This window comes from Emys orbicularis, chromosome 25 (assembly GCF_028017835.1).
Source record: "Emys orbicularis isolate rEmyOrb1 chromosome 25, rEmyOrb1.hap1, whole genome shotgun sequence".
NCBI classification, from domain to species: Eukaryota; Metazoa; Chordata; order Testudines; family Emydidae; genus Emys; species Emys orbicularis.
The window spans coordinates 8,093,797-8,220,086 of NC_088707.1; the positions used below are offsets into that span (position 1 = coordinate 8,093,797).

The 126,290-nt window shown below is 47.9% G+C and overlaps 3 protein-coding genes across 13 annotated transcripts; 2 read left to right on the forward strand and 1 right to left on the reverse strand.

The window, feature by feature from the left end:
- Positions 1-1,967: 1,967 nt before the first annotated feature.
- SLC25A39 (solute carrier family 25 member 39) lies at positions 1,968-13,765 on the reverse strand. Of its 2 annotated transcripts, XM_065422576.1 has the most exons (12): positions 13,677-13,738; positions 13,458-13,566; positions 12,684-12,743; positions 10,550-10,594; positions 8,455-8,564; positions 7,429-7,496; positions 6,117-6,241; positions 5,199-5,372; positions 4,492-4,601; positions 3,862-3,943; positions 3,500-3,580; positions 1,968-3,387 (listed from the first exon to the last, which is right to left on the reverse strand). In XM_065422576.1, the coding sequence occupies exons 2-12, from the start codon at positions 13,555-13,557 to the stop codon at positions 3,269-3,271; spliced, it is 1,074 nt and encodes a 357-aa protein (XP_065278648.1). In that variant the 5' UTR covers positions 13,558-13,566; positions 13,677-13,738; the 3' UTR covers positions 1,968-3,268. The 2 variants fall into 2 exon arrangements, with proteins under 2 accessions (XP_065278648.1, XP_065278649.1); XM_065422577.1 differs by lacking the exon at positions 10,550-10,594 and having other exon boundaries at positions 13,458-13,765.
- Positions 13,766-36,102: 22,337 nt separating this feature from the next.
- On the forward strand, positions 36,103-121,410 carry LOC135894441 (microtubule-associated protein tau-like). Of its 10 annotated transcripts, none has more exons than XM_065422527.1 (15): positions 36,103-36,151; positions 78,446-78,535; positions 82,454-82,540; positions 86,688-86,774; positions 90,410-90,475; positions 97,844-97,899; positions 100,721-100,918; positions 102,912-103,041; positions 104,401-104,454; positions 105,571-105,836; positions 110,892-110,984; positions 114,924-115,005; positions 115,437-115,549; positions 119,968-120,103; positions 121,271-121,410. In XM_065422527.1, the coding sequence occupies exons 2-15, from the start codon at positions 78,463-78,465 to the stop codon at positions 121,318-121,320; spliced, it is 1,491 nt and encodes a 496-aa protein (XP_065278599.1). In that variant the 5' UTR covers positions 36,103-36,151; positions 78,446-78,462; the 3' UTR covers positions 121,321-121,410. The 10 variants fall into 10 exon arrangements, with proteins under 10 accessions (XP_065278599.1, XP_065278603.1, XP_065278598.1 ...); XM_065422531.1 differs by lacking the exon at positions 36,103-36,151 and adding an exon at positions 42,342-42,361; XM_065422526.1 differs by lacking the exon at positions 36,103-36,151 and adding an exon at positions 72,256-72,311.
- On the forward strand, positions 94,205-95,491 carry LOC135894443 (microtubule-associated protein tau-like). Its single transcript, XM_065422535.1, has one exon. It carries the CDS (start codon positions 94,324-94,326, stop codon positions 95,299-95,301), a length of 978 nt encoding a protein of 325 aa, XP_065278607.1. The 5' UTR covers positions 94,205-94,323; the 3' UTR covers positions 95,302-95,491.
- Positions 121,411-126,290: the final 4,880 nt, after the last annotated feature.

Below are 126,290 nucleotides of genomic sequence, written 5' to 3' on the forward strand. Positions count from 1 at the left end.
TGCACCGAAGCCGGCTGCAAACAGCGCTGGGCCTGCTACGGGCATGTCCGAGCGTGGTGCCCATGATGCCGCTGGAGCAAAGGGGGAGGCCTGCGGGCCCGGGCACTGGTCACGTCAGTGCTTGAAGGCAAGGAGCTGAGGCGCTCTCCGTGTCAGGTCAGGGGCTTCACCAACCAGCGTCCCTCTCTGGGGTTTTCTCTGATCCACCCCAGCCTTATGGAGGGGACGCTCCTGCCTGGGTGCCCATGGCATTCCTGCAAGGGGGGTTTTGGCTTGTCTGCCTCCTAGCGCAGCTGGGGGCACTAAAGGAGGCTCTTCGGCGGAGGATGCTCTGTGAGGCTCAGTGTACCGGTAAGGGGGGGAAGGAGAGGCGAGGGACAACCCTGGGGCAGCAGCCTTCACCCCTTGTTAGCCAGGGCCCAGCAGGGAGCTGCTGAGAGGAAGGGGTTTGCAGAGAGCCAGGATTCCGCTTGCTGTGTGCAGGTGCTCATATTCCTGCAGGCTGGGGGGGGGGGGGAGCCCCTCGCATTACTCTAACCTCAGGCAGGAAGTAATGGAGGTGGGGGTCCGTGTAGATACAGCAGAGCAGCAGGGCAGGACTCCAGTGACCAGGCACCACAGGGATAACCATGGGGCAAGGTAGGGGCTTCACTGCTCCAAGTTCCCCAGTGCCAGCTGACCGGGGGGGAAAGAAGCTGAAAAGGAGCCATGCTGCATCTGCAACTGAGCAGGGGACACAACAGGAAAACACCAAGGGCAGAGAGCAGCCCAACTCTGGGCTTGGGAATCCTGCTTTTCGGCCAAGCCCTCCCATAGCCTAGCCCCTTCCACTCCAGGGACTCAAGGCCCTTCCCAGCGATCAGGTGATTGGCACAGTCTCTCATGTGAGACCAGGCGGTATCACCCCACTGACTACAGCAGGGAAACTGAGGCACACAGGGAGGCTGGGGCAGAGCTGAGATTACAACCAAGATCCCCTGAATCCCATCCCAGTGGCCCCCTCCAGGTCTGAACCCCACCACGGGGTGTGTGTGTCAGTATCACAGCTTTGCTGCTGAACCTCGTTTGGCTGGAGCCAGGGTAGGGCAAGGCTGGGGGAAGCAGGCACTGATCCAACTCTAGCCCTGGAAAAGAGGAAGGGCTTGATCCACTGAAGCTAGAAAGCCCTGCCCCATGGAGAACCAAGGGGTGGGGTGTTGGTTTATTCAGCCCCTCCCCCCCCCATTTCCTCACAACTCTGACAATAGCTTGAAAACCCGCAGGTGGAGAGATGCAGCAAGCAGGGTGGGCAACAAGCCCCCCCCAGAACAGGCAGGGAAGGGCATGGCATTGCCACCCCCATGAGTGGGGCTGTCTTGCAGCACACACACACACCTCCCATGCATTATGGCAGCAGGAAACAGGTGGTGCTGGGTTGTGTCCTGCTCCACCAGCTCAGACACACACACTCCTCGTGTCCCATCCCGTCCCCCCCCATTTGCGGTTTCTTACAAAAATGCTCTCAGCCCCACCCCACTGAGCTGGCTGGAGGATGGGACAGTCCCCAAACACCACAGCACAGCCTTTGCAGAAGGGCTCTCTGGGCCCCACGTCCAGATGAGGAGAGAGCGAGGGGCAGGGGGGGCTTTGGAGTTCCCCTCTTTGGGGCACAGTCAGGGTGCAGAGACCCCAGCAGGGATCCCCTTGGTTAATGAAGGGCCAAGAGATTAACCAATCAATTCCCACCCTGCACAGACACTGACAGGAAGTACCGCCCCCCCCCCCCACCCCACCCCTATCACACCATGATGCACACAAGCCCTCCCCAGCAGAGATCAATGGCTGCTCATTGCAGGAGGCCAAATCTTAGCCCCTTGCCAGCAGCTGGCAGAGCAGCCCATAGGCCGCCCCCCCAGCCGCTGAGGTGATGGAGGGAGACCAGGCAGGTGGGGAAGGGGAGAGGGGGCGCAAGGGTTTTCAGGCACAAATTTCACATAAAATGTCTTTTATTGAAGGAAGTCGGCACGAATCCCCACTCCTACAACCAGCCACAGGCACGTGCGTTACCCACAGGAAGGAGGATGGCTACTTGTCCGGCTACTGACCCTAAGAGGATGGGGGCGCTTTGGCATGGAATCTCTGCCCTGGAGATTTCACACCTTTGTCAGCAGCAGGGAGGAAGGGGAGCCCTGGAGGGGCCCAGCGGGTGGTGTCCATTACCAGCAGCAAGGTGTCTTGTCGGAGCATGGGCCACCTGGGGGGCAGATAGGAATGGGGAAGTCCTGAGTGGAAGAAGCCATGGTGCTACCTAGCGGGGAGACTGGCCTAGAGTCCAGGGTACAACTATCCTTTGTATCGCTGCCCCGCAGGGAGGAGGCCTAAGGGAATGGGGTGTGTGGAGAGGGCATGAGGTGGGTTAGGACCTAAACCCAGCCAGCAGCAGGAACAGATGTGGAGAGACTCCAAGCAGGAGGGGCTGTTGCCCTTCGTGCCCCAGTCGCTCTAAGTCTTTGGAAGAGAAAGGCTCTTGGTCCTTGGCAGGGGATCCCCTCACTTGGAATGCCAGGGGTTGTCCTGCTCCCCACCAGGCTGGGCAGGGAGGGGGCCCTCTGCGTTCGCCAGAGGACAACTCCGTCGCTCCCACTACAGCTTATTTCTGCCCCCCTCAAGGGGCCAGCGCAATCAGATGCCAGGAGCAGGGCACCCACCGCTGGGGGGGCTGTTCACAGGCTGGAGAGCAGCCCCCGGCAGACGCAGGCAGCCTCCAAACCATGAACGTGTCAGTGGGGAAGGGAGGGTGGAGGTGAGATGTTGTCAAAGGCAAACAGGCCTGACCGTTCTCAGCTGGGAAGCACCGTGATGCCCACGCTGCTCTGACAGCCTCTCTAGCTCGCCCCCGGGGAGGCAGCCGGGAAACCCGCTGAGGTGGATGCAGGAAACACAAGGAGAGAGCGAGACTAGAAGGCACTTGGACGCTGCATATCCCAGCCCAGGGCATGTCGGGGAAGAAGCTGTTGCTAGCAGGGAGGTCTGTTCCCAGTGGATCTCAGCAGGAGCTGAGAGGTAGGGAGGCAGAACCGCCGCTGTCGCCCCCAGGAAAGGAGGCTGGATGAAATGAAAGGCCCTGGCTTTGGCAGCTGAATCCCAGCACTGATCTCTGCAGTCACCTCCCGCTTGCTATCTCTGGGGAACTCCCCCACCAGCCAGGGGCTGGCTCCTCCGCCTGGCCCTGGCCCACAGGGTGGTTAGTTTGGAGGCTGCGCTGCGGGGGCTCTGCCCGCCCTGGCGCTCACAGGCTGCTGAGCCGTCGCTCCTGGTTCAGCTTCTGGAAGAAGGTCTTGCCGAACTCGTAGGTGCTGATCATGATGGCGCAGGCCGGGGCCACCTTGATGACGCGGGGCAGGAAGCCTGCGGGAGGCAGAGAGAGCAGCGTTACCCGCTCCCGCTAGCTGGCACCCCTGGAAACGCGGTCGCTCCCCACCCCTCATCCTACAGCCGGCCCGGCTGCCGTTCTAGTTACCTGCGAAGAGCCCACGGGTGCCAGACTCAGCTCGGATCCTCCTCAACAGCAGCCAGGTGGATGAGGACTTGGAGGCAGCCACTGCGGGGCGAAGGCAAAGCGGAGGTATGAGGGGAAGGGGGTGCTGGTACTCGCCACTCACCCTAGGGAAGGGTCTGCCCCACCTTCCAATGCTTCCCCCCAAGGCATGAGCAGCAGCTGGACACTGGGTGTCTGCTCCAGAGGAGCCACCGCTCCCTCCCGCCCCTGTGTGCAGAATCACAGCTCCCCCTCTGGGCAGTGAAAGGAGCCAGCCCCCCGTGATGGGCTGCTCAGAGTCCCACGTTCCCGGGCTCCCGCCGGGCTCCCCATGAGCCCCTCACCTCGGAGCGTCTCCCTGTCCCCCAGCTCAATCTGTCGCTGGGTCTTCACCACGTCGAAGGGCAGCGTCAGCACAGCGGCCACCTGGAGGAAGGGGAGAAGCTGCCCATCACTGCCAAGCCACAGCTGGGGACCCCAGTGCCTCCCCCTACAGCACTTCTCCCTCATGCCAAGAGACGCTGAATTCAGCCCCTACCATCTGCCCCCCGAGCGCTCAGCCCTCCTCCGCCCATTGTCCTAGGCAGGTTAGAACCTCCGCCCACAAGGGGCCGAGTTTCCTGGCCTCTGGTGTAACAACAACCCCCCCGGCTCCCACTGCATCCCCGACTCTAGGCTGGTCCCTGCGCAGACATTGCTCTGGGGCAGGTACTGCCTGTGTCTCGTGCAGGGGCGGGGAAAGGTCTATCCGGACCCAAGCTGGCCAAGGCTGCTGGATCCGAGGTCCCAGCGTTTCAAGGAAGGGAACAGCTGACCCCCAAATAAAACGCCCTGAAGCCCTTCTGATTCCAGCAGGGCTGTTTCCCCTGGTTAGAATCCCAATGTTCTGGGGGTGGAGGTAGCCCAGCGGGCTCCCTTCAAACCCAGGCAGAAACTCGGATCCCCCAGGACGGAACAGAAGCTCCCATACTCACCGTCCCCGAGACGGCCCCCGCTGTGAAGCTGACCATGAAAGTGGCTTCGTCAAGCCGGGACTGACGGCAGAGCCATTCCTTCACTAGCTCGTAGTTAAACCAGTAGAGAGCTGAGAGAGACAGACCAGTGCCCCGGGTTAGAAGCATCAGCAGCCACCTCCACTGCTGCTCCTGGGGCATGGCCCTTTGGCACTGAGCCCCAGCCCTGGGGACTGACCTCAATCTATCAGCCCCGGAGCAGATACGGCAAAAGGCAAACATCCCCCTGCCCAGCCCAGCCCTGACTGGGAGCGAGCACAGGGGAGAGATGGGAGGTCCTTGGCCGTTCGGCTGACACCAGGAATTGGCAGGCCTATTGAGGGCCCTGGAACTGGGCTGAGCCCCACCAAATTGGTATCCCAGCTCAGGTGGGGACTGGGTCTGAAAATCCTTCGCTCTGGAGTCACCATTGTCAGGTAAAAAAACTTTGCCCTGGACAAGAGATACACAGAAGGGATAGGGACTGGAGTGTGGCCCGTCAGCGCCTCCTGTAGGCAGGCCCATGTTATTAGCATGACACCGAGTGGTCTCTGCAGATGGCAAGAAGGGAATTCTTGTCCTGGGTCAAACCTTTCCCTATGTCTCCAGCCCCAGGTGGGGGAGACCAGCCCCAGTGCGGCCCGCAGCCCCCTCACCAGTCCCCAGCACCCCTTTTCTGTGTGGTATACCTGAGAAGGGAACGTCCCGCAGCACGGTGGGCCCCCAGCCCCTCCAGAGGGACAGCCAGCCGTCCTGGGCCACCGAGGACTGGATGCAGACACGCAGCTCGCGGTAGCTCAGCGGCCGGGACTGCATCTTAGTCCGGATGAGTTCCAAGGGGCTGATCACCGTCACCGCGCCCACTGAGGGAGGGAGTCAGAACATCAGCTACCGACAAGCCAGCAGCAAGGGCGATACCAAGGCACGACGACGGGGCAAGGCCAGGCCGTCTCACCCCCATGTGCAAACAGGGCAGTCACCTGCAATTCCTAGAACGGGGAGAGCACGTGGTGCAGGAGGCCAGGGGGGCCGGCCCTGGCACCGGCCCATCGGGTTTGGCAAGGAGCTGGCTGCTGGGATCGCTTCTTGTTTACAGCACGGTATACCTGGGACAGCAGCTTATGGCTCATCCCAGCATGAGGATCTCACTGTGATTCAGTGCAGCAGGGGGGCTGTTCAGCCTTCCCGCTGCAGGGAGATGGGGAAATGAAAGCCCAGGGAGGGGCAGGGTTGTGCGTGAGGTCACCCAGCGAGTCCGCGACAGAGCAGGGAATTGATCTAACCACGGATACGCAGGGCCCAGGGATTCCTAGATTCCCAGGCCAGAAGGGACCCTTGCGATCATCTCGTTGGACCCCCTGCACAACGCAGGCCACGATCCCTAGAGCAGGGCTTTTAGAAAAACACCCGCTCTTGATTTACAAACGGCCAGGGACGGAGAAGCCAGCATCACCACCCTGGGCCAATTGTGCAGACGGTTAATGACCCTCGCTGCTAAAAACCAAGGCAGGCTGTTGTTCATTCGGAATGATTCTTTACCCCCGGGCCAGAGGAGCAGGGTGGGGGGAGGCTGCAAGGTACATGGACCCTGAACGCAGAGTACTCACGCCTGGCGAGGGCACCAGCCACCAGGGGGACTTGGGCCCCTTGGCTGCCCATCCGGCAGCGCAGATAATCCCGCAGCTGGTCGTAGCTGGTGAAATAGATCACCGTGGCAGGCACCGCCATCACCCTGCCAAGGAGAGGGGCCCGTTAGCATCACCCGCCAACTCGTGTCACGCTCCATGCCGAGCAGGGGGGGGCAGATTGCTCCAGGCATAATCCCCCCCCCATATCCCAGCTGGGCCTTGACACGGCCCCTCCCATTCTCCGGCTAAGCAGTGGGACCCATCTCCCAGAGAGCAATGGGGGGGGTGGAGGGGGTTCCGTTTGCCTGAAAAGGCTTCACGCACACAGAGGACCCTGTCAAAACGCCGCATGCACACAGCTCCGCCTGAAAGGTCAGAGGGCGAAGGGGGCTGTCTGTGGGGAGTGTCACAGGGTGACTGGCCCCTTTAAGAGGGAGCAGGTGAGGGGAGGCCAGTGCACCTGGGACTAATTACCTGCTGCCCAGCTGGGCTTAAGGGAAAGCACCTGGATCTTATAAAGGGGAGACAGAAGCAAAGGAAGGTTGATCTCCAGACAGCTCTCAGCCCCGCTAAGATCAGAGTACAGCTACAGGGAGCAGGAAGACCTGCTAGTGATCCTGAGTGGCCAGGGGAAGGCAAGGAGAGCAGCAGAGGGGGTTTCCCTCTGACCTCTCTGAGCCAGGGAAGGCTAAAAATGGGCTGAGCTCTGGCTAGGAAGGGCTGGAACAGGTGATGAGCTCCAGGACGGGCTGAGGACACCAGAGCTGGGTATGAACTTTTGTATTATGGTGATGGGCTTTGTTGGAGAATCGTTTTGCACTGTTCTGTTGTCAAACCAGCCCCAGACAGCGGTGGCGTTCGCTGAGACACAGCCCTTGTGGGGGTTATTAAGGAGCCTCAGAGGAAACTGAGGCAGGCCTTTGCAGAGCCATGCTTGGCCAGTGGGCGGTGATAGAGGGCAGGGATACCCTCATGCAGAGAGGGAGTGGAAAAGGCGGGAAGGGGGTCTGGGGAGGGGGAGGCAGACAGTTTGCAGTCCAGGGATAACCAAGGATTCTGGGTCAGTGCAGGACAGTCACCGCCACCTCTCCCCCCCGCAGTCAGAGACCCCAGGGCAAAGGCCAGGAGCTACCAGTAGCGCCAGCGCCTGGGTTGCGTGGGCCCTGCAGGAAGACTGGGAGTGCATGGCCGGCTAGCACCGCAGGCAGGGGGGCCCAGGTGTTTGCATTCGGCCTCCCTTAGAGCAGGCGTGCGGCGGGGAAGGGCTGTAACGCTCGGTGCTCAGACTCACAAGGTGGGTGGCAGGCCGCTCCACAGAGACCGAATGCCCTCGTAACGTGTGATCTTCACGAAGGCATCCTGAAAGGAAGAGGAGAGCACAAGGGGGTTAGAGAGTAGGGGGAGGAGGCTTCCCCCATGCTAGGGGCAGCCCTGTAGCCTGAAAGGGAGACTAGATACCCACTCCAGAGCCCAGCCAGGGGCTGCGTCTTTCCCTCCCACGCCGAGCTCTGCTGCTTCTCCAGCCTAGCCCTCATCACAGGGTGACTGGCTCCTTAAGGGGGGGGGAGGGGAGTACAGCTGACTGGTTACCTGCTCCCCAACTGGGCTTAAGGGAAGGCAACTGGACCTTATAAAGGGGAAGACAGCAGCAGGGGATGGAAGGCACCCCAGTGAGCTCTCTGAACCCAGGGCAGGTACGGGTGCTGCTAGAGGAAGCCATGAGAGGGGCTGCAGAGAGCAGGAGACCCTGGGTAACCAGGGGTGGGCCAGGAGAGCAGGGGGTACAAGGCTGAGCTCTGGCTAGGAAGGGCCGGGACAGGAGAAGCGCTCCAGGACTGGCTGGGGACGTCCGAGCCGAGTACGAACTGGTGTCGTGGTGTTGGACTTTGTTTTGGGCCTTTGAGGACTGTTTTGAACGGTCTGTGGTTAAACCAGGCGTGACATTAGCCACAAGAAAGCCAGTGTGGCATTCATTAAGGAGCCCTGAGATAAAGGGAAACCGAGCCAGGCCTCTGCAGAGCCATGGTTGGCCAGCAGGGCCACTACAGGACAGGCATGCCCTCTTACACGCCCCTCTTGCAAATTAATCCTTTCCCCTCCACAGAGCCAGAGCCACCTAGGAGTGGGGTGGGTGAAGCTGCTCCGAACACTGGTGCACCCGGCCCGCTCTCCTCTCCCGCACCTCCAATTGCCCTGCCAGGTGGCCCGAACTGCCGCACGCAGCCTGGCCATCGAGCCCCAGGCCTGACCCTGCACTGGCTCTGGCTCCCCTCTGCCCCGCCAAGGCAGCCAGGTCCCGGCAGGAGAAGAGCCTCACCAGGGTGCCGGTGAAACGGGTGGGGGACTTGTACCAGGCGGTGCAGCTGCTCCCGTTCTGGCATACGTACAAGTGGTCCATGAGCCCGTTGCAGTACACGAAGCATTTCCCTGTGGGAGGGGGCAGGGGAGACACAGTGGGGTTAAACTCGCGCCCAGCCCAGCCCGCTTCAGGCTCTTCCCTTCCCCACCCCCAAGCCCCCTCCCTGCTCCTGGCTCTGCCCTTTCCTTCTGCAAGGACCCTCAGCAGGGGGACAGGGTTGTACCCCCTCAGGGCCCTGACAACTCCTCTCTGCCCCATTCCCTGCCGCCCCCAGAACTCTGCTCCTCTTTCAATCTCCGTGAGCCCGATGGGGCGCTGCCCCTGCTCTCTCAAAGGGCAGCCAGCAAGGAGTGGGAGGGCTGCTGGGCAGCCAGGGAGAGAGGAGCCGGCAGCCATGGGGACGGAGAGTTTGTGGGGAGCTGGACAGGTCAGCGGGGGTGTAGACAGCTGGAGCAGCCAGGCCAAAGCTCATCTCAGACAGAGCGCCCTGGGGTGGCCAGGCCTCAGGCCTCCCGCAAGCTATTGTTACCACAGGCCTGGGACACAGGCACGTTTAGTGGGGGGGGGGCGGGCGCAGGCAGGGACTTGCCCCAATCCTGTCATGCAGGATAAAGGCACCAGAGCAGAAGTGCGGCGAGGCAAAAAGGGTGAGTCCTGGGAAACTGTCTGACTCCATCACACTCCCCCCATCCCCGCGATGCGCTCGCCCTAAAGCCATCCTGTCAGCCTGCACTAACAGCCCGTGCTGGCAGGAGGCCACCTGCCTCCACGAGTCAGTGTCAGCCCTGTCTCCCTGAGGGTTTGCCTGGCTCCCTTCCCCATGATCCCATTCAAATCCCTTTCCCTGCCTAGGGGCCGCTGGAGAGCCAGGCACACAGATTAAAGCAGCCCTCTGCCAAACCCCAGGGACAATCGCCCAGCAGAGATGGGAGCCTAGCAGGGAGAGAGGCAGCAGTGGGCACGGGAGCCTGGTGGGGGAAGCTGCCAGATGGGCAGAGGAAAGGCAGGGTGGGGACAAAGTTGCCAACCTTGCTAGAGCCATCCCCACCACCAAATCAGCATCAGCCACCCCTACGGGCCAGTCTGGTTTCCATGCCCAGGGCATAGCTGCGGGCGGCAGGTTAGGCTCAGCAGGGATCCAAGCACGCAGCAGGGCAGCCAGAGGGGGGGGGACAGACAAGAGACGGACGGAACGAGGACAGAGAGGCCCACGTGTGCTCCTGCAGGGGAACTGGCTAGTGTTGAACCCCCAAGTGGCCTGGGTCAGCCAGCTTCCAGCACGTTTCTGACAAAGCACTAGTAACCCTGCAGTGTGTGTGTGTGTGGGGGGGGGGGGGGTACTGCCCCCTGCATTCCATCCAGGACATTGGGGGGGAGGGCACGTGAGGGGCTGCTGCGAGGCGTCATCGGGCAGAAGAGGCTCCCCTCGAACCAGCCGAGGCTGGATACGCCCAAGGGGGCCCCTCCCATTGCAGGTGTCCCTGTCCTGCATAGCTATGCCAGGAGGGGGGTGGTTACAGAATGGGGCATGGTATGGGGGGGGGGGGGGGGGAGAGAGAGTAAAAGCCAGAGGCCCCTAACACAGCCACGACTCGGCAAGCCAACAACTCCCAGGCCCTGACTCCAGGGACGGGAGAACCATTCCCGGGCCCCACCTGCCTGATGACAAACAGCCTGCGGGGTCAGTCTCACAACTGCCTCTGCCCCGGGGAGGCACAGAGGTGAGGGGACTTACCCAAGGCCATGGAGTGAGTCAGTGGCAGGGCTGGGAACAGAACCCAGCGCTGCGGCTCCCAGTGCCCCCTCCTCTAACCATCAGACAGCACCTGACCCCCAGATGACTCGGAACTAGACTCCATTGCAGTAGGGATGGAAGGAAGATGGCGTGGGGTGAGCAAGGGTGCACAGAGCCCTGCACTGCCCCACTCTGGAGACTGCAGCTATGGGGAACAGGTTCTCCCCGGGACGGGGGGGATGGAGCTGTGGAGGGTCAGCAGCCACGGGAGGCTGTTAGCAGGAAGAGGGCGAAAGGAGAATACCCAGAGATACTCACATTTGGACTGGTGAACGCTCCAGGGCACACACTCTACTGACAACACTGAAACACACAACAGGGACACATTTAGCGACAGGCGGGGACACCCTCCCTCCTGGCGGCGGCCAAGCTCTCGGGGGCTGGGCAGGTGGGTGCTAGCAATGCATGGTCTGGGAAGGCAGGGACCCCCGTGCCCTGCTGTCAGCAAAGAGCTGGGATGTGGGGGCTGTTCTGGGGCAAGCCACTCGGGTTTGGAAAGGGGGAGGCTGCTGGCTTGAGCTGGGATGAGATCTGAGAATGCTACACACACACACACACCCCGGCTGATAACACAAGTCACTTCCGCCTGCCTGCAACAGGGAGGCGTCTCTTAACATCTGTTCCATAACCCCCCACAGCTGAGCAGGCACAGGAACGCCCAGGATCTATTGAGCAGCATGACTCTGGCAGTCGTCACCTGAATCCAGCCCCATACGGATTCCAAGGGACCCCGTTCCACCAAATTAGCCCATTGTCTCTCTAGTCCAGGGATCGGCAACCTTTGGCACGCGGCCCATCAGGGAAATCCGCTGGCGGGCCAGGCCGGTTTGTTTACCTGCAGCGTCCGTGGGTTTGGCCGATCGCAGCTCCCACTGGCTGCGGTTTGCTGTTCCAGGCCAATGGGGACTGCGGGAAGCGGTGCGGGCCGAGGGATCTGCTGGCCACCGCTTCCCGCAGCCTCCATTGGCTTGGAATGGCAAACCTCAGCCAGTGGGAGCTGCGATCGGCCGAACCTGCGGACGCTGCAGGTAAACAAACTATCCCGGCCCACCAGCAGATTTCCCTGACAGGCCGCGTGCCAAAGGTTGCCGATCCCTGGACTAGTCCCTTCCACATGAGACTTCCAAACTGCTTCACAAACAAACAGACTTTCTGCTCCCAAGTTTTATAGCTTGGGGGGAGGGAGGCTGAGGCACTGGAGGGGGGGGGGGGGGGAAGTGACTCCCAGAGGGAGGCAGTGGGATCAGAACCCAGGAGTCCTGACCCTCAGGCCCCTGCTCTAACCCGTACCGAAATCCCTCCCATGACAGTCAGTGCAGGTGTCCCAGGCCTGGCTCGCTATTTGAAAGAGAACCTGGAGGCAAGAGGCCGGGCTAGGGATTCTCACGCAGTCTGTGAGCGACAAACTCCTGCTGAGGCTTGAAAGAGCCTGGCTGCTCCTGGACCCGTCAGCCAGGGTTAGTTCAGGCTGGTTGTGATTAATGCAGCGCAGCCCCGCAGGGCAGCGGCCAGGACAAGCCAAGGCCTGGGACGTGCTCCTTTCTGTCAGGCAGCACCAGATCCTGGAAGGAAGGGCAGAGCCAGAAGGAGGGAGCCCGATTTCCTGCCTTCACTAGAGGCCTACAGATAATGACCAGTCCCTGGCTCTGTGGAGCCCTTTACGTGAGCCAGGCACCCCACCGACCCATCCACTTCAGGTCCATACAGGACATCCCAGCCCAGCTCCCCCCAACACACTGGCTCCGAGGCCCTATGGGACACCTAAGCCCATATTCCCTCTCCCCTAAGGCCACACAGATGTGAGCCCAGCTCCCACCCCAGAGGCAGGATGCTCTTAGCCCCCTGTGGGTGGTACACTACTGGGGTGCCGTTGTGGGAACGCTGATCCCACTCAAGCCAGCTGCACAGGTTCAGTGTATGGGGGGGGCCATGCCAGGATTGGGCCTCCTGGAGAGGGCCTAGGAAAGAAGCTCCCAAATGGGGGAAGCGGGGATGCAGCCTGAGGGTGCCTTGCCAGACCCCCTCTGCTGAACCTGTGTCCCCATCAGTGGGGCACCAACCCCAGGTGACCACCGTTGCGGTGGTCTTCACTGCTCTGCTGCCTGCAGGCAGTCCCTGCCCAGACTGAGTAGCCAAATATCACAGAACCCGATAAGCCCTTCACTAACCAGGCAGAGGCTCTTCCTCACAACTTCCCTTGGGGCCTGTATAGGGGACTGGGATTGCTGCAGTTCACAGACACCTGCCAGGCAAAGCCGGAGAGAGAAACAACCCGGGGTCTGAGCTACTGCATGCCGGGCTCGCTGCTGCAGAGGTCGCAGGCTCGGAGACGACCCACCTGGCCTCCAGCTGCGGAGAGAAGGCAAGATTTCTGCCCTGGGCACTTAGTTACCTTTAGAGAAGGGCGTCCTCTGGGCCTGCAGCCGGATCTTCACCACATCCAGGGGAGTCACTGAAAGAGAAGGCACCTACTTAGACCTGGGGCCAGTGTAGGGTGGTTGGCCAAAGGGTGGCGCAGAGTGCTTTATCAGTGAGTGGGCAAATAAACCTCCCCCCCGAAAGGTAGATCTGGAAATGGATTTAATATTGACAGGGAAACAGCGGCTCAAAGATGGGAAGGGCCGTGGCCGAGCTCACAGCGTGAGCGTGGGAAGAGCTCAGTAGAACCCAGGAGTCCATGTTCCTCTCCCTCTAACCACCAGACCCCACCCTCCTTCCCAGAGCTGGGAACAGAACCTGCTCTTCCTCACACCTCCCTCTGGAGCCCGGGGTCAGCAGAGCCCATGGTGCACAGCAAACAGCCAGACTCCAGCTCTCCAAGGAGTTTTAAGCCTCTTAATGACCAGGCCAGATTTGCTGGGAGAAACTTTAATCAGGGGATGAGACACAAGGAATCGAGCTGGGATTCCAGGGGGAGGGTTGCTAGGAAAGGGAAGTTGAGAGGTGGAAGAGGCCATGGCCGTATCAGCAGAAGCCCCAGAGATTGTCCTAAGTTCAGAACAGTGAGCTCACCTGCCCTTTGCACACTCACTCTCGTCCCCTTATACACGTGCACACGCCCCGACCTCCCTACGTGCATACCCTGAACTCATGCGGAAATCCTTGCACCCACCCACCCACCGTGTCTCTCCAGCCTCGCTCAGCCATCCCCATGCTGACCCCTTACCGAAGAGAGATGTGAAGAGGGCCCCGGTCCCAGATGCCAGCATCTGCTGCAGGGGGGTGATGCCCCCTGCAGGGCTCACTGACGTGTTCTCAGACATCATGCTACCCGCCTGCAAGACACAAAGGGGGCAGCGGCGCTGTTACAGGCAATGCTGTCTTCCGGCTCCGAGCTTCATCCCAGAAGCCTCCAGCTAGAGCCATCGGCTCCCTTGGTACGTACGCTGGCTGGGGGAGCCCCAAGGAGACGGCATTTCAGAGCAGACTGGTTACTGCCGGCCCCTGAGAGGGAGATTAGTGCCCCTTGAGCAAGTGAGACCAGATCGGAGAGGTCCCAACATCCCTGCCTTCCTGGGGTCAAACCCAGAGAGCCCTCTTGCCACCCTGCAGCTGCCTCGGCATGCTGGCTGAATCCCCACCCCTCGCTGGCAGCGTTATCCAGGCTTGGCAGAAGGGGTGGGGCTCCTTCTCGCGTGTGCTGCTTATACAATCGTCCGCCCAATGGGGAGAGACAGCACCAGGTGCAGCGCCGATAAGATCCTGCCAGCACCACAGCTGGATCCAGGCCTGGCCTGATCTGAGGCAATGAACCTAAGAAGCCAGTATTAGGCGCTACCGCAGGGGAGACCCAGCAAGGGCTGGGAGGGGAGCAGAGTCAGACGCACCGAGCTCTCCCATTCCTCTAGCAGGCCTGCAGCCCTGCGAGGAGGAGCCTCGCCCCCTCAACGCAGGAAGGAGGGGCGGGATGGTGCGAAGTCAACAGATGGGGAGAAGCAAGGTGCAGTGCCCAGGAACCCTCCTGCAGTCCCAGGGAACTGATCACAGGGGTATGTCCACCTAAGCCAAATACAGTAGCTGATTCCCTCCCGGCCCAGCCCAGAAGTGCTAGGGAGAGGGGGCAGGAGTCTTTCTTCAGACATGGGGACCAGTGCAACCATGTGCACGTTAGCAGGAATGACAACACTTAGTACTTTGAACAGCAAAGCCCGCTGCAGCAGTGGTTTTCAACCAGGGGTACATGTATCCCTGGGGGTACGCAGAGGTCTTCCAGGGGTACATCAACTCACCTACACATTTGCTTGATTTTACAACAGGCTACATGGAAAGCACTAGCGAAGCCAGTACAAACTAAAATTTCATACAAAGACTTGTTTATACGGCTCTATATGCTCTCCACTGAACTGCAAGGACAATAGTTATATTCCAGTTGGTTTATTTTATGATGTGTCAAAATGAGTCAGCAATTTCAGTAACCGTGCGCTGACACGCTTTTGTACTTTTAAGTCTGATTTTGTAAGCAAGTCGTTTTTAAGTGAGGTGAAACTTGAGGTATGCAAGACAAATCAGACTCCTGAAAGGGGTCCAGTCATCTGGAAAGGTTGAGAGCCACTGCTCTATAGCCATTAATTAACCCTCCCACTGGCCCCACACCTGGCAAGGCACTAGCCTGCTGCTTCTACATTCCAGAACATGAAGCGTGGAGAGGGGAAATGACTTGCCTAACACCTTAGAGGAAGCTAGTGTCAGAGCCAGCAATGGAAGCCTGGAGTCCTACCTCACAGCCCTGCGCCCAGACTACATTTCTCTCTCACTGCACTTCAGGATCTAACCCCATTTAGTCCCCATGAGCTCCAGCCACTAGTGCCGAAACACAACAACATGGAGTCAGCCCGTGCTTTCCGATTCCAAACTTCCACCATCCTCCAGGGGAAAAATACCCTCGTGTGTATTGAACCTGAACTTTCGTTCTCATTTCATTTCCGGTACCCTCCATACCTTTTCCTAGGGCTATTTAGTTCCAGGTCTGTGTGTGTTCCTTTTGGATGCTGTCCCACCCTGCTCAGCACAGCCACACTGCCTACAACCCAAACATACCCCTTTCCTGGGGGTTGGTTTTACTGGTAACTCAAATCCCGATTCCAGATCATAAATCTCTGCTTGGCCGTTCTTAGGGCTTCCCTATAGGGGAGCTCCCCTATCCTGGGCCCTAGTTCCCTCTGCCTGAGAGAAGCTGATTTAACCTTATAAGGGGGGGGGGGGGGATAATTACACTGCACTTCTGCATAGGGCTCAAGCACCTGATAATGAGAGAATTCCACAGACACGCCCTCGATCCCTAAGCAAGGTCCTAGCATCTGCCGTCCTATTACAGGTACCACGCACACTGCGAGAGTCGCGCATGGCTCCTCCCCCTCTGGATTTGTAGGATTAAAGGGAGTAATGTCCTAGGACCTCTGCTTAGATGGGAGAATACCCTAGAGCAGCAGTGGTTCTTAACCTGGGGTGCACGCACCCCCTGGGGGTTTGAGATGCCCTCTCTGGGGGTGCGAGACGTGACAGATTTTTGTAGAAGGTAAATCATCGAAAACACAAATTAAGCACAGGCACGGAAGTATAACTACTTTGTTTCATCAAACCTATGTATTTATTAACATTATGCATTTAACGATTACTGTAATATACAAACAAAAATATATCTAGGTTTAAAGAACTGGCCTACTTCTAGGATGTTTGATGAGGGGTGCGAGAACATGTTTTGAGAACCAAAGGAGTGCAGGCTGCAGTAAAGGTTAAGAACCACTGCCCTACAGACTCATCACAGTCCTTGGAATGAAGTTCTCCAGTGACTGCAGCTGTGCTCCCTGCACACAAGCAGACTTCATCCGTGTGAGCCTGCCCCAACACCTTATGCCAGGCTGGGGAGAGTGCAACACTTAACTGGCTTAATCACCTGCTATTCATATATGCCACAACACAGCACCCTCCACCCATGTAACAAGGGAGCAGAGAAGGATCCAGGGCTTCTCCAGGACAGAGAGAGGCTTCCCCACCTGGTCATCCTGATCTCCTGGAAGCCCAGACTTTATGCCACCTGCCTTGGGCCTATATAATCAGTCCTTACACACACATAGCCTCCTGCTTCCCTCTCCCTAGGGTCTGATCTGCTGCCTTTTACAGGGGCCTTAACTCAGGAAAAAGTGCTCCTAGTGAGCATGACCGTGGCCAGCTGTTTACTATTAGAAAGGCACTGATGTGTCTGTAAAAGCTGGTGTAGCAATCAGTGCAAGCAGTGACATGGCCGGGCACGGTAGGGCTAAGATTTTAAATGCAGGAGATTCCACGGAGAGGACGTGGACAGTTTCTGTACAGATGGCCCCTTCTTCCTCATCGCCGCTCCCTGCATGTCAGTGACTCACACCTGCTGATGTTACTGACAAACAAACAAGGTCTCACCCCCACTGGCCCTGTAGGAGCCAGTCCAGAGTCTACCGCCTTGTTCATTATCAGCCAAATGCTCACTGCAGGATCAGGACCACCCGCATGGAAGTCAGAGGCAGGAAGAAATCAGCTGGATTCTCATATCCCAGGCATCTCCGGAGAGAACAAAACAGGGAAACCCAGACTAACAGCCTTCATCGAGTGGCTCTCCAGTGGAGCTCCACAGATAATTACCAGCTGGCCCAAGAAGGCTCTTCTCTGTCAGTTAAGTGAAATAAGGCAGCGCCACCACCCTACATAGCTTCACCTGCACCTCTGTGTTCAATCAGAGCTCTCCCAAGCTATGCATGTTGTTTGTCTCTGGTAGTGCCCACAAAGCGCTAGGTGTTTTCGCAAACATGACAGAGGGCTCACAACATGACAGACAAGGCATGGGATAAAGCAGTACTACATAGAACTAAAGAGGATGCTGTGGAGATCTTAACTGGGGGATTTTCTGCCTTTTGTGCATTTCGGGCCTGACGCAAAGCCGGTTAAACCATTGCAAGGTCTCCCTTGACTTCCACGAGTTTGGGATCAGGAACTTAAAATCTCAGCCTCTGTGATGGCAGCAAAATGGGGCTGTTTTTAAAATAAAAGTTTCTTTTCTTTTTTTAAGTGAGGAGGGGGGGGGGGAAAAGGCAGTGGTATGGGGGCAGTGGTGCTCCGCACCAATCCTTGGCTCATAGAGAAGTCCCAGTATTCACCCTGGCCTAGTCCCAGCTCTAGAGAGGACAGAAAGATTCATGTCAAGGCTTTATTTGCTTCACAGGGCTTTGGAGCGCCCACGCACGTGACCTGCAGACACCCGCATGTGTGTAACTGAGGCTACGTCTACACAAGCAGCACTTCACTATCCTGGCAAAGCGCTCCTGCTGCGGACACAGCTATAACGCAGAAGCAGAGCTTTTTCCTGGTAAAGTAAAACCAACCCCCAGGAGTGAAACAAGCTATACCAGTAAAAGGGGAGCTTTGCTGGTAAAGCTGCATCCACGCTAGAATTCTGCCTGCCAGCTGCGTTGGTCAGGGGTCAAACCTCATCACACCCTGACCAACAGAGCAACGCTGGCAGAAGTCTGTAGTGCGGACGCAGCCTCGAGACCATACGTGCCCCAGACGAGGCCATTCCATTGTGTGCACTCCTGGGGCATTGCTTTAGCGGGTTAAACCTGGGCTCCTCAGCCAAGCTCCCCTAACCCTGGCACAGCAGCTCCCCGTGAGAGCAACATACAGGGAACAATTGTCTTTTGGCCTGGGAGTTCTCGGGGGGCAGGCACAGGCATTGCTAAGTGTGTGCAGAGTGATTAGTACTGTGGTTACAGGCATTTCTGTTACAGCCCAACAAGGTCAGAGCCCCAGTGCGATAGGCACTGAGTGAACCTACAGTAAATGATAGTCCCTGCTACAAAGGGAGCCTCGAGGCACTATTATCATAATAAATAATAATTCATTAATAGATTGAACTTGGCAATCCAGCTGGTCTGAACTAAGAGCATAAGAAGAAGTAACCAGAGAACATGAAATGCTTACTCCACAGTCAGCATCGCTCTGATCAAGGAACAAATTTGCCCCCTTATCTCCACCTGGGCACCACATTGCCTGCCCCCCCCCCCTCAAACTGGCTTCTCTCCTGTGGTTTAGCATCAATGTGTCTCTTCCCAGACCCCAGCTCCTCACACTACCGTATTGGACTCTTCTCTTAGGGGCTAAGAGAAAATCCACCTGGCTCCTTGCTCCAGGGCTGGGCCTTGCGGTCCCCCCACCGCACTGCACCACCTCCTCACCTGGAGTCAGGAAAGGGATACTCCTGGCTCCCAGCTCCAGGGCACCTGGGCTACTGCAGCCTTTCCACTCCTGGCCCCCAGCAGCCTAGTTGCTGTAACTCTCCCGTGCCCCCTTTCCACTGTCCTTGGGTCCTTTCCTAGGGTCTAGGACCCCTTCCCCGTCCCAGGCTCAGAGCCCCCAGGCTGTGTCCTCCTCTCCTGGGGCCTAAGAGCCTGTCTCCCCACTTCTGGCCTCCAGCTCCCCAGGCTAACATACACATCCACCCCCACCCCACAGAACAAGCTCCTCACCTGGGGTCTAGGAGCCGAAGCATCCCCTCCAGCCCCCCCCAGGCTCCCCCTGCTGTGGGGTTGGGCATGGAGCTACTGCAGTCCCAGCGCCGACTATTCAGCTCTTCTGGGTGCACAAACATGCCAATCAGCAGCAGGAGCTGGGCCAAGCAGAGAGCAGCATGGGAGCTGCACAAGGACAGCCAGCCCAGCGCTCCCACGAGTGGCACTGGTGTGAGTGCCCCAGACTGCCTGGCACCCTTGGGGCTCAGCAGCCTTTGCAGTCAGAAATGAATTAACCCCTTCCCCCCTCCTGGCAATGTCACCCTTAACCAACAGATGGGGAAACTGAGGCACGGAGCGGGGAAGTGACTCAGCCCAGCCCACACAGGGAGGCAGCACCAGAGCCAGGAGTAGAACCCAGGCATCCTGGCCCCCAGTACCCCCAATCTAACATTGCAGCCACTCCCCCCACCCCGCTTCTGTGTGTATCCCATGCTGCTCCCAGGGGTTATCCCCTCCTGGCTCCTGTGTCCCCCCCCTGGAGTTACCCCTCTGCTCCTGTGTGTGTGAGTGTGTGTGTCTCCTGCCCGCGGGGCTTCCCCCCCCGCTCCTGTCTCTCCCCCCCCCGTCCCCCAAGGGTTCTCCCCCCCTGCTCCTGTGTCTCTCCCCTCCCGCCCCCCCCGGGGTTGTTCCCCCCCCCGCTCCTGTGTCTCTCCCCTCCGCCCCCCCCGGGGTTGTTCCCCCCCCGCTCCTGTGTCTCTCCCCTCCGCCCCCCCCGGGGTTGTGCCCCCCCCGCTCCTGTGTCTCTCCCCTCCGCCCCCCCCGGGGTTGTGCCCCCCCCGCTCCTGTGTCTCTCCCCTCCGCCCCCCCCGGGGTTGTGCCCCCCCCGCTCCTGTGTCTCTCCCCTCCGCCCCCCCCGGGGTTGTGCCCCCCCCGCTCCTGTGTCTCTCCCCTCCGCCCCCCCGGGGTTGTGCCCCCCCCGCTCCTGTGTCTCTCCCCTCCGCCCCCCCCGGGGTTGTGCCCCCCCCCGCTCCTGTGTCTCTCCCCTCCGCCCCCCCCGGGGTTGTTCCCCCCCCCGCTCCTGTGTCTCTCCCCTTCACCCCCCCCCGGGGTTGTTCCCCCCCGCTCCTGTGTCTCTCCCCCCCCCCTTGTATCCCCCCCGGGCCCCTCGCCACTGACCGGCCCATTTCAGCCACACGTGATTTTTTCATCCGCCGACGAATACAGAGAGGCCGGTGCCTGCGCCTTTAAGGAGTCCCATCGGCCGCCCCGGGAGGACGGGGGGCCGGGCCGGGATCGCCGCCCCGAGGGGTGGCTGGACTGGGCCGGACCCGCTGGGCCGCAGCGAGCGGCGCTTCCGCTCCGGTCTGCGGGCAGCGCGGGAAGGGGCGGGGCGAGGCGCAGCGCGGCCGGGGGCGGGACTTACACACACACGCGGCTGAGTGTTCCAGAGACAGTGGGCCTTACACACGCATGCACACAGATGAGTGTGCCAGAGATAGTGAGGCTTGCACACTCCCCCCAAGAGCCGTGCTTACACACCTACAGGCACCAATGCTGCTGAGTGTGCAGACACAGCAGGGCTTACACACACTCCCGGGGCGCTGGAACAATTTCTATAGTGAGGGGGGGCTGAGAGCCATTGGACCAAAGTGTAAACCCTGTATATAATGGAAACCATTTTAAACCAGGAGGTGTGGCAGCATCCCTAGTTCCAGCACCTATAACACACCCTGCTGAGTGTGCCTGAGGCAGAGCGATTTACACCCCAACACACACATCACAGAGATCTTTATGTCCTTGCTCACACCCACACTCTGTAGAGAAAGGGGTTTACACACATACGTCCCCTCATCCACAGATGTATCACAGAGTGTGATCGGAGACAGGTTTCCCACACGCCATGCCACAGAGGAGAGGAATTCACAGCTCCTGAACACACAACAGGCCACAGGGTCTGCCAGAACCAGCAGGATTTACACACAAACTCCATCCACGTACACCTCAGCGTGCCAGCCCGCATCCCCCAGAGCATGGCAGAGGGACTTCCACACACCTTGTGTACACGTGCACCACAGTCAGCCAGACAGGGAGCAATTGACTTACACTCTACACAACTGTGACTGACACTGCCCGTTCCTCACTCCCCCTCCTGTCCCTCCACACAAACCCCATTCACAGGGAGCTTCTGCTTCCTGGGAAGGGGGGGAACTTCGGGAAGACGGATGTCAGGGAGTTGGTGTTCCTCCAAGATGGAGCTCTAGGCTGAAAGGGGCTGCAAGAGGAAATAGGTTCTAGTCTCACCTCCTCTACTGACTGACTCCTGTTAATATTTCTATGGAGGCCACGTCCCTTCTCACTGGTAAGGCCTTGTATCCTGACTCCAGGAGAGAGACAAGTATCATTTCCCCATTTTACATATAAAGTAACTGAGAGGCTGCATAAGGTCACTTCAGGTAGGTTCCTAATATGCTGGCACCAAGTCTCATCCACTCCCTTGTACTGCCTTTCAGAATGAATATGCCAAATCTATGGGCTTGACACTCCTGTGAGTCGCCACTGTCCTAGCCACTAAATCAGGGGTTCTCAAACTTCATTGCACCGCGACCCCCTTCTGACAACAAACATTACTACATGACCCCAGGAAGGGGGACCAAAGCCTGAGCCTACCCGAGTCCCATCGCCCCAGGTGGAGAAGCCAAAGGTGAAGCCCATGGGCTTCAGCCCACTGCTCAGGGCTGAAGCCAAAGCTTGCGTTCTGCCACCCAGGGCTGAAGTCCTTGGGCTTTGGTCCCAGGCAGTGGGGCTCTGGCTTCGGCCCCAAGCCCCAGCAAGTCTAATGCCTGCACTGGCGACCCCATTAAAATGGGGTCACAACCCACTTTGGGGTCCTGACCCACCGTTTGAGAACTGCTGCACTGGATCATACTTTTGGCCCCTCTTAAGTGATTGTGAAGCCCTTGGAATGATTGTAATTGTTTAAATGATTTGTATTGGAAAACAGTGTATTAAGACATGAATTTGGATGTTGTGTGTATACTTGTTTTATTGTTTATATTTTGATTAATGGGAATTGTCCCTTCAGAGCAGGGTGCAGCATTCGCTTGTTTGAAGGATACTTGAAAACAACACATGGAGGAGATTGCCAGCGTGTCCAGAGAGGGCAAGACCCTGCTGGTGTGAGCTCCCAAGTGCTCAGAACTTGATTGAATAAATTGAACATTGAGAAGGTAAGACTCATTCCTGAAGGAGTAACAATAGTACTTACAGAGGGCCTGCCTGTCTCAGGGCTTTGCTAATGAGCTACAGAGCATATTTGTTCTTTTTCTCATAGTTGAAGCTGATGATGTCTGTTAGACCCAGGTGTCTGACACTTTCCATTATAGCCTCCCACCTTAGCTCTCTTCCCACCTCCAAGAGAGGGTCATCTAATTGTTAGAGCCCTGGGAGGGCTGTGTCTAATGGTTAGAGTAGCTGAGTGGGAATGGAAGCCCTTCCTGGAGGTGCTGGTCTCAGCTCTGGATTGTAGGTTTGCCTGACTGGGCAAGTTATTGTTGGGGGATAAGTCAGTGCATAATAAGCTAGACTTTTGTTGTGCTAGGGCTGTGGAATGGACCCTCCCCTTTTCCTGAAGGCTAGCAGATGGGTGTTATCCCCATTCATGGTGCAGAAGGGAGATTAGGCATCTGCTCCTAACAAGCATGTTTCTCCTAGCTGAAAAGCAGGTATTGGCAGCCAGTGGAGGCTTTTTAAAAACAAACAGCAGAGCATGCTGGGAAAGCAGAGGCATCTAGTGCCCTTAAAATACAGACTGCATGGGGAGGGTAGCTGAATATGAGATTGGGAGGGATAGATAGAACAGTGGGGTGAACAAGGAAATAAGGCTGGAAGATGTTCGCTGTTTTGATCTGTTAGTTGCTGCACTGGGGATGGTCCTTAGGCTGCATGTTGCTTTTAATCTGAAGTCCTGGGGTGCACGTTAGTTATGTTTATGTCTCACAGGCTGACACATTCCTTGGTTTGAAGGAAAATCCCTTTAGCCTTTCTTCTCCTGAGGTCTACTGCTTCCATAGATGTGCTGCTCAGATCATGCCCATGTGGCCTATGAACAAAAGCAGGAGGAGAGTGGAAGTCAGGACTCCTGGGTTCCTTTCCTGGTTCTGGGAGCAGTGTGTGATCTGCTGATTAGACTGAGGGGAAGCTGAAGCCCTGCGAACTGTTTGGTCTTGTTGATCTTGACTGTGAGTATAAACCCAATCCAAGGGGACATCCTTGGAACCCCTTGCTACTCTAGGCATGGAGCTCCTGTAAGAACCTCTTCAATCTGCCTATAGGCTCACCTCTTTTTGCCTAGGTAGGGACCTAAATCCTCCTTTAGGCACAGGCGCTTTAGAGCCATTCTTTCTCCAGAGACACCTGCTTTCCAAGGGTTCAGCATTTCCCACTCCAGTCAGAGAATTCTGGGTGTGTGGCCCAAAGAGCTTGGCTCATAGAAACTGACTCATTCTGGTCAATGGTCTGGTCTAGAGAGATGTGGACCAGGGGCCTATTCCCTTCTCTCTGTATTACCTCCCGCATGTGTGCAGGTAACTGTGGGGAAACTTCCTGCAGCAGCTGCCTGCATTGTCCTGGTGCTTGGAGAGAGTGTGTGTGTGCATGCAGGGCCGGTGCAAGGAAGTTTTGCGCCCTAGGCAAAACTTCCACCTTGCACCCCCCCCCCCCAGCCCTGCGGCAGCTCCCTGCCCTGAGGCGCACCCCCACGGCAGTTCCCCCCCCGGGGAGCCGTGCGGCAGCTCCCCACCCCAGGTCACCTCTGCTTCGCCTCCTCCCCGAGCACGCCGCCCCCGCTCTAATTCTCCTCCCCTCCCAGGCTTGCGGCGCCAAACAGCTGATTGGCGCTGCAAGCCTGGGAGGCAGGAGAAGTGGAGCGGTGACCGCGCACTCGGGGAGGGGCATAGGAACGCTGTAAAAAAAATTGGTGCTGCTTTTTGGTGCCCCCAAATCTTGGCGCCCTAGGCAACCGCCTAGTTTGCCTAAATGGTAGCACTGGCCCTGTATGTATGACTTATAGAAAGTGCTTTGCTGAGACCGTTGCTCTGATTGGATATGCAGATTGTAGCTGCCCTTGGTAAGTTTGAGGGGATCAGCAAGTTCCAGAGGTTTGGAGCTATCTTTGAGCTGGAGGGCCTGGGAAGGGGATAGCTTGTGCGCCCTGGAGGTCTGATGTGTTGTGACTGGCTGGGGTTGGAGGTGAGCTTTGCAAAAGCCCCCAATCCTAGCTTCCCAGTGGAGTCAGGCAGGCGGTGACTGGCAGGTTCATAGGGAGTGGGAAGTGGAAATGTTCACTGGTTCCTCAGCCTCATGCTGCTTTTTATGGTCTTGGGTCTAGGCCTGGGACCCAATGTGCTCCAGGCAGTCCTGTTGAGCAATGCAGTCACACTCACTCCATCCTCTGAGTGGTGCCCAGGCAATCTCAGGACCCGCCTCGATCCATGGAGCAGGATGTCTTTGTGGTGTGTCCTCCTGAGATGCTCCTCCCAGCTGCCTGAGCTGGCCAGAGTCCTCTGTGAACTACGTCCCTCATCTCCTGTTTCTCAAACCTAGTTAGGATCATGTGGGACCGGGTGGGGTGGCAAGTGGCTTGGTCACACATGGGTGGGGAATGGAGGACTACATGCCCCTATCTTCTGCTAAGGGTTTGTGATTGCTGTGTCCAGCCAATGTACCTTCCCCTGCCTTGGGGGAGCCCTTTCTAAGGGGGGGTGGAGAGGGAAGGCCACTCTTTGTGATCCATTCAGTCCTTGGTGTGTCAGCAGAGGCTGCAAGTAAGGGGTAGCTAATGCCAATTGTCAGTCTGCGGGTGTGAGATCACTTCCTCTGGGAAGTGGAGTGAGATGGCATCAGATGGGAACATGACTCTCCCCAAGGTCACATTTGGTGCTGGTGCTTAGAGGTGAAAGGTCCTGTATCCTATTCCCTGACCTAGCCGGGCCATTGGAGTCTTGGTATTGCAGCCCCAGCTGGGACTCAGCCGTGTGTGTGTCCCCGTCTAGAGAAGGGGCTGAACAGACTGTCAGGGCTGTTTCCCCTCCAATCTCAGAAGGAAAAACAACAGAATGAACCCCTATGATTAGTTCTGAATTTGAAATCTTAAGGTGCAGGTCTCAGATTTCCCCCCCCCCCCAAAACAAAACAAAACCCACTCCTACTTCTTGTGACGCACAGCCTAGCGAGAGCAGGAAGACACCCCATGTTGGAGATAGCTTATTCTGTGCTCTGTGTTCCTTAGTCAGAAAGTGTAGTATGAGACTTGGCCATGTCACCCCTTGTCAACAACTAAACCTCCCAGGACTCCTTGAGAGGGGTCTCTGACTCCAGGCTGCCCAACCTACATTAAGCCTTGATAACTGGTAACGTTCTCCCTTGTCCTCACCTCCTCGTTTCTCTTCCTGTTAGACGCTAAATTTTCCAGCACCCGCTACCTGAACCCCAATGTTCTCTGTAATGGACACCAGATATTATTACCGGCTGTCTTGCCACTTAATACTTTTCACAACACATTTTAGGACACCGTTTGTACGTAACATAAAGATCCATTGTGCTATAGCCATTCACCAGGTGTGGACATTGTAGCTCTGAGAGTACCCACAGCAAGTGCTCTAGAACTAGTGAGGCGAACTAATCTCCAGCGTCACTCCGTTGGTATAGCTTTGGTGGAGACCGGGATAAATTTGGCACAGTGTAACTCTGAAGTGGCAAATGGTGCGCATGTTTCTGTAGAAAGTGAAGGGCTGGTTCGATATCCAATTCAGAGTTGCATTATTTAGGGATGACAGCAGATGGTGCTCAAAACCATTTTAAAATCAGGCTTGATGTACAGACGCTTCTAACAGCTTCTTCACTGCAAAACCTACCCCTCGGTAGTACTGGGTTCTGAGCTTGCTTGGTTTATTTAAGAGCCAGATTTAACTCCTCCTCCTAGGACTTGTGTACACTTGGTAAATAAAGAAAATACACTAAGAAAATACCTGTCTTCCTATCATTAGTTTCTACTGCAAGCAGGAAACCGACCTCCAAGACACCAAAAATCTGCTACCACTTGGCCAAGGGTCAACAATAGGAAGCCAGAGGATTCGTGGGGTTGGTATTGGAAGAACCTGTTACAAGGTAAGCATGATCAGTGTGGGGCTTTGTTTCTTTGTAATGAATCTCATTTTGGTAAGAGGTGCTCGCCTATTTGAATCCTGGAGAATGAAGTCCTGTGACTAACCACAAAACAGGTAACTCCATGCAGGCTTTCTCCATAGTGCCCTGTGACCTGGAGAGACCACATGTCTAGGGATGAGAAGGCCCTGTTGGTCACTGGCCTCCCTGTGGAGGCTGTCAACAAAGGGGATAACTCGTGCCAGCTGTGATGGCCAGTTTCCAAACCCAAAAACCACCACCAGAAATTAGACTGAGATGCCACAAACTTGCTTCGTATAGGCCACTGAACAGCAGCGAGAATAACTGTCAGATGCTACCAAGTTGGGTAAATGGAAATCAGTGGGATTTTGCGTACTATCCAAACTCATGATACGTCTACTTTGCCCTTCTGTAGCACCTTCACTAAGCGGGTGTTTTTTGGTGGTGGTTGTTTTTTTGCATTCTTCAATTGAATAACTCTCTCAACACCTGTGTGTGGCAGGAAGCTATTATCCCCATTACATATGTGGGGAAACTGAGGCACAGAGGCTAACGGACTTCCCCAAGCTCTCCCAGTGATGGCCAAGCCTGGAAACTTGTAAACCCCAGCCCTGTAGTGTAACCACTAGATACTGCTTCCTCTGGATATACAAGTGCTAGATTCATTGAAGAGCACGATGCAACAAATGACTTAGAAGTGCAATGTTTATTTTAATAAGAGCCACACTGGCCCTTCTAGCTTCTGTTATCAACTGGCAGGCTTAATATCGTCTCTACAGTGCCCCTTGCCCGTTTTTTTTTTTTTTTTTAAAGGTAATATTTTGTTAAAAGTAAGGTCTTGTCTCAGTTCAAGAAACATATAAGACAGAGTGCAAAGGCATGACCTGGCTTTTGGTGAACAACCGGTTAACTCAAACTCAACTGCTGTCCTCTCCTTATACAGGTGCTCAGAAAAAAGAGCAATAAATTGGCATTTCTTGTTATCATTATCCCTTGAGGAAAAGACCTTGCTGATGCTCTTGTTTTCTGCTGAGTCATCCTGCCTGCTCACAGCCTGTAGTGTAGTGTAGTTTTACCCCTTGATTTCCCTTTAGCTTCAGTGGGGTTTCTAGAGGTATAATGCAGATTTGTCTCTTTGTTCCATTTGCCTTTCTCTGAAAATGAAATGTAAATTGATTCTGTGAGTTCAAGAAAGTTGTGTCTGGGCTGCAAATGTGGTATCCCCAGTTCCAAGCTGATGGAAATGAAGCCTGCTAAATTCAAAATCCCTCTGTGGAAGTATTGTGCATTAAGCTTCAGACCTGGTACTCGGCACAGTTCGTACAGTGTGAAATCCAGCCTGGTTTTGCCCTGCTCAGAGCAGGTCTAAGTAACACGGGGGTGAACGCTAGCATTCCAACCATTGCTAGTGGTAGCACAACAGTGGGAGACGTGGTGCAAATTGTCAATGTGGTCATGGGGCTAGACTTTTGAAAGTGTGCAGCTCCCACTGTGACACTTGTGACCAGATTTCAAAGCACAACGTGCTGAACTCTTATGAAAATCTGGCCTGTACGTTGTCTTTGACAGCATATGCACATTACTCGGGTGCATTCTTTTTAAATAAGTGACATGGAGATAGTCTATCACCTGTTAAGGAAAGGATTCTGGTCGGGAGTGTCAAGGGGCAGTGGCAGATGGAAGTATTTCAGAAACCTCTATTTTGTTTCCCCTTGCTAAAAACTGTTGAAAGAGGTTATTCGCATGGTGGCTGACACGAGGCCTCTTTAGACAAGCCGCGAGTGACTCTAGCAGAGTTTTAATGTAATTTAAACTGTTGAAAAATGTAGGTTGGACAGGACGCTCTTAGACCTAGTCTGTGCCAGAAAGGGTTTGCCAGCAAACACTCCTAGTGTAGATGCAGCTTATAATACTGGCTAAATAACTCTTTTGCTGGTATAGCTTATACACCTCTACCTCGATATAACGCTGTCCTCGGGAGCCAAAAAAATCTTACTGCGTTATAGGTGAAACCGTGTTATATTGAACTTGCTTTGATCCGCCGGAGCGCGCAGCCCCGCCCCCCCGGAGCGCTGCTTTACCGCGTTATATCTGAATTCGTGTTATATCGGGTCGCGTTATATCGGGGTAGAGGTGTACCAGTTCCCTGAACAAAATAAGCTGTACCAGCAAAACAACTTTTGCCAGTATAACCTTGCCTATGCTAGGGTTTCTGTCAACACAGCTCTCAGTTGAGGGTATTTTGATTTTCAGGTTGTGTGTGTGTTTGGTGGTGGTTTGTTTTGTTTTTCCCCTAAACAGTCCTCACTGAATAGCTATGCTGGCAAAACTTTTAAAGGTAGACCAGGCCTTGCTTTGGTTTCAGCTGGGTTTATTTTGGTTTAGCTTAGGTTGATTAGCAACAGGCGTTAACTAAATCTAAAACCCACCCTTCAACTGCAAAAAGAGTGTCCACGCGGGTTAAACTAAACTAGTACAAGTTTGTGTGTAGACAAGGCCCGACATACAGTGCAGTGTCAGCATATGAAACTTACATTAAAAAAAACAACCTGAGAAATTATTACAAAAATGATTGTATCAATAGTTGCATTTATATAGCCTTTCATCCTGAAGGCTCCCAAAGCATTTTACATACTTCTTTGTGTACAGGGATCATTTCACATACCCATTTCCCCGCACTGAAATGGCCACATCACAAAAACACCATTTGTCCTCTAGGCAGAGGACCGAGACTCGCCGAATTAATTTCACAAAGGCTACAGACTGGCTATCAGAGGACAACTTTGAGATCCTGCTGAACTAGGCTAAAAATAAAGAGAATTATGCAGAAGTCAATGCTAATTTTTCCTACTATGCAAACTATAGTAAGTCATTGTAATAAGTCAATCGCTGCCTTTCTGTAGTACCTATAGCAAGATCTCAAAGCAGTTTCAAAACATTAAGCTGCACAACTCCTCCATGAGAGGTCCGCATGATCATCCCCACTTCGTGGATGCTGAGATACAGAAGCAAAGATCCTGGTGAATGGTTTTCTCCAACGCTTACTTCTAGGGTGAAACAGTGGCTTTTTAATAGCACACAGCTATGCGAGTCACAATTCCGGCAGAAAACAACAACAACTAAAACCTAAAAATCCCATATTCAGTTTGAAACGGGGGCAATTTAGAGAGGCAGAATAGAATTACCCAAGTTGGAATTTGGCCAGTGCACCAGAGTTAACAGCCATATGGTTACAAGACATGTTCTAGGCCCTTTAATGACAAGTGGTTATGAACTTATTTTTGCGTCTCATGTGAAAGATGGCACTCTGAGCAGCACAGTAACCCCTACTGCCATGTAGAGTCAATGGCTCACTACTGAGGCAGATCAAACTGTTCCCAGAATTTCAGAGTGGAAGCCATGTTAGTCTGTATCAGCAAAAAGAACGAGGAGTACTTGTGGTACCTTAGAGACTAACAAATGTATTTGGGCATAAGCTTTCATGCATGCATCCGATGAAGTGGGTTTTAGCCCACGAAAGCTTATGCCCAAATAAATTTGTTAGTCTCTAAGGTGTCACAAGTCCTCCTCGTTCTTTTTGTTCCCAGAATGTGGGCATTTCCTAGAGTTCTTCCTTACAGGTACTAACGCAGCCCTGCTTAGCTTTCGAGATCTGACCATCACAGTAAAAATGACTTCCCTCTTGGTCCCCAGATACCCTTAAAGGGAAGGCATAACTATTTGTCATGTGACCTGCTCTTATCAAAGTGAATTGCCAAACTACAATTGCCTTCACTATCTAATTTCTCTATCTGAGTGAAGAGATGATTGGGGCTGCTCAGAACAGGGACAGACTGAGGCAAGGAAGTATTTGTAGCTGTTCTAGTGGCAACTTACCACACACACACACGTTTTTTTAAAGAGAGGAATTTTATCCATCTTTGACATTCCAGTAGTTGTCTGGACACTCTTGCCTCTTAGAGTTGCCCAGTTGTATTTCCACTTTCCTGCCAGTGGATGCAGAGCTGGGCTTTCTTGAGTGGGACCCAATAGGACTTGTAGAAGGGTTCAAAAGTACATGCTTCTCCTTTTCACTCAAAGTTTAGAGCAGGGGTCGGCAACCTTTCAGAAGTGGTGTGCCGAGTCTTCATTTATTCACTCTAATTTAAGGTTTTGCGTGCCAGTAATATGTTTTAACGTTTTTAGAAGGTCTCTTTCTATAAGTCTGTAGTATATAACTAAACTATTGTTGTATGTAAAGTAAACAAGGGTTTTAAAACGTTTAAGAAGCTTCATTTAAAATTAAATTAAAATGCAGAGGCCCCCGGACCGGTGGCCAGGATCCGGGCCGTGTGAGTGCCACTGAAAATCAGCTTGCGTGCCATAGGTTGCCTACCCCTGGTTTAGAGCATCATTAACTGTAGTGTGTGAACCTCTCAAGATGCAGATAAGGAAGGACATTGTCATATCCCGCTGTAGGGGAAGGGGAAAGAGGGATCCATGGGCCCGGGTCTTCCATTTCCTGACGGGAGGAAATGGAAGGCCTTCCAGGTCCCCCTTCTGCCCTGATGGCCGCCAGTACCCTGTTCAACTGCAGGGGTGTAAAGCGAGACTCTGCTACTCTTCTTGGGGATGAAGAGAGAGGTATCTTTAACCAACCCAGTTTTTTAGTGGAAAAAGACCCTTCCCTAGAATAGTCTCCACAGAAGTAATTACAATATACCTTTAACTAAGAACATGTGGTTTTGTGCCTTTAAGAAATCTGTTCTGAGAGTATTTCTATGTTGTACCCAGGATTGGGCAGTGCCAGGAGATGTGCCGATTAATGTGAGTTAATTCCCCCAGGGGATCAGAAGCACTCTGGGACTTGCACTGCTCCTGCAGTTCCCCAGACATCACCAGAACTGCGCAGCGTCCTTGAGCATTGCCAGATCTTTGATAGATTCCCTAACTTGCCTTAGTGTTTGATCTCTGGTGCTCTTGTAGCATGCTTCCAGTTCCAGAGATGTCTGGACTAGTGATGAAGGCTTATGGTGTACCAGCTAGAGAAGTGGTGCAAACACATTGCCTGGATAGTCTCACTATCACACAATAAAAATTAAGGGGACTATTTAGAGCCACATGTTTTGCAGAGCATTATTGACATATGTGTGACACTGTGGATAGTCACTCAGGACAGGTAGTTCAGTCATCTCGCAACTGCTACATATCCAGGAAGTTGCCTCTTGGTAACAGTGATATGGTTACTTCATTTTTCTAAGCACTGTTCCACTCTAAATTGCTCTGGGTAGCAGCTCTGTGTAACAGATGGAATGCTAATCTCACAGCAATGACGATTTGTACTTCATCGGCTCAGTCTTGCCCCTACTATGAGGAATCATAGACTTTATAAATGGGAAAGACCTATTAAATCCACCAATCCGTCTCCCAATACAAGTGTCCAAAGGTCAGAATTGAGCCCAGTGTCCATAGGAAAGAAAGTCCCACACCTCTTTGCTGGGGGATACATTTTTGTGCAACTGCACTTCAAAAAGCCAAGCAGCTCTCTGATGCACATATGTAGCTCTCATGAGAACCTTGTGTAAGTATCCAAGGGCTGAATTTTGGCTTTGAGCAGCGCACTTATTTCAGTGATGTGTAAGTTTAAGATGTGTATCGTATTTGTACACCGAGGAAGAAAATCTGAAGTCTTTAGTGTGGATCTTCTACAATATGCAAAGCAAGATCACTATCTTTAAGTTAATGTCCTTGATTCTGAGCAACATTGCTTCCCTCCCTCCCCCAATATTATAGATCAATGTCGCTGAAATGTCTTGTGAAATGTTCATGCTAGTGAACAGTGCTGGTTTAGCAGCTCTGGAGACTGAAGTTCCCTAGACACATAACAGAGTTGTCAGGGCAATGGCAGGAAAAATTTTCCAGGTTGGCCTTACCCTATAGCTATCTTAGGTACTCATAGGGCAGTGCTAGTATCTGCATGTTACAGAAGGGAAACTGAGGCACAAAGAGACCAAGTTAGGAACCTAAATACCCTTGAGGATCTGGGCCTAAGTGACTTGCCCAAGGTCACATGGGGAATCTATGGCAGAGCAGGGAATTGAACACTGGGGGGAGCGTGGAGGGTCTCCTTCCTTGGCAGTGTGGGGCACAGGTCACTTCCGAGAATCATCTGGGTACATCTCAACTAATCAGTTCTCTGCCACTGCAGTGGCTTTGAGCGTTAGTGCATCTTGGTTCCTCCTGTTCTATGCCTAAGGCATGTAATGGGTCAGTCTCCAGAGAGCTGTAATACTTTGGTCTAATTTTGGTTATTGGGCTTGGTATGGTGGTGGTGGCTAAGTGGTTTTACGGGCCTATGACATACAGGAGGTCAGGCCAGATGATCTTGTGGTCCCTTTGGCCTTAAACTCTATGAACCTGGCTCTCCTAAATCCCGTACTATCACCCTAACTACTGGGCTATCCTTCCTCTTTGAAATTAAGCAGTGTGTTGGTTGGGAATTGAATCTGAGACTCCTGTATTGGGAGTCTCACCAATGAGGCACCAATGTTTGTATACCAGGAGCGACTATCTCATAATTACTGAAAGAATAGTCTGAGCTCATCCTTCATAGACTGCCAATAAGAGGACTAGTTGTGTGTGTGGGGAGTAGCTGTTTGTAGTAGGGATGCTTGTTCACAGGGAACTGAATTTAAACCCTTCTCACATTGGTAAGGAATGAACTCAATGGGACAACTCATGCAAAAAGTTAAGTACCTACTTTAATTGTTACAAACACTTGGGGAATCTGTACAAGTTATGAATTCTGTGTGAGATTATGAACTTCTTGTATGTGTCTTTAGTAAGCTTTCAAACTCTATTTTGAAGGTGCACCCTTTGATCTTCTCTGTTGTCCTTTGACTTCCATGTTGGACCAAAATTCCAAGGGCGGTAGTGGCAAAGTACTGACCATATAGAGTCATTCAATCTGGAAGGTCTTCCCTTGAAATGTAACAACACTTGACAAAAGACTGGCCCCAGCTCAGAGGTGGTTGCCTAGCAGTGAAGGCACCAGGTAGGACTCTATGGTCACCTGTTGAGGATGACTAGGAAATCAGCTGACACAGGAAACTGGAAGATTATAAAGGACAGAAACTGGTCTATTTGGTCTCTCTCCTTTGCCCTTTTTTCACCACCTTAAGATGAAGGAACTGCTGCAGGAGCTAGATGAACTGGGGAAGGGGGACCCTGAACATAGATGGTCCTTCAAGGACTCCCAAAGGAATGGTGAATTAGAGTGAGGGGAAATTTGTGTGCTGGGTGTATATTTTTTTTATAGATCTGTGTAACTCTCATGTGATTAGACTTCTCAGTAAAGTGTTTCTGTGTGTTATGCTATACCGGGGTCGGCAACGTTCGGCACGCGGCTCGCCAGGGTAAGCACCCTAGCGGGCCAAGCCAGTTTATTTACCTGCTGACGCGGCAGGTTCGGCCGATCGCGGCCCCCACTCACTGCGGTTCGCCGTCCTGGGCCAATGGGGGCGGCGGGAAGCGGCGCGGGCCGAGGGATGTGCTAGCTGCGGCTTCCCGCTGCCCCCATTGGCCCGGGACGGCGAACCGTGGCCAGTGGGGGCCGCAATCAGCCGAACCTGCCACGTCAGCAGGTAAATAAACTGGCCCGGCCCGCTAGGGTGCTTACCCTGGCGAGCCGCGTGCCGAACGTTGCCGACCCCTGTGCTATACCTACCACATGGCCACTGGAAGGGGCAAACCAGAAGGCTTGTTTGTGCCTTTGGGTCAAGTTCTGTGAGAGGGTGTATTTAAGCTATGCGGGTGTCTTGCACCGGACCTGGGTCTAAGTTAGAGGGGCTGAGAGGATCCATTTCTGAAAAGGGTTAACAGACTGAGAGTCAGTGACCAGGGCATGTGCCAGAGATGTCAAGGGGGAAACAGTGCCGCAGCCTGCAGAGACCCTGGGAAACTTAAAACACCTGAGGATCCAGTCTGGGATTTCCTTCACAACAATCTGGTGAGTGGCCAACAGGGGGTGCTTAACCAGAGCTATAACAGTGTTCTAGATCAGGGGTCTGCAACCTTTCAGAAGTGATGGGCCGAGTCTTCATTTATTCACTCTAATGTAAGGTTTCACGGGCCAGTCATACGTTTTAACATTTGTAGAAGGTCTCTTTCTATAAGTCTATAATATATAACTAAACTATTGTTGTATGTAAAGTAAATAAGGTCTTTAAAAATGTTTAAGAAGCTTCATTTAAAATTAAATTAAAATGCAGAGCCCCCCGGACCAGTGGCCAGGACCCGGGCAGTGTGAGTGCCACTGAAAATCCACTCGCGGGCCGCCTTCGGCACCCGTGCCATAGGTTGCCTACCCCTGTTCTAGATTGAGACTCAGCACATTGCAGGCTTGAGCCTGTGGTACCCACCCCTGCAGACAGGAAGGCTCCTGAGAAACATAAAGGTGCAGTTTTGAGAAAACAAAAGTGATGATAGTTACATAACTAGCTACATACATCACACAAACACACTGGCCTCTGCTGCTTTTTTTGGCCCCATCCTTTGCTTTCTCCACGCTCCCCAGTAGTTCATGGGCTTGTGGGATAAGGAAAACTCTAACTCTCGTGCTTTACAAAGCTTTAGTGTTTTGCACATGTTTGTGTTCAGGAAAGGATCTTGATGATGATGATTATTCAATTTAATTTTTTTTTTTTCCAAATAGGCAACAAGCAAATTCCACTGTATGGTCGAGAGACAACTCACTGAGGTTCTTGCACTTGAATTTAACAGCGATCCCCCAGTGGAATTATTACCTTTTGTTACATGGTTACTTATCCTTTGTCATTGGATTTAGTGGAGAAGCTGCAAGAGGATTCTTTGGTGAGAATGGCCCAAGGTGTTAACTTTATTTTATTTATTTATTATTTTTGATAATCATTAAGGTGCAAATCAAAAGAGAGCATGTGATCTAAGAGCAGATTTCTGATGGAGGTACTGAAAGGAGAAAAGAGAATGTATAATGAGAAATAGCAGTGGAAAGCCAGTGGAAAATGCCCCATAAGTTGTCATATCATGATCAGATCTTTTTTTAACCATAGTCCATTTTATTATATATATTTAACTGAGGAAGAATACTCTAGTGGCTAACAAAAAGCTAAAAGACAGGATCCCTGGGTTCTGTTCCAAGTTTGCCTGCATTTCAGTGTGTGAACTTGAGATGGTTTTGCCAAATTGGTAAAAATGGGTAGTTACCTAAAACCCAGTCTATGCTATGGCTTTAACTGTTTTCAAAATTGCAAGGGGTTTCCTAGGTCTGGTGATAGGAGGAATTGAGGGGCATCTAGTACAGTGAGGAGGGGTGTCTTGGGACACTTAGAGGAAGGAAGGGGGCAGATAAATGCGGGGGGGGTCGCTGGGAGGGAGAAGGGGGCAGATAATTGCGGGGGGGGTCGCTGGGAGGGGAAGGGGGCAGATAATTGCGGGGGGGGTCGCTGGGAGGGGGAAGGGGCAGATAATTGCGGGGGGGGTCGCTGGGAGGGGGAAGGGGCAGATAATTGCGGGGGGGGGGCGCTGGGAGGGGGAAGGGGCAGATAATTGCGGTGGGGGGGGCGCTGGGAGGGGGAAGGGGCAGATAATTGCGGTGGGGGGGGCGCTGGGAGGGGGAGGGGGAGGGGCCGGCCATGGGGGGTGTCTGAGGGAAAGCAGGCAGGCAGATAACTGGCAGGTCTCCCTCTGTTGGGTAAGAAGGGGGCGGGGTTACTGGCTGGCCCCGCCCCTCAGGCCTCTCCGCCCCTCTCCCCTCGGGGCGCGTGTTCCCTCCAGAGAAACATTCTCTTCCCTCAAAGGAGCCAGGCGGCGGCGGCCTCGCGCATGCGCTTCTGAAGGGAGGGGGCCGGTCAGTGAGTGGGGCTCGGGACGTTGTACGCTTGCGCCCCTGGGCGCCCGCTGGCGACGACTCGGCGCATGCGCCTCCCCCCCTGCGAGTGAGCGGAGGGGAGGAGGCTGTGGTCGTTGTCCGCCTGCGCGCGCCGCTGCTCCCTCTGGCGGCGCCCCAGGGCCCGGGCACTCTCTCGGCGAAGGTTCCGGAGCCTGCGCTCGCCTCCGCCTCGCGCCCCCGCCTGGGCGCGCGCTCTCTCCTGTCACTCACCCCCCTCCCCCCCCGCTCCTCCTCCTCCCGGCTTCGCTGCGCGTCTCCAGCGAGCTCCCCCTGCAGCAGCCGCAGCGGCAGGTAAGCGCCCGGGACTCCCCACCCCAATGCAAACCCCGCCCGGGGGAGCGGGGGCACCTGCAGACCTTGGGGCAGGGCACAGGTGCATGCAATGGGGTGTGAGGTGCATGCAATGCAATGCACGGGCTTTGGAGCGGTGGGGGGAGTTGCATGCAATGCAATGCAAGGGGTTGGGTGTGTGTGTGTGCACTGCAAGGGTTTTGGAGTGGGGGGAGGCAGGGGTGGAGGGTGCGTGCAGTGGCTTTTGGGGGCTGCCATGCACTCTCTGCATTATTCACTTTGCCTTCACCGTAGTAAAAAAAAAAAAAAAAAAAAAAAAAGACTGGGAACCTGTACAGGTTTTTTTTTTTTAAATTTGCAGAATCCAGCTGCCTTTCTGGTTGCAGAATCTGAGATTTGTGGCCCCTCCGAAAAATCCCAACGCGCCACGTATTTTAAAAAAATATCTAGTTTTCAATTTCCAGCAAGGGTGCTTTTCTGTTGTTGTACCTGCTTCCCACCCCTCCTCCCCCAGTATTCAGTGGAGACTTTGCATTATAAAATGGGGTAGGGGTGTGTCTCTGCTGGAACCTAAAGGGTGGGTTTGGTGGCATGAGATGTTCAGGGAATGGAGGTTTCTGTCACTGTTTCCTTTGCTTGTGTATTAAAACTCCGCTGCAACGTTATTTGGGGATAAATGTGTGTGGTGGCTTGGCTTTTTAAATTGCCAAGGGATTTTTCTTAAAAGCAGTCTTCTATTTCATGTAATTCACATGGATGCTTTATTCCCACCCTGCTGCAAGTTGCAACCACTGTTGCTGCTCTAGGGGTGCAGGTGCATTTTATAGGGGATTTTTTATTTTTTCCCTCCTTCCCACGTTTCTCTACATTTCCCCCCACCCCCCCCTTGCCCCCATCTCATTCCTGCTGGCAGGTTTGGTTTCCTGTTTGGGAGACTGCTTTTAATTGTGGGGGTGATGGCAAATGATAGGTTGTCTGTGGGTACTGCAGTAGGTGTGGATCTGGAGAGAGAAAGGGTGGGCTTTTTTTTCCTTTTCACATCTGAGGTGCCATTTTTTGCAGTTCATCATATCTTCAACATTACAGAGAGGATCCTGTTTAATGTGGGGGTACTTTAAAAAAATCAGATTGTCATTTTAAGAAGTAAAAGGTATTCTGTGCATGGTCACTATCTCCTTTAATCATAAAATTAGGGCTAGAAGGAGGGCTGTTTGGGTCAGTTGCGTTGCTTTGTTACACAGCACAGGTCAGTATTATGTGATTATTTTTTTAAAATTTTTTTTTTAACGTTTCATAATTCTAAAATCTTGGTGTTACTGGAGTGTGGGGGAAAATGCACCTTATCTTTCCCCCTGTATTTTAAGTGTCTGTCACCTTATTTGATGTAATTGATAATGATAGTAACCGCCATGAGCAGGGACACAATAGACAGACAAAAATCCCTTCTAGGTATTGCACTTCTGTCTGCTTTCTCTGGAAGATACAGAGACATTAGGCTCACTAGGATTTTCTGCATAATGATGTTGTGTCTTTATGGGCTTTTTCTTAGGAGCCATCTGAAATGGGTCTTGTAAAAATTTGAGTATATTATATGGCATCTGGTCACGCCCCTGCTATGGCAGCATATATGGATGCATAATACAATTCTCATTGATTGGGTGAAGACTGTGGTATATCCCTATAGTTAAGGTGGGGGAAAAACCTTTTGTCTACCAGTAGTTGCATTCTTAGCCTTAAGGGAGGTAATTTCTGTAGCCTGCTGAAATTGACATGCCATCTCCTTTATTACCCATTTTATTTTTACACTGCAAATTCCTTTTGATCACTCAGTGTGCACAGAATTACACTAGTCAGGGGCATGATTCTCCCCCATTTCTGGACATTGAGTCCCACAAGGTTGTTTTCCTTCCCTCACTGAGCATCCCCCTATTTTGAGTTTTCAGCTCACAAACAGGAAAACCCTTGACAGAGATTGGCACCGACATTGCTGTAGTAAATATAATGTGTCACACCTAGTCTAGATTAGACACCTAGATTAATGAGTTTATTTGATCAAGGAATAACAAATTCTAATTGTATTCTGCTCCCTAAGAGAGAATGGGAGGGTGGTGGCGGTGCATGTGAGGGTTGAGGTAAGGAAGAGGAGTGTTTCTAGATACATTAGTTGCATAAAAACCCCCACAGCAGTCCAGCCTTTCCTCTCTGGAAGGGCAGCTGCCATCATGCCAAAAGGGGTTTCTCCTTCCATTTGCTTACCCTGTGATGGGCACAACTCCATTTGCAACTAAGACTGATCCTTATTTATGAACCGACTAGAAGAATGTGCCGTAAGACTGAGCTAAGCCGTCTTTACTCTAGCAATCTATATGGACCATGCTTCGTAGCAGCTCTAATTTATCTACCTGTGCAGTATACAAATTGATTGTTTAATGACTTTTCAAATGGAATGAAAAGAAACTCACGAAAGAGATTCACTTTGTTCCATTTAAAAGCACGCTATCAATTTGAAAAACACACACAGAAATTTTTTTTACCTTGGTTACTAATAATTTAGATTATAAAAGCTCAGAATCTTAAGTCTAATTTATTTTTCACTATGCAGTTGTACTCTGCATTTTTTTTTTTTTCTCCTGGTGAACAATGAAAATGAACTGGTCAATTTTCATTCCTATTTATGGCCAGCTTCATTTTCGAGTTCTAAGTGTTGCAATAATCACAGGAGGAATGTTTGTTTAAAAACCGTTTCCACTGGAATTTAAAAATAAAAATCCATGGAAACACTTTGTAAAATCCTTCCCCCCTGGTATGTAAGGACAAATTTGAGTTGGCAGTTCAATTGTCTGTGCATTACATGGAGTTTTTCTAGATGAGCTATTGGATAGCTGGGAAAGGTAATCCATGCCATTTACAAATATAAGTGTTGGGTTGGGTTTTCTTACACTTGTCCTTGGTGGGTTAGTGATGCATGAAAGCTGGTCTTTGGAAAGAAAGATGCATGTGAAGGTGGCTTCTGCATTTCCTCTAGAATGACCAGATAGCAAATGTGAAAAATCGGGATGGGGTAGGGGGTAATAGGAGCCCATGTTTTAAAAAAAAAAAAAAAAAAAAAAAAAAAAAAAAGCCCCAAATATCGGGACTGTCCCTATAAAATTGGGACATCTGGTCACCCTAATTTCCTCCTATGCAGGAGCCAAGGGATTTGTTTCCTCGCTGCAGCATAGGTGGTTTTCACCCTTATTGAACTCCCTTTGTCTCGTCACTCTTAAATTAGTTTAGCCTTCAGGGTTTAAATTTAGATGGGACACAATGTTTGTCGTTCATTGTGAGTGCTGATCCCACAACACACCGCTCCGTCCAGATCGACAGTGAGCATGGTTGACAAAGGTTCCATCTTTTTATAAGGTATTATTTGTAGTATAGCAGGGCCCATCAGTCCCAAACAGGCTGAGAGATTTAGAGAGTTCAGTCTATTCATTTTACTGAAGAGAAGGTTAAGGAGCGACCTGATCACTGGACATAATACCTACATAAGGAGCAAGATATCTGATACTACAGGACTCCTTAATCTTTCAGACAAAGGCAAAGCAAAATCCAGTGGCTGGAAATTGAGGCTAGAAAAATTCAGATTAGAAACAGTGAGGGTAATTAATCCTTGGGATAGTTTGCTATGGGATATGGTGTATTTTTTCATCACTTGAGGTCTTTAAATCAGAGCTGGATGTCTTCATAAAAGAGGTGATCTAGTTCACCCACAGGTCACTAGGCTCTATGCAGGAATTTCTGAGTGTTGATCTATGGCCTTTAATATGCAGGAAGTCAGACAAAAGGATTATAATGGTCCTATCTGAAGTTAAAATCCATAATGCATAAGAAGGCAGAGTTTTGCCCCAGAGAGTTTACAGTCCAAGACCTTAGTTACACTAGAAAAACCAGAACCCGTAATTCTCAATGGGTGCCACACCACTCTTGGTAGCAATGGTGGAGACTGTAGGGTAGGCAGGACTCAAGCATTTATACCATTACGTCCTCTAGCCTCAATCAGAAGTGGATTAGATGAGAGAGTGGTAAAAATGCTAGAATCCTTTCTGTACTATTGCCGCTGCTACTGGCTTAGAGCAGTACCCCAGGAAATTAAAATTCCCAATTTTGTCAGTGTAGGTGCTCCCTAAATGTGCAGTAGTTGTCATTATTTGTGTTGTGGTAGCTCCTAGAAGCCCCAGTTATGGACCAGGCACCACGTTGTGTTGGTACAGCACCTAATACAGAATAAAAAGAGGATCCCTGCCCCAAAGCGCTTACAGTCAAAGCAATAGTTCTGGTAGCATCAGCTTTCTTGGTCCTTACTAGGATTATTTAAAAAAAATCCTAAGTGTCATAGAGCAAGTTTCTGAGTTAGCAAAGAACAGTTTAAAAAATGAAAGCATGAAAAGGAGATCTGGGGAGTAATGACCAGAGTAGGTTTTTTCATTTCATCTTTTTTTTTTTTTTTTTTTAAAGAAATCTTTTGCATTGGGGAATTTAAACATGTAATTCAGGGAGAAGTCCAGTGACACAGCGAAGCATGAATACAGCCACGTGAAAAGCCATTGGTGGCGATGAAATTTCCTGAACTTTTTGACTAATTACCAACATGAACCTCAAATTCTCTTGTGTTGAAAATATGTAATATTGGTGTGGAATTTTGTGTTGGGGCTGTTAGGAAGGTGTGTTCAATACCTCCTGGCATCCCTTCTCCTCAAGGGCTCTCTCAGTTCTGTCATTCCCCTTCCACTGTGCCCCCCCGCCCTACCTCCCCCAGTCTGTTTCCATCTCTCCCCAGTTGTGCTGCTAAATTACAGCTTGGAGGAGAGGAGAGGCTTTGAGGGCTGCTGGAACCCTGTGTTTTCTGGGAAGCCCTGTGTCTCCTGCGAATGCGTGTGGTCCATGCCCCTTCTGGATGGGGCATGAGGTGGGGATGGAGGGGAAATTTGGTGTTGCCTGCAATTGTGCTGTGGTGCCATACTTGTGAATTGCTGTTGAACCCTCCTGTGGCTGAAGGCTGAATTGGCAGCTCAGGGCAGGAGCTCTGGGCAACTGGCTGCTGGGAGGTGAGAATTAATGGTGTCTGTGCATGCCACTGTGAACTGTGTTGGCTGGATGTACTTTTCCAGGGACTGGGCATTGCAGATTTTTAAAGAGGGTGTTCTCAGCCTCTCTTCTGTCTGCCCATATGTTTCTGGCACTAAACCCACACTTCTCATTATCCCCTGAAGAGAAAGAACAACCAACCTCACTATTCAACCCCAGTACACTATCTCTGTGACCAAGGTTAGCTTCGTTTTCCCCCTCTATTCTCCATCTCCTAAGGTACCTTCTGGTCCCAATATTCCATCCCTCCTTCTGGCAAAGGTGTATTGACCAAACCATACTGTGCCCTGTTTTGAGTGTGTAAAATGCAAGTTCAGCATTTCAACAGTGTCTCGGTGTTTCGAAGTGACGCTTACTTAAAGCTATTTTTGGACAGGTGACACTCTGGCTTCCCCTTCCGCTGTCCCTTTTGGGAAGGGAAATGGGCATGGGTCTGCTCATCTCGTCGTGCGGGTTGCTGTCAGGTTAGAAATGAATAACATAAATAGTTGCAGTGACGGCTCCTCTGAAGCTGGTCAAGGGGCCCAGCCTTGTTCCCATTAAGGTGAATGTGGAGCAGATTCAGGCCAGCTGTTTGTGATTGTGTGTCTCTCCTGCCTGCTTTGACCCCCCCCCCCCCCCTTCACTTCATGTTTACAAAACCAAATGGCAGATCTTTATATTATCATTCATCCAGGTCTCATCAATTCTGCTTTTGGAAATGTTTGAATACTTCCTAGGTGTCTTGGGAGACTCTGTCCTAGTATTCTGTGGCCGCCGGCAGCCCTGTTTTATGCTCTGGTTTATCTTGGTGGCTTTCGTTACTTCAGATGCATTTGGTACTTTGTAGTACTGGAGAGGAGAGCAAATTGCTAAACTGTGGTAATTAAATCCACCCTTAGAAGTCGGGGCTTCCTTCAGGATTGCGGTCTGCTGAGTGCAGATAGAAGTGCCATTAAAAGAGTGGGGCTGCTATTTACAATGTTGGTGAGCTGGGTTGTGGGTTGCTATCATCACGGGCCTGTTTTGCACTTTCTTCTGAAAGCCTGTATTCATGGACGATAACGTTAGCGTAACACATTCGCTGGGGTTTTTCAGCTACATGTAAGTATTCTTGACTGAGTTGTCTGATGGAGGATTGTGTGCGTGCGTGCACCCATCTGGATGTATGCGTTGGGCACCCCTATTCATCACTTTGGTGAAATGCTGCTAAGGAACATGCAGGGCCAAACCTTAGAACAAAATCTCCTTTCATTTACTAATGGCTGAAAATTCGATCACGAGGCAAAGAGGAACAGTAATGTCTTAGGAGGGTGGAGGGGAGTGCTAACTGTATTTTTCTAATGGGCATTTCCCTGTTTTCTTCCCTCCCCGCTCCCATTTAAACACAGGTTGGAAACGTTGTAGATTAATCTGTCAGTCTGGATCAGAATACATTTATTTATTTGAAGGTTAGTTTCACAAACAAGTTCATTGAGTGGGCTGGGCTACCCACCCTCCGAGAGATTTTGAAGAGCTGTTCGTTGTAGCTGTGACAGAACCTGGCACTGCTTTTTCTATTAGATAACTGTTGTTGAGGGTTTTGCATGACTTCTGTGCTGGATTGTCTTTATCGAATGTACTGCAAAGTCCTTGGGCAAGTGCTGCTTACTTTCATGAATGTTGAGGCAGACACTGTCAACTTGCTACAGTACGTCTATGTACGTACCCAATGGGGCCCTGATCTTGGATGGGACCTCTAATTGCTACTGTAATATAAAAATACAAACCTAAGTGCCGTCTCTGTTCCCATGGCTCTGTATTTTGACTGATTTTTTTTTTTTTGGTCACCTGTTTTAATACATTCACTAGCCCATGTTTCAACGCAGGGCTACTGTTTTGAAACATGGGCTAGTGAATGTGTTAAAACTCTGCAGGTATATAACATTTTTTTTTCATTCAAAGATATTGAGGTCCTTGGGATTCCTAAAAAGGGACACTATTGGGCTAATCCCACAAAACAAACTTCCTTACACGCGTTACTAATGAAACCTGAGATTAACACAAGAATAATTTTAAAACTCTCTAATTTATTCCTCTCTGTTTAACTCTTTGCATTTCATTTAGCTCAATGGAAACACACTGGTCAATTTAAGCTTGTACAGTCAATTTCACTTTGTGCAGTATTCTAACATTCAGGCTGAAACCCTGCAGGGGAATGTTTTAAATCCCAACAACCTGTTGTCATTAAAACATAAAACAAAACAACCAACCCCAAACCCATGAAAATGTTTCTTTTAAGCTTGTTAACTGACCTCTTCTCTCTTTCTCCCTCCACACCAGCTTGATCCTGGTTTGGGTCTCCCAGTCATTTGAGCGAGAGTTCCTGTAGATTGGAACTTCAGAATAGAGCCTGCTGTCATTGCTGGGTAGAAACTTCCTCACTTGGGCTTAATTAAGCCTTTCTGAGTTCTACCAGTAGTCCTCTCTGGCTTCCTTTGGCCCCTTAACTGTGTCCCCCAGAGACTTCCTTCCACTGCTCTATGCTTTTCCTAAGCCCTGTCTTATTGGTCTCCCAACCCCAGACTGTCCCTGTCCCTTCCCATTCTCAAAGTGTAAGATTCTTCCCAGGTGTCTTTCTCTGCTCCACAGCTGAATTCCTAGTCAGAGAGTTGCTTTTCTTTCTCTCTGCTCATCCAAGATTGCTCCCTGCCACAGTTCTACCCCCAAAATAATCTGATTGGTTGGGAGGGAGGGACTCAGTTTCGACAATGTCCCCTGTCCAATCCCAAAGATGTCCCTTACATTTTTAAAAAAGTTAAAACCACATTTACAACTTTAATGTATTTTCTCTGCAGTGCACTCAGTAAAATGAGACCTGCATGCGCATCAGAAATCAATCCACTGATCTTTTTCCCAAAACAGTCTGACATGACCGTTAATAATGAAGACTAGTATCCATGATGTTGTTTTGCTTCCAGTTTCTGATGCAGAGTATTTAAAGAATGCAGAGGAAGCATAAGTCGATGGGATGGCTGTGGGACTTATAGGCAAGCTAAAGGAGCCCCCAATGTAGTTGGCGCTAAATGGTCTCTTCAATGGTAACTTCAGTGGCCATGGAGGCTGACCCCCTCCTCCCAGGGATCCCATCACAACGTGCCACAGGAAGAGAGTAGGAGGGACCAAGGTGCACCAGTGCCCTAGGCACCTGTAGTGACAGGGAAATAATTAAGTGCGATATACCCAGATAATCCTGGCAAACAACCTGCATGTGAATGTTGCAAAGGAAGGTGGAAAAACTCCAAGGTCGCTGCCAATCTCACCTGGGGGAAAATTCCTTCCCGATGTCACATATGGCAATCAGCCAGACCGTGAGCATGTAAGCTAGAACCAGCCAGCCAAGCACCTGAGAGAGAGAAAGAAAATGCCTGGTGTCACCTCAGAGCCTTGGCCCACCCTGCCCAGTGTCCCATCTCCAGTCCAGTTGTGGCCATCCCTAATGCTTCAGAAGGAAGAGATTTTAAAAAAGAAAATCCCTCCCAGAATATGTGTGTGTGTGTGTGTGTGTGTAAATTCCTTTGTGACCCTTGCCAGTGGCTGTCTGAAACCCTGACACGTGAACTTTAGGTACACAAGCTATAAACCAGAAGTGAGCCCCAGTTGTTGAGCCCTACCTCCCACCATCACAAGCAACCTTGTCATACAGTTGCGCTCACAAATTCATCAAGCTCTCTCTCAAAACTAATTAAGTTGTTTGTCCCCACAGCTCTGATTGGGAACCTGTTCCAGAACCTCCCCCCTCTGATGGTTAGAACCTTCTTCTAACTTCCAGTCTGAACTTGTTCATGGCCAATTTATATCCATTTGTTCTTGTGCCACCACTGTCCTTTAGCTTCAATAGCTCTTCACCCTTCCTGGTATTTACCTCCTTAATGAGAGTGATCGCATCCCCTCTTGCTGCCCTTTTGCAAGACTAAACAAGCCAAGCTCTTCCCTTCTCCTCTCATACGACAGGCCCTCCATTCCCCTGATCATCCTATAGCTCTTCTCAGCACCTGCGCCAGTTTAAATTCATCTTTCTTGAACCTTGGTGATCAGAAATGTACAGTGTTCTAAGTGAGGTCTTACCAATGCCTTGTACGGTGACATTAATACTTCCCTATCTCCACTGGAAATGTCGTGCCTGACACATCCCAGGATCACATTTACCTTTTTCACAGCCACATCACCTTGGTGGTTCATGGTGATCCTGTGATCAACCCACATGCCCTGGTCTCTCCCCTTCTCTGTTACTTCCAGCTGATGAGCCCCCAGCTTGTAGCAGAAGTTCTTCAGATCCTAAGCGTCTGACCTTACACTCTCTACTGTTGAATTTCATTCCATTTCTGTCACTCCAGTCTTCAGTCATCCAGATCTTCCTGTGTAATAATCTGATCTTCCTCTGTACTGACGATGCCTCCCACGGTGTCATCAGCAGATTTCATTAGCACGCTCCTGCTTTTTGTGCCATCGTCATTAATAAAAATATCGAATAAGAAGATTGATCCCAAGACCAATCGTTGAGGAACTCTGCCAGTAACCTTTCCCGGCTGATGATTCACCTTTCAGCACAATCTGTTGCCTTCTCCCCTTTAGCTAATTCCTTATCCACCTTACAATGCTGATTCTGATTCCCATTTCCCTAATTTAACAAATAATTCCACATATGGTATTGTGACCATTTTGTCAAAGTATGAATATATTCGGTTTGCTGCACTTCCCTTATCTAAAAAAATCAGTTATTTTCTTAAAGAAGAAAGTCAGGTTAGTTTGGCATGATCTACCTTTGATAAGTCAATGTTAGATTACATCCCCTTTACCTCTCTGAATTAACCTCTCTGAACCTTTTAACCCTTCTTTCCTTCACAATTTGCTCTTAAAACCTTGCATACTACTGAGCTCAGACTAACAGGTCTGTAATTGCCCAGGTCACGTTGTTTTCCCCTTTCTTAAATATCGGTGTGATGTTAGCTATTCTCCGATCATTGCACATTTTCCTACTGTGTTTGAAACTCAAAGACAACTGTGCTGTACTCCTTCATGAGAATGCAACTGGCCATACGCAGAAGGGAAACTGACTTCTCAGTTTTCATTATCCAATGTGAGTGAAATGCAAAGAGCAAATCAATAGCATAAATAGGGAAAAGTAAATTTAGGCTTTTTAAAATTATTTCAGCTTGAAAATTTGATGGTGGCAGCTGTCATGCCAGGTAGAGAAATAAATATAAATATATATAAAAACTTTATCGGACAAGATTCCTTTTAAATGGCATCCCTTCTCCCACCAAAGTTGAGTTGTCTTTAACGAGGGTAAAGTGTGTATCTGTCCTGTGTGCTCCATATCGTTTGGATGAGATTTAAAAGTAGAGGTCCTGACTACTTGGAATTGTTACAAAAAGACAGATGGGATCTTTTAAGAGAAGAGCCCTGGCTTTGTTCCAAAACAAAATTCCACCCGTCCTCATTTCTCACTGGGATTCTTCTTCACTTCCTGTCCCAAATAGTTGTGTAGTGTTATGTCCTGTTAAACAGCTGATGCTGTTTCCTGTGCGTGTCAGTAGTAGCTAAAGTGACCCTTTGGAAAATGTAGTTCATACACAGTATCTATTTGTAAATTACTCTGAGATCTGTTGGGGGTGAAGGTTGTATTAAATGTAAATTGTTGGGTTTTTCATGCAGTGTAGTTCAACTACATACATAGGCGCCGACTCCGTGGGTGCTCCGGGGCTGGAGCACCCACGGGGAAAAATTGGTGGGTGCTCTGCACCCACTGGCAGCTCCCCAAAACGCCACCCCCATAGCTCACCTCCCCTGACCATGCCACCGAGTCCTGCTTCTCCCCCCTCCCTCCTAGCGCTTGCGCCGTGAAACAGCTGTTTTGCGCGGCAAGCGGTGGGAGGGAGGGGGAGGAGGAAGAACACGGCGCGCTCGGGGAAGAGGCGGGGCCAGGGCTGGGATTTGGGGAGGGGTCCAATAGGTGCAGGGAGGGAGGCGGAGTTGGGGCAGGGCCAGGGGCGCGAGCACCCACTGGTGCCAAGGAAAGTTGGCGCCTGTGACTACATACACACTTTTACATCAGTCTGGGAAACTCTTTTTAAGGTGAATTGAATCTTGGTCTTCTGTATTTGAACAGAATGTGATTGTCAGCTAGAAAGAGTTGGGTTTGTTAAACATTGAAGTAGTTGTATGGAGGAAAAAGCTGTATTTTTTATTTTGGTCAATCTGGACTTAAAAGAGCCTGAGCGCATTGAGTCACTGAATCAATTCTTGTCCAATAGACAGTAGGAACTTCTGTGGAGGGGCTCAATCTGTTTTGGGGCCACAGGGTGTGACATTCCTAGGTGTTTTACGTAGGGGTCTACAGCTACCGGAATAAGGGAAGCTGGGTTAAGTACAAAAGCAGCCAGGAGTTTTTGGAGTGGAGATCAGCAGCTTGCCTGCAAGGCGGTGAGTAGCAAAATTATGCTTGTCTAGGCTGTGAATTTGCTTGGCCTGGGTTTCTGGACAACAGGATGTTGGTGTCCTGTCCTGAGTTGCATATTGCAAAGTGAGTGTGTTCTTTGTACGTGTATGTTTTGGAAGCTAGATGGTGACAGGTGAAATTTAATGTGAGATGGGTTTAAAAGGATACAGGTTCCTGCTGTGGTTTCTTTATCATGATTGTGCATCTGGACATTATGGTTAAATGAGCATCCTCAATTTAAAAATCACACTTGTCCATCTTATTTTAAGTGTCACAAGTAGCCAAAGATTAATACAGCTCAGGTTAGAGAAAAACTATTTCTATATATCTCCATTTATTTTGTGTATAATAGCCCTCTGTGAATAGTCAGTTTCACTTCTCCCCCCCCCCCTTCATAAAGTTTTCCCTTTGCTGAAAAGATCTTGTGTACATCAAAGAGCAGCAGAAAAGCCCTTTTTTATCTTTTAAAAAGGAATTATTTAAATATTTGAGGGCATATTATTTAAATTATTTAAATTTAAACAGAATTTTTAAAAAATTAAATAAATAAAAATTAGGTGGAGATTGTTCCTTCAATAATGTTGACCCATCTTTGTAAAACTCTGAGATCTGTGGATGAAAAGCACTATATCAGTGCTAAGTATTTTATTACCTTCAGACTCTGGATTATGGGCATGATAGGATGAGTTAAGGGTGTTGGTGCTGGTCTAGGCTCTTGTGCTCTTGCTGTGAATTTCTTCTGTGGATTTGAGAGTCTGACCCTGACTCTTAAACGCAGGTTTTGTGGTTTTATAATGAGAGAACTGTAAATCGCATGCTGATCTGCCTCAAAGCTTATAAAGCACCTTTTGTGGTGGCGGTGGTTTTTGATAGCTCATCAGACACGTAGATGCAAGTGAGCTCGGGGCTGGGATTCACTTTGGGCCAAATTCCACTCTTGGATGTGCATTTACAGTTCCAACTGAAGGGCAGAATTTAGCTCCAAGTACTGTAGTTTTAGTCCTCATTTAAAGTTTGTTTTTGTTTTTTGGGGTTTTTTTGGAACATGATTTCACCCACTGTCTGAATATCCTGGTGAATTATTTTGCTCCTTAGCTATTTTAGATGATCTAGAAGTAACTTCAAGAATAAGCATCTCAAATCGTGTATTAAATTACAGGGATCTTGCACACTTTCCCCTGCATGCCCTCTTACACTTTTTTTCACACTCAACTAAGCAAGAGAATCCTGCGTGATGATCGAGTGACATGATCACTTGCAGTTCTGAACAAAAGTGCTCCCCTGATGGTGGTGATGGAGTGGTTTGAAATAGATTAGTATTGGGAAATTCTCATTAGCAGGTAAAAGCCATATGTGTACCCTGCCTAGATGAAACTGTATCCATATTATCTGATGGCTGTTCAGTGGGATGTGTGGAATGAGTTTGGTGAATCTCATTCCATTCCTAGTTTACAGGAGTCTTCACCACAAAAACTGCTATCACAGTTGGTTCTGAAAGATCCCATTATCGGCAGTCTCAGCAGAGATGCCAAGAACTAACTCTCTCTCTCTTCATCCCATAGAATTGGTCCTTCCATAACCTGTGTAAAGTATGCTCTCAGAGCACAGTCTGGGGGACTGCTGCTCATCTCATGTCTGTTCTGAGGATAGAACCTGGCATCTTTCACTAGCACTAAATTTACCCCTTGTTTCTTGTCTCAGGAAACAAAACTCCATGGCTATGGGTGTGGTCCAAGTGTTTTCTGACACTCAGAATTAAACAGTCTGCATCTGTGCTGCTGTGGTATGACTAATAGAGGGGCCCTTTCTGAAGCCTCAAAGGACCAATTTATTTCAGCCATTGCTTACTGATACTGGGAAGAGTCTGTGACCCTATACACACAGCATGAATGGATCCTTCGTAACCTGAGACGTGGGGAAAACAGTATTTTAAAGCTTGGAAGTAAGGCTCTAAAGCAGGCTGCTCTTTCATACATACAGCATGCATGACAGCAGAGCTGAATTTAGTGCTTACAGGGCTAAAAATCCTCAAAGAGCCTGATTGCAGTGTATATATATAGCTATTTTAAATAGCTACCTGAAGAAGAACTCCGTGGAATTCAAAATCTTGTCTCTTTTATTGAAGTTGATCAAATAAAAAATTTCCTCACCCACCTTGTCTCATATTGAAAATATGTGCATCTAAGTCATATTGAGGGTCTGGCTTGAATATACAAGCACAGGGAAGTTCTAAATTCACTCTGACCATATTGGCTATTGCTTTAGTATACACTTGCATTCAAAAGAAGAGACAGAAGCTCTGGGGGATATAACTTTCATTGTACCAACTGCAGCTGGTCCACGTGCTGAATGAATTGCATGCAAAAAAAATTTAGCTGAAAGCCTATTTTTTTTTTTTTTTTTTTTCTTTTCTGTACATACAAAACCCACTGTCAGGGTGGTGGGTTTTTTTGTTTGTTTTTTGGTAAGGTCAAAAAACATTAAAATGGCCAGTTTAAAAAAAAGAAATCAGACCTTATTTGCCAAGTTTCTTTTCAAAGTTAAGAAGCCCCCTAATACCTTCCATTTGAACAGCACATGTGACTTCAGACATCTTCAGATGGGAGTCTCAAAATGTGCATGGCCAGAGGTGTCTCCAGGTAACAGGATTCGTGGCTGAATCATTGAAGTATCCAGCCCCACCTCCCAGGGCACCTTCCTTCATAATACTGACACGTGTGAAGTCTAGCTAAGAGGGAGAGTTGAGGTTATTGAACTGACCGCATTTCTAGATTGTCCAGTGTTTGGGGACACTGAACTGTGAACTGCCTGTTTTCTGGTGTTTCATTTTTAAAAATTGCATTATTTTAAGACGTCTTCCCTTTGGTATCTAATTACAACGTTAACACCATCTTAACAAAGGTGAAGTTTTATGTCTGAGGGGACAGGTATATAGTGAAACTTGCCTTAAAGAAACAGCAGGTTGCCGAGTAGAAATTAGTGTGTGCATAAAAAGCTTTAGGACTTTTTAAAGTTGTTGATTAACATGGGTGTGCCTTTTGTTTAATATGGGTGTGTTTACTGCATGCTTCTTTCTCCTAAGACATTTACGACCCTCCCACACACATGCACAATGGGTCTCCGGAGCCCCTATTATGATATTTATCAATTGTAGTTAAATAACTATTTCCTGTGTGTTTGGGGCATGCTGCCTTAACCTGAATTACTCCTGGTTTCTGTCTTGTCAAACTTCAGTTAATCAAAGCTTTTAATCTTAAGGGTCTGATCCTGTAAGGTGCTGTGCTCTCATTTTGCATTGATTGCAGGGAAAGGTGAGGGTAATCAGCACCTGGGACCATGGGTCCTGCAATCGAAGAGTAAAGCAGCGGTTCCTTTATTTAGAGAATGGCAGTTTTATTGGCTGGTGTGTTATATTTCCACATGAATTACTCTGTGGTCCTGCTTCATAGTAATTCTGCTAGTCAGGATCTATAAAATAGACACCATGCAAGCAAAGGATACTCTCCAATTGTCTGATCATCTAAATCGCCGAAACTCAAAGGAAGGACCATCTGCGGAGACAGGGCATGCTTAATCTTACATCAGTATGGACATCTTGTAAATATAAAATTCTTATTGGCTCTGCCCTTTGTCCTTAGTTACTTGAAGACCTTCTTGTCCTGTGCCTTGGTCTGGTTTGGATTGGGTCGTCTTGTTACAAAAAATAATAAAGGAGCAAATACAGTTTCTGATGCTCATTGAACTAAATGATTAGTTATGCATGCATACCCTGAAGTGTGATCCCATTGTCTCTGTTCTTTGATGCCCCTCCTTACTCATTTATTCCATTGATAAATTGATCCAGTTCTAATCTAGCTCAGTGACTTTGCCGCTCTGTTATCCTACCTCCGCTCCCACCTCTCGACTAGCACTGACCCCTCTTCTCTACCCCTCCACCCAGTCCCGCTGCTGGTCTCATGGTTTTTCTGCAGCATCTGTAGCCTGCATTTCTCCAACTCATTGACACTCCATGTAATTAAGCATCAGTTGAAAACCTTGTTGTTTTTTTTTCTTTACCTTCTACCTCCTGTGTTTTTTCTATTCATATTGATAAATATTGAACTGTTAATCATCCACGATGCTTCAGAACATTTGTCTATGCAATAAAATTGTCTCGTGAGTGAGTGTGTTATAAAACATTGAGAATGACCTACTATTGTTTGCCCCCATTTAGAATATCGATATAAGGATATCCAGGATGCATAGTATGGTTTTAGTTCACTCAAATCACAAACCCATACTGGACAATTAAATGCCGCAGAAAAGAAGCAGATAGCATCTTATCCAAATTAAGTCTTTGTGAAGTGAGTGGTGGATGTAGGGATAATATTCCATTAGAGCACACAATGCTTGGGGTGTTACTAATTGTATTTCTTCCCAGGCTATTCCGAGTGTAAAATATGTTATCAATTGTTCTGGTTCTCCCCCTGCCCCATTACTGCATTTGATTAAAGTGTATGTCTTAATTTTGAGTCTGTCATTCACTTCTCCATGGGGGCTGGGCTTATGCTGGATAGAAATGATGGGCTTACACGAAAAGCTTAGCTGTAAGTGCTGCTCTTTCTCTTAGGAGAGCCAGCGGAGCCTGCCTACTAAAAAATATGTGCAGCCATTTGCTGTTTTGGTTTCTTTCCATTAAGGCAGCCTGCAGCCTCGATCGTCTGTCCTCTGAATAGACGCCAAGAGGAAGTCAATTGCAACCTCTGATGTGGCGGGCCAGTTAGAAATGTAGGCTTGGTCTACGGTAGGTCCCGCCTCTCGGGGAGGTGGAGTACCTGCACCGATGGGAGAAGCTCTCTCGTTGGCATAGGTAGTGTCTTCACTAAGGACTGCAGCAGCGCCGCTCCACCCCTGCAGCACTATAAGCGTAGACAAGCCCTTAGAATGAAAATACAGCCACGTTTCCAACCTTTATCTGGCCTGCTAAACCCAGGGTTGTGAGTTCAATCCTTGAGGGGGCCACTTAGGGATCTGGGGCAAAATCAGTACTTGGTCCTGCTAGTGAAGGCAGGGGGCTGGACTCGATGACCTTTCAAGGTCCCTTCCAGTTCTAGGAGATAGGATATCTCCATTAATTATTATTATTATTATTATTATTATTGACTTACCCTTAGGGATATTGCTGCACGAGCAGCCAGTGCTAAGTCAGGTGTCTGATGAGAGAGGTGTCTTGGTACTTACTAGCCACTACAGGGACTTTTCTGGTGTTTGTCTGCCAGATGGGTTTTGGAGTCAGAAAGTCTACTGAGTGGGTGCCTCAATATTGTACATCCAATTCCGACTTGAACCTGGTCATCCCAAAAGTTAATACCATATGTCGCAGCTCTTGAGAAATAGTCCTTCCATCTTTCTTCCCTGAGCCATGATGCTCCAAGGAGGAACTTTAGCATACACTTGACACATGCAGGGCCCTCAAGGTCAATCTGAGCATATGAAATTTGTGTAAGGCCAAGGCCTGGTTTATATTGTACCACCCAGCCGCGTAAGGCAAGAAAGCTTCTAAATGTCTGTTCCAAGGTCGGAAGTTCCCTAAGAGCCTTACTATTGCTCCTCTACTTTTCGAGGCCTTTTCCTTCGGTGCAGTAGTGGCATTCTGGTTGGAAAAGTGATGCGCTTCCTTTGAGGAGACTTGCACGGTAGCCGTGTGATCAGTGATTCCCAGGCCACCCAATTCTGCACCTTGAGCATCCAGTCACTTGCAAAAGTTGCCTTTGGCAGAACTGCCCCATAGTGCTCAGTATATGGGGGGGTGGGGGGGAGAGGGGAAATGTATAGAATCACAGAATTCCTGCCCTACCCCCTCCTTGATACACACACAGAAAAAATCCTACCGTGGGCTATAGCCGATCAGTTCAGTGGTCCCTCTAATACTCTTTGAAGCAGTTGCCTCTGCGCTCCCTGCTAAATAGGGAATTGTGTGTGTGGGAGGCGGGATGCAGCCCCCACTATTAACAGCACTATCCAGCCCACTTACTCGTATTTGCTCCCTCACCCTCACCCACAACAGCGGTGGCAGCAGGGCTGTTTCTATAGATTTATGAAACCGCTGCTGCATTGGTTAGACTTTGACAGGTTGTCTTTGAAACCATAAGTGCTAAAGACTGAGAGTCAGATTCCTGTTTGCTCTGGGTGCGTGGTCGTGTAGTTTTCATGCCCCTTGGCCTGTAGCTCATCAGGTATGTGCAACTGGCCGTTAGAATTTGGTGCCAGGATGGTGTGACAGTAGTCTAAGCAGATATATTGTGCGGATTCCTAGCCGTGTTCAAACAGCTCAAAGTATTGTAGTTAGTGTGTGTGTGTGTATATGTATATATATATGTATGTGTGTATATGTGTGTGTGTGTGTGTGTGTGTGTATGTATATATATATATATATATATATATATATATATATATATATATATATATATATATATATAAAAAAAAAGCCAACCCTGTGAAGGTGGCTGAAATGCTATAATCCTTGCTCCAAGAATTCACTCACACGGTTAAACTTTAACACCCCCCCTGCCCACCTTGCACTTTCCACTCCAGATGGAATCTGAAAACATGCATAATTGCAGTTTTTCTTACATTGTGGCTGTCAGGCTAGGGAATCTTTAATATTTAATATCTTCAAACATTATTGCAGCTGCATTAAATATTAAAGAAATTTTACATAGACTATTCAGCTACACTGCCTGCTTCATAAAACAGCCTGATAGTTTGTCAGCACAATGAAATGAAAGATAGTTAAAATCAAAGTAAATAATAAGCAGGCACTAGAACAATGGGGCCCAAAGTTTTCCTCTTTACCGGTAATGAAATGTGTCCATGTCCTGCCAGGCCGGAGCAGAGTAACGGCTGGGCCCAGCGAGGGCTGGAGCCACGGCCGCGAGCAGAGCTGGAGTCAGAGCAGGGATGGGTGGTACTTCCTCCCTGCCCCCCATGGGGACTGGCCCAGGCCCTGCCGTGCCCCCCCCCCGATGTTCTGCCACACCCTGCTAGTGGGGCATGCCCCACAGTTAGGGGACCACTGCACTAGAGCTAGGTGGGAAACAGTTTTCCCATCCTGTGAAAATTTTTGAGAATTGCATTTTTGTTTCCCCTTTGCACATCAGGACAAAACTGAGACCTTTCAAACCTTGCGGGCAGGGGACTGGACTCGATGACCTCTCGAGGTCCCTTCCAGTCCTAGAATCTATGAATCTAAAAAAAGACGAGGTGGGAGGAGCCCAATCCACCGCCAATAGCCTTGTGGTTAGGGCACTCACGTGGGATGTGGGAGCCCCAGGTTCTGGTCCCTACTGTGCCTGCTTCAGAGCAGGGAGTGGAAGCTGGACTCCCAGATGAGTGCGCTAATCCCAGGCTATTGTCTGTTCTGGGGCTGTCTCTGATTTTGAGCAGGAATTCTATTCTGGACCCGAGAAACCTTCTTGATTAAAGTTCAGTTGAAACGGATCATGCCTGCCCAAACTCTTGGGGTTTTGCTGAATCAGCATTTTCCATCAAAAGAACGTTTAATGGAAACATTCCTGGCCCACTCTAGCAAGCACCTTGCATTTCAGTAGCTCGTTCTGTAGCGTTCCAGATGTGTGGGCTATAGCTCCTCCCAACCAGCAGATGGAGATCAACGCTAGGACTTTGGATGTCATATCCTCATATAAAGGATGACCTCTCTCAGCCTTCAGTTGTTCATCTCCAGCAGGTGGCGCTGCCTGCATCTGGGCTGGTATAGAACAGGGGTTCTCAGCCTTTTTCCTTCTGAGCTCTCTTTCCCGCTCCTCCCCCCTGCTATAAAAACTCCACAGGCCACTTGTGCCCCAATAACTGATTTTCTGCATATAAAAGGCAGGGCCGGTGTTAGGGGGTAGCAAGCAGGGCACTTGCCTGGGGCCCCGTGCCACAGGGGCCCCCAGGAAGCTACCTTGCTCAGGCTTCAGCTTAGCCCCGGGTGACAGGGCTCAGGGCCCCAGGCGTCAGCCCCATGCAGTGGGGCTTTGGCTTTCTGCCGTGGGCCCCAGTGAGTCTAACACTGGTCATGCTTGGTGGACGCCCTGAAACCTGCTCGAGGCCCCTAGGGGGTTCCGGACCCCTGGTTGAGAACTTGCTGGTATAGAAGACTTTGAAGAAAGAGAAAATTCTCCCCTTTGCCCCAAAACTCTCTACAGATTTTACATGGAGTAGCTTTTGCCTGTCTCAAATGCAGCCATCTCTGGTGTCCGATGTGGCCAATAGCACACAGCAATGCTGCGTAACAGTACTGTCAAGTGGAGACAACTCCCTGTAGTGTAAGCATAAAGACTAATAGCAGGGCTGCTTTCAAGGGGTAATGCCCACTAAAAAGTCGCAAGTTGCATATTCAGTGCTCCGGGCTTTAGTTTACTCCTGCTTCTTATAAAAGTTACACTCCTGAGAATTGGGGCATTTGGGCTGCGGCTCAAACCCGCCGCAAACTCTCTCCCTTGTCAGCTAGCTCCTATGTTTTAACGCTTGCTTGCTTGGAGTCATCCATGGGTTGGCTTGTTGGCATCTCATGATGTCTCTAAACAACGTGTTTGGAGGCATTTTTCAGCCAGTCGCATGCTGGCCTGCCCTTCAGGAAAAAGGTGCACGGCTGATTTTTGTATGGCTACCAACAACAGGGACCGGCATTGGAGAGCCAGGTTGTGCTTGACCAAGTCTCCAAGGATGTGTCTACATGGCATTTTGGAGTGAGCCTCCGACCCTGGCTTGACAGACTTGGGCTGGCTGGGCTTGAACTAGCGCTCAAGAATAGTTGTAGCGACAGTGCAAATCCAGTTCTCCTGGTGTAGTGGGTTTTACGTCAAGCGTGAAATGAGCACTCACAGCTCGTTTCTGAACGTAGGTTAATAAGGAAATGGCAATAACCACAAACAAGAAAACTCCTGGTCTTGCTAGAATGCCTGGTCTTGCTAGATTGCAAATATCCTCAGACCAGATGAGACCTGATGGGACTCCTTGTATTGGTGAATGTTATTAGGCTACTTATCTTAGGGAGTCATAAGAGGGACATCCTTGATAATGACTCCACATGACGAATAGGGAAGAAAACAGCAGCCATCAGTTTGCGTGGATGGATGTCTCTTTTTGTTTCTTTAGGCAAAATAATCCCTTAGAAAAGCAATTTCTTCTTCCTGCCTGTGTGATTTGCAAGCTAAGGTAAAATAGGCTTTTGCTGAAGCAGAACGCTGTCGTGTCATTCTGAATGTCTTCAGTCATAAACATCCCGGAGGCAGGTTGGAAGGATTTTTTTTTTCCACAATAACATTAATTTTTGTATGATGTACATGAGCTGTCCTAATGATCGAGATGGTCAGGGTAAATCTTTAGCTGGGGAGCTACGCATACTAATCCTAAACAGTGATTTGCATACTCTGGCATTCATAGAATCCGATGTCGGAGAGGAAGACACATTAGCTCATATAGAGCCTGATGCTGCAGACTCATGCTTAACTTTTAGCATGTGACCTACTAGTCCCTTTGAAAACAATAGTTCTACTCACATGTTTAAACACCTGCCTAAGAGTTTGCAGGAGTGGAGTCTGTTTGTCTGTCTGTCTAGGTTAGTTATGTGGCCTCCCATCATAACGGCGGTCTGAGCAATTTGGTCTCTTTCTCTTCCCTGGTCCGTGTTGGATTGTTCCTTACAGGATATAAGGATATCAGTGTGTAAAGCAGCACTTTCAGGCAGGGCCGTTCCTAGCTATTCTGGGGCCCTACGCAGCCCCTCCCCCCACAGGGTGTATGTGGGGGTTGTCCCCAGGCCTCTGCATGGGGGGGGGCTGGCTTGGGGGGCAGGGGGAACCACCCCCTGGCACTCACCGGCAGCGCGGCTGGGGTTGGGTCTGCACTTCCCACCACTGATGAGTGCAGGCCCAGCCATGCTGCAGAGCTCAGGGGAGTGGGGGCGGGAAGAGGCAGGGCTGGGGCGGAGCAGGGGTGGGGGCCCTGGGGAAGAGATGGAGCAGGGGCTGGAGCAGCGCACAGCTGCGCAGGGCACTAGGAAATGTGGTGCCCCAAATTTCCTGGTGCCCTACACAGCTGCGTACTTTGCGTATGGGTAAGGACGGCCCTGCTTTCAGGCTTACAGTCAGGAGGGTACAAATATACACTGTGGTCTATATCTTTGTATTTTGGGACAAGATTTCTTGTGGCATCAGGCAAAGCCTTTGATTGCCATCTCGCTAGATCTCTGTGTGCTAGATTCATCCTGGTGTCACTCCAGTAGAATTACATCTAGGATAAATTTGACCCTCTATTTAATGGCAGTGCTATACAGTGGGCCTCAAACTTTTTTTACTGGCGACCCCTTTCACACAGTAAGCCTCTGAGTGCGACCCCCCCCCAATAAATTAAACACACTTTTTAATATATTTAACACCATTATAAATGGTGGAGGCAAGCGGGGTTTGGGGTGGAGGTTGACAGCGTGCAACTCCCCATGTAATAACCTCACGACTCCCTGAGGGGTCCTGACCCCCAGTTTGAGAACCCCTGAGCTAAAATAAGCAACAGAGAGTCCTGTGGCACCTTTAAGACTAACAGATGTATTGGAGCATAAGCTTTCGTGGGTGAATGCGTCTGACGAAGTGGGTATTCACCCACGAAAGCTTATGCGCCAATACATCTGTTAGTCTTAAAGGTGCCACAGGACTCTCAGTTGTTTTTTTACAGATCCAGATTAACACGACTACCCCTCTGATACTTGTGCTATAATAGTGATTCTGGCATATGTGCTAATGGGTTTTGCCTGAGGTAGAGATTGGGTTACGAGAATAACCTGGCCGGGGATGTTGGAAGCAACAGGTTGCCGTGTGTGCGTACTTATGCACACATTACAAATTTAAGTACACTCCCAATGAGTATTGCTTCCAATTTAAAATCTCCTAGTGCAGTCCTTCATTCAACTCTTTCAAGGACACCTACAGATTGAGAATTAACCAAGGTCCAGATTATAGCTGAAAGTTATCACTGCACTTGGACATCATAGAGTTGCTACGACATTCAGACAGTTAAGTCGTGGGGAGCCAAAATGTTCCCACGTCTAGTGTCAATTGCAGGTTACCGGGTGGGAGTGATTTGTTTTCTGATAAAAAATGTTCCTGAGAATGCGTAAGTAGTTGGGTGGAGGCAGTATTGGGCAGTGCTGAGTAACGAAACAGTCTTTGGGCTGGTCTACACTGGGGGGGGGGGAGGGGGAGGATCGATCCAAGATACGCAACTTCAGCTATGCGAATAGCGTAGCTGAAGTCCAAGTATCTTGGATCGAATTACCTGGGGTCCACACGGCGCGGGATCGACGGCCGCGGCTCCCCCGTCGACTGCGCTACCGCCGCTCGCTCTGGTGGAGTTCCGGAGTCGACAGTGAGCGCGTTCGGGGATCGATTTAAGACGCGATATATCGATCCCGGATAAATCGATTGCTACCTGCCGATACGGTGGGTTGTGAAGACGTACCCTTTGTGTTCCACTGCCAGTTCTGAGTTCAGGATTGCACTGGGGGAAATTATAGACCTACTTCATGTTAATTATTACGCAGCAGGATGAGGTAGGCATTAAGGTTGGATGTGAAATGAATGTGAGTGAGAGAATCAGTTCTGAGCTTGGTTTTTATACCAAGGTTCAGAAAGTTGAAGAAATATTGTATGTAAATACTATATGTAATATAGTGCTCAGATGTATATGTATATACTATAATACTCAGATGTAAATACTATATGTTGTGGCTAACACAAAGACCTTGCCATGTACTTCTGTGTAGTTAAATTTAAAACAGCTTGTGGGGTTGCGTGCTTTTAACTGACTATGCAAAATGTGGGTGAATTCTAAGATCTGGTCCTTCAACTTCAAATATTTTCAAAACTAGTGAAAATCCTTCTCCCTTTGTTTGTGTACAAAGGGGAGTTTTTTCCTTACCTGTTAATATTCTTTCTCAGACTTTCTATAGCAGGCCAGAAGCTTGAGTGAAAAATTCTTCCAGGCAACAGGTGGAGCCAGAATGCTAAGCCTTTGTCATACCCTCACATATGAGAGTCCAGCCGTCTCTCAGCCATCAGCTGAATGTTTCAAAAGCAGTATCAAAGAAATATTAACCTGACACTGTGCATTAGTGACTATCACTGAATAACATTAGTGATAGTGGCAACCTGAGCATAGAGCGACTCTGCGTTGAGATTTGCAGCAGTAAAATAGATGCCCACATCTTCTAGGGAAGGGGGTTTAGACTGAGAGAGAGCTTGAAGAAAACAGGTAAGGAAAACTTCAGCCTCTCCTTTTGACCTTCTCTGCTAGTCCAATTGCTTGGGACCTTCCAAAGTAATTGATAATTTTAGTGTGCGTGTGTGGGGACGCTCCTTATGTTAGTTCTTTGTCTTCTGACACACACGCACACACACTCATTCCACTGTTGCCTGCAAAGGCCACAACTGCAAGCCTGTTCTGTAAAAATGTGGACAGAAGTAGCAAATCTCCTCAAAAGGGGCATCCCTTCTTTCTGCTCGTGAAAAGCCAACTGAACAAACAGTGAGCTTTAAAAGATTCCAGTTCTTCCTTTTCTGCTGCCAAATAAGCCCTGCTGATCAGTTCCTTAATCCGGAGGCACTTGAAAAGCATGGTTTGGAGTTTTATATCAAGTTGTTTGTTTCATTCCCATTGTAACAATCACCATTAAAACTCTCGTATTAAACACATAGGAAAAGAAGAAAGAATAGTTAAAGCATTTGATACATAAGGTAAAGCTTTCATTTTAACAATTTTCCGTATTCGTATTCCCTATATTCCTGCTCATCAGTCTCCTAGATGGTGTTAAAGATGATATTAAAGGTCCCCCCCCCCCTTTTGGGGGGGAGGAAGGGGAAGAGCCAGTTTTAGATGGTATTGGATTGTTGTTGAAGTGTAATCTTGTTCCCTTTAAAACAAGGCAGAACTTTTAAAACCCACACAAAGGGAGACTGAAATGGCAAAGATAGAAGAAAAAAAATAGTTCTGCCTTTGTTAATTACAACTAACTGCTGGGAAAGTACAGGCATAGTACATGGTCTTTATTAGCTACTCTGAGACCTGGCAAACTTTCCCAGCGTTTGGCTACGAGCATTGTTTGTAGTTTGCCTTTTTTTTTTTTTTTTTTTTAAATTTCAGCAGTGTTACAAAAGGTGGCTTTGTCTTGGCTGGTTAACCCAGGCTCAGTTAGACAGAAGGGAAAAAGAGAGAGATTGGTATGAGGTGAAATAAAGTCAGAGAAGGAAAATGACACCCTACTTAGGCAGCAAAAGAGACCTGAGGTTCACACTGCAGGATGTTCAGGGTCCAGCCTGATCTGATCAGGACAATAAAGGCCCAATAGGTCATGGCAGCCATGAGCGTGAAGCTTAGCTGAGTTTATTAAGCACACTTCCAGCTGAGCCCCTGAAAAGCCGGTGACGACCTAGCCCCTTTAAAACTAACCACACTGAGCAGTTAACCAGGGACTTCAGTTATAGACACTTCCTTCTGTTTCTAGCATTATCTCGATTTGTTGCTGTAGCAAAAAAAATTTTTTTTTTTTTTTTTACATTACCGGAAAGCTGGGAGATCCCTAATCCGTTCTTTTAGCTTAAATATAGCTGGCAGACCATTCTTTCTATCTCCAGCTTTTGCCTATGTTAATAAACAGTTTTATTTTGTAGACCATGCTGGACTCCGTGATCTTTCAGATGCTTTTTACGCTATAGAATACAAACCTTTGCATGGAATTCCTCCTTCCTAGCACCTGACTCCCATGAGTTCTGGCTCTGCTGATGCAAGGCCCAGTACTTGACAATTAGCTGGCACATCTCATGCTCTCTGTCTTGTAGTTGAGGCGAGATTCTACACAATTCTGAAGGAGATTAAGGACTACTGTGCTGTTTACTCATTTTCATATTTAATTCAAGAAAAGCCTCTGTTTTTTAAAAACGTATCTGGAACTCCCTCAGAATTTCCTGTCTGATGCACTGGAGCACTGCAGAATCCAGCCCCTTATTGCAAAATTTAGGTCAAACCTGTGATGGAGCACAAAGGACCTTCACTTTGGCTTTTTAGAACTTGTAGATCTGGTGACAGCCCTATCACTAACCCTTCTATTCAGAAAATACTCCCTTTCTCAAGGGCTCATCCTGCATTCAGAACCAAACACACTGCGCTTAGCTGCATGGTTTTTGAACATAAATGCTCAAGTCAAGTAACATTTATTAATCTCTCCAGTCTTTTGGCCTCAAGAAAAATATCCACCAATAAATCCTACTCCATTCTCTGGCTGCAGTTCAAGCACTGGCACCCGGAATGTATCACCAAAAATCCCACTGGTACTAGACTTCTTCCAGAATAGCCTCAAAGTGAGCTCCCTGAGAATTATATGCCTTTGCTATAACGGGCATCATGAGTACTAGTCAAAACTGGAAGTAGTTTTGAAACCCAATTTGAGTAGCTTAGTCTTGAGGAATCTGTGTGTGTGACAGGTCTACAGGACCTGAACCCAGAAATTTACTTCTGACTGCACTAATGCAAACCTCCCTTTAAATCTTTGTAAAAAGTCTCCCTAAGTGTTGTTCCTTACAGTCATCACGTTGGCAAGAAGGGTGTCAGAACACAGAGCATTTTCAATCACTCCAGCAATGTTGTCCTGAGGATAGACCCAGCTTTCATGCTCCATATAAATTCCACCGTTCACACATCATTCTTTGCAAATCCCAAATATCCAAAGAGGAAAATTTGGCATGTGCTAGATATGCAAAGAACATTACAGATATACATCAGATGCACCACAACCTTTAGAGCAGTGGTTCCCAAACTTGTTCCGCCGCTTGTGCAGGGAAAGCCCCTGGCGGGCCGGGCCGGTTTGTTTACCTGCCGCGTCCACAGGTTTGGCCGATCACGGCTCCCAGTGGCCACGGTTCGCTGCTCCAGGCCAATGGGGACTGCGGGAAGCGGCGCGGGCTTGTCTTCTGATAGCATCAGTACAGGGAAGAGGATCAAAATTATCCATTTCTAGACAGTGTATTTCAGAACCCTGCAAGACACAAAGCTGAATCACATTATCCCTGTTAAAAGCATACTTCCTAATTACGTTTCCTAGGCTGAGTGATCATATGCCTTGTATGAAAAAATATGCGAAGCTGTTACTTGATCATCAGTGCATATGTTTACTGAATACCACCAGATCAATGTGCAATCCATAGGAGAAGAATGGACTGAATTATGGCTCAGGTTTGTAACTGGGCATTGGTAGATATTTAACTAATTTAGTAACATTGCGAAGACATGAAATAACAGCATATTTAATTGCTCACCCTGTTAAGGAAGCATGGTCTAGTGGATGGAGCACTGGATTGGAACTCAGGATACCTGGGTTCTTTTTCTGGCTCTGCCACTTGCTTGCTGGATGACCCTGGGCAAGTCACTTCACTGCCCTGTGCCTCAGCTTCCCAACCTGTAAACTGAGGATCTACTGATAAAAAGTGCTATATCATATTATTATTGTCCTAGTGCAAAGTATCTGAACTATTTGCCTTAAGTAATTTACAACAATTTCTCATTATCTAGAGAGCGCCATATCTGTGGTCTTCTCTTGTGTGGAGAGGGAAGAACTTTCAGGAGTGTAATGCTACATTTTTCCAGTCAGTTTGACATCATCTGAGTCCGCCTACTTTTGCTGTCTTGACCCATGGATTGTCAGTCGCGACTGAGTAAATCGAGTCCTGAAGTAGGATCATAGAATATCAAGGTTGGAAGGGATCTCCGGAGGTCATCTAGTCCAACCCCCCCTGCTCAAAGCAGGACCAATCCCAGACAGATTTTTGCCCCAGATCCCTAACTGGCTCCCTCAAGGATTGAGCTCACAACCCTGGCTTTAGCAGGCCAATGCTCAAACCACTGAGCTATCCTGCTGAACCAGGTATAAGCTGATTGGAAATGGCAAATTCTGTTTAGATAATTCTTGAAAACACTGACTACTTGGCACTTCATTGCCATCTAGACCTCAACTCTAATTTCTTCTATATCTGTTTAGTAGGTGCAGAGAGAAGGGAAACCTCTTTAGTGGTTTGCAAGGCTACCTCTGAATTTCTGCCCACGCCGCTGTGAAATGTATACTAGGCTTGTGGTCGTGCCCTTGGCAGAAGAGTGCAATATGCAGTAATTGAATGATGGGTCCATCCTCGCCCCAGAGTTAAAATGATTAACTGCTTTGGGAAGGTCCCAACTGTCTTGCTCATGGGTGACCCTAAGATCAGAAATAGGTGCGCACAAACATACACAAGCAGTGCGGCACTAAAGCCGGTTAGTGCAACCCAGCTCTTACAAGCCAGCAAAACTAAATAATCGGTATTGCAAAGCGTGCAGCGCTCCTGAGTGACCCTAAAGTAACCAACCAAAACCGGTGTGCATTCATCCATGAAAGTTTTGCCTTCCATCACCAAGGAAAACTAAGCTTCAAAAGTCTGAGGGGTTATTAAACAATAATAAGGAAGAAAAATGATTTTTAAAAAACGAAGAAAAACACCATGACAGTATCTCTTTAAAGCACTTTTGGTTTTCATTTCCCTTTTGAACATCTCCCTACTCCTTTGAAATGAATTCATCTTTCTCTGAATCTTCATAGCTGTTCTAGTCCCTTGACAAGATAGATTACAAGGAGGATCAAGAGATCTGTTCACTAGTGCCTACAATTAATGAGGCAGTTGTTCACTTATCTGACAGTTCCTTGGAAACACTTTTCTGAAAAGTGTACAAAGGCGATGAAAAGGAAGTTGCTTGTGAATTATGAACCGCTTTTCAGGCTGACTTTAATTCATGACACTGCCATTCAGTTTAACTTAATAATTCAGATAGAACCTATTCCCTCGGAAATCCTATTTAAATAAATAGGATATCTCCATTAATTAATCTAGAACTGGAAGAGACCTTGAAAGGTCATTGAGTCCAGCCCCCTGCCTTCACTAGCAGGACCAAGTACTGATTTTTTGCCCCAGATCCTTAAGTGGCCCCCTCAAGGATTGAACTCACAACCCTGGGTTTAGCAGGCCAATGCTCAAACCACTGAGCTATCCCTCCTCCCCACAAAAAAGCCCGGTGTTCAGATTCAAAGCTACCACTGCTGAGTTCTGCCGTTATAAGTGGTGGCTCCAAATATATCAATTTGGGATGGAAAGGGGCTGATGGGAGCGTCTCTTTTGGTCAGAAGGAGCTGGGATAGATAAGATCCTGGAGAGAAACCCTAGAAACAGCCAATCTTAGGCACAGGTTTATGCTTTGTTGTATTGGAGTTAATAAAACGGGTGGTGATTAGCAGGTTACAAATGAAAGGGTGGGTTTGAACACTCACATGGAGTCTGGGCACTCTCCTGAGGACAGAGTAGGTGCTCTTCTCTTGCACAGCCACATTCAGGTTTGTGGCTACTATGGCCAGATCTACACTACCACTTATGTGGTGGATTTAGTTGGGATTGGTCCTGCTTTGAGCAGGGGGTTTGGACTAGATGACCTCCTGAGGTCCCTTCCAACCCTGATATTCTATGGTTCTATGTCAGCAAAACTTCTGTCGCTCAGCGGTGTGGGAAAAAAAACATTTCAAAAGGAAAAATTCTGGAATAAAATAAACTCCTCCATTCCCCCCCAAATAAAATATCACCAATGACTGCATTTGTAATGTACAGTGAAGGTGAGGAAAAGCTTTCATTTTCCTGCTGTTAATTTAGCACTGTAGCACAGAGCAGGTAATGGTGGTCGAGGCCAACGTTGTTGTGGTCCACTGGTAGATTTTACCATAGACAGACGATACTTTTCGGTTGTTTCCATTGTTCAGTAGTTGGCCTAGTTACCCCAGAAAAATGACCCTGGCAGTGTAAACCTCGGAGGATAAGTTCCTATATCCCAGTTCTAGGGGAATTCATCAGAAGAAAAAGGTTTTTCTGCCTTGAGTTTTAAAAATTCATTGTTTGAATTCAGCCTTTTCAAACGGAGTGCTGAGTCCAGATCCTGTAGATGATCTGTTGAAGTGGAAGTGGGTGGATATGTAATACTGAGTTCTTCGCTGTAGTGGAGTTCAAAGCTCCTTCCATGAGTTTTGTCCCATCTCTGATTTTTGGTGATGCAACCCCTGGCTTCTAAAAATTTTCACCATCTGCCCTAAAAAGTCAGAGTGTGAGGGGTGTGGGTGTATAGGTTTTCTTGTTGTTGTTGTTTTTTTTCTTTTTCTTCACCATTGGCTAGCCTGTTGAGAAGTGCACTCTGGGTTGTGGTAGCCCAGTAAAGGAAGGTTGGCGGATTCGTTGTCCCACCCACTGCAGTAGGCTTCCTTTTCAGTCCACTTCTGTAAAGTGTGGCAAAGAAAAGTCAGCCCACTTTGCTGAATCAAGGAGTCTGCATTCCAGAGCACAGTGAAGATTCTGTGACTTCGTACAGCTGGCCATGATTTATGCATGATTTAACAGTATGCAAATAACACTGCCCCAGTAAATGCATCCAGGTGAATAACCCGGATTATTGCCCGCTCACATCAAATATTGGCACTTGGCAGAGATACATTTAAAAAATCATCTATGGGAGTATAAAATTTATTACTGAACGTTAGCGTACATCGTGCAGCACCAAGGGTCAGGTTTTTATTCAGCCTGTTGGGAGTGAAATATATTCTTTGTCAGAGATTAGAGGCAGCTTTAATGTTGTTATAATGTAGGGATCATTAATCTCCTGTAGATCAATGGTCCAAATTAAGTTTGAAACGGTAACCAATCTTCCATGTTGTTCATTCTATCTTACCAAATGGACATGATCTATTGTCCAGAAAAACGGTTCTCTGTTTCTGTGTCTGAGGCTCACAGACGTGAGTATGGCAATAACACATACGTGTATAGTGAATCTGATAGATTAACTTTGATATGGCAATTGTTACCTGTCTCCATGGACTCTTGAAACATACGTGGTTACTGATTCACCTGTCTTCTGCAGTCTAATTGTGATAGCCTTTATTACAAATAATTTCCTTCTCTCCAGAGTGAACGTAGCAGAGAATAGTCTACATTTCGTTGTCTTTGTTTTAGTTTGAACTTAAAATCTTAGGCTTGTGAAAATTTTAACTGGTGGTTTCCATCCAATTACTAGTTGTCCACATCCCTTGTTGGCAGCCTCAGTATACAGAGGTGGAGGGTTAAATGGACCATGCATAAAAATAGCCATTCATGGAGATTGAACTCCTTGTTCCCTTATTGTAAATGGGGAATCATCAGCGAGTGGGTGTGTTCCTAGTGGGGTCCTGCAGGGATCAAGTCTTGGTCCTACACTATTGAACATTTTTATTAATGACCTGGAAGAAAACATAAAATCATCACTGGTAAAGTTTGGAGATGACACACAAATTGGGGGAATGGTAAATAATGAAGAGGGCAGGTCGCTGATTCAGAGCGGTCTGGATCTTGTGGTAAGATGGGTGCCAGCAAGCAATATGCATTTTAATGTGGCTACATGTAAATGTTCTAGGATGACCAGATGTCCCGTTTTTATAGGGACAGTCCTGTTTTTTTGGACTTTTTCTTATATAGACGCCTATTTTCCCCCCACTCCCAGTCCTGTTTTTTCACAGTAGCTATCTGGTCACCCTAAAATGTACACATCTAGGAACCAAGTATCAGAGGGGTAGCCGTGTTAGTCTGGATCTGTAAAAAGCAACAGAGAGTCCTGTGGCACCTTTAAGACTAACAGATGTATTGGAGCATAAGCTTTTGTGGGTGAATACCCACTTCGTCAGACGCATGCGAAAGCTTATGCTCCAATACATCTGTTAGTCTTAAAGGTGCCACAGGACTCTCTGTTGCTTTTTACATCTAGGAATAAGAATATAGGCCATGATGATTTGATTACAGTGTGTGAGTACCTACATAGAATATCAGGGTTGGAAGGGACCTCAGGAGATCATCTAGTCCAGCCCCCTGCTCAAAGCAGGACCAATCCCCAATTAAATCATCCAACCAATTTTTGCCTCATATCCCTAAATGGCCCCCTTAAGGGTTGAACTCAAAACTCTGGGTTTAGTAGGCCAGTGCTCAAACCACTGAGCTATCCCTCCCCCCGTGCGGAACAAATATTTAATAATGGTCTCTTCCGTCTAACAGAGAAAGGTAGAACATGATCCAGTGGTTGGAAGTTGAAACTAGACAAACTCAGACTGGAAATAAGGTGTCAATTTTTAACAGAGAGAGTAATTAACCATTGAAATAATTTGCCGAGGCTGGTAGAGGATTCTCCATCACTGACAATTTTTTAATCAAGGTTGGATGTTCTAAAAGCTCTGCTCTAGGAATGATTTTGGGGAAGTTCTGTGGCCCGTGTTCTAGAGGAGGTCAGACTAGATGATCACAGTGGTCCGTTCTGGCTTTGGAATCTATGAATTTATTAATGCTATGTAGGTTTTTATACTGCACTTATCACCATAGTATCTGAGTGCCTTCCAGTAGTGCATTAAGCAACATAACTAACATCTGTCACATTTGTTCACTACTGAGACGCTGAGCAGGGTGGGAAAACTCGGCCTGCTGCTTCCCAGTCCGCGCCTGCACTGTACATGTAAAGAATTGAGGTTAGTCTCTGGGGCCGTCACTTAGCACTGTTGTCGGCACAGCGCTCTGCAATCAGGTTTTCATGCATGGCTATTTAATGCCATATTTGCATATTATTGCCATGTGTCTGCGTTTAAACTGATTGCTCAATTGAGACTATCATGGTACTCTGTGGTAGGTAAAATATAATCACAGATAAGTAGGGGCCAAATTGCCTGTCAGGTGAAAACTAGGATGATCGTGAGCAAGAAGATTTTAAGTATTAAAAAATACCAACTCCTTGCAGTAATTCCCCCAGCCTGACACATCTGGAGATAAACATTCCCATATGTTGGATTATGAGTGTTCTTTCTTGGTAATCCTTCTCAAGGATTAGGATTGGTTGCAGGGAGGAGGAGGAGAGGAAGGATTGCTATAGTGGCATCAGTCAGTGCTGCAGTAGTGAAGTCTGTGTTTATTATAACCCCTATTTTCCTATTCATAGAATCAAAGATGTTACAGATGGAAAAGATTACAGGTCATTTTATCCAGTACAGGATGATCTTGCCAACAGAGTGTACCAGTTGTTAATAAACCTGCATTTTCCAGAAGTGGATAACTGGGTGTGTAGTGATAAAATAATGTGCTTTCACTTCCCGTAGCTTGCTCTGGTATTACAAACACACAATAGTTCTCATTGAGGTAAGAGAAATATAATTTAGTGCAGCCTTAGGATAAAACATTATAGCCCAATCCTACCTGTGCTGATGCTTTGTCTCTACATAACGCAAACGTGGGTTTACAGCTCGTGAGTTTGTTCAGGGCCAAAGAGTCCAGTTTATGATTTGCACGATCTGACACAAGACCCCCAGTTGGGATGGTGCCCAGCGTGATACACCGGACCTGACAACTGTTGTGGACTCATTTGGTGTTTAGTTTTGTAATCACACCAGTTATTTTTCCAAAAGCTTCATTCCATCATTTGCAGTTTGTTTCCATTTTTACAGCTATAACTTCTCAAATGCTCAAGTGTTTCCGTTATAACTCCCTCTTTTCAGTCACTCATAACATTCCAAAAATACAGGCTATTGGGCTGACATATTCTGGGCTGGATCTGTGCCAGAGGGTAACGTTTTGGACAAGTTTCAGCAAAACAATTGGAGCTGGTGGTTGTGAATGAGTGTGGAAAGAATACGTAACTATTTTCATTTGAAAAGCTCTAGCACTGATGCATGAGGGTAGAAAATTTTATTGAGAAACGCCTTTGAATGTTTTCGTCAAACCTGGATTTTGATTGGCAGAGCTGTGAGAGTCGAAAATGGCAGGGTGCATGCTCAGAAGTTTATTTAAAAAACACCAATTCTATTACTTTTATAATCTGCTTCATTCCAAAAGAAGGTGGGTGGCATTGTGCACGTGTGTGACTAATGTTGGCTTCATATGAAAATATTATATTTTTAGTCAACCTTTGGGCATCATATGGAATACTGCCTCATTCAATGTATATTGGTTTCTATCTATAGGTACTTATCTGCCCTCCTTAACTATGGTATCTGAGCGTCTCATAATCTTTAATGTATTTATCCTCACTATACCCCTGTGAGGCTGGGTAGTGCTGTTATCCCCATTACACAGACGGGGGAACTGAGGCACAGAGAGGCTAAGTGATGTGCCCAAGGTCACGCAGGCAGCTTGTGGCAGAGCAGGGAATTGAGCCCATATCTCTCCAGTCCCAGGCTCGTGCCCTACCCACTGGGCCATCCTCCCTCTCTGAGACTTGTGCAGTTAAACTCTATGCTGTTAATGCAGAATATTTTCCACGATGTTGAGAACGTTCTGACAGACAAATAAACTATCCCTACATATTGGGTTCTCCATGGTGCATTAATTTTCTTTTGTAATCTCCCCTGGTTATCTTGATAGTAAGTTAATGACCTAAAGCACAGTAGAAAGTCTGCAGTCCTCTTTGGTTTGCAGACACAGCATCTTGAACTATAATCCCATGAGATCTCACAAATTAAGGAAGGTCAGGCCAGGTTCATAGTTGGATAGAAGACCCCAAAGTGTACTGGAAGTATTCATAGATTCAGAGATTCTAGGACTGGAAGGGACCTCTAGAGGTCATCGAGTCCAGTCCCCTGCCCGCATGGCAGGACCAAATACTGTCTAGACCATCCCTGATAGACATTTATCTAACCTACTCTTAAATATCTCCAGAGATGGAGATTCCACAACCTCCCTAGGCAATTTATTCCAGTGTTTAACCACCCTGACAGTTAGGAACTTTTTCCTAATGTCCAACCTAGACCTCCCTTGCTGCAGTTTAAGCCCATTGCTTCTTGTTCTATCCTTAGAGGCTAAGGTGAACAAGTTTTCTCCCTCCTCCTTATGACACCCTTTTACATACCTGAAAGTATCTAAAAGTAGTGTTTATTCCATAGATGGCACTCGAAACAATGCCCCAGCATGAAATTAGGGTGCATTTTGCTGCTGATGGTGCCATTTGTTTGATGACACACAAAATCAAGTACCTGCTGACTTCTAGCCATGATTTCCTGCCACTTTTCACAAGAGCTGGGATGTTGATCTTAGTATCCTAGCCAAATTCCACCTTGGGTAATTGTGTTCTGCCTCCTTACATTTCCTCTGCAGCTTGAATTGGCTGTGGCAGCCTTCGCTTCCTGTCCGGAACATTAGTGATGCTGGGTCCTATTAAAGAATTGCTACATTCAAGAGGCCTTTCAGTGATGGACATTTGGTCCCTGTGTGCAGAATGGACATCATGTTTTGGGCTTTTCTGGGATGAAGGGCACTGTATAAATATACGTTGTTGCTGCTTTGGCTTTCAGCACTCAGTGCTCCTAGCGCTTTGTATGAGACAAGTCTTCAATTAATTGTTTGGTGAGACTGGGCCAGGCACAGCCAGAGAGATGCTATTCAAACACTTTAAAAAGAGTTGCTCCTAGTTACAACAGGACTGAGTTTAACCCATAGTGCAGTGGAAGAGAACTTCATCACTCTCTGCAATGTCTGCAGAATCCTTTTAATAAGCATCTCTCCGCACTGCCCTACACTTTGACTGCTGATCCATCTCCATTGCCTTTACATATATCATACTTCAGCTGCCACAAACTGCTGCCATTTAAATAAAGCAAACAGAGGAAGGTTTGTTTCTATCCATTCCAAAATCTCTCTCCTCTGATGGGCAGAGTGGGGCAGTCACCTGTCCTAGGCCAGTGACAGGTTTCGAGTTTGGTTATCTTGTAACCTCTTTTTATTGTTGGGAAGGGGAGATTATCCAAGGCTCTTGGCTGGGAAGTTGTTTACGTACCAGTTCTTAGCGCCGTGATGTGAATGGCTAAGCTATTTAACGTGACTTCTAGAAGTTTCTAAAATGTTATAACTCCCCTCTCCCTCAGAAGTTTTAATTCCTGCCACTCAAGGAACCTGCTTTTATCAGCGGAGAGATACTGAAAATAATCATATGTGTTTATAAAACAGCAACAACCGAACAAAAATCCCTCCCTCACATTTCAAAAATAACTGTTTGTAAAAGTGGCATATACGGAATACATGGTGGGGTGGGTTCCAGTAGAGAGTTTATTGGCACTTGTGCAAATCACTCCAAATAATGCTTCAGCCGTTGTGAGTAACGCCCAGCCATCCCTAACTCAGAGCAATAAAACCTTGGCACCACAGCACCGCACTGTTTTCCATATTAGCTAGAACCCACCAGCTGCCTCTTCCCCTGAGAGGCAGATCCTAATTGTGAAGTACACAAAGTTTTGAAGAACCCTGAAGTGCTGTCAAGGGTGGGATCGGCTGTTTGTTTAGATAAAGAGCCTCCTTGGCAGGGGTGGATCTGTTGGAAACTGATAAGACCCTGAAGAGCGTGCCTATCGGTTGCATAGGGGGTGCTGCCAAAGTTTAAATACTCAGAGACATCACTACCCTTATTATTCATTGTGGAAGCCTTTGGGTCAAGGTAGGGCTGCTTTCACTTACTTTTAAAGAAACTTGACTCTCTTCAATTAGCCGAGACGGAGACAGTATTGGGAGGCCTTACTTTTATGCTATTCTCTGTCATAATCTGCATGGCTTGTGATACGTGAGTGACTTCAGCACCACGTTTGCTTAAGGAATCGGTCCTGAAATGGGCCATTTATTCAGTAGAGTCAAGTAATTTTTTTTCAGTAAATTCCATTTAGTCATTGAGACGGTTACCTAATTTGAGAATGACGCGGGAATTTCCCGGTTAGAATGAGATGCATCTTGAACACAGATGAGTTTGGTGAGTTTGCTTCTTGTTTTGAACTGAAGGAATGGAAGGTCATGGTTACGTTGCAGAAATTTGCAGGCATCAGAAGTCTGAGCGAGTGTGCGCGCGCCAGAGTCGTCAGTGCTTATAGTTAATGAAGTAGAACAAACGAAATAGTGGGAGAGGTGGGTGAAATAATCCAGCAGAGATGCGTAAAATATATCTATACTGCAGGTTATTGCTTTCCTTCCTCGTGTACCAGTCTATGACTTTCATATTTTAAATTTTGCTGGGAGAACTACAGTACTTAAAGATCATCCCGTAGTAGGGTGCTCTTCCCTATTTGTTCACCGAATTGCCGTGTTTCTCTGTTCCGTGTGGTGGCCACGTGGATTTATTTTTCTCTGATGAAGTTCCAGATGGAAAGCCATGGGGACTGATTTCTACTGTTATGCACAGAATAGGTGCAGTATCCTAGGGCCTTGTGGAAGTGCAGGTTTCCCTGTGCTTTGTTTCCACTGAACAGTTCTCTGCAGGGAAGGCTGGCTTTTGTGACCAACACACCTGTCCAGTGGGACCAGGGCTAACCCCACTAAACATAACAGCCACATTTGCTCTTGCTCTGGAGCACTTCCTCCCCTGCCCCCTACTTTTTCTTGGCCTATGGACGATGGGAATAGGCTGTCCTTGCACTCCCTACCGTCTGGATGTTGGAAACAGAGGGAGGGTCACACTTCTCCTCCAGTCTTCACGACCAGGCCCAGTGTTCTGACTGTGTGGGAGACGCTCCTTCCTTCTCACTAGGTGGGAGGCCAGTTCTACTATCTCAGTATTGCCACTCCCCCAGAATTTAAAAAATCATGAGCCAGACCCCCTAAAATCATGAGGTTTTAAAAATGATTTGGGGCTCTTTTTCTTGCCTTCTGGTGTTGGAGCCATGGAGTTCAAATTAAGTTTTTCTCTGCATCCGTTAGGTCTAGAGGCGCTTTATTATTATTTTTTTTTAAATAAAACCCTAAGATTCACAAGTAATCACATGATTCCAGCAGCTGGAGCTTTAAGATAAAACACCTAATAATAGAAGTAACTCTTCTTTCTCCACCCCCGAGAAGGCAGTATCTCATCTCTTCTCCCTAAAATGGACACCAAAGGAAAATCAATTTGTCTTTAAATTCTGATGTAACAGTCTTTCCAACCCCCGAACTCAGAGGTTCTCAAGCTGTTCCATGGTGTGAACCCTGTCATTTGAGGGGGTTGCTTATGAACACTTCCCCTCCCATTTGGGGCTGCATAACATCTCTTTCCTCCTTACCTAGCGGGCAGCTAGGCCGGCCGCTCCTCCTTCTTTCTAGCGTCTTTGATAGACACCCAGTGTCTTTTAAGTAATGAGGAGCCTGGACACCTGTAGACGCCGCTGGAAGCCAGGTGGAGGAGCCAGCACCATGTGACCAGTCATCTCTCTGCAGACCACCAGCAAGTGCTCTGTAGGCCACCCATGGACGACTTCTATAGACTTTCTCTGCTGGTACGGATTCCTAGCTTGCGATTGCTGTTTTGCCATTGCATCTTTGATATTAAATGTTGTATTATGAGTGGAGGATCTTTGCTCACAGCAGTGCTTTCCACAGAAAAATCATACTAGCCCTCACTCCTGTCTGTCTGACCCCAGCCATGAAGCCTTACCGTCTTGTAGGCACCCTAATCTGGCATTCCCAAGGGCTTGTTTATTCAGGGACACTCAGGAAAATTAATCCAAACAGACTAAGGCTATGTCTACGCTACAGAGCCTATGTTGGCGTAGACACGCCGTACGCCGACAGAAGGAATTTTTCTGCCGGTGTGGGAACACAAACTCCCCGAACAAATTTAACTCCGTCAACAGAAGCAGCCTTCTGCCAGCATAGCTGAGCCGGCATAAATTTAAAGTGTAGACCAGACCAAAAGGTGTGAATTCAAAGCAGATTAGCTTTGTGTGTCCCTGTGAGGACGTGCTCACTCAGAATTAAAATGACCTTAATTCAGTTTAACTTAATTCCCTTTGGAAGGCTGAATTGAGGCCACTTTAATTTTGAATGAGTGTGTGCACATGGGGTTTAATGCAGTTTAATTGATCCCCTTTGAATTCACACCATTAGTTAATTTGGATTAATTTTGTTGAGTGTTCCCATGTAGACAAACCTTAAGAGAAACTCTTGCCTGGATGCCGTGAAGACCTCACTCAGCGTTTGTGGGAGAGGAGAAGACAGTCTGGGGGAAATGTCACTGATTATTTTTTTTATAAAGGTTGTCTAGGTAGAAAAAAGGGAGAATTAAAAAGAAACATACAGTTAGTGTTTAGATACAGGGCATCTAATTCATGAGCTTTTCACTTCTGGGTCAGCAGTTAGGAGATGATGGAAAGGTGATAATACCTGTGGCTGTTCAGTGAAATGAGTTGATGGGTCTTAGGTCAAATGCTAGTAGACATGTTTCCTCATCACAATTGGTCTTAATTGATCCTCTAGTTGACATAGAAACCAAGGCCTGGAAGTCAGGCAGAGATCCGCGTCCGCCCAGAGAGGCGCTCCTTCCAGGGGGCACAATAGCAGGACAGCATGTAGGAAAGGTGCTTACCATATCATCTTTGTTGGGCCTGTTTGGATAGAAGATTCTGTCTGGCATTGTCCGCGCCAGAAAATTGGCACAATTTAAAACAAACAAACAAAAAAAGTAGCCAATTCAAGTATTGAATTGCAAACCTCATTTTCACCTATGGCATATTCCCGTTTGGTTTTGTGAACTGTATGGCTGCTTAGTAGTTGTATTTTATCGCTTACATGCTTGCCAGTCCTAAAAAAGCACCAAAATGCAGCCCACCATGGGCAGGATATAATCAATATGATTCCCGGAGCTCCAAAAGGAGATTGGCCATATGGCCAGATAATTAGAACTGTTTTGTTTGTTTTAGGTGGGCAAAACTCCATTAATGCTTTTTTAATCAAGTGCAGTGAGCGGATTCTGACTTTTCTGTCCTCTTCAAATACCAATTCTTGTGGCTTATCACTTGGTGAGTTTTTGCAGGGCAAGCTCTTGAAGGTTTTCCGTGCAATTCAATCAGATGATTTTGTAGTTGTTTAAAGCAGAAATTAAATTGCATAGACATCTTCCTAGTGGAAAAAAATGTTGGAGAGTTGAAATCCCTCACTCCATTCTAAAGATCCAGTTAATTTATTGCCAGCCAACAAAACCATGTAAGCTCACTTCCTTACTGTGGGTAACCTGAGCAGCATTGCTGGTTTCAGCTCCCTCCCATCCAGTTGCGGTAAACCTGGGATTAGGTTATTAATCACTATCTTTGGCTGTAATTAGAGCAGCTATCATGAAATCAACATCACTTTTAGTGGAGAGTTGTTAGCAGAATCATGGTCTCCGCTTTGCAGAACTGGATAATTTTGTCGGCACCCATATACCATAAATTAAACGGGATACTTGTTTTCCTTTGCACCTTATTCTTGGCTGTAGTCTCTCTCAGACTGCTTCTTGAGGACGTACACTTAGTTTCCCTCCTGCTTCCTTACGCCTAAATACTTTGGAGAGGGAGCTTTCTGGGACTATAAGGAATCTGTGAACTTTTCTTGAGAAGAAAAAGATGATTTTACTTTGACTTACCTGAACATTTCCCTTCTTCTTGCAGGAAGGCCCACAACAAATACTTGGGAATTCCTGCTTCCCAATCCTATGCATAGACCACTAGACCATTCCTAGTTGTAAAACAGCTACACAACTAGGAATGTTTGTTATTAATATTTATTTGTATTGTGGGAGCATTTAGGAGCCATAGACTGGGGCTTCATGGCACTTAGGTGCTCTGCAAATAGAGAGCAGAAAGATTCCAGTCTAAGTAAATCTCCTACATTCATTCATACAAGAGCTTTGTATGAATCTTTTTATTTATTTATTTATTTTTAAATCACTTGTACATTGTTCCAGCTGATTACTCACAGAATGGCAGGCCATTTATCCTGTGCAGCACACATTCATGAAGACAGTGGTCCTTGCAACAGTGTTGTGTCTGGGTGGAAAATGCTTTTCTGCTCTCTCGTGTGTTAAAATCGTTTTAATTCTTTCACACCTGGATTTGCTCTACTGAGTCTGCCCTTTTCTGGGTCATTTAGGGACACAAATTAGCTTAATTGGCAAATGCACTGTTCAGATCACCGGGGCAGAAATAACTTGGTAGTAAGCCAGGTAAAGCACCCCCTTCCCTTTGTTGTTGGCAGACACTTCAGCACCAATTCAGGTCATCCAGCTCTGAGAAACGTTCAGGACTTGTAGGGGGATTATTTTATTTTTTAATTTTTGCCATAGGACAGAATTCTTCAAATTTCGTCAAACAACAAAAATATAGGCGGGTCGAGGAAGCTTTTTATTAACTATGCAACATGTCTGAAAATCAAATGAAAAAAAACAACTCTGGTTTCTATAATGCTCTGGATCTAAGGATCTCAGTGTGCTTTGCAAGCATTTATGAAATGAGTCTCCCAACTGTCTGCAAAGGTCACTGTTTCCTCAGTTACACATAGTAGAATTTGTTTTCCTTTCTTTAAAAACCAAAACCTAGGAAATAACATTAAGGTTGCAAATTCAAGCAGTCAAAAGTTAGGAAATGCCAGAATCAAGCGTGCCTGTAAAACTTTGACATGGCCCTCTTCTGTGTATGCTTTATGATAATCTTTAATTTATATATATACACATGCATACTGTTTTTTCCACAGAATCCCTGCCTCCTTCAGCATACAGGATGAACTGTGCTCAGTGAATGAATCCGGGTTGTGTATTGAATGAGGCTATGGTCTGTAGTCCTCTTGTCTCATTCACTGTAGAAATTAGAAGGTGTGTAACGTCAGAGGCAGGAGACTGTAAGAAGAGCCAGAATGATCTTGTGGTTAAGTCATTTGAGCTCAGTTCTGCCACTGGCTCTGCCACAGACTTGCAATCTATCAAGCAGTTTGCTGCGGAATTAGTCTGTATTACGCCACAGAGTCCCAGACATAGACTTGTGAAAATTGATAGACCAGACAATGAGCCATGATGGGTCCTTTCCCTTGGAAGTTATTCAATTGCTTGTGTAACTTCAGTGGTGCATTGGATATGAAGTTGCCTGTGTCCTCAGTCTGCTGCAGGAAATTGGTGACACAGCCTTGGTATTTTGTCTCCTCCGACCTGTGCAAGAATGATTAGCTCTTCACATTGGTCACAAAAATCCGCTTCTTTTCACAAATGCAGTTATTGCTCTCTATTGGGATTGCAATTGCTTTGATCTCTATGCCTATAACTTGATACAACTGTGGGTTTTTTTAAAAAGAGCATTCCCCAGTTGATGTCGGCCATTTCAGAATCCTAGACACCATCTTAATGCATTTTGCTTTTTTTCTTGCTCTTCTGGTAAATTTAAAGGCTGTGGACAAAAATTTGCTTCTGATAGTAGGTTTAGAGGAGCTTGATAGGGAATCATTCTTCATTGGAAGGAGAGTCTAGTAGTCAAACCTTTATCCAGCCGTAACTTATATCAGTCAGTCAGGGGGACCACTTTCTTCAGCACATACCTTGAGCTGTAACCTGTCTATGATCATGATAGTGAGCTTTTTCAAGTCTCCCTTGAAAAAGTGAATGAGTTAAATAGCTTGTTGCAGTAGCTTAAAAGGCAGCTAGTTATTAATGGCCATCTGATTTCCTCCCCTCCTCCCCCCCAAAAAGAAAAGATTGTGTTCCTTGAATTAAACTGATGAGCTGAAAATGCACCACAGAGCAATAATTTGAGTGCAGGGGAAGGTGCATTGCATGAGGTTTTGTGTAATAGTGTTAAATTTTTTCCCCTTTAGATAACTTTTGCAACAGGATGGCTGAGCAACGTCAGGATTTCAATATGATGGAAGACCATTCGATGAGCCAAGCTAAGCAGATCCCATCAGGTGAGCCTTACCAGATGGGGGTAGTCATGGGAGAAGGGGAGGACCTTTCCCCACAGGCAGGTTATTTTCTCTCCAGGAGAAAGGATGACACAGCTGGGAGATCTCCGTACAAGGAGACTGGGGTGAGGTTGCCCATAGAGTTGACGCCTGGGAATGTATGTGGTTCAATGAAAGGTTAGTCCAAAGTCTAGGAAAAGGGGAACTTTTTGTGAATTACTTGGGTGCCGAGACATCATCATGCAGTAAATGAGCTTCTGGGAGATAAACATAAGATACATTCAGATACTTTATAGCTCAAACCGAAGTTTGGGGTTTGGGCTTGGTGAGGGAATCACTGGGTGAGAGCCTATCCCCTGTTATGCTGGAGGCCAGACTTGATGATCGTAATCATCCCCATCTGCCTTGTGCTCGCTTTCCCATTCAGAGGTAAGTTTCAATAGAAGAAAAAACACTTGAGTCCATAGAGCCTGTGAAATCTGTAAAAGGCTGTAGAATCTTGCTGCTCATAGAAAAACGGTAAAGGCTGCTTGGGAATTAAAAGGAGGTGAAACAGTCTTTTCCCAAGTCCGGTATAGAAGGGACCGGGGTGATTGATTTTGTTTTTTAAATGTAGATTAATGGCTTCTTAGACTGAGGCCCAGGACTGAGATTTTCCATCCCTTCATGTAGCAGCTCAGATCCTCCTTCGTGTACTAGTTCTCTTTGTTCATACTTAAAAGACTCATGTCCATGGATGTGTAGATGAGCTACCTCCTGTTGTGACACTGGCTTCCTTTTACCCCCTCTAAACATGGTTATAAACCCTTTCCCCCTTTACAGGATTCAGAAAATTAAAAAGTCGCTAGGGCAAATCTCTCAAACTTGTATCTACCCCAGTTTATGCATTATGCAGCCATCTTTTCATCCATTGGTTGCTGGAAAGGTTCAGGAATCTCTGGATAATAACTTAGATATTGGGACAGAGGCATTTGGGATGGTGGGGGAGAATGAGGAATGGAGCGTTGATCATTCTAAGTGAGCTGGTAGGAATGCCGAGGGCGCACTCTGACCGTTTAGGTGGGTCTGTTGCAGACAGAGGTGGACGAGCTGGTTTAAGTTAAAACAAGAATCTCCTTGCCCCTGAAAGTGAACTCTGACCCATTCTGCAGGTGTGAAATGACTTCACCAGCTTTTCTTCCTAGATGATGTCCTCAACCCGTGGCCTATCAAGTGGGCCCCGCCTTTACCTTCAAGAGATCCCACACCCAACCGCAGCTTGGTGGTGATAGTTGTCCTTATAATTGAATGGTCAGTGGGGCCTAGTAAAGAGGGTGCCTGAGATGCCGGGGTCCCACTTTTGCCCATACAGAAGGGGAGGAAGGTTTTAGGCTTGTTCTGTTTCTGCCTCTATTCCCTCCACTCTCCAAAGAAACTACTCTGCTTACCCGAGGGGATGAGGGAGGGGGCTTCTGCTTGCATGTAAACATGTGAGGAGGTGGAGGTTAGGATGGGAAGGGAAGGCCTGGTCACACCGAGTGAGTGTGTGTGTGTGTGCGCATGTGTGTGTGTGTGCGCGCGCGCGCCTGGGGTCCCCTTTCCAGGGACCTGGTAGACGTTTTGGATATTTTAATGCATCTCATTGACAAAACTGCACCCACCTACTCACCTGCCCCTCCAGTCTCTAGCCTGAAGCTGGCACCTCATTTAGAGAGTGGAACTTACGTCTTTCTGTCCTTTTGATTTGGCGAGAGAACCCTTTTACAATGGCTTTCAGTGGGCTAAAGGGTATAAGCCCCCTGTGTGTGCAAAGGATCAGATAGTGCTTTTATCAGAGCCGTTTAAACTAGTAACTCTTGCTGTTGTCTTGTGAAGACTGGAAGAGCAATTTCCCCATTGCGTAGTGGGTGGTGTTTCCCTGAATGCTCTGCTTCATCTCTCTGGGGAGGTGATGCTAAGAGAAAAACATTGCAAAGCTGAGAGACGTATTTTACAAATAGACCACTTGGCTTGCGTTGGGGTCCAGGGCTCTGGGACGTCACCTAAGCAAGTGCTAATGGCAGGTCTGGATGTTGTAGGGTGCTGTTCCCAGGGGCCTCTGTTCATGTGTTGGAAATGGGCACACATTTCTGATGTTAGTAGCATGCACGTGAATGGCGTCATTTATCAGTGTATCTCGGAGGGCTTTACAGACATGAGGTGATGAATCCTCACCCCCTACTGTGAAATGAGTATTATCTCTCATATGTGGGGAGACTGAGGTACAGGGAGGATAAATGCAGGCACAGACCTCGGAGGTCACACGGTGAGTCATGGCAGGAGGAGAATCATCAATCATGAATGCCAGCCCCCCTGCTCTAACCACTAATCCCTACTCTCCCATCTCAACCTGGGAACAGCCCTCGACCGCCAGGCTTCCGCCACTCTGCTCTAGCCACTTGTGCCTCCCCGTGTCTTTTTATGAACATTCACCGAGGGAAGGATGGACTACAGTACGTGTCAGATACAGGGGATGTCTGACTCACCAAAAATCAGATCCAGACGGGATTTCCCCTGCCCTCTAGGCAAACCCAATAACAGGCCAATGGGTTTTTCTTCTTTTGTCACAGCCTAATTTGCTGTCTCCGTTCCTTCGCTTTGACCACCCCGACCCTCCTGCTTCTCCCCTACTGCCTGGGCTCATCTCTTTCCCTCCCCCCCCCCCCCCCAACCTCCTGCATACTGCCTGGCCTGTGTCGCCTTCTCCCTGCCCCCTGTCGTCCCACTAATACACAGATTCTTCGTATTTCCCCTGGAATCATTGGTCGCTTTCCTAGTGACTGCGGTTGTAATAATGCAGTAGCATTCGTGTGCATTCTGTATTCACGAGTCAGCTCAATTGATGATAAAAACAATGCTCTCCAAAGGTGCTGCCAGCAGACAGCTTCCTTCTCTTGGGTAGCGAGCCAGGACAACTGAGGGAAAAGCCGGGAATGTGGAGAAGTGGGGAAGTTTTCTCCAAAAGAGCTCCTCTCACCCCGTATTTTAGGCCTAAATTTTCACGAAGTCTTTCCCCACGTATTTAGCGATCCAGCTCACAAACCTGTGCAGTCATGGGGACTGATAGTACTCAATACTCCATTAATGTGGAGCAACATAGTTCTGTCTTGTATCTGCCTCAGGTACAGTTTGCATCAGGCAAATGGGGTCCCTATGTTATGGACAGAGCCTGTGGCATATTCCAAGGACTGTTCTCCCTTCCAGGCCCCTCAAGGTTGGCCCCCTTATCCAGTCAAATCAGCAACCTTCTGTCAATGCCATAGTTTCAATTCTCATGCACCAGAGTCCAAGAGACTTTGCTTGTGTTAGCTTGAATCATTCTTCGTAAATCAATTTCTCCAGTTCTCGTTATTTTATTTGCTGGAACTCCTTGCAAAGAGTGTCCCTGTCCCCTTTTTGCTTGTAACCCAGGCCCAACATCATAATCCATATGGAGCACTGAAGAATTCCTTGTAAGTGCTTTCCCTCTTTGCATTGATTTAAAAACATGAATAACAGAAGAAAATAAGCTATCAATTCAGCAATCTGCTCTGAGAGAGCGCCTATGGTGCACTAGAAACATCAATGTGAACTACAGTGACTCGCTCAGATTGATGTCATCCGACATCTGTGGTCTCCAAGGAAAGGTTTTATTGATTGATTGATTGATTGATTGTGCTTTGCTGTTTCTAGATGTGCTCTGCATTGGATTGGTTGCTCAGCAGGTTTTGCTTTTGGCTTTTTTTTCAGTGCTCTCACTGAATCTCTAACTGTTACTTGAACACTTTGTGAACATCTTACTGTAATTGCCAGCTACAGCCATCCAGCTTTTCAGATAAGGAAATGGGGATGGGCGAGGTTAATGGAACAGCCCGCTAGACGTAGCCAAGGACCTGTTCTGAGTGCTCAATGTATGTTTTCCAGGCTATCCCCTGCAGATACCAGTTGACGATGGATCAGATGAGCCCACTTCCGAGACCTCTGATGCTAAGAGCACCCCGACTATGGAAGGTGGGAGCTCTTTGTCGTACTGCTTTTAAACCATAATGGCTGGTGCTGTTTCTAAGCATTGTTTGGAGATGCGCCAGACCATTTTCTGAAGGGGGTTCCTGAAGAGGCATGGCTGTCTTGTGTCTCTGTGCTGCCAGATAAATGCTCTTTGTTAGTTTGATAATCACGAAGGAGAATTGCGCACACAGACACCCCTGGAGGATCAATTCCATTTCCATTTCCTCCTTCAAGGATTGCACTCCCAAACCAGCGTGCCTATTGATGACTGCTGAGTGTAGCCCATCCTGAGAGGGTAATTTACTGAACCGACTCGTGTCTGTAACTCCCCATTAATGTTAATGGGCACTAGCCAGCCTTCAGAAGCCATTATTAAACCGCTCACAAGGCAACAGAGATTCTAACGTAGACACGCAGACTCCAAAAAAATCATTAGGAAAAATGTCTGAGCGTCCTAGTTGCCTTTCCCTGGTAAACGACCCTGTAGCCTGCCAGGAAGAGTTAGATTTACATCAAGCCAATGAATGTTCTCCGTTTCCAATAGATATTTACACAGAAATGTCAAGAATCGGACAAGAAACCAAGCGGTGTTCCAAGCTGTCACACATCAGCTGGGTGTCTAGGCATTCGGTCCAAATCACCTCTCAGGCTAACAAAACCTGGGTTATTTCGGGAGTGTTCATATTAGAACTTTTGGTTGCAAGATGTGTCTCCGCTACTCCCAATGGGAGTTTGGTGCCAAAAGACCTTTAAAAATCTGGCCCACAGTCTTTAATATCCTACAGACAATTAAAGATTGCAGCATCAGTGGTGGTGGGGAAGCCTGCAGAGATCTTTCAACTTGAAATTCTATTTATGGGAGGCTGCTTGGTCGAGTTACTAGAGCATGGGACTGACCCATGAGACCTGGCTTTTAATCCTGACTCTGCCAGTGACTTTAGCAAATCACTTAGTTTCCTATCTGTAAAATGGGATAATATACTTTAAAAGGTGGGCATAGATCTTTGAGGTCTTTGGATGGGAGGTGCTGTGCAAAGGATTATTTGTTACATAAGTTCCCTGCAGTTTATAGAGATGATTATTATTTATTTTTTTTACTAGACCTTGACTGCAGAAGGCTGCTTGTTCAGCAGGGGCGCCATTTCAGAATTTGGGGGGGGGGGGGAAGCAACTTTAACCGTGATTTCTGGGGCTACGTAGGCACTTGAAAACTCTAGTATTTGGCAGATAACTTAGCAATTAGCTGACAGGAGCCCTGTACCTAATTCCTTTATAAAAGAGAGAAAATTAAATAAATATTAGGCCCACTCAGCTCTAATAACAACACGTTCTGACATCTTGTGGCAAGTCACGTAAGGGACACTGGTTAGGTTTAAAATTTTCATGTATATTCTTACTTTATTACTAGTTTTGTGGAGAGAGAGACCCCGTCAGGACTCCTGGGTTCTATCCCAGCTCTGGGAGGAGAGCAGGGTCTAGTGGGTTACAGCAGGGAGCAGATACACCTGGGTTCTATATAAGAACATCAGAATGGCCATACTGGGTTCAGACCAAAGGTCCATCTAGCCCAGTATCCTGTCTTCCAACAGTGGCCAATGCCAGGTGCTTCAGAGGGAATGAACAGAACAGGCAATCATCAAGTTGCCCTGTTGCCCACTCCCAGCTTCATGCAGAACATGGTGTTGGATCCCTGCCCACCCTGGCTAATAGCCATTGCTGGACCTATCCTCCATGAACGTACCTAGTATAGTTATGGCCTTCACAACATTCCCTGGCAAAGAGTTCCACAGGTTGACACTGAATAAATACTTCTTTTTGTTTTAAATCTGCTGTCTATTAATTTCATTTGGTGACCTCGAGTTCTTGTGTTATATGAAGGAATAAATAACATTTCCGTGTTCAATTTTTCCACACCATCCCCCCTGAGTCATCTCTTTTCCAGGCTGAAAAGTCCCAGTCTTTTTAATCTCTCCTTATACAGAGGGTGTTCTATACCCCTAATCATTTCGGTTGCCCTTCTTTGTATCTTTTCCAAATCCAATATATCTTTTTTGAGATGGGGTGACCACATCTGCACAAACTATTCAATATGTTGGCATACCTTGGATTTATATAGAGGCAATAGATATTTTTCTCTTCTTTTCAATCCCTTTCCTAATGATTCCCAATACTCTGTTAGCTTTTCTAATTGCCACTGCACATTGAGCAGATGTCTTCAGAGAACTCTCCACAATGACTCCAAGATCTCTTTATTGACAGGTCCAGCTAATTTAGACCCCATCATTTTGTATGTATAGTTGGGATTCTATTTTGCCAAATGTATTACTTTGCATTTATCAACATTGAATTTCTTCTGCCATTTTGTTGCCCAGTCACCCAGTTTTGTGAGGTCCCTTTGTAGCTCTTAGCAGTCTGCTTGGGACGTAACTATCTTGAGTAATTTTGTATCATCTGTAAATTTTACCACCTCACTGTGTATCCCTTTTTCCAGATCATTTCTGAATATGTTGACCAGCACTGGTCGCAGTACAGACCCTTGAGGACACCACTATTTACCTCTCACCTTTTATTCCTACCCTTTGTTTCCTATCTTTTAACTGAAGTGCGGGGCAGTACTTTCAGGATCATCTAACAATCCTTAATTTACTTTAATGACAAGCCTTTTGTTATCTTAATCACCCTGCCTCTGTTTATAAACAAACACCCTGCCCCAAAGGCTGTGCTGCTCCCAGCTTCCGAACTCATCACATATCACACTCAAGCTGTTGCAGTTAAGAGCTCTGTCTGGGGCTAGGGTGAGTAGACCTCCCCTACGAAACTTGGGGCGGGGGCTGGAGCCCTCCCCTGCCCCCCTAAATGGTGCCCCTGTTGTTCAGCCTGAACATTAGCAATCCCATAGTGCATGTTCCTGAAGGTCAAGGGTTTGCACCAAAGTACTTGGCCAAAATATTCCCCTTATCCTCCTAGGTGGTGCCCTCCATCCCAGAAGTAGCTGCAATTCATTGGTGTGTTTGCTCCTTTGTACGCATACCTGGCAATACAATTTGGTATCTGTCAGAATGACAGCACATGGTTATATGTAAAATAAAATAAATACATGTGAAATAAAGCCTAATATGCTGATGTGGCGTAGTGCACGGGTCGGGTGGATGGTGTGACTCCTGAGTGTATTATGTTGCCACATTTTTTACAGAGAACCTAATCTAGAGACATACTAATATTTGTAATTGGTGGCATTTTTATTCTTCTGCTTGTAATGCCTGGCTACCATGCATTGGCTATCACAAGCCTTGGAAGGAGTGGAAAATACTAATTTTCTTAGTTTCTAAGCTTTATCTAACAGACGCTTTATTCTGACCTGGGCTGTTGTACTTTTCAATGCTGATGTCTAGTGACCTGCCAGAGCTGTACTCCATTGGAAATGAGAACTGCCAGCAGTCCATTGTGATAAAACTCTCATTCCCAGCCTGCGTATTTCAAGAGACTGGCCCGTAAAATTCTAGCTGGTCCGGGACTGGATGTTGCTATCCTGTGCATCAGGACAGTGTTGTCATAAGGAGGAAAACCTCATTTGGTGGGGGGGAAAGAGACGCCAGAGGTTTGCCGTGTGTGGAATGTCCCAGCAGGGATGAATTAGTGGACACAGTCCAGCTGAGGGGGTTAATGAAAGATGCATGTATGTTATAATAAAACGTCCTGACTGTGGGCTGTTGTCACCAGCTGAGCTCTGAGCATCACCCCTGTGCGGGCAGCATTGCTGAATGTGCAAACCAGGCATTCTCCGCCCTCCTGCTCTGGGCATATTTTAAAAAGACCGTGCTGGTAGCCAAACTATTTTATTTTTTGGATGGGTAAGTAATACATGCAGGCATACAGCTTGTGTGACAAAGGAGGTGATGGATGTACAGCGTGCCTAACAGATGGGCTCTCTGTGTGTGCATGCGCCGTGCTTGTGCTTTTGTTTCCCATGACAAGTATCAACTTTCATCCTGCTCAGCCGATAGGAAGGAAACCTGGTGAGCATTGAGGATGGTTTCCCTTCTGTGATGCATCCTTCAGTGCTATTATTATTATTATTATTTTTTAAAGCACTGACCTCCGAAGGGGTTTTGTTTCAGTCAGGCTGTGTGAAAGCTGCTTTGTTTTTCAGATGCCACAGCGCCCTTAGTGGAGGAGAGAGCACATGAGGATCGGATTGCAGCTCGGCAGCATGTGAAGATACCCGAAGGAACCACAGGTGAGGCCTCTGCACGCCTTCTGGTGAACGAGGAAGGAGTTTCGAAGTGTGGCTGGCAGGGTTGGCAGTTTCCCGGGAAAAACCAGTTTAGCGCAGGGTGCTGGTAAATACTGGTTTAAACCAGTAAATTGGGGAAACAATTGCATCGGTGTCCAGCAAGTTCAGCAAGCGTAGAACGAATCTTTTCAAACTTTGGATACAGCCGTTCCAAACTGAATAATCTATCCACTGTTTCAAAGTTGCTCTTCTGCTACAGAATGCTGCCTGGTCAAATGGACCTGGACTGGTAGGTGGCAACTGCATGTTTCTGATTGCTTAATGCTTCAAGCCTACAACTCTGCATGATTGTCACTCGCATATAATCAAATGATTTTGACTTTTGTTTATGCAATATTGATAAACCGAAATAAGTCGTAACGTGTATAACTCCATTGAGAAAATAACCAACCAAAATGTATAGACAGTCTGATGCTCAGTATTATAATGACATATATTGATATTACGACCAGTGCAGTTTTGCTTTTTATTTGTACAGCCCTAAATTCATCTCAAATCTACTACCTTGTGATCACAATTTGAATATGTAACTAAAACTCAGCGTAATGTGGTGTGCATTGACAAAAGAGTTTTTAAACTAGAAAATACTTTAAACTGAGACCAAGTAGTATTTCCCAGGGCACTAAAAACCATGATTTTACCTGGTTAAAAAACACCTCTGTTAAATACCATGCCATCCCTGGTGGCTGGACAGTCTTTCTGGATGCTTATAGAGCAGGAATGGGCACTGGAGTTGCAGCTTAGTAGTAAAACTACAAACATCTCATAGGCTTGGGTAGGTTCCAATAAGCACACACAGGTTTGCTGCTTTACCTTCTTCTACTTGAAAATCTGAACTGGTCAGGTCTGTCTCTTGTTCCCATCCTGGAGAGCAGCAGGATCTTTGGGGAAGACGTTGCAACCTTTTCTCCTCTCCTGGCTCAACAGCATCCTCCTCCTTTGTGTGGCACACCCATGAGTTCTGAAGGAACTCGTGGCTGAGCTGGTAACAAAAGGATGCAGTCTCTCATTTAATTGGTGACTATACCTGAGAATTGGTGGGGAGCCCCTGAAGGCACTAGGTTTGATCCTTGGAATTGCAGACTAGTGAGCTTTACTTTGGTACCAGGTAAACTGGTTGAAAGGTGATTAAAAATAGAATTGATAAAAAACATAGAGAAACACAGGAGAGAAGCAACCCAGCATGGCTGCTGTAGTAGAAAAGCATGCCTCTCTAGTCTACTAGAATTCTCTGAATGTCAGCAAAATAGCAGATGGACATTACTTGAACTGTCGAAATGCCTTTGTCAAAGGTCCTGTCTGCAGGCTTGACATGGGATGAGAGGTTAAAGTACTGTCATGGGTCCGAAATTAGTGACCCACTTCCCCCCCCCCCCCCCCCCCAAAAAAAAAAGGTAGCAATAAATGGTTGGTTTTCAACATTGTAGAAGCTTAATGGGGGGTGCCCCTAGGTTGTGTGTTAGGATTGATGTGTAATATATAAACCATCGGGGAAAGGGGGGTAAGTAGTGAGCGGGCAACCTTTTAAAAGGGTCAAAATTAAGTAGGTTAGTCAATGAAAGAAGACTGAGCTAATCAAGTTAAGTGAATGGGCATCATGGAATGGCAAATGGAATTCAGCGTTGATAAATGCGAGGCAGTGCACCTCTGAAAATATAGGTCGAACTGTCCCTTGATGTTACTGGGTTCTAAGCTAACTGTAGCTCTTCAGGAAACAGACCTAGGCGTCATTTTGGACAGCATACACCTCTGTGTAGCGTGCAGCAGCAGGGCAAAAAGTAAACAAGCTGTTATTTTTTGAGGATTTGTCCACATGGATCCCACTCTAGGTGCTCATACACCCCATGAATGAGAGATTGGATTATTTTGGTCAGTAGTGTCCTTTGGGGCCACGTATGTGCCCTGCATGATAGAATCATAGGACTAGAAGGGATCTTGAGAGGTCATCTTGTCCAGTCCCCTGCACTCATGGCAGGACTAAGTATTATCTAGACCATCCCTGACAGGTGTTTGTCCAACCTGCTCTTAAAAATCTCCGATGATGGAGATTCTGCAACCTCCCTAGGGAATTTATTCCAGTGCTTAACCACCCTGACAGGAAGTTTTTCCTAATGTCCAACCTAAACCTCCCTTGCTACAGTTTAAGCCCATTGCTTCTTGTCCCATCCTCAGAGGTTAAGGAGAACCCTCCTCCTTGTAACAACCTTTTATGTACTTGAAAACGGTTACCATGTCTCCTCTGTCTTCTTCTCCAGGCTAAACAGGCCTAATTTTTTCAATCTTCCCTCATAGGTCATTTTTCTAGAACTTTAATCATTTTTGTTGCTCTTCTCTGGACTTTCTCCAGTTTGTCCACATCTTTCCTGAAATGTGGGGCCCAGAACTGGACGCAATACTCCAGCTGAGGCCTAATCAGTGCAGAGTAGAGCAGAAAAATTACTTCTCCTGTCTTGCTTACAACATTCTTCCTAATACATCCCAGAATGATGTTTGCGGTTTTTTTGCAAGTGTTACACTGTTGACTCATACTTAGCTTGTGATCTACTGTGACTCCCAGATCCCTTTCTGCAGTACTCCTTCCTAGGCAGTCATTTCCCATTTTGTGTATGTGCATCTGATTGTTCCTTCCTAAGTGGAGTACTTTGCATTTATACTTATTGAATTTCATCCTGTTTACCTCAGAGGATTTCTGATGCTGTACCCTGCCTCCCCCAAGGGCCCCAAACCACCTCTCAATTCCTTTCTATTGCCTGGGGTAGTGAGACGACACTTAGCAGTGTTTGCCCACTACCCCATAGCTCTCAGCTTTTAGCATCGGGTTAGTGTTAGAATTAGTCTGAGCTTCATTATAGTTAGCCTATGGGCAATAATAAAGAATTAGATATTTTTGTGGCTGATAACATCCACCCTTGGGACTGAAAAAGGATATACATTCTCATGGTAACCTTGGCAAGGCTACTACTTAATTGCCCACAAGAGTTTCCTGCACTTGTCTCTGAAGTATCTGGTACTGGTCTCTGTCATCCAAGATACTGGCTTAGATGAAGCAGTGCTCTGATGTAGTAAGGCAGTCCCTCAACTGCAGTTAAAAGGTAACTGCCATCAGGTACATTATAGTACTGTTTATAATGCATTCAGGCTGCAGGGCCACCCGGGGGAGGGGGAGGGGGCAAGTGGGGCAATTTGCCCCAGGCCCCACAGGGGCCCCCACGAGAATTTTCAGGGGCCCCCACGAGGGTTTTCGGCGAGTCTTCGGTGGCAGGTCCTTCAGTGCCGCCGAACACACCCGGAGCGAGTGAAGGACCCGCTGCCGAAGACCCGGAGCTTCTTCCGCTCCGGGTCTTCGGCAGCAATTCGGTGGCGGGTCCTTCACTGGCTCCGGGACCCGCCGCTGAAGTGCCCCGAAGACCCGGAGCAGAAGGACCCCCCGCTGCGGAAGACCCCAGGCCCCGTGAATCCTCTGGGCGGCCCTGTCAGGCTGATGGACAGGATCAGTAAGGAAGCAAATTTATTTTTCGTGGCAGCCATTTCAATTTAACTTTTGTAATTTTCCCCCCCTTTATTTAATTGTGAATCAGCTGAGGAAGCAGGTGTGGGAGCTACTCCTAACCTTGAGGATCAAGCTGCAGGAGATGGTGCTCAAGGTCAGTGGAATATTTGCTGCTGGGAAATAGTAAAATCCAATTGGGACCCAAAACAGAGATAGGAGTTGCCAGTGTTTTGGGATTTTTCTTCTTCAATGCTTCCCTTCTTTGCTAGACACCCAACTATCCAGTTCTCCCTGCCGCTGCCAGTCTCTAGCCAGGTATGGTCAAGATGCTTGAAGTATCCCCCCCACTTTTTCATTTTAGGGGGACACCACAACCTTTCATCCATTGCCCTTCTTCTCTGGATGGTCACAGCCTGAGTCCTTGTCCTCTGTCTGGAATAGCGGACGGTTGAGTATCCTCCAAGCTATGGAAGGAGGAATCACCTTGCAAAATACACACAGAGAGGACAATATGGGTCAGCCAACGGGAGATGCTCATACTTGAATACGGACTCCTTCATCCCCAGTCACCTTTTGCAATATACCTCAATGTCACTCTCCTGTGGAACGAGAGGCGTGGGTTGATTTTGAACCCTGCAGTGCTGACCCCGAGGCAGTGGGTTATCTAACTTTATAATCACCAAATCCAATTTTTTTACTTGAATTGTGACAAAAATAATGCCCACTAAGAGTCTGGTTTGCACATTATCCTCAAACCAGTCTCATTATGTACTTGGACGTATTGAGAGTAGTCTCTTCTGGCCTCTGTTACACTGAACATAACAAAGCTTGCCGCTGTGCAGTGTGTGGACGTACAGCATAACTGGGCATCTGCTTAACCGAGCTAAAAAATTATCCCTTTAATAGGAGGCGCTACTAGCTCACAGGAGTCAGGCTGAAAAGGGTGATTTTGACTATGCTGACTTCGGACATAACTGAAAACTTCAGGGTGGGATTTTCAAAAGCGTCCAGTGGGAGCAGAGGGAGGCTAATGCTCGGAATGTTTTTGAAAATTCCACCCCAGTCTAATGAAACAGCAAGTGCAGAAAGCTGAATGTGCTGTAGATGGTTTTCATGCTCACGCTCTCCATCTTGTGCCATTTACATGATGCTTGGTTTTTCAAGCTGAGTAAATCCCATTTTGCAAGATCTTTTTCTTGGTGGCATATACATGACATGAATTTCTTCATCTGTTTGGTGTATATCCTTCCTGCTCCATGCCTGCTGCTACTCTCAAAATTGCACACAACTTGCCTGGCTGAGAGAGGTACTTTCAAACTTAGTGATGTTTAAAAAGTAAATATTTTTTCCTGTATCTTTTTCAACTCAGGACAGAGTTCGCATCTTCAGCTTCCATGTAAATGAGAGTTTGGTTATTCTTATCCTACTCCCTAGCAGAAGTTTGCCCATAACTGTATCACAGGATCATCTTGCAAGTCTTTGTGAGTGGCAATTCTTGTGTGCAAATGGACAAGGCTTAGAATAGCAGAGGGTTCTGTAGGTATCGCTTGAGGTCATTAGCAGAAATGTGATGGAAGCGTTGCATGATATCTGCCCAGCTCTGGCCACTTCTCTGTTCTCACCAGATGTTTAAATGTTTTCCTCCCCTTGTACTGAGTACCAGGTTTCTGTGCAGTAAATTGTTACTTCTCTGAACGTGGGGAATGATGCTTTAAAAGGGGCACTTCCATTTTATGATACATTTTCCTCTGGGTCAGATATAATTGTGATGAGTGCTGCACGCCTGTGGCCAGGTATAAATCATAATTGGTGACCTTGGTTTGGTTTTGCTGCGGACTTTGAAAAATGGCTCTTCAGCATGAAGAGGGAAGAGTAGTGAAGTGAGTCTCAAGTTTCTGTGGGAGGGGCAGACTTTTAAATCTTCAGATTTTTAACCGTATCATTTGAAATGTTACAGACACCTTTGATCACGTGTTGCAATCTGTATTTAGAACAACAAGTGCATTTTGGAAATGTCGCTAACGAATGTAGTGGGCACGTCTCTACTTTTGTTGTCCTTACGGTATGTTCTGCTCACCTGCAGCACGACTCTGAGGGCTGGTCTACACTGGGGGGGGGGAGTCGATGTAAGATATGCAACTTCAGCTACGGGAATAGCGGAGCTGAAGTCGACGTATCTTAGATCGACTTACATTGACTTACTTCACGTCCTCACGGCGCGGGATCGATGGCCGCCGCTCCCCTGTCAACTCTGCTTCCACCTCTCGCAGTGGTGGAGTTCCGGAGTCGACGGGGAGCGGGTTCGGGGATCGATTTATCGCCGATCCGGTGGGTAGTGTAGACATACCCCAAGAGGCGGTAGAAGTTCTCCCATCGACCGAGCGCTGTCTACCTGAGGAGTTAGGTAAATATAACTACGTCACTCAGTGATGTGAATTTTTCACACCCCTGGGCAACATCGTTGTAGGTCTGTAGTGTAGGCCTGAGCTGGATGATCATAAATGTTCCCTTCTGGCCTTAAAAGCTTTGCATCTATGACTGTAAGCTCTGTTTTTTAAAGATTACACTGTCAGCTGCTCCAGAACGGGTGTGCAATGTTATGGTACTAATTACTCGCAGAGTGGGCGGAACATACAAAATCAGAGTTTGTTTGCAGTCGCAGCCAGGTGTTTCTGTTGTGTGATCCATCCTCTCCACCTACACCCTGTGCTTTGATGGCGTAGACAGGCTACTGAAATAAAAAAGAATTAGAATACTTGTACTGCTCTGTCTAGTTTTTGGTAAAGATGTAGCAGAAGAAGAAATGGTCTAGAGAAGTGAAGATGGTTAGAATTCCGGATGGCTGAGATGTGTCAGCTATAACTAGTCTTATTTAGTTTGGAGAGAAGAAGAGCTGGAGGGGATTTAAGTTTTGTATGTAACCTGAGGGCTTGTCTACACTGGCATTTTACAGCGCTGCAACTTTCTTGCTCAGGGGTGTGAAAAAACACCCCTGAGCGCAGCAAGTTTCAGCGCTGTAAAGCGCCAGTGTAGACAGTGCACCAGCGCTGGTAGCTACGCCCCCTGCTGCGACTACACAAGCCACGTTAAAGCGCTGCCGCGGTAGCGCTTTAACGTTGCCAGTGTAGGCTAGCCCTTAGAGTGGGGAGATTATCCATTTTCATTCTGGCCCGCACTGTGTTGTGGTTACACAACACAATTATTGGCAGATTTATTTAGAACAAATGAAAGCGACACTTCATTTGACACGTGGTCAACCTGTGGCATTCACTGCCACAAGAGCTAATTAATTGTCCAGTGCTGTAACTAGATAGAGGCTGGATAGTTTTGTGGCCTATAAAATTGAATGATGATCAAATGTTAGCCTTCATGGCATACTTTGGACCACCTCTGCGGACAGAGGCTGGGATAGAATCCATCCACCATGGTCACAGAGCATAGTTGATCACACACCGGCATATTACTGGGGGCGGAGGGACGCTCCTTCCTCTGAGACTTTCAGTATGGGAGACAGGATAACTGGATAGATCTGGTATGGCAAATCCTGTGTTTGTTTTGGTACTCTACCGCTTCCCAGCAATGGAGCAGGTAAGCAGAGATGATGGATGATTCAATGTGTATCATCAAAGCAAAGTGGAGTAGCTCTGATTTTAAGCCTATCTACAGGGACAAGATTCCTTTAAAACAAAGAGAACTGCAGAATTGAATTTTCCACCGCAAGTGGCAGTGTAGGACTTGCTTGCTTTTATCCGTGTAGAATGGTTATAAAAAGTCTTAAGTCTCTCTTTTGTGTTGCAAGAATGACTTCCCATTGAAATACCTGTGCTAATTCTTTGCCACGCTTGACATCCTACCCTCCTCCTTCGCCCCCCAGAAGAGCTGAGCTCCCCAAGGCTATGGGAGAGTGTGGAACCTGGAATTCAGGAGCACGTGGCAAGTGAGAGTCAGCCAGAAAAACAAGCAGGTGAGGTTCTTCCAGCGACTGTCCTCCCTTTACGTGAAATGCAGACTGGAGAACAGGCAGCAGCAGTTCCTGCCAGAGCTGAGGCCACCATACCAGTCCCCCCAGGCACATATGAAGACTTCAGAGCCTTTGAAGAAAGCCAGGAGGCTGTCTCCAGAACTGAGCTCTGGGACCGTGGTGGAAAAGAGGACGTTGGAGTGGGTAAAGCGTTGGCAGATGAAGCAGGTCATGATGTGTGCACGGAAGAATTTGCCACATCAGCAGTTTCCGAATTCTCTCAGGGTGCTCCAAGTGCTGGAATGTTCTATCATGAGAAACTGGCTGCTCCGTTTGAAAAGTGGCACCCGGGTATTGATGATGTGGGGTATGAGCCAGTTGACAACTCCCATATTCAAGACAGGCCGTATCCTTTATACAGCAGAGGTAAATTGAAAGAAGAGGCCGCTGGGCATGAAAAAGATGAAGACCGTGACATTGATGAAACTATTCCACAGGATTCACCTTCCTCATTAGGACCACAAGACTCTCCACTGCTTGAAGCAGCCGAGGAAGCTGTGGAGGTGCATGGCTTTCCAGCAGAAGGCCGACCCAAAGATAATCTGGCAGAAATATCTAGAGAGACTCCTGTTACTGAAAGGGAAGCTCATAAAGCAGGACAGATCCTAGATGAGAGACGGCAGTGGTTGTCAGGGAAAGGATATGATGATGTTACCAAGATGGAACCCTCTGAAAGTATGTACCAAGTGGAAGTTGAAGCTAATGTAATTAGGGAGGGAGAAATCTCAGGTTCTCCACTAGATGCAACCAAGTTTCCTGATAGGTTAAATAAGGACGTGGCAGATAGAAGTGTTTCCTTGCAACAGGAGATGGGGGGAATGGTGCAGGCCATGGAAAAAGAAGAGGCACCCAAAAAGAAACCTGCAACTCGCATATCGGAGAAACAAGTCAGTCGGGTTCCTCATTTAAAAGGTGTGTGTGTGTCTCATTTTCCTGCCCCACGCTTCTATCTCCAATGACTTGCTCAGGTCAAGGCTGCTAAAACCAGTACTGGCACCCCTTGAATCCTGCTGCCTGACAGTTGTCCACAGATGTTCGCTCTGAACAAATCCAGCGTGCTGCTGCTTTTCACCCTTCGTTTACTCCTGGCCTTTGATGCATTCGCATCACACTCACGCTTTGGTTGCATGTTCTCTTGCATGGGCGATGACACGCTGCCATGTGCTTTTCTCCCTTTTCATTTCAGTGTCCTTGGATTTATCAAAGCTGCTAGGTAGACGCTTGGATTTCATCCATCACTCTAAATATTTATAAAAGAGAAGAGGCGTTTGATCGATTGAAACTTTTTCTGGGCATTTCTGACGTAGCGTTCCCACAGAGCAGGCTATAGTTTCGTAGCTGTTGTTAATAAACCACGCAGGGTCTCCCACTCGTATTGCTCTAAAGGTGAGGGAGGAGGAGTACCGCGGGCGAGAATTTGTCCTCAGTTTCCAAGCCCAGTACTATGTGCGCCCCTGACAGTTCCAAAGAGATGGCTGAATCTTTGGTGTATTATAAGAGAGATCTATGTGAGGGGAAGCCTGTTAGATACCTAAGTATGTCGGCTGAGAAACCTTGAGCCATTTAACTGCTTATCTGATAGCACTGCGGTCAGGTAGCTTTAACTTTAGATGTTCAAGTTCATGCAACAGTGTTAGCTTAACTGGCTTGAGTAGGTGGCTAAATTCAGCCTGTTCGGGCACAAATGCCTTTGCTAGTATGCCAGGCACATTTTCTCTATATTCAAGAACTATTTCTCCTCTCACCGAGACCCGCAGTCCTAAGAAAACCTTGGGAGGTTGCCTGTCCAATGGTGAAATGCAGGTTTTTCACTGAATTGTTTTAATAAGCAATCAAAATGGGATCTGTAAGAAAATCTGTTCACTAATTAACAAGCCTCCTTAGCGTCCATGTTTTAGTGCCCAGGTGTTAAAAACACAACGTGAGTTCTTTGGGGCCACGCCAGCCGTAGACATCCATAGAGTTCCGACACTTTTCCGCAGGAATCGTTTGCCGTTGACACACAGGTTTGCATGTCTGTACGGGTTCCGCACCACGTTTGATGCCTACACACTGTCTTGGCACAGCTAGCCCAGTCAGCCTGAACATTCAGCCCATAGACTCTCTCTCATGTGAGGCAGGAAATGGAGGATGGAGGCTCCCGCCATACAGACTGTACTGTGGGGATCAGCAGCTGCTGTTAATCCTGTTAAACTTAATATGCAATCAGAAATCATTCACACCTCATGACATTAGCAGAGGTTGCCATCACTAATGCCAGTAGTTAATGGGTGGAAGCGCACAGCCTTCTTCTCTTTGAAATGAAGTTGACTGTGGTTTCAGACAGTTCGGGTTACAATATGCTTAAAGTCACCGGCTTCTGATTGAGTAGCGGGAACAGAAAAGGGGCTGGGTATTTCCCTTTTCAGCCAGAAATACCTGGAGGTCTTATCTCTAAGGTACAGCACAACCTTCATTGCACAAGGCACCTTTGCTGTTTTAGGAAAGGGAAGGGCGTGAGGCAAGTTATGCAAGTGGATAGTGGGGGAGGTTCAAGGTGACTGCTAGAGCTATGTTTTATAAATGACCGTGTACATTTCGTTATCAGCCAGAATAAATTCCCAAAGTTTAGAGAAGATACAAGAGCTGTTTTTCCTTTCAAATTAAGAAGGAATTTAGCTGCTGATGGGGAAAAAAGTGGATTTAGTAGTTAGCACCCTAGAGTGTAGTACACATTTTACTCTTTCTATACTTCTGATCTCTTTATTTGCAATACTGCAGTGTCTGTTGTAGTTCGTAGGTTGATGGGGCTAAATAATAGTGTAATGGCCCAAGAAACCCTGTGTGTTCATTATGAATCTCATTTAAGTGGCTTTCATTTGGCTGATAAAGCCTCAAGGGATATTACAGGTTCTGAAACGGAATCCTAAGGAGTAATATCTGCCAGTCAGACAGAAAATAGTAGATTGGGAGAGATGAAGATTACAAACGGATTTGAATAAAATTGCTTTTTGAAGTAATACATTGAAAAGTGATTTTGGAAACACAAGAAGAAGCAGTTCTGTTACTTAAGGTCTTCAACACCTACCCTCGTAGGTTTGAGGCATTCGTGAGTTTTAGTCTTCAGATGTGATGCGTAAACCTTATCTGCATTTGTTTTGAAGAGCAAAGGGACAGACTTAGGCCTGAGAATGGAGCTGTTCAGAAAGACACCATTAGAACAGTATGTCAATCTTCTTGTCAAGGATGGTCTGGGATAAAACTTGCCGCACGTTTTTGATGCTCCTAACAGTTACTCTAACGCATCATCGCCTATATTAAGGCTAATCTGTAACACAGCAAGAACACACTTAAAAAGAGGAAGTAATTTGATAAGGACTGTTTTTTAATAGTTTTAACTGAAATGAGAAGAAAAGAGAACATTAATGCATGTTACGATAATGCAGGCATTATAAGCTATTTGGTATTTATTTAGCATCCCCAAGAAGAGGAACATAACTGTCTTTATTTACATTTCATCAGCTCGTATTGACAGTAAAGACAAAGATGGAACTGATACTGAAGAGAAAAAGCCTAAGGTAAGATGACAGATACGAGATATGATGTAAGCCTTCTGTGTGTGTTCTTGACTCCATCTACACCCAGCTGCTTTTGACCTAAGTCATATATTTGTTAGGAAACCTTGCCATTAATTTCCAGTTTTCTTTTCTTTTAGTGTGTGTTTGTGTTTTTCCCTCCTGCCTTTGGAAGGTGCAGCCATTTTAAATCATGAACCTTGGAAGAATCAACTCATAACAAAATTGTGACTTTTAAAATTAAACTGCTGAGTTTTTTACTAATTCAAAGAAAACCCCATGGTACATGGCAGGAGTCCAAAGTGTTTAACTTTCCAAAAACTATTACTCTAAATAATTGGGTCCCAGTCCTGGAATCAGATCCATGCAGCTGCGAGGGTAAGCCTTTGTGAAATAACAGTTGCAGATTTGGGGCTTTGGTTGGCGAGCCAGCAGTTCTGAACTTACATAACTGCCCATTTGGGGAACAAAGAAAGAGCAAGGCTGGGAATTTGTTCTTAGCAACAGTTAAAAAAAAATGTCCATACCCAACAGAGTGTTGTATTCTGAATTATACACACAATTTAATACTGGGAAATTCCATAAGACTGGAAGAGTGCTAATGTTATGCCAGTATTCAGAAAGTGCAAAATAGATGACATGGGTGTAGGAGGTCAGTTTGCCTGACACCAGTCCCAGACAAAATAATGGAGAAGCTGATCCAGGATTAAATTAATTAAGAATTAAAGGATAGGAATATAGCTAATGCCATTCCATGTGGTTTTATGGAAAATAGGTCTTGTCAAACAAACCTGATTTCATTCTTCGAGGAGATAACAAATTTGGCTGATAAAGGTAATTGCATAGATGTAATATACTTAGACATTTGTAAGGCATTTGACTTAATACCAAATGACATTCTGATTAAAAAATTAGCACTATAGAATATCAATAAAGCACAGATAAATGGATTACTGGCTAACTGGCAGATCTCAAAAAGTAGTTGTCAGTGGGGAATCGTCCTCGAATGGGGTTGTTCTTTCCCCAGGGATTGGTAGTAGGCCTAATGCTATACAGCATGTTCATCTAATGATCTGGAAGTAAATATAACATGGCTGCTGAAGGAAATTGGTAGGTGAGAGGTTGGCGGAATGGTAAATCATGATGACAGGGCAGTCAGACAGGGTGATCTGATAGCTTGGGAAGCTGGGGCTATTTAAACAAAAAGTGTTTTAATAGAGCTAAGTACAAAGTTATACATCTAGGAGCAAGGAATGCAGACCATGTCTACAAAATTGAGGACTGTATCCTGGAAACCATGACTTAGGGCTTGTCTACACCACGCAGCTTTTAGCTAAAAGTCAGCGTGTGTAAAAGCTCTTTGTCGGCACTTTTCCGACTAAATACTTCCAGCCCCGCAAGCAGCGTTAGCTTTGTCTGCAGGAGAGCGCTCCTGCCGACAAAGCCGCGTTCACACTGCCACTTGCATCGGCAAAACTTTTGTCTTTTGCGGGGGGGCTTTTTTTAAGTACCCGTGAAAGACAAAAGTTTTGTCGACAACTTCGCAGTGTAGACACCTTTTGAAAAGGATTTTAGAAGTCATAGTGGACAAGCAACTCAACATGAGTGCTCAGTGGGAGGCGGTAGCAAAAAAAAGCGAACGCGATCCTTGGATGGCAAAATGGGGGAGAAATGAGGAGCAGGGAGGTGATTTTGCCGGTTATACTGTACTGTAGACCCATGTCCCTTTGGGATTTGCCATGATGATGCAGATGATGATACTAGAATATTACTCTGCTTTGGTGTCCACATTTTAAAAAAGAGATGTTGGAAAATTGGAGAGGATGCAGAACAGAGAGAGACAAATTATTTGATGACTGGGGGGGGAAATGCCTTACTGGGAGAGACTTAAAGAGCTCGATCTGATACCTTATTTTAGCTTATCACAAAGGAGATTGAGAGATGGTTTGGTTACAGTGTGTAAGTTCATAGAATCTCAGGGTTGGAAGGGACCTCAGGAGGTCATCTAGTCCAACCCCCTGCTCAAAGGAGTACCAATCCCTAACTAAATCCCTAAATGGCCCCCTCAAAGATTGAACTCACAAGCTTGGGTTTAGCAGGCCAATGCTCAAACCACTGAGCTATCCCTCCCCCCAATCCCCAAATTCCATCATGGGGAGAAAATATGGGCTTACTAAAGGGCTCTTTAGTCTAGCAAAGAAAGGCACAACAAGAACCAATGGCTGGAAGTTGAAGCCAGGCAAACTAAATTGGAAATAAGGAATAAATTTTTAACAGTGGGGGTGATTAAGCACTGGAGCAAACTCCCAAGGGTAGGGTCGTGTCTTCAGATCAAGGAACAGGGAACAGTCTGCTGCCTGCTCCAAACTCTTCTGTGTTCTCTGAATCGTAAGAACTAGGGAGCCAGGTTCTCAAAGGAGCCCAGCACTTTTTGTTCTCAGTGGGGACCCGCTGGGTGCTGAGCGTGTTAGAAAATCTGGCCCTGTTGTGGGCACTGGGCGCTCTTGGAAATTCTGGTCCTAGATTTACTAGCTTCTGCCAAGTCAGCTTCTTTCTTTCAAATGTTCGTTTGATGAAGTATCAAGAAATGTCACTGGGTGACTAATAATCTTAAAGTGAGACTTCAGTCTGACAAGCCTGACATCATAGTGTGATGGAGAACTGATCGCAGGTGCACGTCTGTCACTTCTGCCTTGGTGTACTGCACCTCTAACTCCTAGCCATTCATATTTCATTTTAACCATCATCCCTTTTCAGTTTGCTTTTTCTCATGCTGACTTTTTTAAATTTTATTTGTATTTGTATTTTGTTTACTTGTTTGAAGACATCCACACCTTCCTCTGCCAACCCCCTGAAAGATCGATCCTCCATTACCCCCCAACGACCCTCCTCTGTTAGTACAACCCCTTTGAAAACCCCCTCCAGTCCTGCTGAGTCCTCAGTACCAGCTTCCACTCCTAAACGAGTCTCTTCTATCACATCCCGACCTGCCAGTACAGGAACGAAAGAAACAAAGCCAAAGGTAAGGAAATCGGTGGAAAAACCCCCAAAGCTACCTTTAAAAAACGATGAGTTGCCCATTCCTGACTGATTGATTCCTGCCAATGCTGAGTTAGATCAGCCCGTCTCTCCACGCTGAAGTATGTTCTGAGAGTGTGTGTAATGTCTCCTGTTTACTCCATGTTACTTAACGGAGGAGGTAAATCGGACTGAAAATTCTCCCAACCGAGACTGTGAATCGCTTCAGTCAGGAATGGCCAGACAACCATTCTAGCTTGTTTTTGGGGTGGCTGGAGCACCTGGTGTTTACAGTGTTTGTTTAAAAAAAAAAACCACAACTAAGTAGCAGTGTTACCATGAAATCCTTTACTGTCCTTGGTTAGGGAGTGGCGTTTGGAGTAGTTCTTGTGGAAATTTTATAATTCAGTGTTGTACAGAGCAGTCACATCTCTCTGATCTGCTCGGAGGGTCCCTTGGTTTGCATTCATTTTAATGCTGTTTTTTAAAACCTCTCCTCCTTGTGCAGAAGGGTTTTGTCTTGTATTTCAATGAGGCATTGACTTCTTTCACATTGCAACAACATTGTGTTGGTATTTATGGGTGCATGGACATAGTCTTGTATATATCTCATATATTGGAGTCAGGTCTTCCATGCTACAAAATTATGCAGAAAACACAACCCTCTAACAGGGCTGTGGATCATTAGAATCATAGAATATCAGGGTTGGAAGGGACCTCAGGAGATCATCTAGTCCCACCCCCTGCTCAAAGCAGGACCAATCCCCAGACAGATTTTTACCCCAGTTCCCTAAATGGCCCCCTCAAGGATTGAACTCACAACCCTGGGTTTAGCAGGATAATGCTCAAACCACTGAGCTATCCCTCCCCCCCTTTTAAAAAAAAATTATATGACTTTTAGAGTTTCCATTCATATAACTTGTTAGAACCTGAAGGAAGGGGGGAGAATAGAAATTGTATATCTTGAATAATAGGATGAGCTTCAGTGCTAAAGAATTTGAAGCTGACCAGTTCTGATCTCCGGCATGCAGGCATGCATTGCTTCAGGGCTGGTGTACATTTTTTAAAAATGAAAATGTCACATTCACAGTTAGAAATAATGCTTAGCACTCTCTCCCTGATAGAGAAACAAACAAACAGTAACAACATTGAAATTTGAACTCTGACCAAAAGCACGTTAGCTTTCTTTTTCACACTTTTAATGGAAGTTTTCGTGCCCAGTCCTGCGTCAGACAGGGAGTAAATGGTTTTGAATCCGATTTAGGAAGCTGCCCTACAGGATTAAAGGGGTTGTTAAACAATAAACTGCAGAGGAAATGGGGAAGAAGGATATTTTATTCTGCTTTTGACTTTTTAAGCACCAGTGACCAGCCTGAACAACGCTTTATGTCTGAATTAACTCAGCAGGGTTAACTTTTCATAAACTTTTTAGCACCCTAAAAGGGCTGTTGAATGAACATAAACCACAATTGATCAGAAATGAGGAAAGGAAGCTTTTGTTAATTGGGGAGGCAAGAGTTTTAGGAACAGGTGAAGGACATGGACTTGCTTTTCGGCCAGCCCTGCTAACTGGGACGGATAGCAAAGCATTTCATGGCACTGCGTCACTGAAGTGAACAACTTGCATGGGAAAGTGGCATGCAGCCATGTGCTTCCCTGTCAGTGTAGGTGCTACCTCAGGGCTTCCAGTCACTGGGGCTGGTGCAGCCGGCACATCATCATGGGGCACCATGCGAAGGGGCGGTGACTCATATACAACTAAAATGGCTGTACATGTGGAGGTCTCACTGGAAGTTGCTCATCCTACCCTCCATACCTCTTGGCAGAGTCCTGGGATGGTGGTGGCAGGAGCTGAGGAGCGTTTTGCAAGCTCTCTGCTATCTGAGTGAAGAGAGTAAAAAGCTTGACAATGTCCCTTCACTGGGCGGTTGGTTGGTTTTTTTTCTCGTGGGTCTGCAAACCGCATGGTAAACGTTTGTTCCCGATTCCGCCTCCAGGGTCCGGAGATGAAAAGCGGAATGAAGATGGCCGCTCCCAGGTCTGCCACACAGACTCAAAAAAGCCCGGCCAACGCTACCCGGATCCCGGCAAAAACGCCCACGGCCCCCAAGACGCCTCCCAATGCTGGTAGGATGGAGTGTGTGCTGCATTCAGCAAAATCCCCAATGGGCATTCAGAGCGTTTGAGGCAGGAATCTCCTCTTTCCAGAAAGCACTGGGATTGCCCCTCCCTAAAATCACTGACCGGGTCAGACTTCGTGTGCACATCTATTTTTGAGCATACTGTGTCACAAAGCAGCCTGTCTGCACTCAGCCCCCTTTCCCCTGCTGCAGGAGCAAAATGCTCCTTCCCGAGCTACTCTGCCGTGTCAGGAGTCCAGTCCCATGGGGAGATGCGGAAAGATGAGTGTTAGATGGACCGTGCTTTTTCTTCATGGGTATGAGGGCGTGAATAGTGCAGCCCTGACGGAGCCTAAAAGTAATAGGTGATTTCCCTTGTCTGGGAAAAATGATCCATCTGAAACTACTCTCTTGGGTGCTGCAGTGTCCAGCCAAGACTCCATAAGAGCTGGAGAAAGAAGGTGGGAAATCTGGCCTGTCAATCTGGCAGAGGGTTGAGAGTGAATTTTCTGTAGGGATGTTCCCTGTGGTGAAATCCCCCAGTATCTGGAATGCTGCTGGCGTGAGAGAACCTACGTTGCCTCTAGCCTCCTGGGAGATTGAGCAGGAGCAAAGTGGGGACGGCTAAATCTTATATTTCATCTAGCTCTCGAACAGTGTGGTATTCTGCCTATAGACGTCCTGTTCAGTGAGAAGAGGATCCTTTTATATGGGTACAGCTAGGTAGGGTGGGTCTTCCTGTACTTTGTACTATAGAACAGCCCCTAGGGTTCATTCACTAGGGTTAGATAGATTAAGGAGTGTGGATGTGGTAGCGCTGATTTGTATAACATCCCTCACAGTTTTGTGTGTATTGAGCTATGAATAGTTTTTGTGTAATAAGCCTGGCTGGTTACTGGTCTGTCTGCTTCCTTCATATAATCGTCTTGGTTTAGGATGACAACTGCGCCTCCTTTATCCTCTGGTTAGATCCCTCTGGGAGTATAATTCATTGGATGCGCTCTGCTCTGATTTGGAAGACTTAAGCTGCTCCATTTTTTACTCCAGCTAGAATTCTTTTTTTTTTAATTATTGATAGATTTTTCAAAAGGCCAGTCATTCATTCCTCGAAAGGGGCTATATTTGGGGATAGAGGAAACTTTGTAAATCATTTTTATTTAGGATACATTCTCCTAACAGTGATGGGGGGATTAAGCCAGTGCTCTTGATGCTTTCTGGGGATGCTTTCTGCTCCAGAGGTCACAAATTACCTTTAAAATGGTGTGTCCTGCTGAATATTTCTTCTGTTTATCCAGACACTGCTAAAACCTTTTGTTAACGTTTGTACGTAATTGATTTTACGTAAGTTTCTTTAACTTTCTTTCAGCTGGCAGGAAGGAGCAGAGAAAGCCGCCTACCACAGCAGCAAAATCTGAGAAAGGTAAAATGTAAGGCTTTCCCCCCCGTTCGATCTTGTGTTCCACTGCCTGAGCTGTGTTAAAAATATTTTGCAATGTCAGTGTTTTCCTTTTTCATATTTTTAAATTCCAAAAATTGCATCTGAATATTTTTGTTTGTAGCTTCTCAGGCACTGAGCGGTTAATTTCACAGCCCTGTGCAAAACTAGTTTTTCATGATCTATGTTCAGAAAACCAGCTTCATTTTGTGTGTTGGGACCGTGCTCTCATTCACTGTTAAATTGAAATTGCAGAAATGCAGGTACCCAGCACTGGAGCAAGTCAACAAAAAGTTTTATTCTCCCCCAGCTCCCACACTGGTCCTGAGTGAGTGAGATTGAGAAAGAGAGTCTGTGTCCTGGTTAGTTCAAGAGGCAAATTAGGGATCAGGTTACCTGGGTTTTATTCCATATAGATGTTGGTAAGAACCATGGTGGATATTGCCTGAGAACGCTGGTTGGGTTTTGAGTGTGGGTCAGCTCGGACGTAAAGCTCCAAACAACCATTCTATAATTCCTGCCTCTGTCGTTCATGCTGGGTGGCCGTGGGCAGGGTGGCCATGGGCAAGCTGCGCCCCCACTCTGTGCCTCAGTTTCCCCATTTTACATCTGTAAAACGGGCACAGTGATGTTGACCTCCTTTGTAAAATGCTTTGAGCTCTGCTGATGGAAAGGTGTACAGAAGAGGTAGGTATTATTATTAACTAAATGTTTGTAAAGTGCTTCGAAATCCTTAGATAAAAGTGCAGTTTTATGTAACTTCCTTCCCAACCCCTCTGATCCCCCCCGCACTGTGCCTGTCCCTTGCTTCAGGATTCTCCTCTGCAGAATCGTTACTCCGTCGCCTCGATTCACTGGTGTTTGTTTCTAGCTAGCCCCTCCCCTTGTAAATCAAGATCCTCCCCACACTGTGACCTCGTAGGGGGATGGTCAGTACTAGTCATCCCCTAGCTGGTAAGTAACAATCGGAGCAACTTGTGAATGTTGACTCCGTGGGCGTGCCGCATGTCGAATAGCAGGTTGATCCATTCAATAAACGTTGGCAGCACTTTGCAAAGCGTGCCTCCACCCTGCTGTTACATGTGTGTCTGCGAATTTCAGGTGAGCCCACGAAGTCTGGAGACAGAAGTGGTTACAGCAGCCCTGGCTCACCTGGGACCCCCGGTAGCCGTTCCCGCACGCCCTCCCTGCCAACCCCCCCGAACAGGGAGCCCAAGAAGGTGGCAGTGGTTCGCACACCACCAAAATCCCCTGCTTCTGCCAAGAGCCGCCTGCAGACGTCTACCGCCCCCATGCCTGATCTGAAAAACGTCAGGTCCAAGATTGGTTCCACTGAAAACCTGAAGCACCAGCCAGGAGGTGGAAAGGTAAACCCTAAATCTGTTTTCCATGTGGATGTCGGGCAGATATTGCATGGAGTTTTGGCTGACAGTGGAGGGCTCTCTCTAGATTTATAATAGAAGAGCCGCTTGCGGCCTCTCGCGTTGAAGCAGCAGCAGTGGAGGACAGTAGCTTGCCTAAATTCCAGCCAGGATCTAGCTTAGAATCTCATCAAGGGAATTGGGTGGTTATGCTGAAATTGCTGGCCTGGCTTAGTGAGCCAAGGGAGGGGGCGTGGGCTGCAGACCCTGGGCTCCAGTCCAAGCCGCAGCCTCAAAGCGCTGTCTGCACAGACAGCTTAGAGCACTAGCGCGAGCCCTGCTAGCCGGGCTGGGAGGCTCGCTGCTGCGGGCTGGGTAGCAGTACCCTTAGGCACTTTTCTCACTCAATATATTGATCAAGCAATTTGTCCCTGGAGCACCCAGGTTACCGTCTGATCTGGGAAGGGAAGGCTCACAAGCTCGGAATCAAGTCTTATGTGACTTTCTCTCCAGTCATGTGCATGAAAATAGTTTCCTACTATCTTGTCTCATTCTGAAGGTTCTGCTGCACTTTCCTTTAGGGACCAGGGGAAGCTAAGATGCTATCGAATAATGGGTAATACCTGTTTTTAATGCTTGTGGACGCTTTCTGGTGCGTTCACTTTTATGGGGTTTTGCAGTTGCCAGGGACACACGGACTATAGGAGCAGTACATCAGCTAGAGGTTCCCTTGAGGTCTCTCCAGACTGTATTCTCAGTATCCCCTTCCACCATCATGTCAGCCTCCCGCATGACACAAACTACTTCATAAGCCTCCAACCCCAGGGCCAAATTCTACCTTCAACGTTTGCACCTCGCTTCCACCACAGAATCATAGAATCTCAGGGTTGGAAGAGACCTCAGGAGGTCATCTAGTCCAACCCCCTGCTCAAAGCAGGACCAATCCCCAACTAAATCATCCTAGCCAGGGCTTTGTTAAGTCGGGCCTTAAAAACCTCTAAGGATGGAGATTCTACCACCTCCCTAGGGAACCCATTCCAGTGCTTCACCACCCTCTTAGTGAAATAGTTTCCTAGTATCCAACCTAGACCTCCCCCACTGCAACTTGAGACCATTACTCCTTGTTCTGTCATCTGCCACCACTGAGAACAGCCGAGCTCCATCCTCTTTGGAACCCCCCTTCAGGTAGTTGAAGGCTGCTATCAAATCCCCCCTCACTCTTCTCTTCTGCAGACTAAATAACCCCAGTTCCCTCAACCTCTCCTCGTAAGTCATGTGCCCCAGCCTCCTAATCATTTTCGTTGCCCTCTGCTGGACTCTCCAATTTGTCCATATCCCTTCTGTAGTGGGGGGACTAAAACTGGACGCAATACTCCAGGTGTGGCCTCACCAGTGCCGAATAGAGGGGAATAATCACTTCCCTTGATCTGCTAGCAATGCTCCTACTAACACAGCCCAATATGCCGTTGGCCTTCTTGGCAACGAGGGCTCAGTGGGAGCTGGGTGTGCATCAGAGGGCAGAGTTTAGACTTGTGTCTGGAGCGGTAAAACAGCTGATGATGGAACAGTGAAGGGGAGCAGTGGGAGGGAGCGCTAGCGTAAATGTCCGAGCGAAGTAGTTGATGGAAATACAAGTAATTAAAACAAAGATGATGATCCTTCCCAGCTGCATGGTTACTTTTATGGACCTCGCTGTATCCAGTTTAGAAGGAGAATCCCACAACGATGGGTGGTGTGCAGGGGGAAGGGATGTATTAAGTCTGGGCTGGCAGTCAAACTAAAAATGGTTCTTTTAAATAACCTGTTGAAAACAGAAAACAATCGTTGACCCTCAGATAGAATTGTCTTTAGGAACCAGTTGGCAAAGGAGTTTGTCGTCTTCTGAGGGGTCTTGTTTTCACTCGAATTCCAGGCCACCTCCCTCCCGTGTACTTAGATTTCTTCCCATTGCTCTCAGCCTGTTGGATTGGGGTACTGATCTGTCCTAGGCAGATGACTGAGGGACTAGACACCACTGTACATCTCATCAACATAGGGCAGTCAAGAATCATAGACTATCAGGGTTGGAAGGGACCTCATCTAGTCCAATCCCCAGACAGATTTTTGCCCCAGATCCCTAAATGGCCCCCTGAAGGATTGAACTCACAACCCTGGGTTTAGCAGGCCAATGCTCAAACCACTGAGCTATCCCTTCTCCCCACTTCTGAGGGGTGAATGCACACTGGAGGGCACTGCTGGCCAAAACCAGACTTGCTCCGTGTCTAACAGACAGTAGGTCCAATTGCAAGAGTTTGCATTTCTCTGAAGGATGGAGTGCCATGTACCTCGTGTACTGTCCTCAGCGGTTGGGAGCCATTTTGTGTGACCATATAGGAGATTTGCTGAGTGACTGGGTAAATGTGTGACATCAGCATTTAGATACGACATTGGTATGTCACCTGAGTGGCTTTTTGCAGTATTTTAGGTAGTATTTTTTTTAAAAGGAGCATTCTTTGCTGTAGCTGGCAATTATCAATTAAATGGTCACGTTCTACTTTTTTATTACAATGTATTAAGTGGCTTTTGGAGTCAGTGCTGGTTTGTCATGCCATCTAAAATTGCAGCCCTCCTTGACAATACCATTGATACCAACCATGCAGAGCAGAGCTGATGCGCCACACTAGAGAAGTTTCCCCGTTCTTCCAACTGTACAAACCTTTCCCGCTGGCTTCTGGCATGAACAGCCGCATTCCAACCGTCTGCATTAGGACACGCAATAAACTGGAACTGGCGGACTTCAAAATTGCAATAATCCAGTGGTTTCAAAAGTGAAAAGTCAATTTATAGTAAATGGACTAAACTCTATGCTTGTTTTAATAAGCCATTTCCTCTTTGAAGTCAGTTATCTAACCCTCCCCCATCATCCTAACGAATGAACTTCTGTTTCCTTTTTTACAATAAGAATAAGAACAGCTGAACTTCAAGATGGTTTCCGCTATGTGTGGGGGAAATGGGTGTGTTCCTTTTGGGATCTTACTGCTATTAAGTATACTTGCATCTGAAGAAGTGAGGTTCTTACCCACGAAAGCTTATGCTCCCAATACTTCTGTTAGTCTTAAAGGTGCCACAGGACCCTCTGTTGCTTTTTACAGATTCAGACTAACACGGCTACCCCTCTGATACTTGGCTTTTATGATACCCTTAGTAGGATAAACGTAGCTACAGTGTCAGGAACAAATTGAAGAAGTTTGAGCTTTTGAAAGGCAGCATAATCTAGTGGATGGAGCCCAGGGCTGGGAGTCAGAAGTGGATAAGGTGTTTATTGACTGCTCCAGGTCTTTCCCTTCATCCCTTGATTTCAATGGAATGTTAATGGATAACAACAGCCCAGTGCACTTGGAGGAAAGGCAGACAGCAGAAGGTTAAGGGAAAACAAATGTCAAGGGAGAGACAGCAACATGGAATTGAATTGGTTGTGTCCGACGTGTCCTGTGTTCGTTGGACTGTCTGTGCAAGTGGACTGCTGCAGCGTCACGTAATGACATGCTGTTGTTTTAAAAACCCATCCAGACGGATTTGTTTCCAGATTTGCAGAATGACTAATCATGCGAAGGCTAAAAAAAGATTCCCATGGGAGACTTCATCAGCCCCCAGTTTCTACATCCCCATCATCAGCCCTTTAAAAATGAAATGTAGAAAGGAGCTCTGGGACGCAGCTTTCATGGTAGCAGCAATAACCGGCTACAGCAGGCCAGAAGCTTTGCTGAAGTGTGCATCTGCCGCGTGACCAAGGAACAGAGAACGCAGTCCACCTGCGTTTGTGTGGATTTGTAACTCTCGCCCAGGCAATGGAGTTAGTGAAGTGGGGATTTCTTCTGCTCTTAGCACGGTTATGTTGCTAAACAATAACTTTCTCATAAAGTAAACTTAGGGCTTGTCTGCACGCAAAGTCGTACTGGCATACTTAAAGCAGAACTCCTCCTCTAGTGTGGATGCAGTTATACCGGTATAAAGGTGCTTATAGATTCATAGATTTCAAAGCCAGAAAATACCATTCAATCATCTAGTTTGACCTTCTTATGGGGAGGGGAATAAACTGTGGTGGCATAAGGTGCCTTTATCCCAGTATAACTGTGTCCACACCGGGGGCTGGACCGGTATAACCATAGCTGTAAAAACTCACATCCCAAATTAAAATGGTTATACTGGCACTAAATCTGTCTGTAGGTAGGTCTCAGTTAGTGACAGGCCAGGCACTCTGAGCATAACAGTATGTAAGTCACCGGTAGATTTCTAGTTTGTGTACGTGTGTATTTAGAAACAGTGTATAGCTGTAGATATGAAATACAGAGGCAAATCCTTTAGCGGAGCTGTGCTGCCCATTTTATCTAGAATTTAAGACCTTATAAAGTGCAAAGACTTTGGTCTCCATTCCTTTATAGCTCTTTCTGGCTCAGATGTTTGAATCCCTCTGAACCTGTGTGTGGGGTTTGACCGTATTTCCATATTTCTGGTTTGTGCTCTTCTTAGCTGGCTGTTTCTGCCCCTTCTGTTCTCAGTCACTCGGCTCTGAGTGAAAGCGAGTCCGCTATGCCGCAGCTTCTCCAATCTGGCGGTGTTTGGATCAGGGCGGCTGGGGGGTGGCTTCAGGCTCATCTCTCCTCTAACCCCACCAGATTAGAGCAGGGGGATGTATGCCGAGCCAGCCGAGTTTTCATTTTCCTCACTTGGAATTCCAGAGCACTTTCCGACCCACTTACTGCTTGGCATGATTCCCTCTGAATGTGCTGAAGGAAACTTGGACAGCTGGTTTTTTTGCATGTTTTTCTAGCTTGTAAACTGGGGCTACCTATGCTGGAGACAAGCAATTTTTATCTGAGCTCTAACCAGGCGCTGCTCACCTCTGCTGGCCTCTGTAGAACCAGTAACTTGAGTAGACAAAGCAGCATCGAACCAGCCCATTGGCCTTGCTCTCTGTACTGGGTGATGCTCTGCGTTCTTTAACCACATTTGGGTGGTTTAACACAGAGTTGATCTTTGAATGGTGGTGGTGTTACTCATGCTCTTTTCTGGCTGTCGAAGGTGCAGATAATGAATAAGAAGCTGGATCTTAGCAACGTTCAGTCCAAGTGTGGCTCAAAGGATAATATCAAACACAGCCCAGGAGGAGGCAGTGTGAGTACTTTCACACGTTCATGCACTATAACAAACCTTCTTAATAGTGGCGTGATTGTGTACACTAAACCTCCAGTGCTATCTTCAGCGTTCGGATAGCTATTGGTGATGCGCAATAAATTAACCCATTAACATGGTTAGATTAAACTCTATCCAGTCCTGTACATGCATCGTGTGAACTGATTTAATTGAAAATCCTTCAAGAAGAAACAGTGTTCCATAAGAAAATATCCTGTTAACCCAGAGGTTTCTAGCTACCTGGAAGTATAAGTGCCTTATTGTCTGCAGAATGGAATGACTGTACCAGACAGAAGATTAGGTGGATACTAACGCTGTCCATGTGCCAGTCGTTGCTGTGGACAGTAGCTTAGGAAGCGCGGGCAAACTGAGGTCCCCAAGTTCTGTAAAGTGCCATCTACAGTTGCAACACCCTATAAAACACGTGAAAGACCCAGTCACTGCCCGAGAGCTACGTTCAAACTCAGGCAGTGGATGATACATGGGTGCCAAGGTCCTTTTAAAGATCATGCATCTACTTGTTAATGACAGCGTCTCCAGCATGCTTTAGGCAGTGGCCTGAGAGGACTGATCAGAGTATTGCTGGACTCGCTGATATTCTCCAATTTAAGCTGTTAGCTTAAATGGGGGGGGGCACCCTTATAGTGACACTAGCAGCTTGGTAGGGGCCCACTCAGAGTTACATACAGTTTGCAAATACACGCCCAGCCCAAACGTTTTACCTGTACTCGTATGGTCCAGGAAAGAGGAACAAAAACTGCGTGTTGAGTGAGTTCACTAGCCGTTAAATCTGTAGGTGATCAGCTGTGTCCTCACACTGCAGTTGGAGGCAGGCTGCCCGTGTGATGTGTGTTATGGCTCTGCGAGCCATGCTTTGGGCACTATTGTCTATAAATTAAATCCGGTTTCTATCTTCCCGTTTGAACACACGTGGCCAGATTGAGCTCCCAGTTACACTGCTGAAAATCTGGAGTAATTTAATGGACTTACCCCATGTCTCCGAGGGCGCAATGTGGCTCCAGGGGAATAAGGCCAGGAGAGAATGTGACAGGGCCAAGGGAAAGACTGTCACAGAAATAGTCAACAGCAGCCCAGTCTCAGAGATGGGTGTACACAGTGCTGTCTCTGACCAGCATATGGGAGCTGTCTTATGCTTAGTGAGCTACCAAATTCATGGTCCATTTAGGTCAATTTCACAGTCATGGGATTTAAAAAAAATCATAAATTCCATGATTTTGGGTATTGAAGTCTGAAATGTCATGGTGTTGTAACTGTAGGGGTCCTGACCCAAAAGGGAGTTGTGGGGAGGTCACAAGGTTATTGTAGGGGGGGCGCTACCCGTACTGCTCTGCTGCTGCTGGCGGCGGCGCTGCCTTCAGAGCTGGGCAGCTGGAGAGCGGCGGCTGCGGGCCGGGAGCCCAGCTCTGAGGTCAGAGCCGTGGCCAGCAGCAGCGCAGAAGTCAGGATGGCATGGTACGGTATTGCCACCTTTACTTCTGCGCTGCTGCCTGCAGACCTGGGTCCTCAGTCCGCAGCCGCCGCTCTCCGGCCGCCCAGCTCTGAAGGCAGCAGCGCAGAAGTAAGGGTGACATGGTAGGGTATTGCCACACTTATTTCCACGCTGCTGCTGGCTGCCTTCAGAGCTGGGCGCCCGGCCAACAGCTGCTGCTCTCCAGCCATCCAGCTCGAAAGGCAGCACAGAAATAAGGGTGGTAATACCATGACCCCCCTAAAATAACCTTGCGACTTCCCTGCAACTCCCTTTTGGGTCAGGACCCCCAATTTGAAAAACGCTGGTCTCTCCCGTGAAATCTGTATAGTACAGGGTTAAAAGCACACAAATAACTAGATTTCACGGGGGGAGACCAGATTTCACGGTCCGTGTCGCATTTTTCATGGCTGTGAATTTGGTAGGACCCCACTTACGCTTATCAGCAGTCTCAGACCTTTTCAAACCAATTGACTTCCTTTTGTTTTCTCCTCTCTGTGGCTCCCTTCCCTCCCCCAGGGGCTGGGCTGGCAGAAGGACCTGGCCTCGGGGTTGGGGGGCTTTCTCCGCATAGGGCCCCACCCTGTCTGATTTTTCCCTAGTTTACATGGTGCTGCTGTGTGTACTTTGTGAGAGGCCAGCAGTCTCTGCTCTTACCACTGATTCGCTCTAGTATGGGCAATTGAATTCATGTTTCTTGCCAGTAAGAACTCAGTTAGTTCATGGGAAATGAGCTGTTGCTATAGCAACATTCATCTTTTTTTTCGTAACCATTGGGCACAGACACTCTACGGTGTCATCTGATAATCCAGTGGGACCTCCTTTTTCTGCTCCACCAGAGAGACGCATTAGGTGAGGGGTGGTCTGAGCATTGCGCTGGGAACCAGGTACTCCTGAGATCTAATCTGGGCTCTGGCATGGATCCCCTCCGGCAGCTTGCTTTTTGCCTCCGTATCCTCCTCTCTGAAATAGGGTTGACTTTTCTCTGCCTCCAGGGGGATCGTGAGGGTTAGTTGATTAATGACTGTAAAAGAGTTGGAGAGAAGGGCAGAGAATTTCTATTTATTATTTGTAAACTGCTTTGAAGAAGGAAGGCACTGTAGGCCCTAGAGCTCAAATGTTTGATTCGAGCTTGTATTCTTTTATTGGTGCCTACTTAATTTAAATGAAAGGTTGAAGACTTCCTGGGATGTGTGGGGGAGCTGTGGATACAGAGAGCAGCAGCTGCTCGGGTTCTTTGAGTCATCCTTTTCTTGCCTCTTGTGTGGATTGCAAGAGCAATTTCCCAGTGTCTGTCTCCATTCCCAGCTCTCTCCTCTGTGACGCCAAATTCTAGGATTCTCTTTCTCCAGTTTCACTTTCCCTTGCATGTAGAATGTGTTCTCTGGTGTCTATATGCAAGAACCACATCAAAATAAAGGAAGGCCTGTTATCACTAGGGTATTACTATCAGATATTTGTCTTTTAAAGTAACTCTCAGGGATATGGGGATGTTTTTTCCCTTCTGTTTTCTGCTCATGTCGTCACTGGTGTGTGTGTGTTTGTTTGTATGTATCCCAGGCCTTTCTAGAATATGATCTGTCATCAGATTGTTCAGTGTGTTCTTTCTTACAACTACAAACCCAGATTTACTTTAACTGTCCCTGTTGTGTGTATTGCAAAACTACTGTCTTGTTTAACCAGTTTAAATGTTTCCAAAGGCTGTTACCCGCATGTCCAAAAAAAAAAAAAAAAAATTCTAGGCGCTCAGTGTCATGTGATGAGAAATCTTTGAACTTGTTGGTTTAAATGGCACCGTTTAAGGGAAATGGTGAGATGTACACATTCAGACATGCTAAAAAATTTAAATACGTTGTAAGTAATATGGTATAATGTGGTTTTGTGTATTAAAAATTATCACTTTGCGACCCGTGTTTTTTAAAGAAAAACTTTAATTCCATTACAACATTTTTTCAGAAACACATATTTCAGTCACTTATTCTATGCACATTGATCATTTCTGTTCTTTCAGTTTTTGTGGACATAAACTTTAAGTTTTACTTCAGAAAAGGTATTTATTTGTTTTAAATTTCTCTTTAGTTTATCTTTTTTTGGATGATCTGAATATGAAACTTAATTAAACAACATTCCACTTTTTTCCTCTCACGTAAGCACTTTAAACTGCCTTTGCTTTCCCCCTCCTGTGGAGAATGGATGATAACCTTGTGCATGCTGAACACGTTGATTTTAGAGAGGCCGCTACACATGGGCTTTAATGATTTCACAGTTTCTGGTGGCAAGTTCTTCTGTAACTGCTAGTGTATTAATCTTACGGGGGTTTAACTCCACTTTGTCTCAAATCCAAATCAGGTCCCAGTGTATTCTGTGCCTTTTTTATCCTCGGTGATGCTAAAATGGGGTGTCCTTTCCTTTTTTCTTTTTGATACGAACAGGTGCAAATTGTTTACAAGCCTGTAGACCTGAGCCATGTGACATCCAAATGTGGTTCCTTGGGCAACATTCATCATAAACCAGGTATTGTCCGACTTTGTAGTGCCTGAGATTTCCAGCGCTTTCTCTGAAGAGCTTGTCACCTTGATTTTAGACGTGCCATGCCAAGTGAGAGCGATAAAGAGCAGAGAGGTGGGGCTGGGCTGACGATACAGGGACCAGATAGAAAGTGTGAAAAATCGATATGGGGTGCAGATAATAGGTGCCCTAAGACAAAGCCCCAAATGTATGGACTGTCCCTGTAAAATCAGGACTTCTGGTCACCCTAGCTGAGGAAGAGAGACTTAGAATGGCCAGTGTGGGTACCATTTAACAATCATTATTCTGCTCATCCCCCATCCATCAGCACATCTCGGCGCCCAGATGTGACTGCTGTTAGACAGAGTGCACAATAGATGCTTGACTCCAGAAACCTGGGTTTCGTTCAGCACTTAGCCCCACTCTTTCTCTTCCAGGTGGTGGCCAGGTGGAGGTGAAATCGGAGAAACTGGACTTCAAAGAGAAGGTGCAGTCGAAAATTGGGTCATTAGATAACATCACCCATATCCCTGGAGGAGGGAATAAAAAGGTAAAAAGCTGTACTGTACCGGACGTTCGTGCTGTCCTCTCTCAGGTGGGCATGCGCTCTGTGTATGTGTCGGAGTGACTATGGGGGCAAACACCGATCAGTGTCTGGACACAGCAGCTACAACCGGGTTTATCCAATTCCTGTTTCATACAAGCTTCCTCTTCTCTGAATGCTGGATGTGTTCTCTGCCACAGCTCCCCCTGATTATCCCCGTTCTTGAAGCCACAACAACATTTTGGGGAAAGAGGGTTGCACTGCAGCTGAAATCAGTCACGTCTGAGTGGAACTGTGCTGCTGTGGTCTGCTTGGAGGTTGCTTTTCAAAAGGTGTAAATCGTCACCCGCTGGAAGTTTCAGGCTCCGATACAAGCACAGGCTTAACTTTAAAGTCAGCTGGACTTCAGCAGGGCTGAAGCATGTGCTGAAATGCTGCTCTGTGTCGGGGCCTGATCCGTCCATTCATCTGACTCATTCGTGCCTCTGAGTAACGGATTCGGTTTCATGCCGGTGACCTGTTAGCATGGCAACAGCGCGTCGGCAGAGCTGCCTGCCGAGCTCAGGGAAACGCAGCACTGCAGGGGAAAGTGGGACACAAATGATCACTCTAGCGCTGTGCAGATAAATACCAGGACATTCATTTTGCCACAGCGAGATGTTCACCGCGTAGCAGAAATTGACAGTTGGCCAATCACTTCCTTTTGGGGATGATCAGGAGGAAACCATGAGAGGTGTGTGGCTTTAATGCAAGTGTGAGTGGTAACTTGCAAGCTACAGTCCAACTCGGCCTAACATGTATGGCTGAAACTTCCTCTCAACAGACGTTCTTCTCCCGCATGCTTTTAAAAGTCCCACGCCTACCCATACTATTAGTGTCTGTGATAACAAGCTACACATTACACGCACACTCTGTGCTCAGCCCCGGTTTGTAGACTAAGACAGATCTAAGTATTTGGGGCATTTTGAGCTCTTGGGGCCTTCACTACCAGGGTGGGGTGGAGTGGGTTGCGTTTGTATTCACAGTTCTTTAGCCAATAGGCATTTTAATATAAACAAGACATTTAATTATATATTACATGAATATAGAATCGTAGGACTGGAAGGGACCTCAAGCGATCATCTAGTCCAGTCCCCTGCACTCACGACAGGACTAAGTATTATCTAGTCTAGACCATCCCTGACGGGTGTTTGTCAAAACAAAACAATATGATCAAGTGATTTCTTTTTATTTGATTTCCTAGTTTTTCTGTTCCCTAAATGTCAGTGTAATTGAATGGGCATACGCCCCGGGCTTCCCTATTGTAAGATGTTACAGCTTATAGTTGGATTTGCATCTTACTTGGTTTTTTCAGCCTCAGCTGCAAAGTATGGAGCAGACTGTTGGACTGGGAAGCTGGCATTTCAGGGAAGCAGTCTATTAAAGACTTGACTTTAATTAGAAAAGAGCAAGTTTGTTGACATTTGAGAGAGAAGATATTCTCTTGTGGCCTCAAACTTCAGTCTCCCAGCATGGGCTGAACAGCTTGGCTATAAGGCTGCCGCAGTATTTGACATCTGAAAGTCTGGTGTGTGTGTGTGTGCGTATTTAATAATTTAAAACTAAATTAAAAGAACACAAGGAAATCTGGTAAGAATAAATATTTAACACTTGGGGTGGGGTGATTTGAACAGTTAAACTCTTGACTAGGCAAAGTGCTTATGTACAGTCTTAGCTTTAAGCACGCGCTAGTTCTGTCAAAGGTTTTGAGACGACTCCTGCTTAAAGTTAAGCACGTGCATAGTGCTCTGCCGAATCGGGGTGTGACACTGCCAACAAACTCTGTAAAACGTGTTCCATGTAAAAAAATATTTTTGCTATTAGCACATTGTGTGACTACTGCAAATACATTATTTTTATTTATAATTTTATTTATTTATACATTTATTTTCATTTTCATTGTTTAGACATGAATTGAGAACTTGCTTGGACTGTCTGTGTCGATTTTCTTAGTGCTGAATGCCCTGCTGTGCCTTTACCGGTTCCCCACGAGGGGTGATGCGTTGGTGTGTGCACACTCCCATGTGGCTGCATATCAAACAGTGAGATTTAGTCAGTTGAATAATGATCAAACCTCATGAATAGCCAGTAATAACAAATGGCATTTTTAAAGGATCTGGATCTGTGTATACACAGATACCTTTTTTCTTTAAGACCTGCAATAAATTGTTCATTAAAACAAATATACATTGAAGATGCTTCATAATTCGCTCTTTGTTTATTAGGTAAAAATTAAAGTCCTGTTTCTAAACACAGCCTATGGCTGAAGACTTGGATGATAGTACTTGAAATGTTCTCACAGCAAAGTGAAAGGCACCAGCATCTGAAATGAGACACCGAATACAGCACAACTGGGTGGATGAATTGGGCAGGAACCAGGCAAGGATGCTGGGTTGGGGGTGATGTTTTGTGGATTCATTAGTCACATTTGGGGACAGTGGGACAAAGTATTCGATTTCTCTGCAGTAGGAGTAGGGGGAAGATTGTTCAACCTTTTTATCAAAAACTTGACGAGATGGAAAGGTTCTGTTCAGTCAGCTCTGTGTTCCAGCACTTGGGTTTTGGATGCATTTTGTAAATGTCTTGAAAAGCTTTCTAGCTGTCAGCCTCTTCCAGCAAATGCACTAGCTTCTCTGACTGAGGAATTACTTGGCTTCCTTACCCTTCTCTCACTGCCATTACACATCGAGCTGTCCTGTGCCGCTCTCTTCCTTGTTCAGCTTGAGCATCTTTTCATTTCTTTTTATCTCCTTGTACAGTCACTGAGCCACAGTTAGAAGCTTTTGCCCTTTGGAGCGGGGCTTTATTTGGACACGTGACATTCAAAAGCTGCAAATTGACAACACAATTACATGGCTTCTCTAATCCCATGTGGTTGTGTATCGCAGTATTGTCATTTAGCCACAGGCCTCATTCAGTCATGTGATCACGATACTGAAATTCACACCTTCTGGATACATACAGCCAACTCTGGGTACATCTACAGTGCAAAAAACAAACCTCGGCAGCGAGTCTCCGAGCTCGGGTCAGCTGATTTGGGCTCGCACTGCAGGGTTCCAAATAGCAATGGAGACATTCCCGCTCGGGCTGGAGTCCGGGCTCTGAGACCCTTCCCCCTTTCTGGGTTCTCGAGCCCGGGCTCCAGCCCGAGCGGGAATGTCGACGCTGCTATTTTTAGCCCCGTAGCACAAGCCTGAGTTAGTTGAGCCGAGCTCGGAGACTCAATGCTGCAGGAATTTTGTTGGTTTGTTTGCAGTGTTCGATCTACCCCCAGAAGACCAAAGGGGGGTAACATGCGCTGTACAGGCTCGGCGTAGCCTACAGAGTCCCTCTGGTGTCCAGTGGCCGTTCTCACCCTTTAACCCAGAGCTCCTGGCTGCCAAATCCCAATATGCAATGTGCCCTCTTAATCCAGGGAGGAGCTGCTTGGACCAGGATTGAGCGGGACCTGCATCTCCGTTCAAGGGACAGCTGCCGTTGGTTTCATTTTAGAGAAATTAGACATGGCCCTGGCCAACTGCCAGTATGGGCCTTGGCTAGAGCAATTCGGGTGCCCGCTGCTTCGTGTGACGGTTTCTCGCCTTCTTGGCTATTAGGCTAGGAGAGGATGGGAACATCAACTGTGTTTTAATTGGTACTTGGCCATGAGAGGTGGGAAAATGGACACTTGGAAAATGAAGCTGCTTCCGTCCCAGAGGTCCTCCCCACAGGAGTGACTCTCCGAAGTTACGGGGCGAGACATCTAGACAGCCTAACTACTCCCCCAAATAGTCTACATTTGTTTGGTGAGTGCAAGTGTGTCTACACGGCATGTGTACATGGTCTGATTGCAGCACGGGTAGGAATACCCAAATGCTAGCTGGACTCCTGGGTACGTCCTCGCCTTGTGGGCCCATGTGTCACATCTTCACTGTTCCCTTTAGCTGAGCTAGCTAGAATCATGTGTATGTGAGCAATCACTTCTCTGGTTGCAGAGTAGACATCCCCTTAGAGACTGCGGGATGTTTTAGGACCACAGGATGGTTCAGGATGCTGATTCTTGACAGCTATGTTCAGGTGCGGTAAAACTTTGCAGTGCAGACCAGGCATCGGTGCTGCTGTTACAGCTGTGGCTCCAATTGCATTTCTCCCTTTGAATCTGCTTTGGATCGTCTCTCTGGGCATCTCCTTTCTCATAGCAAATGGGATTTTCCTTTTCCCGCCTAGCTCCACACCTCCTGGCCCTGTCGTTCTTTCTCTCTCTATGGGCTCAGTGAATTTTCCCTCTCTCCTTCGATGCGTTTTGCAGACCTGTTCCTCCCTTCCCATTTCTTTGCTGTCGGTTTGAATTCAGTTCATTTTGTTGCTGACGCCCTTTTGCGCCCCACTGATTTCTCCACCTGTAGAGAGAGAAGGGCAAGGACGATGAGCGCGGTGCACAAAATGGTGTGTCCCAAAGCGCAGGGCCTCAGGCATTGCTCACTGAGCCCGCCATCCCCGAGGAGAGCCCGCTCCCAGACTTGCAGCCAGATGGCGATGCCAGTAAGTAGCCACTCATCAGCTTCCACCGTAGAGCATGTGCGTCCGCAAGAGAGGGGGGTTTGGCTAACGCTAGCCCGGGGTGCGGTGCCGGAGCCTGTCCGTAAATGCTCAGTATCGACGCGCTCAGCTGGATCATGTGTGAGTGAGGGTGACAGTCATGTAATGTAGAACCAGCGAAAGTAACTGAACACTGGGTGGGGGCAGGTTCTTTTTACAGCGTCCCCTGCACAGCTCTGCCAATATGTCGCGGGCCCCTGCTAGTCCCCCCCGATCCACCCGCCAAACTGCAGCCAATGTGCCATAGGGCTGGCGGGCAGCACCCCGTGACGTTCTGGTCCAGGGGTTCTCAGACTTTTGTACTGGTGACCCCTTTCACGCAGAAAGCCTCTGAGTGCGACCCCCCCCTTATAAATTAAAAACACTTTTTTATATATTTAACACCATTATAAATGCTGGAGGCAAAGCGCGGTTTGGGATGGAGGCTGACAGCTTGCGACCCCCCATGTTATAACCTGAGGGGTCCCGACCCCCTGTTCTGGTCCTTCCTCCCCCTTTGAGTTTTGCCTATTCACCTTAACTTGCAGCAGCCCCTGCTGCTAGCCCCAAGACAAAGCCTCCCAAAGGGGTACTTGGGGTCAGGCTGCCCCCTCCCCACCCCCGAGCTCACTTTGCTGTCACCTGAACGCAGTGAATAAGAGCAGGTCTGCAGTGATGAAAAGCCAAAAGCATTAGTCCCTGCACTGCCGATCAGTTGTCTCTGGCCCCCTCCTCGGCGTTCGGCCAAGGGGACTCCCCTTTTTGCCCTGCTAGGCCGGGGTTTGAGAAAGTCACTGCTCCCCTGAAGTGAGGCCAGGTTCTGCCCTGGTTTTCCTGCAGGCACCTCCCTTTGCCGCTAGCGGTCCATCTGTCTGAGGGCATTGGGCCGTTATTGGCAAATGGTTCCTTCAGGCTTCAGCCCCACTCCCTGTCACGGGGCTGAACATGGAACAGAAGGTGCTGTGCTCGTCCTCCATTCACCTGCTTCCTCCTCGCCACACCCCTGGGGATGGCTGGTGGGGACAGAGCGTTAACTCACCATTCACCAAAGCCTCTCACGTGGGCTTGATTGACACTCTTCCCCCCCGCCCCCCCATGTCGGGGCTCACCCTGTGCCTTTTCTTTGTGCAGATCGAGTCTCACAAGCTGACCTTCCGCGAGAATGCCAAAGCCAAGACTGACCACGGAGCCGAAATCATCTACAAGTCCCCCACCGTCTCCGGAGATGCCTCCCCCCGTCGCCTTAGCAACGTCTCCTCCACCGGCAGTATCAACATGGTGGACTCCCCCCAGCTGGCCACGCTAGCTGACGAAGTGTCTGCTTCCCTGGCCAAGCAGGGCTTGTGATTGCCTGGCAGTGGGCGGAGAGAAGAGAAGAAAAGAAAAATCAATCTGGCCTTTTTCCTCTGTTCCTTTTACAACTACTCCCCCCCTCCCCCTGCCCCCCAAATGGGTAACGATTTAACCTACTTTTACTGTCCATTCAGCTCTGGCTCCAGGACTTCAAAATCAGTAACAGCATTAGATATAAACCCTCATCTTCCCCAGGCGATCTTAGCCCAGTGGAAAGGAACCTGATCACCCCCCCGCCCCCCCAAAAGGGAGTTTGGTTTCTGGAGAGGTTGGTGCTGCTTAAATTTAACTTCAAGGTACAAGCCTGTTCCCATCTCAGTCAGACTGATCCCCGGCCCGCCAAAGATACCGTGAGCCCGGCACCTCCCCACCTCTAATAACATCCCCGGTTGCTTTCCAGCACCCACCCACCCGCCCATCCCCTGCTGGGGATCATGGGGCACTGCACTCACCTTGGGAATCTCACGTATGCAGTGTTGTAGCAGTGTCGTTCCCAGGATATGAGACACCAGGATGGGTGAGGTAATAGCGTTTATTGGACCAGCTTTGGAGCTACACACAGCTCTTCCCTCCGGTCTGGGAAAGTACTTGGTGTCCCAGCTGAGTAAATGCGAGCACCCGAGGCAGAGCTCGATGTAGCTGGAAAACGTCTCTCTTCCACCGCCAGAAGCTGGTCCAGTAAAGCTATTACCTCGCCCGCTTGTGTCTCTGATGAAAATCTCAGACTAGTTAATGCTATCTAGAAACCCAGAGACAGTATGGGAGGCCACCCACCTTCCCCAGGGACTTCTTGGGGAGGGATGTGACAGAAACACCCCTTTTCTCCCCTGGAATTTGGCCCCGAAGCTACTTGGATTCTGGGTCACAGGCTGGGGCCCAGGATCCGACTGTCTCTTCTCTAATTAAAGGGCACCAGCCTTAGTCCTTATACCCAGCAAAACTGACTTTCAAGTCCTGGGAGCCCACAGCTTCCCTACACTCGGAGCGAATGGCACGTCCCGAAGGGGGTAGTGCTAGTAGCCATGGCAAACTCGCTGTTCCCAGAGCTGGTTCTTTTGTCTAGGCAAGGATCTCGCCTGCTGTCTGGTTTGACTAACGTGTGGTTTCAGGGCTCCTTCTTTTAACTCGTATTAATGACAACAACTGGCGACTTTTTTCTCCCAGGCTGTTTCTCTTACAAAAGGATTTCAGCCTTCAACCCGGGCTTCTAGGGGCAAGGCCTGCTCCCACCACTGCTCTTCTCCTGGGCTGAGGCCTCTTACCCTACTTAATTTGATGGCCTTGGGCCTGTCTGTATCCAGTTCACTGCCCTCTTCCTCCTATCCCACTCCCACGCCTGCCAGCGTGTGCACTGTGTGGTCTGGAGTGCAGGCAACCCTGGAGCGCGGTCCCTCGGCAAGGCAACTAAACACTGGGTGAGTGGGTTGGGCGACCTGTTGTAAGAAACAGCAGAGTGCTGACCCATCTGAATGCCTAAGGACTAGTGTGAGGATGGGGGGGATGGCTGGAATTTGTTTCCCTCCCTCAGTACCTGTAGCCTTTCTGTTCCTCACATGGTATGAGGCTAAGGCCATGCTTGTCTGTGTCTGTCTGACTGGTTGATGTGGGCTTGAATACTCTGAGGCTGGCCACACAGATTTCTCAACTTTTGTGTCAGTTTCTGAGAAGCTGCCTCAGCCGTTGCAAAGTGAAAGTTCTCTTGCCCTGATCTGAGCTGAATGAATAGAGGACTTCCGGGTTCTGTGCTATCTTCCAGTAGAAAAGGGAGACACTCGAGTTAGACACATGTGGGATAGCTAAGAGCTGCGGGATTTGAATTCTCCATCGTGTTAGCGTAACAATGCCTAGACTGAAGGCACGTTTCTTTGGTCGGAGCAGTGGATAGAGGGTGACAGAGCCACGGACAGATGGAAATAGCATCACTATTTCACCTAGCGATTTTGGAAGAAAATCTTTACGACCAGGAGATAAGATGTGTCTGAAGATAGAAATTGGGCTTCCCTCTTCTCAAACCCAACTGCCTGCCCATAAATCCTTCCCCCCCCTCCCTTATACTCCCAGGTGGCCCCTGCATCTTTTAAGCTCCAAAAGCTGGCTCCATGCGGTGGTAATGATGACACTAGGGACTAGCAAAGGGATGCTCTTGAAGTGTATCCCCGCTGCCCTAGTTTTGTCGGAGTGGTGCATTTTATGCTGGAGCTGTTGAGTAGATGAGTCTAGGATTTTTTCTTTGGCATACCCTCGTGTTGTATAGTGGGATTTGTCTGTATATGCTTGGAAATCACCAGGGTGATGATTGTTCTATAAAAAGCATGTGTTGTAAAATTCAGTAGGTAGGTTTTGAACTGCCCCCCTGTGCTCAGTACTGAGCTAGAATTCAGCCAAAGCGACTCTCGCTGTTGTCTGTTTAATCAGCAAAGGGTGAGAGCAAATCTGGCTGAGGCCAGAGACAAATGCAGTAGAACTGAACTGGGTCAGCACTGACCCGGTATGATGGGAAATGTGTTTCCAGAAGCTGGAGGGGTCTGGCCCCGTGAGCTGTGTGTGTTTTCTGGGAATTTGACCTGCAAACGAGAGAGAAGACTCTGGAAGTTCATCGCACTGCTGTCCTGCTAGATAATTGGAGGTGGTCACTGAGCCCAACCCTTTGTCCTGTGCAGGACTGGGCCGTACGAGGTGTCCTCTGAGGCTTTTTCCAATCTTCATTAGATGCCCCAGGTGATGAGTCTGCCCCGGCTTCCTATAGGTTATTCCATAGCCACCGCCCAGGAAACCCTTTCCCAAAGCCAAGTGCTGCTCTTAGCACCTGAGGGGGCCGGTAGTGGCGATAGGAGTTCTGCAGGCCTGGTGATCACTTTTCTCTGGATCACATTTGCACCCATGGGTGCTATAGATCCCGGCAGCATTTTAATGGACGTTAAACTTTGAAAAAGAGGCAGAGCGGATCCCCTCTTGTTCCACCCACTGAATGCCTCCCGGTGATCTCCAGCAGGCTGGTCGGGCTAGAGGTCAGTGGATTTTTGAATTACGGAAGCACTTGCAGTCCCTGACATGCCTGTACTGCCCTCCTTTGCAGATGGGGAAAGGGAGGCAGGCTGGGAGGAGCGATTGGCCCAACCCGTCACTGAATCATTGAGCTGGGATTAGAATTTGGGGAGCCCGGGGGTCAAACCAGTAAAGCCTTTGATTTCACAGGAGCAACATTTCCTCCATTACCCAGTGACCCGCTGGTGGGAGAACCAGAGGGCAGCTCTGTTCCTTGTTCTGAAACGCCAGCTGCTAGTTCCCACCCTGTGCAATGTCTGCCGTGAGGCTGGGAACAAGGCTCACTTCTGTGCCATTGACTAATGGTCTTTGATCACAGCCCCCATGGTCACATGGCTGACTCCCCAGGGGCGTAAGGCAGAAGAAGCTTTAATGTTTGGAAGTGGTGTGTTAGTCACATCCTGTGGCTCCACCGTTAACACCCTGTGCAGAAGACAGGCCCAGCTTCTCTGAGGTCTGTGCTAGCTTACCCGACCACTCATGCCCTAGTGTTGAGTGTCTCATGCCCTCGCCTCTGACCTCATTGCTAGACATGGGGGGCGGGGTGGGAGGGTCTGTGATGCCATGTCCCTGCACCTGGCTTGGGGGCTGTGTCAGAGGGCCACAATCACACCCTGGCAGGCAGGGGCTGTCTGAATTCTAGCTCTGGATTAAATAGAGGACCAGGAACTTTGCCTCTTTGATACCAGGGGGGCATCTTCCCTTGCGAGAGGCAGAATTAGGAATTGTAATTGGAAAAGAAAATGCCAGGAAGTTGGGTGACTTCTTGGGGCTTTCAAGTGTCAATTATGGAAAAGTAGGTGAGCTGCTACTGGCCCTGCTGCCACCTTTGCACACGCTCCTCTTCTCCCGTGGCCACCGCGCCTGGCCGAGAAGCTCTGTCCTTAAAGGAAAACTGCCCTTCAAAATAGAAAGAGCCGAGCGCTGCAGCCCTGAAGTCAAGCGTTCGATGCGTCGGGTTTGCCCCATTCCAACCCTTTGTTTTAGCCACTTGTTTACACAGCCCTGAGTGCAAATTAAGGTTAAAACAAGACAATATGTCTCTTGCTGCTTTTGTTGCTAGGGCAACCTCTTCAGAACAAGCATGAGGACACTGGCCTTGGCGGCTGCTTGCCAGCCCTTCCCCTGCTGTGCGTGCAGGTCCCCTAGATACGGCTGCACCTGAGCTGCCTTTCCTTCCCCCATTGCCTGCCTCCAGGGCGGGGTGACAGGTGGGTTCGGTGAAGCTAATTCGGAGGATGAGAGGTCATTACAAAGTCAGTATTAGGGAAATGGGCAGAACAGCCGGAGGCGGCTGCTCCTCCAGTGGCGCTGGGGATGCCCTGGCCCAGTTCCCCCAGTGTACCCAGCAAGGTGCCTGGGTCGGGCCACTGCCACGCTCGGGGGCAGGACTTCAAACAGCCCGGCCCTGTTCGGGTGCCTGCTATTTTACTGGGTAGACCTGCATCAAACAGCCCTTTGCCAATGGGAGTAGCCCAGTGGGATCTGCGAGGTGCCAGCAACTGCCCCTTCTAGCTGTGCTGTTGCAATCGGGCGCTCGGTTTGAGAGGCCCAGGGCTATTGCTGTCTAGAGTGTAGTCCAGTAGCGGTGCTTGTTGCAACCTTACTTCCTGTATGATGAGCAGAAACTGCCCTGAGTTAGCATCTAAGAAACCTCCTCCTCCACCAACCAGAGCTTATACTGCCCTCGACCAGCATCAAGCCAACCCGAGGTAACAGCAGGATTTGGCCCAGCCTGCTGCTCTTGTACCAA

Excerpts from the sequence above, each read along its gene's own strand:
- LOC135894443 (XM_065422535.1), top strand. The coding sequence starts at position 94,324 with ATGCAGACTGGAGAACAGGCAGCAGCAGTTCCTGCCAGAGCTGAGGCC.
- SLC25A39 (XM_065422576.1), bottom strand. The coding sequence starts at position 13,557 with ATGATGTCTGAGAACACGTCAGTGAGCCCTGCAGGGGGCATCACCCCC. Across the intron at positions 7,497-8,454 it reads CCCGTTTCACCGGCACCCTG|GATGCCTTCGTGAAGATCAC; the intron begins GTGAGGCTCTTC and ends TCTTCCTTTCAG. Across the intron at positions 3,944-4,491 it reads CGGGGGCCGTCTCGGGGACG|GTGGCCGCTGTGCTGACGCT; the intron begins GTGAGTATGGGA and ends CCCTTCCTCCAG.
- LOC135894441 (XM_065422524.1), top strand. The coding sequence starts at position 72,659 with ATGGTTACGTTGCAGAAATTTGCAGGCATCAGAAGTCTGA. Across the intron at positions 103,042-104,400 it reads CAAGACGCCTCCCAATGCTG|CTGGCAGGAAGGAGCAGAGA; the intron begins GTAGGATGGAGT and ends ACTTTCTTTCAG. Across the intron at positions 104,455-105,570 it reads AGCAGCAAAATCTGAGAAAG|GTGAGCCCACGAAGTCTGGA; the intron begins GTAAAATGTAAG and ends TGCGAATTTCAG.